Source organism: Calypte anna, chromosome Z, assembly GCF_003957555.1.
Source record: "Calypte anna isolate BGI_N300 chromosome Z, bCalAnn1_v1.p, whole genome shotgun sequence".
In the NCBI taxonomy this organism is placed as follows: domain Eukaryota; kingdom Metazoa; phylum Chordata; class Aves; order Apodiformes; family Trochilidae; genus Calypte; species Calypte anna.
In genome coordinates, this window is record NC_044274.1 from 47,853,273 (window position 1) to 47,997,451 (window position 144,179).

The window sequence follows — 144,179 nt, forward strand, 5'->3', positions numbered from 1 at the left end:
CTCCTTGAAATAAAGGAGATTAGAGTTACAGCCCTTCTCTCTTGCAGTTTGTTAGACCAACAATAGTTTTCTCTCACTGTGCTGTACTGCAGGGTCTGATAAAGATTTCCAGTTTTACCATTCACCTATCTAGTCTGAGACTGATGAAACTCAACGTCACAAACTCACTGTTGATCAGTGAGAACACTCTGCAGATCTGTTAGGTGGACTTAAGTATAGGAAAACACCTTACATGCATACACCAAATAACTTTATTATTCCCAGCAAACACACTCCGAGCTGGGATGGCTCTTTCACACCCAAGGCCTCTTCACTCCCATACCACATTAAGAGAGTTCTGTCTCCAGGTAAGTGGATAAATTTGTGGCTTGGCCTAACAAACCAGCAGTGGAATTTCCTGAGCAGCTTGTCTCAAGTCTACTGAGGTCTTTTTCCACTCTCTGATTACAAGGAGATGTTAGGGAGCCTTAAGTGAGATTCAGAGGCTAAACACACACCTAAGAACAATTTCCTTAAAACTGGTGGCTTTAAAGAGGTCATCTCTCCGAGTCCAGCCACAGGAGAACAGTGTCCCTTCCCAAGCACATGTTTCAGTTCTGTATTTTGGAGCATGGGTTGTACTTCCCAAGGTTCATAGTCACTCCTGAATCCTGATTGTTTTCTCAGCTTCTTTATACAGAAACCACCTCTGCAGCACCACAGTTATAAAACTTCCCTTGCTGTCACATGTCCTCCAGCCACTGTGACTGCTGATTCTGTTGTTTGTGAGACATTGGCTAGGCAACAACAGGCACTTCCACATTTTTCCTTGTTTCTTTTTAGTATCTATTTCTTGGCAGCACAAGGAGCCTGTTTCTGGCCCCCACTCCCTCACCCTGACTGGTAGACATGGCTGGCTGCTAATGCTCATTGAACTCCTCCAGCAAGCTGCCAGCTGCCATGTCCCCCTGTAGCTCTCTCACTACTTCAGAACACACTTCACTTTCACCACAACTAACCCCCCCGTTACCAAGACTTACTGAGACTTAATGGTTACAGAAATAGGAGAAAAAAAATCCTTCTCTAAGCTGAGTGGCCCAATAATGCATCTTACAGGTTGCCTCTTTCTGTTACTCCAGCCACTGTGGGTTTGAATGCTTTGAGCCCGGTCCAAAGCTTAAATTTAAGCAGTGCAGATTAAATGTTTCTCTGCCTTTGCTTGGATCTTCTCCCAAACCCCCCTCTACCATCGGGAGATGGGGGTGGGGGCTGGGTGTGTTTCCCTGCCAAATGCTTTGTAGGCAGCAAAGCAGATTGCTGGGGTGAGAGAGACACCAAACGCAAGACCTGCTGCAAAGGGTCCAGAGCGTTTGGACATAAGGATCTAAAAGTTATGCCAGGCCAATTCTTACGTGTCCCCTTGATACCCTGAATGAGAAACAACTTCTGACACTTTCACCAGCTGGGCCAGCTTAACACCAGGGCCCCTCTTCCCTCATCGTGTTTCATCCATGTGTTTCTCCATGGTCCACTAGCCTGCATCTTCTGACCACCTGAGGTCTCACCACTGCCTCCCTCAATAGCAACCAGCTGCGGCACCAGTGTTTTCTCACCCAGCAAATCCTCACATTTCCCACCATCCTACCTGCACCCTCTTGAATTCTCCAACGATCCCCATGGAGACTTATCCCTTGACCCCATTTTTCATCCCCTTCAAGTTCCTTCTGTGTATCATGTACTTTTATTTCTTCCAAGGAGGCTGGCTGTGTCTCTGTGCTGCACCTCCATCTCAGACTGCAGTCAGCCCCCAGCTCTGCACACAGCAAGCAGCCCAGGTACCAAGCACTTAGCATCCTGAGGTTTGAGGCCCCTTGGCACGTCAGAGTCTCAGGTGGTTGGAAACATAAATTAGCAGCTGAAACTTGAGGGAGTGCAGTGTTCTGTGCTGTCCTATCTGCTCTCAGCAATGTCAACAATGAAATAGGCAAATTGTGAGGTGAGGTAATACACAAACCAATGCTGTTCAGGCGTGCACTCAGCTTCCTAAGGGAGTCACAGAGGGTGCCTGTGCACAATAAACAAAATATAAAAGAATATCAGCTAACTTAGGTTGTCTTCCCTGTTTCTCTTACTCTCACTCCAACAAACTTTAGACTTGACTGATCACCCCCATGCATAAATCATGTTGCACACATGAACAAGCCTGTTCATCAGCTGCTTGCTGAATTACTTTTAAAAGGAAGTTTGAAGAATACTCATAGCAACACCGAGGTGTGAAGTAGGACCCCAGCTGGTCAAAAGGCTTTCTGTCCAGATATCCATGGCTTTGCGTGCCTTCCTGTGATAGCCACCACACACTGTGATGCAGCCAACTGCATGTAGAAGCAGGACAGAGAAGTCATACAGCAGTTTTTGATCATCTGCTGCTTAAATCTGAGTTGTGGTGCTAAGGGAAGAACATGGATGTGGGTATATACGCATATAAAAACCAAAACAAAGCAAAATAAAAACTTGGGTACTCTACAAACATAAAAAAGAGCTTCTGAGTTCATCCAGTCCTGTACCCTGGTACTCATTTGATGTAAGATCACAACTTAATGAGCACTTCCTTACTAGGAGCCTCTCAAGCTTTCTGAAATGTTGCTGCTTCTTGCAGAACTGTTTCAGAAAGCTTCCTAGACCTTTTTATCTGTGGATGGCACTGGAAAAATATTTCCAGGAGAGGACAGACAAAAATGTTTACTTGGTAGTAACACTATCTCCCGTTTTTTGATCACCTCTCCTTAAATGTTCAATCACACGATTTTTTTGGTGCTACAGCTGTGATTTGGATTAAAGCAGGTTCTGCCTTGTTAAGTATTTCTAAATCACAGGACTACATCCTTCTTATTTTCTCATTAAAGATTTTGAATAATTTTCCTACTGACTATCCTGGTGTGTGTATAACTAAAAGCAGAGGAAAAACTCCCAGTGCTAAAAGCAAGACATTTGCATGCACAGTGATGGAGCTGTGCATGCAAACAAGGTGTCCAGCTGCCCAAATAGTATCTGGCTCTGTCAGTGCTTATGGAACAGCATCGCACGTGCGAGGCAGTGTTGGCATCTCTCCTTTGCTTCCCTAGGTGTAGGAGAGACCCTTCTCTCAACAACACTAGCCAAAAGAAACTGAAACCAGTACAAGCACAAAGACTGATTGGTATGTTGGCATGAAATCAGCTACAGTTAAGGAAAAAAACCCAAGCATTTAAAGGGTTAAACCTCTTCCTGTTAATTTAAAAAGCAGCTTACCCAAATGAAATCCATGACAGACACCAAATATGCTGCTGATTAAGCAAGCAAATACATAACCAATCCTCCCTCAAGTGTCACTAACAGAACACTTCCAGCGAAGCACTGAAGGTCATTATCCATTATTCACAAGAGGAAAATTACATATTTATTCCTTTGGAGCTCAAATAAATGTTGCCTGAAGCCTTGCACAGATGGGCCCAATTTATGGTAACAGCCAACCTTGCCAAGATAAGCTGCTAGATGTTCTCAGACCTAGTCAGACACTATGTCCTACACACAGCTTCAAGCACCTGCTCATTCCCCCAGTGGCCTGTCACAGCTGCTTGCCTGCTTGTCCCAGGGCTCTCTGGTCCCCCTAAAACTATGGGACCAGGATGATGACCTACCCAGTTACAGATGAGGATGTGCTGGTGCAAGGATGTATTGGACCTGAGCAACCATCCCTGTGCAGCTGTGATAAGCAGAAGACAGCTGTGGAACAAGCTAGCAAACATCCTACCACCCCCAAGGTAGCTGGCATCATAGTGACAAGAGAATTGCACTCTACTTTAAAGGATGCAAGATGTGGCCCAGGAAACAGCATTCAATTTTGCAAATACTGCAGGTGGTTTTGCTGTCCTGTCTGTGTCAAAACCACCATTGAACCTTGCAAAATATCTTTCTTGTGAGTATTTGAGCACAGCTGTGGAAAGTAAGTTAAAGTTAAATTGACATTCCCAGAAATTTAATGATACAAAATGTTGAGATGAGGACAAGGAGCTTCTGTTGTAGAAGAGGAACTACTGTTAATGTAAGTGGCAAAAAACCTGAACTTGAGACAATGACTTTTCCTAAATAAAACTGTGGAGAGTGAAATACAGGGCAAGAATCAGTGATAAAACATTAATTCAAGAGTAATTTAAGAAAACTGTGACATCTATTCTGAGTTAATCTCCCTGTGGAAATAAATGCATCTTTCAGTAATCATCAAGTTGCCACTGAACTCAGCTCTCAGTTGCATAATAGTAAGCTTGTTGCTGCTCTTAAACATTCCCACTCAATGCATTCAAACTTGCAGGTGCCCCAGGCATAGAAATAGCATTAGACCCCAATTGACAAGCACATTAGATTATCAGGACAAAATTCAGCTTTCAGTAATGTTTGTTTATTCCAAATCATTACAATTTCTCCCTTAAATGAATTGGGAAAGAAGATGTCAGGACTATTCTGGTTCTTACACACAGTCACTGCTGCTATAACTACACTTATTTTATATATATACATATGTAGGTGTGTATATATATATATATACACGCACATATATATATATATATACACACATATATGCATATGGAGTGTATATAAATACATATACATTCTAATCTCCTGGAAATACTGGCTTGCATTCTGGGCGATTCATATTAAGTATTGGTTTATTTTACTTTCAGCTCTCTAAGGAAGTAACGCAGCTGGGCCAAGATAACACGAGGTTTATAAAAGCTCAGTCAAAATTAGTTTCTAGACCTTAGCAGGGTGTAAACTCAGTGTATAAAGACATTGTTATGTGTACTTAGCTTTGTTCATATAAGAATATAAGTTCCACCTATTTCACTTACCTTCTGGGTGTAATTCAGAAGCATAGGTGATGGGCTGAGCTGCAGTATGTTGTGCAATTGATGTCAGAATTGTTTTGGCAGTGACGCTGGCAGGAGATGCACCCAGCCAGCCTCCACTTCTGCCTTGCCAGCTGGAGGCTGGGGCAGAGACCCAGCTACATCAAGTGGTAAGGATATGTGAGAACCAGCGAATGGAGCTCATGCAGGTTGCTACACCTGCTGATTTAGTTCTCATTATTTAATCTTTTGTGGAAATAATGAGTGAGTCTGCAGTCAAAAGTAGCAAATCCCCTGGTGAGCTGAGGGCACTCAGTATATACTCAGCCTCTGGTGGTTTTGGGCTGAATGTGAAATCACAGCATAACAGAGGACAACACACTTGCTAAAGTGGACTGGTGCATCTGTGGGAGAGGAAAGTAGGGATCATAGCAGTAGGTAGTGGTCAAAAACTGTGCTGACTGAAGGACACAGGCAATGCTCATGTAGTGGAACTACTGTGAGTCCACAGACACCCTCTAGGAAGCCAAGGAGTTTTGCTGCAGTGCTAGGAATGAACTAGATCTATGAAGTGCCACCATGGCAAGAGACCCCTGGGCTTCTCTCTTCACCCTGTCCTAGGAACCAGGAAAAGCTACAATTTCCTCCCAGCCAAAAACACTAGAGATCAGTACTGAACTTGTCTAGGATGCTGCAAGACAGGGGTCTCATTTTAGACAGATTGAAAAGGTCTGAGGTCGTATAATTTTCCCATGACATTTGAAATATTTCATAAGCTGATGGAATTTGTACATTAACAAAACTAGTGGAAATAAACCTTCTCAGCAATTGTGCTGAAGAAAGGATCTTACATTTGGAAGCAGGAAGCCAAATGCTACAGACCAGGCTGGCCTGTAGCTATCCATGCATTCCATGGGTGGTGCCACCTGTGCAAATCCAAAACATAATATTGCAACTGCAGATGCATAGTTGGGGTTGAAGCCCGACCTGATCTATTTGGACAGCTATTTAAATATATTCTAGGTGGCATCAGACTACTATACCTCAACAGCTAAAAAAATCTTGGCATAGACATATGCAGGATTGTAACCGATGTATAAGATTTGCAGCAGCTGACTCCCCCCGGCTGGTCTTTATTTTTCCCCACCACGCTCAGCCCAATTCAAACCAAGCACAGTATTTCTTATTAATGTCATTAGAAGTAACTAATGATCACTTAAACGTTGGAGGCAGATAGGAGTGCACAAAAAAGACTCCTGTCTGAGGTTGAAGGAAATCCCACAGGGCCACTGTGTCTTCTGAGAGAGAGCACCCCTTGCTCCTCACTGACCCAGCCTTACCTGCTTTCATGTCATTACTATGTCTCTGAGCTAAAAACTTAGGAATTGACCATTGCACCTCACCTCAGCAGACATCAGAGTGGCAGGAAGCCTGACATTACAGCATTCCTTTACCAGCATTAAAAGTAAAATCTGTTGTTTATATAATAAAAAACTAAACTGGGTGTGCAACTTCCACAAGTGCTGTCCCCTTTCACCAGGATTACCGGGTGGTGGCTATCAGGAAGGGTCCATCTCCACTGGAGACAAGCTACACACTCCTGTTACACTTCAACAGCTTTGGAAAAGGCCTCGTTTTCCAAACCAGGGTGGGCTCAAAGTTTGATGCAACTTTATTTGGCATCAGCTCCAACACAGCCCCTGGAACTTACAGTACTTACTGAAAATGAGGTATTTTCTTATACTGCTGAGGGATACAAAAATGAGAACAAAAAAAAGAAGCCAAGTCATGGTATATCATGGTAATGTTTTACACCTCAAGAGATAAAAGTAATCTTCCACATTAATTTTCCAGATTGGTTCTTACCTAGCATATAAATAACCACTGATCTTTTGAGAAAAAAAAAAATATATAGTAGGTAACTTTGACTGAAGGAAAGGGAAAACTTAAAAATGCATAGATACACAAAGACAAGAAACATTTCAACACCACTTTGCCACTTTTGTATTTTATTGTGGAACTGAGTTTGTATCGTTTACATCAAATATCCTCAATGGAAGAGGGGATATTGCACACAAATATCATAAAAGCACTACATTACTTTCACTGGAAACTATTTTTCTACATTAGATATGACTGGATAGAATAGAAGTGATGCAGGATTATAAGACATAATACCATACACAGCTGCAGACTGACACAAACACCATTCAGAACAAGAGAGGAGGTGTGTGAGGTGCTTCTCAAGCCAGCAACAAGACTGTTTCTTTCCATAGTTTGAAAGATAACGGCTGCATGCAAATGTGTGAAAGCATATTTCAGATTTCCTTTTTTATGGTTGTGATTACAGCCCAGTCTTGAAGAGGTAGCTCCTGCCATTTGGAGCTCCTAGCTAGTCTAGTGTGGAGAAGCTGGTTTTTTTTTTTCTTTTTTTTTTCCTCTGTATCTTTATGCCATTGTTTTATTTAATTACTTAATTTTTAAATTTTTTTTGTAAAGTCACAACGAACAGACTTGTTTTCTTATTTTATTTTAAATAGTAAACATTTTAAAACCAGGTGAATAATATAATTGCATTCTAAGAAATGCTTACCCCTAGTTGCTCTTAGTGTTTTGTTCAATTAAGTGAAAAGATGAAAGCTTACAGTTTCTTCCAAGTGTAAACATTATACTTTTGCCTTTTCTAATAAGTCCAGACCAACAAAATTACTATTTTCTCAAAACATCATTACTGAGCAAGAACCTCTGGCGACAGATGAACAAAGAGAAGCATATGACAGAAATGTCCCAAATGCACATTAAGCGCTCTTTGGAGCTGACTTGCTTATGGTGGGAAAGATTGAAAATTCAATTAAGAAATTGATTAAATCTTAGTAAATGAGTACTTGAACTCTCCTAAAACGCATAAGCTATTGTAGACAATTAAAAAAGCACATTCATATACACAGTTATCTCCATTCACCACAGTATGTCAAGTAAGGGAAAAAAAATCAAAGTGATTTCTATGAAAGATGAAGTGAAAATAGAAGTCAATGAAGTCAGGCCCACCACAGGACTTTGAAGAGGCATGCAAGAGAAACCCTATTCAAGTTCAGGAGTGTGGTGGGATCCCCAAAGTTTAGTCTTCATTGAACTATATGAAACAGTATAGTAATAGCATAAGGATCATGACTGGGAATGCTATAATGGGTTAATTACCATCATTTAAATAGAGTGTCTTTTACACTCAGATATTGAATCTTTATAATTGGAGTAATCAATAGCAAACCATGCTCCTAAAAATCTATGCTGATCAACAGCACTCATCATTAATGTACACAGTACATTTTGATGACTGTTACACTAAGCTAATTGTGTAGTACTAGGACTAGCACAGTTAGATTAGTTCCACAGGCAGGAAAGACATTAAGGGCAAGAGGAGCCAATGGAGGAGTTCATCTTTGTGTTGCACCCAGGCACTGTTGCCTTTTGAAAGGGAATGGATGGAACAGGCATTACAATACCTCAGACTAGCCAGACCATGTTTAATATTATTGTAGCAGCAACAAAATGAATGTACATTTTAAGATCTGCTGTAACTGTCTAATTATTGTTATTATTTAAAGTAAAATGAATGCTTGAGCCATCACAACCTTGCTTGGGGAGACTTAAGGCTTGATTCCAATTTCATTTACAGTAGGATCAAATGACAGTAACTTCCCTGACTATAGTGAAATTTCTCCTGATTCATAGGAGTAAGTGGCATAAGTGAGATTAGTCTCAGGACCACTGCTGTACTTAAAACAGATTTTTTTTTTACCAAAGCAGAGATAAAAACCATTTCAGATATTGTCAGAAAATCAGAAAATCTGTTCCTATACACTCAAAGAAGTTTGATATTGACCCACTTAAGAAAGTAGACAAAGCAGAAAGAATTGTATAAATAGAACTATTCTGCTAAGCATTTTGCCTTTTATAGGCTATGTATTACAAAAGCAATTTTAAGTGAATGATTTTGAGCCAGCAAACATGCTTGTTTCCACAGTACATTTCCATCTGCCTTTTGTGCCACAGTCATTCTGAGTTATTCTTAACAATTTAAAAGATACAGCAAAAAATAAAACAGCATTGCTAGAGATACCTAAAAAACCAGAACAAAACAAAACAAAAAAAAGACATTAAAAATAAATCAAAACCCCCAACAACTGACAAACAGTAATTCACAGCATTAAATGGGCCTTAGGAGCCCATATTTAAGGGACCCTAAAACAGTATAAAAAAAACCCTCATAAAAATCAGGAGTGCAAACATATACCTATTAAACAAAAATATCCTAACAATGTAAAATTGAAATAAATTATAAGTAAAGAAAATAAAATGAGGTCATATTGTGAAACTTAATACCAGGCATAATGGTGAATCATACAAACCAGAACATATCTCGATTCTGGAGGCCTTTACACCTTCTTTAAATTCAGATTTGCAAACCTTATACAACGTATCACTGCTTTTTTGTATTGGCATAGAATTTCTAAGACTAAAAAAATCCTAATTGTCTTGAATCACAGAACAGGGATGTTGTTCCTCAGCAAGCATGCTGGTAGGAAAGGAAAGAAGGGAGGAGAGGAAAGAAGTGGTGAAAGGAAGAGTAGAAGGAAAAAAGAGGCAAGGAAGGGAGGAGGGAAGGAAGAGGATGAGTAATAGAAGAGTAAAGAAAGGGAAAAAGGGAAAAAGGGAAAAAGGGAAAAAGGGAAAAAGGGAGGAGGAGGGAGGAGGAGGGAGGAGGAGGGAGGAGGAGGGAGGAGGAGGGAGGAGGAGGAGGGAGGAGGAGGGAGGAGGGAGGAGGGAGGAGGGAGGAGGGAGGAGGGAGGAGGGAGGAGGGAGGAGGGAGGAGGGAGGAGGGAGGAGGGAGGAGGGAGGAGGGGAGGGAGGGGAGGAGGGAGGAGGGAGGAGGGAGGAGGGAGGAGGAGGAGGGAGAGGGGAGGAAGGGAGAAGGGAGAAGGGAGAAGGGAGAAGGGAGAAGGGAGAAGGGAGAAGGGAGAAGGGAGAAGGGAGAAGGGAGAAGGGAGAAGGGAGAAGGGAGAAGGGAGAAGGGAGAAGGGAGAAGGGAGAAGGGAGAAGGGAGAAGGGAGAAGGGAGAAGGGAGAAGGGAGAAGGGAGAAGGGAGAAGGGAGAAGGGAGAAGGGAGAAGGGAGAAGGGAGAAGGAGAAGGGAGAAGGGAGAAGGGAGAAGGAGAAGGAGAAGGGAGAAGGGAGAAGGGAGAAGGGAGGGAGAAGGGAGGAGAAGGGAGAAGGGAGGAGAAGGGAGAAGGGAGGAGAAGGGAGAAGGGAGAAGGGAGAAGGGAGAAGGGAGAAGGGAGAAGGGAGAAGGGAGAAGGGAGAAGGGAGAAGGGAGAAGGAGAAGGGAGAAGGGAGAAGGGAAGAAAGAGTGACTTACTTTAGCTTATTGCTTATTCTATCTTTTTTTCAAGATCTTGTAAGGGCTGAGAATGTAGGTTACAGTCTTTTACATATCAGTAAATCAACTTTTCAAATCTTATTTTCTGTCATTATCAATTGATTAATTTTACTACCAGGATGCCTTTCCACACCCTATCCCCCAAAAGGTATTGGCAGTGGACTATGTCTAATAAATTTTAGTTCAATATCCCTTCTCACTAGAACCTTAAGCAACATTGTTTAGTTACCTTACAAAACTATTTAAAAAACGGCCTTCACCTGAAAAATTTTTCTTCGCATGTTCCTATAAATGAAAACATTTGTTAAAAGTTTGTCTATTAAAAGTTCACACAACATTAGAAGAAAGGTTTCTATACATTTATTCCCATATTCACTCTTAAATTAAACAAAAAAAAAAAATAAGGTAAGACAAAGGAAGGCTGAATACTGTACAGGCTCACAGGTAATCTTTTTTATCACTCTGAATGTTTCTCTAAGTTTTGTAACTCTGATACTGGACACCACTTCAATCTTATTTTCACAGTACAAAAGAAACTTCCAAGAAAATGCTCATCTTGCCTTGCTGAGCTGTCCAGGTGCATCAGTGAAGTGTTCACATAACTCACATATGTAATTCGTAGCACCAAGCTGTTTGACCAGTCAGATAGGTTTCTAGTACCACACTTGCACACTCATACTTCTTTACTGGTGTAACTATGATCCTGCACAGATGTTTTATAAATCTGCTGTCTCGACATTAAAAAATAAGTGCATCAAGTTTCTTTGTACATTCACATCACTTTCTAAGGCAAATTGTCTACTGAGTGTACTTCCAACTGCTTTGGTATTTTGCTTCATTTAATTGACAGTGGACATGGGTGTTCAAGCATGTGGACTGGTCAGTTCTGGCTGGAATGAGTGGCCTTTCACTGGGAGCATGCCTTAGACCAACAATTCTGCATGTTGAAAGAAAGCTTTTAGAGTTCTGGGTTGGGTGCAGACTACGTGCATATTTGGCCTATGATTGTGATGGTATGTCAGTATGCAGAGCTCAAATTAAAGTGGAAAACTGTTGGACACAAGTACTGGTTATAAGTCCCTTCCTAGACACATTCTGTTTCTTTTTATTTTCCAGCTACCTAAATTCTGTATAAAAAGTATCCCCTTGCAATAGCTCAGATTGATATAAGTTTAAAAGTTCATTTTAGTGTGAGAGCATAAGCAGACTACAGTAAGCGATACATCTATTGCCATGAGAATAATGCAGATCTAATTATTTATTAGTTTCTCCTCCTACCCCTCTCTATTTTTCTCTCTCTGAGTTTCTTTAGAGGGTAAATGCTTCCACCTGGCAGAAGTCAGGGCTGCTAGTACAGGGTTTCCAAACATTCAGAGGAGATGAAACTGGATCTCTTTTTTTTTTCTTTTTTTTTTTTTTTTTCTCAGTAATTTGAACCCTACTATGGGAATGCTGTTAATTCCCTTAGCAATCAGCAAAGACTTAAAAATATTAGTGACTTGCATCACCATGACAGTATAGCATTTGGCAGGTATATAGTTCAGCAGTTGAAATAGATGGGTTGAATTTTTAGAAAAGGTGTTTTCAAACTGAAGAATTTCTGGAAACAAAGTTTAATCTTGTGATGCGTAGCCTCGTTCTTACAATTCAATCTTGCATGCAGGAAAAGATTCATCTTGCATAACAACGGTGCTGCTGCTTGCCAAAACCATGATGTTGAGGTCCTGCTGTTTCTCATGGGTCTCTTGGTACCACTCCCTCATCACTTCTGAGTCATGGGTTGGTATCAGGGTCACCTGCAGCACAAAACAAGAGAAGTCCTGAAGAACAGACAACAGAAACAGCTGATAATAAAAACATTTGCAAGAAACCCCAGCCAACATATGTTTCCCTTTTGAAGAGATTGGGTCTTTATGCAATAAACACTTGAATAAATGTCTGAATAAGAAGAAATAAATAAACACAAAGGTAATGTAAAATAACTGCAAAGAAGTAATATATCAAAAGAAAACCTTGGTTTTGTAAAGTGCTGACATGCACTGATAGCTCTTCAGATTGTGCCCGAATATGTTTACTGACTGATCACAATGCAAAGGCACATGTAGTTTGTATGTGATTATCAGACAAATCATGAAGCATTAACTTTTCTTTCCTACATACAAACTGCAACATTGCCAAACTTTGATTATATATGGTATCATAGGAAGATGAAAGATCCAAATGGCCCTGAAAACCAGCTCCCAGCTGCTTTATTCACCAGGAACAGGAGAGAAGGGCCAGAAAAGGGGGACCAGTTGAGTGCAGTGGAGGTCTGTGCAGCACCCAAGTGTCCTGTCACATCATCAGTGAAACAAGGTGCCCAGCCTGAGCACCCCACTCCTGGGCAGCTGTCCTCCTACTCCAGAGATGCTTTGGCTTCCTGTAGTTGCTTCCCAGAAAAGGTTAAATTTCCAGGTAGAAAGAGAAATGAAGAGCCTACCTGCATGTTACTCTCCCACTGTGCCTTGCCCTCCAGCAGGGAGTCCAGGACAGCCCTGCTTGGCTCCTCAGCTGCAGAATCATTCCCGCTCACCACGTAGTAGGATGACCTCACCCTCTTGAAAAACTCAACATCAACATTCTTGCTATTGCTGTGGTTAGGAATGTACACCAGATCCAAATACACTGGAGGTCCTGGAGGCACTGCTGTGGATTTTGCCACCTTAGTATTCCCGGGTCCTTAGGAAATCAAACAACAAAAGAATATATCACAAGGTGGTTAAGAATGTGCATTTATTAATTATTTTTATAACTACTGAGATGAGATGTGTCCAATTATGGCATTACCTTCCTACATCTACAAAGTGTTCCAGCTTTGTTGTATCCCAGTTACAATTGCAATGGGAGGAAAAATCTGAATAACTGTAACTCTATAATACAATAAAACCTCATTACCACAACACCAGTAATTGACTGAACCTTTCACAGTAATATACTACTATTACCCAACAATTACTACACAGGACTGTGATAGCTAAATTGCCATTCAGTAAAAATGGTATTGTTTTCCAGGTTAGTAAGTACAGCTTTTTTAGAGTTGTGCATGCACATGAGTATATATATAAGTATGCACAATTATAAACTTAGGGTTACCCAGGGAGCCATGCAGATTTGAAGCAGTCCTGAGAACTGGGTATCAGTATATAGCAAGATGCAGTACTTATTGGTATACTCAGATTACCTTAGAGGTGCATCTGCAAGATACTGCATGTGAGCAGAAAGATGGGCAAAGAGGAACTTGGGAAGACAGAGAAACTTGCAAAGCAGTTACTTCAGGGAAAGGAGAACAAGTGTTTGCTTGCCTCCTGGATTGTCGTTTGCATACACAATTTAGCCACTTATCACAAAAAGTAGAGCAAACATGGTTTTGCTGATTTATGAAGTATAGTACTTGCTCTCAGAAGAGCTTCAGTACAAAGGAAGTTCAAAGTTTAAACACTCCCATTAAAAATACTACCCAAAAAATGCTGCTTTTGCTAGGCACTGGATCATGGTATGAACTGACAATCAGCAACTGACAAACCAGCAATTTAATCCAGATGACAGCTATTTATGTTCTATTAGACTTCTCATCTAGTTTCAGAGGATGAAGTTTAATAAACAATTAACTGAGCAGTACACTTTGTCTAGGGTTGCATCCTGTAAGGCCCACAAAGTCCATTACAGCTGTTGAGTACGTCAGAGGGCAATATGCCAAATAAGCACCACAATACAATAATATTTCCTGCATCAGAGAGTTTTTACTACTGGTTATGCTACAAATTATTTTATCATCTTTTACCATAAAAAGTCTGTGATACATCTTCCTGAACTGTACATCAACACTGGATAAAACACTAGATGTTACTTTTTATACTGAAATGCCATTATCAGAAAGAGCCCTGGTATGCTTTCAGGAATAATAATCTCATATAGAGCTAAAGTGCTGGAGAAATGTACAGGATGAGGAACTAAACTGCTGCGTTGAAGGAACTATAACGCTGCTTCAAAATACACCTACTAATAGAGATATAGGAACAAAGAGTAAGAAAGGAACAGTGGAACACCTAAAAGGTGAAGCTGAAGAGAGATGAATGCTGATTTGTTTCTACTTAATTCCAGACCTGCTCCTTGTAAAAAGTCTTTCAACAGAACATAATTCCTGACAACAGCAAAAAGCAAGTAATCCCTAAACACCCTAAAACAAGATCTCCTAGAAACAGATTAGCACAATGCCTCCTTCAGTAATCTAACTTGTATTTTATCACTACTTAGCATACACAACAGTAATTAAAAATTACATTAACTTTCTGTATGTTTAGTCATCACTGTAAGCATAAGACTTAAACAGATTATGACATATACATGCTTAACTCATTGGAAGTACTCTTACTACAGTTATATTTTTAAAATACTCCTTCAAAAATTAATCTAGCAAAGTAATGAGCATCTAATCATTGATAGTACCTTTGTCTCCCACAATGTCAAGTTGCATTAATTTATGTCAAGAGAGTTATGCCGGCTTGTTTCTTACAGTGAATAAACTGTAAGACTTTGCTACTGCTTTCACTTCACCTACAAAAGTGGTACTTTTAATTCTATTAGTTGGCTAACAGTTTAGGCAAGTAGTATTAAGTTCATTATGCTTTAGGTACTCCTTGTGCAAACTGAGACATCAAATTGCTCAGACTGCAGAAGTTAATTTAGTAAATTTCATGTATTTAAATATGGCCTTTATAGGCTGGATTTATATTTAATAGCCAGACTTTATTTGAGCACTTGCTGCAATGCATTATATCCTGATATAAAGGCAAACTACCTTCACAGCTACAATTAAGCAAATTAAGTAGGGAACCACTATGTCTCTTTACCTGTGGTTGCAGTCTTTGCTGACTTGGATGCTGTTGTATTTGCCGCATTCTTGGTGTCCTTATCTTTCTCTTCTACTCGAGACTTTACTTCTGGACTAGAGATATTTTTGGTTATCTTCTCTACAGACTCCTTCTTTTTGGGGGAAGCCATTTTGGAAATTTTATCTAAAGATTCTTTTATAGCTGGCTTTGGTGAAGCCACTTGTTTTGATTTACCATCACTTTTTTTAACAGGAGATGATGACTTTGTCTTAGTACCCTGCTTTTTTGTCTTTGTCTTTTCTTTGAGGTCCTTCTTCAAAGGTTTGCCCAAATTCTGATCAACAGCCAGAGCTTCTGGATCAACCATGGAAACATCAGGGTGCCTAGGGGAAGGGCTGCGATCCTGTATTGGGACAGGTGGAGGGTCAATGTGTTTATATGTAATCGTCTTGTCTGTTGGAATGGTTTCTGATTCATCTTCTGAGTCAATGTTAGCATCTGCAGTGATGGAAGGACATTCCTCAGTTTCAGGGGGAACATCTGAATCAGTCTGAGATGGGGCAGACTCGCTCACGGACGTGGGGGGAGTTTCATCACACTGCCGTCCTTGTTGCTTTCCTCCAGAAGGTGGCTGTGCTCCCCCAGACTGAGTTAATGGCTTCTCTTGATCTTGAGCCTGTTCTTCACTTGCAAACCACTCAAGGGGGTTTGGGTTGATAAATGAAGGTGAGAGTTCCGTTTTGGGATGCTTATATTCACAAGAGGACACAAGGCATAAGTCAACATCTTGGCGGGATCCTGCCAATGATTTTCCTGAAGTAAAATGTGCACTAGCTTCATAGGAATAGCTAGTAGCTTCAGGTGATCTGGTGGTTCTCCCAGTTGTCTCAAATGAGTAATCTGTGGCTTCAGGTGAGCTGGTGGCTTTCCCAGTTGGCTCATAGCAGTAGCTAATGGCTTCTGATAACTTTGTGCCTTTCCCTATTGTCTCATAGGAGTAATTCATGGTACTGTGTGATCTAGTAGCTTTCCCATTTCTCTCATAGGAATAATCTGTGGCCTCAGGTGATTTTGTGGTTTTCCCAGTTATCTCATAGGAATAATCTGTGGCCTCAGGTGATTTGGTGGTTTTCCGTGTTGTCTCATAGGAATAATCTGTGGACCCAGGTGACCTGGCGGTTTTGTCAGCTGCCTCATAGGAATAATCCATGTCCCCCGATGATCTGATGGCTTTCCCTGTCTTCTCATAAGAATAATCTGTGACCTCAGATGACTTCATATTTTTCGCAATTATCTCATAGGAATAATCTGTGGCCTCAGGTGACCTACTAGTTTTTCTGGTTGTCTCATAGGAGTAATCTGTGGCCAGAGGGGGTCTAATTGGGCTATATGATCTTTCAAGGTCACTTCCAGCCCCTAACTTCGTAACAGATTTTCCAGCCACCTCAAAGGAGTAGCCAATATCCTCTGGTGACCTGGTAGTTTTCTCTGTGGCCTCATAAGAATAACTAAGTTCTTCTGGTGATCTGCTACTTTTCTCTGAATCATCTTTTTCTGGGCTGAGTTCTGTAGTGTGCTTTGTTAGGGCTTCCTGGTAACCAAATGCTTTGGCAGAGGACACTTGCAGTGACAACGAAGGTGTATGACTAGCTGATGCTGCCTCTGTGACTGCAGGAGGAGAATCTGGAAAACTAGGAGAATACAGAGGCGAAGGTTCCCTTGGTGTTAATGGAGATAGGTCAGACTTTGGTGACAGCTTTTCTCCTAGGCTTGGAACCTTTTCTGAGGTAAAAGAATGCAGTGGCATATCTCTGGGTGGAACGGCACCTGAAAAAGTTTCCTCTGGCAGTGGTGAAGTTACCTGGGAAGGTGTATGAGCTGATGAAGTTGAGGATGAAGCTTCAATTTGAGAAACTGAAATAATTTCTGAAATATCTTTCTCCTGAGAGTAAGATGACTGCTCCACAGGGGAAATCTTCTGTGCAAAAGCAGGCTCCTGTATATCAGAAGGGCTATAGTCTACTTCTGTTGGTCCGTTTTCAGATATATGGTGCATACTACTGCCTCCTGTAGGATACTCTGGAGATTGCCTACTAAAGTCCATTGCTAATGACTGCTCAGGGGACTCCTGACCAAAACCTACTGACATAGTTGTCTGCTCAGGAGATCTGTGATCGTGCATCAGCGCTCTGGCTTTTGCAGTTCTAGGTGAGAAATCTGGTGGAGAAATTGACATGGGTCTTGGGCACTCTTCCTTAGATGGAGACATTTCTGTTTCCTGAAAAGTTGTTGGTGTTTGTACAACTGACACTGAAAGGGAATCATCCACTTCAGTAGAATGGGGAGATCCAACTTCAGCATGCAAAGAAGGAGATACATCATCAGTAGTTGGCTCTGGAAATGAACTAGTGGCAACAGATGCTGTAGAGACAGAAGCTACTCCTTCTATGTGGGAATAGGTGTCTTCTGCTACAACCTCATCAACAGGAGTTGCAGACTTGTCAGAAACAGTACCTTCAGAAATGGACATTTTGGTATCTTCTTTCAAAGAACCAAATTGATTGATATCAGCTTGAGTAGGTGAGAGATCCCCCACTAATTTCCGCTCATCCAAGACCAGCGAAGACTGGGAGCTGCTTGGTTCTGTATCCTCCATTTTCCTCTCAAGGCTGAAGCCTTCCTTAATTACCATAAACTCCATACTTTTCTCATCTTGTTTTTCTTGGAAAAGGCCCACAGAGCTGGTTTCAGAAGCTGGGCTCATCTGAACAGGTGATTTTTCTTTCTCAGATTTCCCCTCAGAAGGACTTCTGTAATCTCTAGTGGGAGACTTTAAACCAGCACTCAAAAATGTGTCATAATTCATCTCTGAACCTATCAGTGGTGGACTCCGTAGGGGTGAGAGAACCTTCTCAATAGGAGATTCTGAATCTGGCACAGGCTCGTCCATAGGGCTTATTCTGGGTTTTGCAGGCTCATCTTTGTCTTCACTGATTTCAAAACTAACAGGAGCTTCTGTAGACTTTTCACTCATTTCAGAGGGAAGCTGACTGGACTTCTCATCAGTAGGAGACTGATAATAAGGTGTGTGACCAGCACTACCAGCAGCAGACTGTGAGGGAGATGCTACTTCTAAAGTTTTATCTTCAGGACTTGCACAGTGCTCTTCAGCAACTTCTTGACGTACATCAGGCAATTTAGCAACAGGGACAGGCTCAGGTGAGACCTTGATCTCGTTGGGAGTGAGTGAAAAGTTCACACTCCGTTCACTCAATGGTGTTTTGGCAACAGGTGACGGAGGGGACAAACTGTCAGCCGGGCTCTTGGCTGGGCTATGTTTTCCACCAACATCTTCTTGGTAGGGTTCTTTGATTTCTAATTTAGCAGTGCCATGGATTTCACTTTCTTTTTGCTGGTATACATCTTGGAATGCAGACTTGGAGAATTTGTCTTCCTCTAAAGAAGAAGGTGGTGAGATGGTGGAAGCTGAGGCATTATAGTCTTTGCCTTCTGTGGCTTCTGTTTTGGATCCTTCAGATAAACCATTAAAAGCATCTGGAAGCGGGGAAAGTTTAGGTCTGCCAAACTCTTGAGAGTACAGTGATGTCTCATACTTGGTAATGTTCACATACTCCTGCGAGGGTGACTCACTTTCCTCATTATTGGTTTCATCACTCATGACATCCCGGGGTGTTGACATTTCATCCATTGGAGTTGGTTCACTGGATATTTCTATTGTAGACTGTGTGTAACCTGAAGTTGCAGTGAATTCCTCAGGCTGATCTTCTCTATTTTCCTCATCAGAGACAGTGGCTTCGCTTTCTGAACCACCAGGTAATGTCTCATCATGGATAGAAGAGGCTGGTTCAGCTGTTGGAGACTGAGGCTCTGAGCATTTTGTTGGTGTAATTATGAGTAGGCCATACTTATCTTCAACTTCACCAGCCTCTGTCACCTTGTCTACCACAGCCATCACATAGTCTTCTTCAGCTTCTTTCCTTTCAGTTTTGTCTTCATCTCTGATACCTTCTGCCTTGTCATCCTCTTCTTCGGTATCTTCAGTTTCTGCCTTCTCTATTGATTCTTCTCTGTCTTCCTCAGCCCGCTCATCTGCTGCCTCGTAATCTGCCTTTTCAATATACTTATAATCTTTTATGTTAGTATCTGCTTCTGCCATTATTTCTTCTGAGCTGTCTTCATTTTTTCTTGCTTTTGTGGTCTCCAGTGCTGCCTTTTCTTCTTCATCTTCACCTCGTTCTTCAGCTTCTTCTGTCTCTGCCTTTTCCTCATAATCCCCTGCTTCAGATGATTCTTCCAAGCCGGTCCCCTCATCTTCAAATTTCTCATTGTCATCAACCCTGTGCTTTTCCACAGGTTCCAGTTCTTCAGGTGTCTGTTCACATTCACCCTCAGCCTCTGTGGTAGTTATGCCTTCATCAGAAGATTCAGCAGGTCCTTCATTATCCATTTTTTCTTTTTGTACTTCAAAGGCCTCTTTCTGTACTGTGCCCATGAGTTTCAGTTCATCCTCTATAAGTGCAACTTGAGGTTTCTTTGCTTTTATTGTTTCTACTTCTTCAGCTTTTAATTCCTCAAAATCCTTTGTTAAATCCTCTGGTGAGGACATAAGGGATCTCTCCGCTTCAAGTTCCTTTTCACTGGCTGTAATTTCTGCAGCTGCTATAGTTGTGGCAGCAACTCCAATTGCTGCAATGGCAGCTTGGGCTCCACTGACTTTGACATCCTTCTTCACAGTCTTAACCTTTCCTTTTTCCTTTGGCTTTCCAGCAGATACTGGTTCCTTTTTAGCAGGTTCCTCCTTCTTTTGTGGTTTAGGCTTCGCTGCTGGTTTTTTGGCTTCGCCCAAAGGAGATGCTGTCTTCTTTGTTTCTTTAGGAACCTTTTTGATGTCCTTTTTGGCTTCTTTTTCTTCCTTCTTAATTTCCTTCTTCTCTTCTTTTTTAGCTTCTTTTTTAGGTTCCTTTGTTGAAGCTTCTTTCTTTAATTCCTTCTTATTTTCCTTCTTCTCTTCTTTTTTCACCTCTTTTTTAACTTCTTTCTTTGTCTCTTCTTTTTTGATGAGTGTTTTCTCCTCTTTTTTGATGAGTGTTTTCTCTTCTTTTTTCGAAACCTCCTTCTTTGCTTTTTCTTTTTCCTCTTTCTTTTCTTCAGGTTTTGCTTTGACTTCCTTTTTCACTGGCTTCTCCTTTGACACTTTTGGTTTTACATCTGCACCTTGTTTCTCAGGAGTTTCAGATTTTACTAGTTGTTCTTCTTTACTTGTTATGTCTTTTTCCACCACTATAGGTTTGGTCTCCACTTTCACTGGTTTCTCTTTTTTAACTGGAACTTTGTCTTTGCTTTCCAGCTTTTGAAGTTTTTCTGGTGCTGGGCTAGGCTTTGCAGGCTCTGGTGTTTCTTCTTTAGATTCTTTTCTGACAGGTTTGCTTGGTGGTGTCTTTGCAACAGGCTTGAGACTCTCCTTGCTGTCTGTTCGTTGTTTCAGCTTTGCCTGTTTCACAGGCAGGCTAGCAACATTCCCAGTCAAGTCTTTCTGTGTAACAACTGGTTGTTTAAGGAACTCTAAGTGTTTGAGTTTTTCTAGTCCTTCCAGAATATTATATTGAGTGCTGTTTCCAGGAAACAGAACTCGGATTATTTTTTCTGCAGGATTAGCTGGATGCCACACAATCAGGGATGAAACTGATGTGAAGTAGGATAAGGGAATGTCTAGCTCTTGGCCATTTGGTAACAGGAATTCAGCTTTATCTCTGTTAGTGCCACTCCACTGCTGCATAAAATATTGCATCTCTTTGCTGTTTTTGACAGGATTAAGCACATACATCTCAAGCTTGCCAACTCCCATTTTCTGAAATAAAATGATGGGGTCAATGGTATTTCCTGAATTTCTGAAAAGAGGTTCTGGTTTCATAGACAATTTATTTAAATACTGGAGGGTAAAACAAGCTTCTTCTACACTCCTTTTTACTCTAAAGCTAGGATCCAGGTTCTTCAGGTTCTCAGGTACATTAAGAAATACAACTCCTAGATCAGGTGAGATCAGATTTTTCATCCAGTCACTGTTGGTAGTAGACCCTTGTGACTGCTCCTCTTCTAGTTCAGCTATCTTTCTCTGAAGCATGCTATTGATTCCTGGCAGGTTGTCATCTCCAATGTGAGTAAGCAGAATGGAATCCACCCTATCCAAGTGCCGGATAAGCTTCCAAAAGCATGATTTTCTTTCTGATCCTCCATTAATCAGCATATTGAATCCATTCACTGCAAACAATGCAGAATCCCCTCTGCCCCCTGGGAAAATATAACAGCAGGGTTTGGAGAGCTTCAAGAAGCCTCCTGAGGTTGGAGGTTCCAAAATGTCGAAGGGCGATGGCACTTCTACTGATTCTGACAGATATTCTGTGAATTCAGACAGTCCTTCCATTTCTGGCAATATGGAAGCCGAGTTGAGTTTAATGTTAATAAAGTCTTGCAGGTTGTGTCTATCAAGATTGGAATTTTTCCAGTCTCCTTCCTCAGGACAGAAAAGGGTTAGGCTGGCTTTATTGGCAGGATGTGTAGTGCTTAATAATTCACCAATCTAGGTTTGTAAAACAAAAACAGAAGGAAATGCATATAAATTAATTATTTAATGACACTTAATGTCAAAATATAGTATTTCCTGATCAGATAGATTAAATCTTTATTTGCTTCTGCACTGGTGAGTACTCATCCTAGAAACTATATGAAACTTATCACAATTAGTTTATTACTGTTTTGTTTTAAATACAAAGAAGGACCTCATTCCCTGTTCCCATTGCCCAAAGGACCAAGTAGCTCCTCCTTCCCTCTTCCAGCTCTTTATAGGAGGTTAGAACAACCTTTTACATGGACAGGGGATGCTGACTATGAGGCTAATGCTGCCATAGCTGTCACAATCTCTACCATTGGTTCATGAGTCTCCCAGCTGCCTTAGTCCATCCAGAAGAGCTAGCCAAACATCTCAGGGACAAAGCACATCCTCTCCACAGGCACAAAGGTAACTGCAACCCAGAGGAGGCCAGGGTCCTCCCAGGAGCAGCTGCATCATGTGCCTATGTCTCACTTTCTTTCTTTCTGCTACATAATTTATTTTCAGCACTGACCAAAATAAAACTCGAAAAAATCACAGAGACTGTTATCCAAATGAAAGTAATCCAACTAATACCAAAATAAAGCAGAAAAATATTTTCTATTGTAATTTTTCAGCCTTACTTAGTATCCAAACCATCTGAGTTTAAGTCCATCTAATCTGTATGTCAGACATGTCATCTTTGAAGAGCTATGTTGGCTTGCTGCAAGCTGCAGAAACAATCCAGGTAAGCCCTATTCATAGCCCATGGAAGCGTGCCCTGCACACCCACGACGTCAGCAACCCCTTGATGGTTGTAACTCATGGCCAACAACCACCCCTACCCTTCCCAGCACATAGTTTTATTTCCAAATGGTAGAATTTGCCCCTCGTTTTGCATAGTCATAAAGTAATTATGCGTTATTAATTAGCCAAAGAAGCAAGGAACTTGGGTTTGCAAGTTTTACAGGAAAGTAACTTTGCCAGCTGCCAGTGAGTTTTATGCATCATGCAAGTCTCAGAGAACCGGAATCCAGCTCTTTCCCCTGCCCTTATGCTGAAGAAAGAGGCTTTGAGAATAGGATCAAATGGGTACAATAAGGTAATGCTGGAGTCATGCAAACTTCTGCTTTTTTGGTCCTGAACTTTCAAATTTCACTCCACTGAGACAATCCTTTTTAATTTTTACAAACTAAATTCTTAGAGATGCAGCCATAGGATTTATTTAAATATATACTTTACAAAGCAGCCAAATTAGGTGTGACAGCTTGTTGACTATGAGTTCCTGCCCTATGGGGGCTTTCAGACACAGTACATTAAGCAAGACAGTAAAATGGCAAGTCTCGAAAAAAAAATAGCATTAAATACTTCATATCTATCTTTTTAGTACATAAAAATGACACGGTTTACAGATCTCACTGGCCAAATTTTAAGCGCTACCATAAAGAAACCTAGCAGGCACGGGGAGAAAAAAATTAGAGCCTCAGTCTTATTTCATGTCACCTATTACTTAGCTGCCACCAGACAAGAATCCAATGTCAAGTTTGATTTGAGTGCTTCTCATGTGCATCTTAGGCCTTGAAATCCCCTTTTATTGTCAAAAGGTTCCTTAATTTTCTGTTTCTGGAAGCTGCCATTTAATTCCCCCAAATAAAATTTAGATCTTTTGTTATGCAATTTACATTAAATCTATATTAAATTAAATAAATGTTTTGATAGAAAGCTTATAAGAAAGAGTAAAGAGAACTGGTTCAAACTACAGAGGGCCATTTTTTGGTCTTCTAGAAACCTCTGCCACCACATGACAATGTATGGAAGACACTCTTCCAAACATACCTCTTGATCTGTGAAGATCTCAATGAAGTTCTGAAAGGAGAAGGACCCTGACTGAAGAATGAGCTCTCCTGTGTTTTCAAAGCACTGTCCAGTTAAAACAAGCAGCTTGTGTCTTGCAGCATCTGTGATCATTAAGCGCACCTGGAGTGTAGGAGAGAAACACATAAATAATGGACTTATCATGTGCTTCTGTATTTTGCTAAGAACATGCAGTTTATGTGTCCTAATTAAAATATATTTTGCACCAAAATCTCTCAGGAATACCGAAATATTATCAAATTATACTGCTGTTATCAAAAGGGAAAAAAAGAGGGATAAGAAGCAAGTAGAGAGAAGGTCTGATAAATAAAACAAACTGAACATGGAAAAGAAAGCAAAGAGGAGAATAGAATAAAATCTGAAAGAAGACAGTATTTCCAGTGAACATACATACTCATCAAATATAACTCTTGGTGCATTTTAAGATCACTGTGTCAGGAACCCCTCGGCAAACTCTGTCCCACATGTTAATGAGGGACACGTATATGTGTCAGACTCAGCATTTGGAAGGCTATTCTTTTCCAGAGTACAGCATTACTTGTAATTCTGTTACTAAAATGTCACTGGAAATTAACAGCCATAAATCACACACAAAAGTGGCATATTTAGACTGCCAGTCTGTTGTAAGCTGAATCAACTACAAGGCTGAAGGCCAATGCTGAAAGGCCAATGCTGCTTCACCATATTCATAAATTTGAACTCCAAGCACTCAGATTCAGTCGCATGAAAACCAGAAGCTTTTATAATGTGTCATTCCAAGACCTTTTTGAATACGCATTAGTAAATAAAGAGGATGCCAGATGGCATAAATGAGCTTGCTGCCAAGAAATAACCTTTTTCTGCATTTTGAAAGAATTCTTAAGCATTGTAAAGCAGCTGCTCATTACTTTACTTGACCTTCACTACAACTATGAACAATTGTTTTTTCCTCCCCTGGGGAGATTTATCTTCATGCTAAGAGAAACATATATTCAGTATATTTCTATTCGCTAAATTCAACTTAAATTTAAGAACAAAACTAAAAAAACCCATTTAAAATTCTGCACTGTAAAGTGGGTTTTTTTGCAAATACTTCAGAAATATTGTCCAACACTGAAAAATCAATTCAGCCTATGGCAAGGTATGAATTTCAAGTGCACTAATTCCTCTGTTTCAGGAGGAATTAAGTTAAACCAGAAAAGTGATTCCTGAAAAAGTATGTCCACGTAGAAGACTAAATGAGCAGAGTCCATCTGGAACAACTTCACATGACACTGCATCCAAGCTTCATCTCCATGGAGATGACAATCACATCAGCTCTCTTTCACATCAAGATTTTCTTTCAAATTTCAGAATAATAGAATCATAGACTCATTTGGGTTGGAAGAAACCTTAAAGATCATCAGGATCCAGTTTCCCTCTTTCAGTTTAAAATCATTACCCCTTGTCCTGTCACTACCCTGTCCTGGTGAAAAGCAGGGCCCCTGCATGTACTGGAAGGCTGCTGTAAGGTCTCCCTGGAGCATTCTCTTCTTCAGGCTGTACAGTCCCAACTCTCTCAGTCTGTCTTCATAGCAGAGGTGCTCCAGCCCTCTGATCATCTTTGTGGCCCTTCTCTGGACCCTCTCCAGCAGGTCTATATCTCTGCTGTTCTGGGGACTCCAAAGCTGTATGCTTTCTTTTATATTGATCATTAAACAATCTAAATTCTAAATAATTCTTGCTCGTGCTATAAAGGGTGAGCCAGGAAGACTCGACCTGAATCTCTGTTGAAAAACTCATGTTTTCAGTAAACAAGAGGGATGGAGAGGACTAGAAATCTGAAAGACAATCCTAACTCTACCACATTTTTATTGCTATTTAACTGAACAGGTGACCCTGATGCTAAGCTGCAGAAAGTTCCTATAATTAAAAGCAGGAGTAGTGCTGGTTTGTTAGTAATAGCACTAAATGATTATAAATGGATCACTATCCTTGCTAGATTGAGTGTATCTATTTCAGACAAAAATACAGATAAGTGCAGCTGGACATCTGATGTGTGTTGCTCAAATTCTGTCTGTTTTAGCTGTATTAAAACCAAAGAATTGGCTTCCTTGCTATGTTTTCTCTTGTTGCTGGTAGCAGTTTTGGGCAGTCTGCCAACTTATCTGTAAACTCTCAAGTATTTCAAACAGCAAAATTATTTCCTGATTTGTGAATCATTGATATGCAACTGATGTATTTTCCTTCAACCTATTATATTAATTGATGATGAAATGCAGTCTGTAGAGCTAGCAAACTATGACAAGAGCAAATAAATGCTTTCAGATTACAGAGCATAATGTATGATTCATATGGAAGACCCTCAAGAGACACATAAATTCTGTGTCTGGGCATAACAAAGGCTTCCTAAAGGACTATCAGAAGCTCATTTCCCTGTTTCAAGGCTACTCCACTTCAGAAGAGACACTGCGATATGATGATTCTGTTCAGCTTTACCCTTGGTTGAAGTTCTACATTGTTTGAAGGAAGTGAAGAAGAAGATGTATCCTCATTCAAAATGGAGGTAAAGGTGAACAGAGACAGGAGCATCAGCAGATCAGCAGTTTCCCAGGTTTACAGCACAGTTGCAGGAGTGTTAGAGCAACTTAGTGGGCTTCCTTAAGATGGAAAAAATTGTTCGTGGGAGGTTTCAGAACCTTGTTTTCTTTGGGACACTACAGTCTCTCTCCCTTTGGGCCTGTCTCTTCTAGGACGTATTTTGCCATTTGACAGAACATGGCAAAAGTTTTGGGAAGAATTATCCTCAGACTACCACCAGCATGGCTATTTCCAGCCAGATTAGCAGGAACTTCTTTCAATATAATTTTTCTTTGTTTTTCCTGAACAGACAAGATTTGTGTCCTTCTGGTGAAGTCAGAGCTCCAAGGTATATCACTGTCTTCCTAGGTGCAACCTGGAAATCTCTTGATATATGAAACTAAGTTTGTTATTTGCCATAATGGACAGAGCATGTCTATCCCAGCCTCCAATTTAATTCTCCTGCCTCTTTCTTATTGTCTCTTTCTGGCTTGTGTCAAGTTAGAGTCTTGTGTCAAGTTAGCCAGCCAAGGTAAATCTCAGCTTGTAACTTCTGGCTGTGACCATTTTGGCAAGATGAAAGTGAAGAAAAGATTGCCTCCTATTCTAGTGAGAGGAAATTAACCTAGCCAAACACTTTCCAGAGCCAAAGAAGTAAAGCCAGGGTTCAGAAGTCATTAGTGAGCCTCAGACTGTGTTCTTTCATGTCATCATTCACCAAAGGTATGAAGAACAACAGCGACAGAAACAGCATTTCCAAACTTTTGGCAGCTCCTCTGGCTCTTACCCCCCTCCACACACAGACATTTTACAGCTTTTTTACTCTGATATCTGCGCATATTAAGAGCTGACCCTCTTGCTTTTTGCCAAGTAACTCTAATGTCATGTAGGAGATTTTCATGCATAGTTTTTTTAGTGAATGAACTGCCAGCAACTAGGGTGAATTACTTACTTAAATTTTCACAGCGTTCAGAAATTTGTTTCAGTGTCCTTCTTCCTGCTTGTGTTTAATATTACTTCAGGGCAGTTACAAAGTGGATTTTTCACTATGTAGAAGAAGTGGAGCCACTGGATTTCCCAGCTGTGCCATTGTACTATGTCAGTGCTTTCCAGCACAGGCTAGCATTGCAATTATCTGTATATTTTCAACTTTCTGGCTCACTAGTTAAATTTGTCAATTTTGACCTTGAACTACATGTTTAGTTCTTTGAATCTGCTCTAATGAGTTCATGAACAATTCACAGTATTCTTCTGAGGCACTCCCTAGAGTCCAGTGTTATTTTACATTGTTTCAGAAGCTCAGACAGATCGACCTATAGTAACAACTGTACAGTTGGTAATTCTTTTTGAAACATAAATTTGTGTCAGTGCACCTTCAGGTACTTTTTTGCATTATGTGTAAAATAGGACTCCAGAGCTATGGAGGAGTAGAAGAAAAGCTGATGCAGTTTCACCACAGCTGGCTCCATTTCATCAGTAAGGGAGTTTGATGCATTTCTAAAATAGTGCTGGGATCAGAGGTCTGTTTTGGCCCTATCACCCTGATGTTTTATCAGAAGTCTAGGAAACCAGGGAGAAAATCATGGGATGGCTGATGTTTTTCATGGTATCTGCTCCTAATATGTCTTTCATCCAGTTAGGACCTGTTCTCAGTTCGCTAAGACTCTGAAAGACAATACTGGAGTTTGTCAGTCACTGTGCTGGAAGACAGTAAGTGATATTCAAAAATCACTTTAACTACATGTGTTTCACTGCTCTTATCCTGTCCACTTCACGGAGCTTTTAAGACACAACCAACAAAGTGTTTCTGACTTACCTCAGTACTAACTGCTTCATCTGAGGGGTTGATCAGGACTACAGTTTCCAAGACATCACTTCTGTGGTGAAGAATCTTCTGACCTGCAAGCACAGAGAGAAAAACAAAACAAAACAAAAACCAAAAGAAATTAAATTGAGCCACCCTGGTTTAAACCAGCACTTCTCATGATCTTGTTGTACATCCTGATGTGTGGCAGCTCTCTGGTCACCCAGAGCAGCACACACCAGCAACACCAACTGCTTGCACTGCTCATGTCTTCAGAAACACACATGGACTGGCCCTGTGGAACAGAAACACTACTCTGGAAAATTCAGGGTAATGAAACCAAAATGACAACAGAACTAAGTCCTGTCCCTTCCTCCAGGCTGGCAGAGTTCCAGTAACACACCTTGGAGCTGGTGCAGAACAGAGACTGGAGTATCCATCATCATCTGAGCATCTTGCCCTGTATTTTCATGAACACTACAGCACAGGTACAACTGAGATTACACAGTCCTGTAACAAGCCCGGGTGGTTTTAAATTAGCTTTTCCAAGAACTATCAGAGGCTTAACTCCAGCATCAGGAAAGTCAAGCACAGGCTGCAAACTTCCCCTGGGCTGTGTACTGGTGCTGTTCACCACAGCTAACAGGCATAATCGTAACAAGCACGCAATGAAGCCCAACTTGCAGCCCCACTGCCCACCACTACCAGCACTGTCTGGTGTGGCACTTGCATCCTTCTTCCTGTCACACACCACACAAGTGCTCCCTAGCCATGCAGTGCCCCATGCAGACGGAGGTCCCTGGCTGCAACAGATGAACAAGGTGAAGGCTGGGATCCACCCTGTCTAAACTTCACTTTCAGCCTTCAGCTAGTATTAATTAACAGTGGGACACACCCCTATGGGGATGTGTTAGACACCTGCTGCATTGCCCTGCTTCATCTTCTTCCCACTTACAAAAAAGCAATGTTAGGCAATAAGAGTGAACAAGTGTATAAGTAACAGCTAGCTCCACAACGAATAATGTCTGGCCAAGTTTGAAGCAGCCTTGTGGCCCACTGGCTTTCACACTTAGTAGCTGGCCTGTCTCTGTATTTAGCAGTTATATTCATCTGACTGCGAGTGGATGCCAGAAAAACACAACAGGACTCTTGACATCTTTTTTTCTTATGTTAATTGGCAAGTTCTTATCAGGGTCTCATTCTGTGAGAACTGCAGTGAGATTAATTAGCAGCTATGTCATTCAGAAATCCAGACTGGCAATTAGTCCAAAAAACCCCAGAAAAGCTGACCCTTCCAAGCAAACTGCTTGTCGCAGTATTAATCAATTAAAATAGTTTTGCTTTAAAGTAAGTATAGAGGGGCACAGAACAAGTCATCTATTTGCTAACCCAGAAAAGCTCCCCTGTAAGGAGATGCAATATAATGAGGCCGAGAAGGGCCATGATGAAAGGAGCTCTGCATTCCTGAGAGCACCAGGAGGCCGGGGGCAGCCTGAGAGGGTGGGCAGTCAGCCTTTCCCACACCGCCGCTGCCCCCAGCCCTCCCCAGGGCAGCCCCCAGGCAGCAGCCCCTGCCCGCTCCAGCAATGCCCTCCTCCTCCTCCTCCTGCCTTCCTCCTCCTTCTCACCCACTGAGCTGGGGCTTTTGCTTCTGCTCTGGGGAACTTCTGTGCTTGTAAGTGTACAAACGTATGATCAAATTACAGAAGGTGATGAAGAAGAGGGGGGAAGTGGGCGAAATTTTCCTAAAATGTTAGACGGGTTTATTACTCTCTTGTGCAGGTCAGTGCCTAGAGACTTGTGGATAACAATTTAATTCATTTGAAGAAATATAATTTTCTTAACAAATTCTTCTTGATTTACTCTCTATCTTTCTTTGAAAGAAAGATAGAGATGATGTATTTCAAAAGGGGAAGAAGGCAGGTCTCCTTCTGCAGCATGCAGTTCCCTTTGTAAATAAATTCATTTTTATACCTTTGCTTTCTTCTCCAACAGGAGTGCATATACATTCAATAAAACATTCATATGGTTCTGTTGCCACAGATTCCTTCAGAAGATACTCTGCGGTGTGATAATTTAGTTATTCTGCAAATTTCTCTCAAATTAAGAGATAAAGCAGTGATTACTGAATCTCATCTTTACCATTGGTAAGGAAACTAAGGAACTCACCAACCTTAAGTTGTCACAGATATTTCTTGCTTAATAGTTAAACTCAGATGGAAAACACATGTAATTAGTCAGAAAGCTGCGTAATATTCACCTGACTCAAAGCACCCACTTTGGACTCCACAGAAGCTACTCTAAGTCATGTTATCTGTGTAGGTGGGAGGGATCTGACTCAGGGAGATGCAGCTCCTACTGACCAGCACTGATTGTGGTTATGCACATCCTATGTTTATGTGGGCCACAGACCCAGCTCCAGCAGTTGCACAGTTTCATGCACCTTGACACTGATTTCAAGAGGCAAAAAACCAGAGGTCTGCACCATGCACACAGGGACTGTTCAGAGCTGCAATGTGTGACTGACTCTCTTCAAAGTTCTAAGCATCAACATGTGTTACTGCTTATCATAAAGGGTGGACAACTAGCACTGGTAGGTTATGAGTCTCCCAAGGGTTCCCATCCTATGTAGAACTGGGAAGTCTGCGGCTACTTGCTGGTACCAATAACATGATCCCAAGTCACTGCCTGAGGAATAAAAAGATGTCTTTTTTTAAAAAGTATAATTTTGTAAGAGCAGCATAGGCTTACTGCCCAGATTGATACCCTGAGATGCTCAGCTGCTATGAAGGAAAGACTCCCATGGAAAGCTCTATCAAACAGAAACAAACTATCAGAGTGTGGGAGCAGAAAGCAGTAGCAGCTTTTCACAACTGGCAAGAGAGTGCAATTTACTGAACTACAGGTGGGAGCTGAAGAATCTGAGACTCACATAGGAGATGCTTTAAATTAACTCTACTGAATTTTTCCATCCCATCTTTACACGTTTGACAAAATATTTTATGTGTCAGAGGAAGAAAGGAAGAAACTTCCAGATTTCATAGAAATGATTGAGTGGATAGATTTTTACCTACTTACAGTTTCTGGAAGGAAGTCAGAATTCTATATATAGACTATATTAATATTAATAATGTTTGGAAGAAAGATATCTAAGAATCTGCTCATCCTTGATTTTATTAAGCAAAGATTCAAGTTCAAAGTAGATATGAATGTAGAATCAGAACTGGGACAGAGAAGAGAAGCAAACAGCAGGTGACAATTGTTTGAAGGGTGATTTCCTCATGCATCATCCCAGTTACTATGGCCATAGGATCTTATTGCTCCCTTGCTCAGTCAAATAGCAGTGACATTTATAATAGAACTATTGGGATGAATATGGTGTCAGTATCATTTCCTAGAGGAGTGACTGAACAGATTTCTACCACAGCTGATCTTTTCAGGATGATCATACAGTGGGGCCCGCTTTTAACACAGATTTAGTTAAATCTGTGCAAACACAAAATGCAACAGAATGGCAAGGGAAAGAAAGTTAGCCCTCCTTCAAGTTTGGTTTAACCAAGGATCAGCACTGACACACTTGTCCTTACTGGGCATGCCTGTGCAACACACCAGCTCACAAGGATGAATGCCCTAGGCAACATGCTGCTCAACAGAGGTGTATTCATCAGCCCCTTCCACCACCCCAGATGGACACCAGCACCCACTCACTCCCCCTCAACGCCATTCCCACACAAAGTAAACCCAGAGGAATAAGGCAACTCTTTCCTGTGATGATTCTTGGCAGAAAGGATGAGGAGAAAATATTTTCTCCCTGAAGACGGTAACTATTTGACACCTGAGCCAGCCTTCAAATGAAACTCTTGGGGAACACTAAACATCTTTTCTTTTTCATTATAAAGAAATTCTAAGTACTGTTTCCTGTAGCAGGAAGAGCCTTTCTTGCTCCTGAGGCTCGATGAGCTGCTGGCCTTTCCCTTGCCTCACACCAGAGTGAGCTCCCTCTGTGGGTGTGGGTCCCACCTTTATTGGCCCCCTGGTAATAGGGGGCCTGCCCTAACCAGGCATAGGTGGACTCACACCCACTCTTTGGCAACTCAAGGCACCTGGTTTATCTTGTTTCTCTATATTTGCCCTCTTTTTTTTTTTTTTTTTCTCCTTACAGGATTTAACCCTTTGTTATACAGCAAAGCTTTCCCAGTTCACCCTAGCTTACAAACACTACAACACTGATACACAATTTTTTTTTTTCGACTGACACAAACATACACTTATAGCTTATGGGATTTAAGCCTATCTTACAAACATACAAACATACACTGCTGCAGCCTAGGCAAACCATTCAATGTCAGTCCAGGCACTTTTCACAAAGTCTCTGCCATTCTGACTTGAGTTGTTCTTCTCCCTCCTGTATCTGCTCTTCTCTTGGCTTCCCTCTGCTCAGGGGTTTCCAAAGAGAGAATCCTTATCTTGGCTTCCCTCTGATCAGGGGTTTCCAAAGAGCTGGTTCCTCATGGGATTACACAGGATTTAACCCTTCCTCATGGGATTCCATCCTCCTGGCTTCCCTCTGCTCAGGGGTTTCCCCTCTGCTCAGGGGTTTCCAAAGAGAGAATCCTTATCTTGGCTTCCCTCTGCTCAGGGGTTTCCAATCCAAAGAGCTTGCTGGTCATACCTTTCAGGGAGAGTGTTAGCCCAGGCACTTTTTCAAATCAAGGAGAATGTTCCTGTTGCCAGCTCCTCACACTGCTGCTTCTTTAGACGTCTGTATGTTGCCCGCATTCTCCACCAAATGTAGTAGGAAGAGCCTTTCTTGCTCCTGAGGCTCAATGAACTGCTGGCCTTTCCCTTGCCTCGCACCAGAGTGAACTCCCTCTGTGGGTGTGGGTCCCACCTTTATTGGCCCCCTGGTAATAGGGGGCCTGCCCTAACCAGGCACAGGTGGACTCACACCCACTCTTTGGCAACTCGAGGCACCTGATTTATCTTGTTTCTCTACAGTTTCCCTTTCTGAAGACATGACTGCCATGTTATACCTGTCATTGGGCTGGCTGACATTAGCAGATGGCACATCTTATAAGGCTTGCCAAGAAAGCTTCCCACAAGCCCAAATTGCTGTTGCTGCAAATGTTCAGTGCTCTGCACTTCCAGTCAGCTCCAATGCTCAGGCCCAGCTCCAGCTGCCCCTGTCTTACGAAGGAATTTCTGATGCAGAGGGGAGAAAAATTCTCCAAAGCGAACCATAGAACATCCATTCCTACAGTTCTTCCTTAGCTCTGAGAAGACATTGTTAGCAGGCAAATACAGTCATAAAGGTGTTTTCCTAACAGGGCAAGGATGTGTTCGAGGAGCAGCAACTTGGAACTTACTTCCTTTATACTTTTGGGTATAGCTGGCTGAAAAGGCTTGGTGTATTTTAATTCCTAGCCAAGAAAGTATCCCATATATTCATATCCACTAATAGCAACATCTTAAAAGCTTTAGTCCTCGTAGTCTTTACATCTCTGGTCAGCAAGAGGTGGATGACAAAAACAAGTATTACCAGCTAAGGATTTAATACATGTGAATATATTTGGGGCTTGAAGGGAAGGTGAGGAAACAGAGGAGGTCAAGCCATGGGCAAATTAGACACTCTTCTACGTTTAATTAATTTGGTAGAAGACAGTCTGCCTTTAGAAAAAACAGAATAAATAACCTGAGGAATACAACAAAGGTTTTTGCCATTGAGCAAGAGGTCAGATGTTTCACTGTCATTAAGCTGCTCAGACTCTTAAAAGATAGTATTGAGGTTTGTCAGTAACTATGCTGGAAAATAAGAACTGATGTTTAAGAATTGTCTCAGCTACACCTGTTTCAGATTTGCTATGTCTGATGGAGGCTATCAAAAGATTACCATACACCTTGCACAAGATATTGTTAAAGCAGTAAATACCTTAGAGAGAGAATGAGCTGTTTGCCTAGCCAATGGTAATGCAGTAAATGTTCTAAATCTTGAATAACAAACTGCTCATTGCTCAACCTTCTTTTTGTAGTGGAGATTTCAAACTTCTCCAAAAATATGTGTTAACATGGTGTCCAGCATGATTGTTCCATTTTATCAAGAGTATTACGAATTCTGGATGACTGGTCATCTGATGTTTGCTATTTCCTACACTGATCTTCAATTTTCAGCACAAATATCAGGACCTTCACACTGTCAACCTGGAGGCACTACACTGCAACAATTCCACATCAAGGACAAAGGATCACAATCTTCTTTTGCAGCAGTTTATCAATTATCTGAAGAAGTCATAGTCCAGGCCCAGAACTATGAAAGTGCAACTTTAGAAAGCTCCTTCCAGGGATCTCTGAAAGCCCTGCAGGTGATGTCAGGGGCTGCAGAGGCTAATCAGTCAGTCTTGTCACTAGCTGACATGGTGAAGAGTGCGTAACACAGGTATAACTCTGTTTAAACCAGACGAGATAGATTCACTACCTCCAGGGCTCAAAAGACTTCTTATATTTCAGCTGGATGCAAGGAATGTATAGTAATTTTTTTTTTTTTTTTTTTTTTTTTGTATGTACAAGTATCAGAGTACTTTACTCATTTCTAGGTAAAAATAAAATGCATACCTGCTAGGATGCTGAGCTGTCATGACAGATATGGACAAAAAGACAGCTCTACTAACCTTGCTGAGTCCTCTGCTGGTGACAAGGACTTGGAAGAGTGACAGTGACTGCAAAGTGCGACTATTTCCCTTGTAATTACTTAAACCTTCTTGCTCTGAACAAAATTCTTAGTTCAGATTCATACCTAATGTTATATGCTTTTTACAGAGCATTATTACAGAGCATTACAGAGCATTTATGCAAGGTTAGGCTAATCTCTCTTACATCTGATCTGCTGCAATATTGAATTATGTTGTGACTCTGCAGGAAGCATAAATCCCTGTTTTATCTTCTCCATATTAAATGGAATTCATATTCTTATTAATTTAATTCAGTTATATCAATATATTATATTAATGGTGATTAATATTAATTGAATTAAATTCATATTAATGGAATTCAATATTCATATTAAGGGTTGGACTTGATGATCTCAGAAGTCATTTCCAACCTGGATTATTCTGTGATTCTGTGATATTCAATGTTCATATGGTTCAGGTGTAACCTGGTGATAGTTAAATATTTTTCCTACCGACATCTGATCTGTAGCATGTATAAAATAAATGTCCTGAGAGATGATATCCTGAAGCATGCTGTACTTTCATATTTCCAAGCTCACACTTATTTAATTAAATAAGGCTAGGTGCAATTTTCATTTTAGTTCTCGGATAAGTCCTTATTTGTCTGATCTCATTTGGGTTTATCCTTCCAGGTAATAATATTTCCCTGAGAGTGGAAGGATAGTCAGGAGATGAAGATGCAGCCTGAACAGTAACTGCAAGATTCAGCCTCAAGATACTGACATGAACCCAGTCCCCCCATCCTTGGTCAGCTCTCTTCAGCTGCAGCAAGGAGAAGCAAGCTGACCTGTTTGTTCTACTGTTCACAGCTAGATTTATACCTTCTGCCTTGAACTTGCAACTTTAATATTTGACCTGTGAACTGAGCTGTGTTAGGAGTTGCTGCAAGAACTACAAGTGGTCGCAGGGGATGCCACCACTGTGTGACCCATTCCCCCTGAAATCTGAAGTAAATTCAAGGCCTTAAATAATGTTCTCACATACCCCGTTGATCAATAGACTAATTGAATCAACTTTTCACACTACATATTGATTCCTTGAACTATTTGCCAACCTTGAGAGACACCTAATTTGCTGCCAAGAAAGCCATTTATCAAATGGAAGCAAGCTTTCACTCCAATCTGTTATTGTCAGAGACAAATTATTACCTATCATTCCCCACCTCCAGATACAGTTGTTTTCACATTATTCTTGATGTTTTACAACTTCAGGGCTTCATGAAGGACTGCAAAAGCATAAAAAAACTCTTCTGAATGAAGTTGTACTAAAAATAAAAAAAATTCCCTGAAGACATAGACAAAGCAAATCAGCACAATAACAGGAACAGTTTATAAATTATACTTTTGATGTCTACAGGTTTATCTCCCAAAAAAGGGTAATATGCCACAAAAACTGAGCCAAGTACTCTAGCAATTTTATTACTGAGTTCACTGAAACTCTGGAGAGGAATGAAATCTAAAACCAAGGCTAGTGAAGACTTCAGTACACCCTGAATTAAAGAGAAGAAAACCTCCTGTTTATACACTCAGCTTACAACAGCAGGGGAATCCAATGCTCCTGAGAAATGGGCTCACCCTTGACTTTGCTTAGGGAAAAATACATTCACTAGTCAGTCAACAACTCATCTGCTCAATGAGTTAAGCTGCAAGTTGTTGCTATTGAACATTAAATTTCACACTTAGCAGGAAAAAGATAAGCCTCTTCTTGAAGTGAGTCTTTAACTTTTCGAATACTACTTTGATTAGGAAACCAAACATTCCTTACTCATCATAGAATAATCAGATATTGCCAATACCCAAGATTTCGTATTTCTAATTTACACTACCCAACATCCCAACCAGCTGTTGTAGAGATAGCAGATGCCTTGCAGAGATCTATGCTTTCTCATTTGATGCCTAATTGCTGCTGTAGTCAGGTGTGGTTGCCTCTGAACTCAGACATTTCTGTTCTTCCATTGACCTGTGTTAATTTACAATCTACATAGTCGATAAAGCTCAAATCCCAGAAGCCTTGTCTGCCACAATCTGACAGCATTGTAATTTCAGTGAGCAAAAGCAAAGGACATAAATCTGAACTGGCACAGTTGAGATTATGCTTTGCAGACAGCTGAGTGCAGCTTTATGATCATCCTCCAAGAAATTACCTCCTGTAATTACAAGAAGGGCAAAAAAAAAAAGTGTTCAGAGAGCAGCACAGTTTAACATCTAAGCAGAAAGAGAGGGAAAAGTGGTAAGTGTTTAGCAGAGGGCTGTGCAATGTCGCTCACGTGCAATGTCAGTCATGAGACCAACTTTGTTCAATAGCGTGACTCTGGTCAGTGCGACTCTGAGAAGTGAAGACCCCATCCCAAGCATCTCATGTGGGCTTTCACCAACAACTTATTTACCTGGACTCACCATCTCCCTCAGGAATCACCCTTCCAACCTTGAAAGGAAAGATTCCAAAGAGAGAAGACTGCTGGACTCATCAACATGGAAATTCTTCCATAAACCATTTACCTGGCTATTAAGAGATCTGTAGTATTTAACAGACAATAATGTTAACACTGCAGGCCTTGCAACTACAGCAATAAAAGGTAAGACAAAACAGAAAACAACACCCACTTCTTCAGAAATTTGTCTTCGACTGTCTAGGCAAATGATTTTAATCTTTTCCTCTTGGCTTTTGTGTTCATAAACTTGAGGCAGGAAGGTAGGCAAATGTGAGATTTCCTGTAAGTTGCTATGCTGAGTTACTCATCTCAATTACGAGTAATAATCTTAAAAAAGCTGTTAACCAAAAGTTAGTAAATTAATTGCATGTATACTATGGTCAGCTCTGGATTTTCAGGCTGAAATCCTTTTATTGTCACATATTAATCTCTCTTATACCCTAATAACTTAAATGCATAGAAAATGGTACAGGCAGCTTTATGATATGCTGCAAAGCTGACTGGTGGATCTGGAGCTGTAGTTTTCAGCTGCACAGGACACTGCCCCAGTACTGCAGAGAAACTGGCAGCCAACACACACCACGATGGGAGACTGCAGTAATGCAGAGCTGACTCACTGCTCCTGAAGGGCAGCCCAAGTCCTTGTCAGAGCCTGCATTTGGTTGTATTACTGTATTACTAGCCAGGGAAGATAAAGAGAGCTACACAACATGAAACCTCTTCCAGACACAACCTTCTCTGTCTAGGAAGTAGGAAATTTCTTCTTTACCACTGGAAAGCATCTTGGACCCAGGAACTAAAATAATCCTGAGCAAAGCAAACCATTTCTCAGTATACTTTATTTGCAATTGTTTCCATTTAACTTTGCTAAGTCATTCAGAAAAAGAATATTTCACATCCTAACTCTGTTTTAAATGTCAAATAACCAAATAAAATCTTAGGAAAAACACTACTTCTTGCTCAGTACCAATGTGGCTCATTAGCTCACACCCCACTGTTTATAAACAGGATCATCTACCATAATTCAAGGGACTTAGAAGCTTAAGTGTCCTTTTGTTATACCAAGTTCCTGGTACATTCATATAACAAACAAAACCATTTATTAGCCTGTTAAAGATACTAAAAAAATGGCTTATCAAATGAAACATTCTTGAGACTTTTTCCAAGAGCTTATTATTATGGAAAAAAACCCTTCAGATTTATTTTAATGACTTCTTATGAAAAAGTATGATTGTGACAATCTACATTTAATAACATAATATCTGACTCAAATCCAAATGCACTCCATAGGAAAACTGCCATGGGACTCAATGAGGAATGGAAAAGATTATCTAGCTATAGATACCTGCTGTTTAAAACAAGATAGGGAACATCAGCATTATGTTTCTCCTTAATGGAATTGACAGAATTAGCCAATACCCTTCCTGTACTTAAAACAAATCAACCATCCTCAGTTAAATGTACTTTATTTTCTTTCAAATATTGCTATCACAGAATGTGCTGGAAGGGACCTCTGAAGATCGTGTCACCCACTGCCCCTGCCAGGGCAGGTTCACCCAGACCAGGTAGCACAGGATGGTGACCAAGTGGGTTTTAAATGTCTCCAGAGACAGACTCTACCACCTCTTGGGAAAGCCTGTTCCAGTGCTCTGCTACCCTCCTTACATTTAGATGGAACTTCCTATGTTCAAGTTTGTACTTCTTGCCTCTTGTCCTGTCACGGGGCAGAACTGAAAGAAGACTGGTCCCATCCCCCTGACCCCCACCTTCTTAGTATATATGTGTTGATAAGATTTCTCCACCTCGGTCTTCTCCAGATTAAAAATACCCAAGTATCTCAGCCTTTTCTCCTATGAGAGATGTCCTAGCCCCCTAATCATCCTTGTAGCCCTTTGCTCTATGCTCTCCAGCTTAGTGCTAGGACACAGTACTCCAGTTGTGATGCAATTGCTAAAACCATTTCATAGTCTTCTATTCCATCTCCCTGTGCTGCATGGCTGTACCATTCTTCCCCCAGCTTCCCAAATGCCAAGAAAGGGAAATCTACTCAAAAGTTTTTTTTTTTCTTTTCTCTACAGTGCTCTGTGCAGATGCTTGCACCTCATGACAACTCCCACCTCCATCTGCAAAACAGAGAGCATCAGGGAAAAGCTAATGTGAATGAAAAATGTGCAGCAAATGGATAAATACTGAAATGAGTATTTCAGGAAAAGAAAAATTTCAGAAGTCTGCCTTTCTTCTTCCTAGACATCTCCACCTCAATACGTATTAAGTTTTTCACTCCCTCCAGGGAGAAATGTCTGAATTTTGATCATTATAGAATGTCTCTGTGAAAGTTTTCAAACTGCCACAGCCTACTTATTAATGGATTTTCATCACTATGGCAGCTGAATCCAAACCCAAAAATCTAATTAAAATCCTCTGAGGGATATTGTTGGTCTTGGGGTCATTACTGCATATGCAACTTAGTTTTATGTTCACCTGTCATCTCTGTCGAAAGTCAGACAAATCAATACCACCAATGGGGGTTTTATGTGGGGAATCCCTTCTTCCCCTCAAGCACATTTTCTTTTACATGCATTTATTAAAGTTTTTTTCAGTTTAGACATCTAATTTTTATTCTTTCTCTTACTTCAAATCAAAGAAAGATTTCATTGCCTTACAGCCCATGACTAGTGAGTGACAGATTTGAGGGAAAGCACTAAGGGCTATTGCAAGGAGCACAGCAGTCCAAATTAGACGCTTAACTTTGCAGTATATAAAATTACTTATGCTTGAATCTTCCTATAGTCTGGTAATCGATAAATTTTATTGGTAAAAAACCACACAGTTTATAACCTACCCTTATTACTTCTACTATAACATTAACTATGTACAATAAAAATGCCACATTGCTGGCCAAAATACCTTCTTAAACAGAATTTACCTAGTGGTGCTCTTTGAAGTTTTTATTTCAGAAGCAACATTACAGATTTATTGCTGTTTCCTGAACACATACATAACACAAGTATAAAATGTACAACATTCTGTAGTACAGCAGAAAAGTTACATTTTTTACTACTTGGGATCACTTTTGTGTGCTTTATAAACTTGTCATTCTGTTAAATGTATTATTACTATCAATTAATTTAGCAGCTGTGAAATATCCCCAAGCCCCTGCAACCACTGGAAAACCTAACAAGATATCTGTTTGTAAGCCTTTAATAAGAAACAGCTTTAAGCTTTTCCCCTGGCAACCATCTGTCTTCTCAGCTCCATGGGACAACTTGCCCAAAGCTTTTATTTTGCAGTATGTCTAGCCAGTGAAAAAAGCCACCATGACAAGCAGTGTTGCTAATCAGTTTCTGGACCTGAGCTCACTGTTCTATTTCTAGCAACTACTGCTTTCCTAGTCTGAAAGAATAGAGCAACTGCTCTACTCAGAGGTACACATCTTGCTCTGGCAAGACAGAGACTCATTTAAAAGCCTCAAAACACCTTCATCCTCTGATTACTGGATCCGTGCAATTTTCCACCATGAAGGTTTTATACAGATTGCAAATTTGTAAAATGAAATCAACTGCCTCTGTGTACAATACAGGCAGGGACTATTAATTATTTCCAGGTTTTACAAAGAAGAAAATGAGGAGGTGTGCCTGGCAGCTAGATAGCTCAACACAAAGGGAACATTTTTAGGCTTTAATTTCTGGAATGAAAACAAGCCATAAAGTCCTCCCTCCATTAGTTTGCCGTAAATTTTCTTATGATGTGCTTAAGTACAACCAATTGGACAATAAGGCTTTAAAAAGCCAATGCTATCCTGTAATTATAACATCAAAACCAGGGGAAAAAATGGCATGTATCTTCAGCAAATACAAACCTATATCCAAATAATATCTTGAAAGATTAATGCCTTTTAAAACTCTAAAATTTAACACCTCAGTTACCCTAACCAATAGTGGCACGTACAGTAGGTTAAAAAAAGCAATGTATAAACAACAAATATTGATATCTCATATTCTCTGATACAATGCAAAAGAAAAATTCCTGTTAATAGTAGAAGTGAAGGGGCTTGTAGATTACAAATCATAAACATCCAGCAAGTGTGAAAGAAAAAGCTGGCTTTCTAAATGACGAAGTGAGCCAACTCTATAGAGTTCAGTCAAAATCTAGCTTGGATTGTTTTTTTAGTTTACTGGCCCTGTACACTCTTACTACACCAGCTTCCATATGGGAAAAAAAGTGAGGAACAGATCTATTTCTGAAAATGCCTACTTTAATCTTCACGTGTTTTGTGTTACCATTTCTGATACCCTTTCCTACTCCCAGTTTTCTTCCTAAGAAGAGGCAGATGTCCCCTAGGAATACTTCGAGCAGCCTCTGAGCTGAGAAGCAGAGGACTACTCTTGCTCACCTATCATAGGAGGATCTTTTCTGCTTGAACAAGCACAGCAAGCTTCTGCAGAGGGCATAGAATTCACATCTAGTGAAAGAGGTTCCCCATTTATAGGCAAGAACTGCTCTGGAGAAGTGTGTCATCTCTAACTAAATATACAACAAATTCCCAGAAAGTCCACCACTATGCTCAGTTCATACCAAAACTAGATACTTTTAAATGACAGGAAGCAAAAGCTCCTTCTGTCATGGAACAGAAGAAACATTTAACTAAATATGAGCTCTGCCTCTGTTTTTATCTTTTGCTGCCAAGTCTTTTTACCTTTTTCTAAATCTTCATTGTTATTTTGGAGTCTTTAATCAACCTCTGTGCCTAAAATATAAAAATCTCTACAAATACTTAATGTCACCTGGTGGGAATAGTCATGCAATTTGGTCCTCTGTGAAACTGTTGGAAACTTTTAGCATACCATGATTACTCAAAACTTTAAAGTCTATTCTCCCCTTTATGTGAGTGCTTAGCTCCTGTTAATGCCAATGAGAGTTATGGGCATACAACAATGGAAGATTAAACTGTTCATTGTTTAAGAAGTGGTGATTAGCCCTGTGCTGCTTGAGAGAAAAAACTCAAGAATAGTGCTCTACTGTACTGTAGTGAATTAATCTCATTACACACTACTAACAGCACTTGTGGCAGTGTTTGCTTCTTAAATCAATCATAGGTGACCACCTGGTGCCCTGTAACTAGAAAGCTGCTTCCACAACACATGCACAGACTCTACTGAGGAGATTAATCTGTAAGCTGCTATGGATCTATTCTCCTGACACTTTCTCCCCCCCTGGGAATATCACATCTAATTTTCATCTTGAATATTCGTACCTAAACAATAGAACACTTTAAATTCATTTTTAACTACAGAAATCCTGAAAAAAAATTTTTTTGAAGAATCGTGATTTCAAATACAAAGGTGTTTAGTTAGAAATTAGTATACTGTGATTCTTTTCAATGCAAACTTCACACAGGCTTATCTCTTTGTGCTATCATATGATGGGCTTCACTTACTGTTTTCCAAAAGTAAAATTGTTGCAGGACTGATATTAAGTACTCTTCAAGACAGCAGTCAGAGAAAATGAAGACATTTGTGAAAGAGAAACTAGTAGACTGAAAAGTATATGGCTGTCCTTCCATCTGTCAGCAATGTCTTGTCTATGAAAAATACTTATATATATATATCTATAGATAGATATATAACTTAGTGCCAATTGAATCAGCAGAGTCATACCAACTTAAACCAGCTGTTGACCTAGACCACAGATCAGTTTTACTGCAGATTTGAGCAGAAAGGCCACCAATCACAAAGCAACTGCTTGCAGGTACCTCCTGAATAATTAAGGTGGTTTGGTCATACAGATTTCATCATATTGTGATAAAAAAATTACCATTGGCAACCCAATGTATCTGTATGTGAAATCTAAAAAAATTTACAAAAATCAAATTAAGAAAGAGACTTGTTCAAACTAGGATCAGTATTACAATGAATTCGTTTGGCTTGCACGCAGTTGTGTGATGCTTTAGGGCGCAAGCAGCAAGAATGGTTATCACCAACTTTTAAAATAAATTTCACCTTTCTAATTATGTTTGGCAACAGACACCAAGTAGCCTGCAGCAATGAGATGCCCAGATAAGAATTCAAAATGTATTTAAAGAAGATGCACTTATAAAAGTGTCAAAACTGAAATTTAGAGATCTGTTGGTGAAATAGTGTTAATAGAGCTGATGTGTTGAGATGGGTATCGAGAAATGAGGATTGCAATTAAAATGGAAACACCAAAGAAAGAAAATTACTGTACTTTTATTTCATACATTTTATCAGATGCGTTGTAGCCATATTCCTTCTAGGGATTTCATAACGATCGACACTAAAAATTTATTAGAGTAGTAGCTCTTGAGCAATTCTCTAGGGTGTATCCTAGAGATGTAAAGGTTCTGTTTAAATCAGGAGATGCAGAACAGTTTTTTAAAGATTTTTAAAGAGAGTCAGTTGACTTTCTCATTTAAAAAGATGGTTCCTTCAATTCTCTGGCCACTCTCCCCAGCAGGCTCCAAGCTTTGCCTTTACATCCATCCAAAGGTTGCCCCTGGAAACAAGCCCCGGGGAGCCCCCCACTCTGGAGGCTTTTACCTATAGCCCCTGGAGAACATGAAAGATAGAAAAACGAAGCAAACCAAAATAGAAACCAATCAACACCAACAAAACAAAACAAAACACGTCTTGGGAGTCCCTTAAAAAGTGATATGCAAAAAATTCAGATAACATGGAAAACATCTCAGCTTGCACACAGACAAGAATGAGGGAATGTGGTAAGCTCAGCAGAGAAGAGTAAGGGCAGTGCCGTTGAAATTTTGTAACTCTACATAATTTTTCAGTAACCAACAGATTGATTTTGATCTAGTTAGTGTAAAAAATTTCTGTAGGGTTCCCCCCACCCCCCCTAAAATTCTGCAGAATCTAAAGCAGCAAAGTGGGATTTTTATAGCATTTGGCATATATAACATTTCAAAATTCATTTGTATATCCATAACCATGGACAGGCATGCACAAAAGAAGCCCATTGGAAGAAACCTTGAAGATGACCGCTGGAAAAATCAAGGGAAAAAACCCAAGCATTTTCTTGATTCAGACATGATGGTGTAACATCGTATGTTGTCTCAGAATAGAAGTCTACAGGGTAAATGAAGAAAGTTAAGTCCAAAGGTAGCATTAGGACAGCCAAACACTGAGCAAATTCAGACTGAAGGTGCCTCAAGCCACATCTGTCTTATGGTGAACAGTATACACTAGGTCTGCACATGTGGCAGAAAGCAAGGCAATGTCACATTTGCACAAAGGGTGAGACTTCACTGTCTTTTCTGTTTCTCGGTATTCCTCACCTTAAAGGTAATTTCTGGACACCTGCTCTTTAAAGAACAGTGTGAAGGTTTAATTTTTTTTGATTTTCAGCTGATACATAAAATGACTCTTACGCAACTTGCAGCCCACAGGATGTCCTCCATACCCCACACTCCTTATTAGTACACAGGCCTACCTAGACTGATGAAAACCTCACTAAATCCCAAGAACTGTGTACCTTCCTCATTAGAAACAGATCTGGCACAGCACAAAGCTGAAACAGTTGACATCTAAGCACCCAGGAAAAAAAAAACTAAACCCAGTGATGATAAAAAGATGTTGGATACAGTGGCCCTCACCACATAAGCCTAGCAGTATGGGTTAAGTCCTATATGCTGCTGCTCAATTTTTAATAGGTCATTTGGCAAAAATTCATTCATTTTTAATGAATGCTTAATTAAAAACTGGGTATGACAGCTGGTAGGCATCGGGTAAGCGACTCTACATACAGAGTTTATTTACTCTTTGCATATAGCTATGAAAGACAAAATGAAAAACATACATATTTATCTTTGCACTGACACTGCATTACTGCAAATGTTTGGCACTTCCCCTAAAGTTGCTTGTCTATGCTCAAGTGAAAGGAGAGAACCAGAAGACCTGTTCACTGATCTGCCAGGCATCCCAGTTTTAGGACCAGCAGTTTAGGGCTCAGCAGGGATCATACAGAGGCACCAAGATGGATGTATTTGCTTCCCCACCACTTCCAGGAAAACACTGGTGGGTCAGAGCCATGCTTTCCAGTGCTGTACTCATTAACAGAATAGGAATAAATCAGATTTATATTTCTAAACACTACCTATGGTCTACTCTCTGGCATCCCTTACTTTCCAGCTTGAAGGTCTCAGCAAGATTCCTGGATTTCCAGCAGGTCTTCTTTTCATCATTTTCCAGAAATACCATGAAACAGGACTTGTTTTATCTTTCAGTTTAGAAGACAATGAAACACAGGCTAGAGTCCAATGAAATTCTAAACACAGATATTTTCTGGTATCAATATTATACTCTGTCACTATTATTTCAAATATTCATCAATAAAACCCTCATAATGATAGCTACAATTGAAGGAAATATTTTCTCTTCTAAGTGACAAAGAATGAAAAAAATAATAATCAAAGAATCCAAAGCAAATTGGCACATTTATTTACAAACTGTCCTTGGCTTGGTAGCTATGAAACAAAACCAGAACTTTTTTGGCACAGCTCTCATGGTATACAGATTCAATCTATTTGCTGTTCATGACTATTTGATCTGATATACAACTAAACACGTCTCTGCTGTAGCCTCAAAGCATGTGGACTTGTACTTTATGAATGTAACCACAGCATGTTTGATATTATTTCAATATATTTATAAAAAGTACCATGCCACTCTCCTTTGAATGCTGTAAACTGCTATCATGATCTGCATAGAGATATTGGAAATTCAGATGGTGTTGTAATATTTCATTTAATGCATGAAACTCTCAAACATGCTTCATAACACTCAACTAAGTCTGAGCAGACAGGTTTTAATTCTTATACCTTCAGAGCATGTGTCAGTCTTCATGCACATGGGTTGTTCATGTAAACGATATTTGGAGGAAAAATACATTCAGTCAGTCAGTCCGACTTGAAGTTTCAATTAAACTGATACAGTTTGGTCCATCCTGTATCAGGATTTATTTTCCCCCACTTTACTTCTGCATATTAACATTCCCATGAAACAGTGCTTCATTCCCACTTCTCTGAAAGTTGATCTATGCCAATATTAATATGCCCACATTTTCCTTACCCACTTCAAATACCTGAGCACTTGTCACCCCACCATTGTCAGACTTGCTATATATGCTATTCTACATCCATGTACATACCTACAATTCCTTCAATGCCCTCCCTGTCATTAGAATCTCCAAATAAAATATTCACTGGCTGTCTTAACATCAGGTAATGAATTAAAAGATTGTCGAACCATGAAAACAATAGATTCTGGAAATTACGTATTGCAGTACACCTTCACAGTGTGTGCTTGGCAGTAAATTCTAGACCTTTCTGAAGCATGAAGGGTCTTAATTCTGATTCTGAACTACTTAATTACAGCACTTGCCTCTTCCTGTTCATAAACCTAAGGTCTGAAACTAGCCAAAGGAATTGCGACCACTCAGGTTTTATCTGAGTCCAAGTCCAGTGCTGGCTACCTGCAGCTCATGGTGACTCAGTAAGCAGTAGGAAAAAAATAAGAAGCCAGATCCACTGGGAAGGTGGATGTTCAGATTTGACTTTGAAGTGGCTTTTTCTTGCCCTAACAACCAGCAGAGGGCCTCATCTGAGGCCAAGGTAGACCCTGACTTTACACAGTGGAATTCCATTTCTTTGCACTATCAGAACGGCAAAATGTTAAATGTATTTGTGCTAATTAGCTACAAAATCTTCATCCTTTTTCTATCACCTCTTTCTCCACTTGTATCTTGCCTCCTTCCTGTCTTAATTGTTATTTTCGGGGGCAAAAATGCTTCTGAGAAGAAATTGAACAGACACAAATGTGCAATATAAACAACTAACACAAGAGTAGCATGTGCTGCCCGAGAGTACAGCATGTATTAGGTATACTGAGGCAATGTTAGGTGTCCAGGACATCTTCTGACTTCAGGTCCCCAAGAAGAGTGGGTGTGAGCAATATCAGTGTAACAGTACAACTTACAGCTTCAGTAAGTGCCCATGCAGACCTTCTAGGTCTGCAGACTAGGCAGACCTTCTTCATTTACCCCACTCCCTGAACAGACTTGGGGAAAGGAAGCCTTTATAAAAATATTTATTTATATAAAATATAAATAAAATTTATATAAAAATATTTATTTATATAAAAATAAAAATATATAAAAATATATAAATATATATTTATAAAAATATAAAGACAGTCATACACTGTATGGAAAATGATGCTTTTCTGGTAATATTTTTATTCAAAACTCAATTTTTACACCATGCTCTATTTAGAAATTGTGGGGGCAGAAAAAGGAAGATAAAATCTGACACATTTAGCTTACATCTGAAAAATATTTCATATGAGGGAAAATAAAGACATCTTAGTAGGATGTAAATTTTATTGAAAGGGTATTTTTACTGAAATATGCTTAGCTTAAATCTTTGACAGGCTTTGCAATCTTTATTTTTAGTGACAGACATCAAAATTCTACTTGTGGTTTCCTTTTGGCACTCCTTCCAGCCCACTTCCCTAGCTCCTGGGAGTGTGTCACTTGTTTCACTCCTGACAAAAGCCGTGCAGGCACAGGGACAGGGGCTTAGTGCCTGTGTACCATGCTTACATTTGGAGTGAGTGCCATATTTCACAGCTGCAGCTGCTGGCCTGCCCTTTCTGCCATTATTTGCATTTCAAACAGAATCAATGGAACCAATGAACTACAAAATAAATTGAAGATCTGCATAGAAAACAAATGCCTTTTACTAAACAGACTCAGCTGCTGAAACACAGAAAACCTGGCAAGATTGCAGTCCCTAAAGCTAAGTAGCATTTCAGGTGAGATCAACAGTATTTGTATGTGAAAATCTGTAATTTTTAAAAACAACTTTTTCTACAGCTGGTAGTAACCCTGTTTTAAATAGGTAATCACCTCTGTTGTGCAGCTTAATCACATTGAAATACAAAACCAGAAATACAAAAACAGAAATTAAAGCTTATTAACTCTCCCTCTTTTCTTCTCTCAGGCGTCTTATGCTGCTCTACCAAATGTTTCACTTGTTGTAGAAGTATGCATTTCCTGGCTGGAAGTTTGATTTGCGATCACAGATTGATTCCTATCTCAGATTTATTCCCTTGTCCTTTAGGTAATATCTCACTTGCATTGATCCAGTATTTGAAAGCTTACTTTGAAGACTACCATCAGATATAATGGATTACCTGCAGGCAGTGTTACAAATTCTAGAGGAAAATTAAAAAGGCAGCAAAATCAGACAGAAGATGCAGCATCCCTGTGCAGACACTTGTAACAACAACTGAGCACAGCCCCAGTTTATTTGCTTCATTGTGACACGGCAGCATTTCTGCAAGATGGACTTACTGCATTAGCAAGTCTGCAAGTGGGCAGATATTCTGCAGATAGCCAAATGGAAATGCACTCATACATCTTTACCAAAAATAACCACTCTGTCCACTCCTGCTGTAATGAAGCACTCAGTCCTGCTCCTTGTAACAGCCTCTGGTGTAATTTAATCCTGTTTGTTCTCCTCTGCTTCTGAACAGCATTGTCATCCAGATCCAGCTGTACCTCCAAACGATACACATCATCGCCCCTGAATAATGAAGCACGTTTATGGCAAAAAATCCCTATTCCCTAAGGAGGGGGGAAGTAGAGGAGCACTGGGATTTGAAATGGCCACGCTAATTCTATAGCAATGACATCAGACCTGTTAAGCTGATGGCTGGGACACTAATAGCAAGAGTACTTTGTTTTCTTCATGGACATCTGGGTTCTCAGTACGCTCTCAGTGAGAACAGTGGGGCACCAGTCCTACCCTCGACTTTCTTTCCCTTTTTTCTCTCTTGAGACAAGTCATCTTTGCCAAAACAGTGTCAGAAGCAAGATTACTATTCTTCCTTCTAGTCTTTGATACGAAATGTTCAAAGGGTAGGTAGACCCCCCCAGGGTCCCATCTCATCTCTTTGTAGATGTCAGGATGCACTTAGAGCTGTGGTGACTCAGCTAGACGCAAAACCGAGGTCCTCTCCACAAAGTCCCTCTTGACATCTTGCAGAATAGCCTGTGTGTCACAGCTGAACTCCTGCCCAGAAGCAGTTTGTTTTCCACCTGCTTGGTATCTCTGTGGCTAATATATTTGTTGGTTTTTGTGATAATTTTCTCAGTGCTGTTAATAAAATTATCACACACTTTGTTCTACGCTGTGCTTCAAACAAGGCAACGTGTGTTTACTGTTTGAATTTCTGTTTTTAAAGCTGATTGATGAATATTTTGGAAATGTTTGTATTTTATCACTTGCTGTCCACAGGGGCCTTTGTTCCAGTTACAGCTATTGTGCATGATAAGAACAAAAGAGGTTCTGCAGAATACAAGATATTGTTATTCTGTACAGACATAGCTTGACTGTGTATATTTCTAATGCTGGAAAAGGAAGAAACATTCTAATTTACACAGAATAAGGGCAGATCCAAGCTGTCTGGCCTTCAGAAAACAGAACGTTTTTCCACTGACAAGGGAGCTGGACAGACTCACTAAAGAACTAAAGGAACTAAAAACAACTGTCTAGAAAATGTATTTTGCAAGATAAAAATACAGGATTTTTTCACTCTGCCAAAACCATTTTAACTTGCTGTTTAGCAATTCCAAGAAAATATTTCAGATTTTCAGTTAATTAATACATTGATTATACACCACAATGTGAATTTTCCCATGGCTTCAAGAATAAGTTAGCTGGGAGTTGGTTCTTGGTCTAATATTGTGAACTCAGACATAAATTATTCATCCTCTCTCATATAGTTCTATATCCCATCCGCAAGTTACATGGAAATCAATCAAACTCAGGCTCAGATTCCATCTAATGTAAATTGTCATAGCAACAGTGAATTCACAGTTATCCTGTGTTTAACATGCACTTAGCAATTGGCTTAAGAAATTCTACTTGGGAATGCCTTCAATAACTAAACAGCTCCTTTGGACTAAATTTTGCAACATATATGTGCAGCAGCAGTCCCAGCATAAAGTGTCTGGTTTGTATATCAGATGTATTAAGAGCTGTAGTAAAGTGAAATCTGTATTTCAGTATAATACTTAAAATCAAATAATATAGGTCCAACCATCTGTAGTCCTTTTAGAAATAATTTCAATCAATTTTTTCTCAACAAAATCAGATTGAGACAAATCTAAAGACAAAGGGATAGTTTAAAACATTCTACATTTCAAAATGCTATTTTGTAAATCTCTAGAAAATTATCATGCTGAACATAAGGAAGTGCTTAAATCTAAAGACGAATCTGTAAGTCCACTGACCAAGTCACCTGAGTGAGAATTTCAGAACCAAACACAATGTTGCTGTAGTATAACTATCCTGATAATGAAATTGTTCTAAAAATTTCAGAAGATAGTCTCTTGCTTCGAGTTCAATTAATCCCATGTATTAGCTTTTTATAGTGTCTTAGGATAACGTTTAAAAATTATTTCTAAGAAATATATTTGGGAAGGTTCTATCTACTTTAAATCATTACCTTTATCTCTCACAGGAGCTTATTTCTCTATGTGTGTCTGCAAATCACCATCTCAACTGCCACCATTCTTTGGACCCCAAAGAAATGGTACCTTACAGTTTATGTTCTCTTTTGTTATTGAAGATAAGTACTGTCACACCAGATACTCATCCAGTGACAACTTAAGGATAACTGAACAATGAAAAGTTATTTCACTTCCCTCTCTTACCTCCTAGCACGTCTGGTTTTATACATGCCTGTCTTTTGTGATGCCCTGTTGTACAGCACACACAGCTTATCAACTGACACAAAAATAAATTCATAATAAACATTCTACAAGAGCAGAGAAAGAGGGCTGCTAAATATAAACTGACTGTCTGGTTATACTTCTACCCTCATCCCTGAGGATAAACACTGTTGTCTTCTGACATCTCTCAACTTCTTGCAGCACTGTCTCAAGCCTTCTAGCAACTAGTAAATAGTCTAGTTCTCAGATGCCTTTAGTGTCAATAGAGGAAAAAAGGCAACAGTTCCTACACAGAGCTATTTTAAAATCAGCTTCTTCAGTTCTGGGACTTAATAAACTGCTCATAATGCCTTAATGTGCTGCTGTATTGGCAGCATTTCAGGATATAATATAAGGATAAGCAGTTGCTCCAGACATGGAAGAGAGATGGCTTGGCAGAAGCCTCAAGCATGTTACATGCAGTATCAGCTCAAGTAATAGACACAAAGCCCAGATGACACGAGTGATGTGCGGGGGAGAAGGAGAAGTCATCCAATTCAGTAAAAAAAGAAAAAAAATATAAATGGGTATCAACAATATTTTTTCCTTATTTGTCCTATCAAAGGACTGCAGAGTCAAAAGTTTTCAGATTTGACTTTGAAGTGGCTTTTTCTTGTCCTAACAACCAGCAAAGGGCACCCATCTTTTCCCTTGGGCATAATGGAAACAGAAGGAAAAAGCCTGAGTTAAAGAATTGAAGACATTTTCCCATTTCAAACTTTTGTGTGTTCTGCCATTTCTTGTTTTGCTTTTCCAACTGATAACAAAGTGAGTAGAAAAGGTTCTCTTCTATCTGGCTATTAATGAAAGGTGAAACCTGATTCATACGAAAAAGAAAATTTAAAATACTTTGCAGTATAAAGTTAAACAAGCAAGATTCAGATTTCTCATAGAAATAATACCTTGGGTTAAGAATATATTAATGAGTATTATTTGTAAGTATTATTCTGAGGGAGAATAAAAAAATCTGATGAAATGACTGAGAATGTTATTTATTTTTAAGAAAGAACACTCAGTTTTCATTCTGCTGTTTTCCTTTTCCTTTGCTACTTACTGTGAGAGTTGTCTGCACTGCTAGTCAGCCTTCCAAAAAGAGGTACTCAGAAAATGACATTGGACAACTTTTAAGACTGGAGATAGTTTAAAGCACTTCTCAGTGTCTCTGCACTTCTCATGGGGTTTTGGACAAAAAAAATATATCATTGGGTCACAATGCATTTATTGTCAGTATCTGTTCTCTCAAGTGCCAAGGCAGGTCTACAAAGTCTAAGGTACCAACACTGCAAGTGATTTCAGAAATACAAACATCACAAATGAAACATTTACCATCAGCAATGTCTATTCAAAAAAGCTGTGGTCCTAATTGTCCCCATGAGTCTAGCCAGAAGACAAGATCCCCTAGGGAATGAATTCACTCCTTGTAGAGAGTCAGGATATCTCCAGGATACTACTTGAGGTCTAGTGTATTATTGGACATGCCATTCCTGGTCACAGCCAGACCCAGGGACAATCTCTGAAGGAGCCAGCAGGATTTCCAGCTGGAGTGTGAATTTTCCATGCAGTCAGAGCTCACAAGGGCAGCTGTCAGCACATGGATGGCCACTCTACACAAGCCACTGCTCCTTTGGACTTTGAAGAGGAGTGGAAAGGACCTTACAGTTAGTAAGACAAAACAAGTCCTCCAACACCTTGCTTCTGATTACAGATCTTGCACTACCTTTTAAGCTACTTTTAAGTTACAAAGGAATAATGTTTTAGTAAATCAGAGAGAAAATACTTCAAAAAAGAAAATAAATTTCATCTTCCATCCTGTTTGAAGACATCCAAAAGCAAAGCCTCCCAAAATTAGGAACAGTGAAAAACCATAGAATAATTTTGGTTGGAAAAGAGCTTTAAGATCATCAAGTCTGTTAGCCTAGCACAATGATAAGTTCACCACTAAACCATGTCTCTATGCAGCACACCTACAAGCCTTTTAAAACCCTCCAGAGATGGTGACTCAACCACTACCCTGGGCAGCCTGTTCCAGTGCATGAAATCCTTTTCAGTAAACAAATTTTTCCTAATGTCCAATCTAAACATCCCTTGTCGAAATCCTTGCGTAGGAAGATCTGAAATATATTAAGATGTACAAGTTTCCCTTTCCATTAATAAAAAAAGACATTTTAAAATCACCTATTCAAACTAGAAATGGCAGTTGTTTTTTAGAGACTCTCATCTCACACTCTGCACCTGCAGAGCACCAAATGGACATTCATATTTTCAGTTGAGGGTACAGAACTAAGTACTGTCTGTTTAACTTCTCTAGTTCAGCACAGTGATAATACAGTAGAGAATTTATAAAGCTAACAATGACAGTAGTACAGCTATTATCTTCAGATTAGCCACTTGGCAGGAAATAATAAAACACTACAATTCTGTCCATTAAAGTTTAGGGACTTGTTGTGTGTGGAAAACAGATCTCCTTGCATACCTGTGTGGTTTTGAACTTCATACCCTAAGGCTTAACAGTAAGGCTTACACTTAGGCTTCAAGGAAAGATTTAAGAATCCATTAAATGTTGTCTTGAAACAAGGCTAGAGTTTCTTGCACCTTTATCTCATTTCACTATTCTTCTAAAAAAATGGTGGCTACCTTTCATAATAACACATCAAATACTTTTTAGTAAGACTTGCACATAGACCTGCCATCTCTATTTTGCCTGTCAAGTAGGAAAAAGACAGGATCCTTGGCATTATATATGAAATGTTCTAGCAAAGGAAGTTGGCAGAACGAGACACAACCTTAATGTAATTTCCTGACAAACAGTTGTTGTCTTGCATTTCCTCCTGGGATCTGGGTATATTTATGCTCAGAATTCACTTAGCTGTGCAAGAGCCTTTGTAGTATTCCCATCAAAGCTAGGCTGTAACCTCATCAGACAAATGGCCCAGGAGTATAGACACAAATAAGAAATTTTCAGGTTTTTTTTTTCCATAAGGCATTAGTTTGTAGTGGTTTATAATTTGACTATGGTAATTTGGTTCCCTTAAAAAGAAGCATGGGAAGATAAAAGTATATTGTACAGTTTTCAAATGAGTAATGAATGTTCACAAAAATGAGGGTTTATTTAAATTTCTAGTCCCAAATTATTTTTGTTTCTTCTGCAAATACACAAAAAAATTAACTGTAATTTAAAATCATACTCCTTCACCTAAATTTTTTCTGCCAATCACCTAGTTCAGCCTTTATAGCAATCTGCTGGTCTTTTCTTTTATGAAAAATATGTATTTCCTAAGGTGATAGGCTCAGAGTCTAACTAGATAGAAAGCCTGCAAAGCAAGTGGAGTAAACAAAGAAATAGGTAAGAGAGTCCAAGGAAGTGTTGAGAAAGGCAGAGTACTGCAGATCGGGGATTTACCTCAATGGAAAAGGAACTGGAAGATGCCAGGGGAAGGATCCAACAATCTGTGAGTTCCAAGGGTTTCCAAGAGGACAAGCACACACCATAGGCCCCTGAGGTCCCCAGTTACTGCACCTAAAATGCCTTGGATTCTCCTCAGGGGAAGTTCATTCCTCTGTAAGCTTTCATCTCTGCTAGCTATGCTGTGGTATACATAACCATGTATGAAGCGGGAGGAGCCCTTCTTGCTCCTAGGGCTGATCCTGAGGCCTCGGGGTTTAGCCCATTCCTGGACGATGTCCTAGGGCTGTTCCTGGGGCTCCGGGATCTACCCCTTCTTGCCTGCTCCTGGGGCTCCTCGAGCTGTGGGCTTCTCCATCCTTACTGATGAGTGAGAGCTGTCTCCGTGGGTGTCAGCTGCTCTCTTATTGGCCCCCTGCTCCTGCACATGCTCAGGAGGGAGGCCAGACACAGGTGAACCCACACCCACTCATCAATAACTCAGGGCACCTGGTCCTGTCTCACCACACATGTAACCACTGTGACAACAGCAATTATCAGTAGATACAGCAGACTGTAGCAGCACTGACTAGTCATATTTGATAATTTATGGACTATACAGAGTTCCTCTGATATTAATGACAATATTCTCAGCCTTCTATCTACAGAAATTTGGAAGGGAAATTTAAATGAGGCAGAAATGGAAGACTTGGCTTCCCGTCTCTGATGATTCATTAAAGAGGAAGGGAAAGAAGAATTAATACTGAAGTAAATTTCAAAGTGTCCTGTGTCAGCTTTAGTTTTCACCTTGTTTATGCACATTATACATACAAATTTAAACAACTAACTATTTGTGTAGAGTAAGCATTCCTGTGCAAGATTAGCAGCAGCATGTATGGTGTCCCACCTGGGGACTTACTCCCTATTCCCGCATTTATTATTTTGTTAATAAATGCAGACTTCTTTGTTATTAAACCAGCCACTTAAAGCTCTGATGTGACCATGTCAAGATTTGCAGCAATTTATCCCCATTCACCAGGTTAGTGCAGTAGAATCAAGCCACTAGCAAAAGAATCAGCTAACAATAAAACCCCACTGTAAAGAAACACAGTGGCGAATTATGTCTGCCCTCAGATATCATTATGATAATAAGTGCTCTGCTGTTTGACTAGTGAAGAACCACACATCTAGTAGAATTTCCAAAGCTTTAAGAAATATGTTTTTCTTTAGTACTGATTAATCTAAAAATGAAGTTTGAAAAGTACATAGCATGGAATATGTACTACACTGATTTTTCCTTCTTTTTATCTATTTTTCTCAAGTATTACCTCCGGGTAAAACATTATATTACTTTGGACACAGCAAGATTTCCCTTGAGTTGCTATAAAGGAAATAACAGGCTTTTAAAGATTTTTTAAAATAGCTTTTTTGAATAACAGTAAAATGAAGACAAGAATAGTTACGCTGCAGTTTGATAAAGTTGGTGGTCTTACTTTAAAAGTTATCTTAAAGGAAATCTGACACAAGAAATAAATCCAAGCCTTCTTATAACACCTGAAGTGATTCTGGAGTTCTTCTCTTGCAGCCTTACCTGGACAATGTTAAATCAGAAAATGAAGAGTAGTGGGCAAACTTGGCTCTCATTTCAATGCCTGCATCAACTTTGGTGTCTGTGATCTCTGCTTGTTAAGAAAGAAAAAAAAAAGCAGCTGAGGAGCCTTTGGCTAGCACTATCGTAGGTGGAAGGACATTTTCATTAAACATTTGAGCTGTCAGAAGATTTGTGGCCAGGGACAGCAAGGGGTGTGAGCAGAACACAGCTCCTATCCCATGGGGTGGTAGCTCGAGGCATTTGGCTGGAAAGAGACAACTAAAGGGGGAAAAGGAAACAAAAATTCCTTCTCTTCAGGCATCTGCTACTAGCAGCCACCAAAAAAAAAAAAAAAAAATAAAAAATAAAAAAAAAAATCTTTATGGCATTTTGACATGAAAATATTAGAGAACTGGACACAACTACATCTAAAGGAACTGTAATACATTCTTTCAGCCCATCATGCATTAGTGAATGATAAGACAAGAGTATATTTCTGACATTTTATTCTTTTACAGCCAGAAGGGATATGCAGAGATTTCACAGAAGGTGAGTAAAAGCCATCCAGTATGTCTGTTCACCACTGATCTGTTGCATGATATATTCCTCAGGCCCTATTGTTCCTTCCTTAAGAGCTGCTGTCACAAGCACAGCACTCCTCCTCTGCCTTAGAGGATGCTATGTGCAGCCTCTGAGAGCCTGATTTATTCATCATCTGGCAGACAACATTCACAGGCAATTCCATTAGCAATATCAAGCTCAATGACACCACATGTCTTTTACATGTCTGGTTTCCAACCACACAAACTTAAGTGTTGTGCTGGGCCCCTTCTTTTTGAGAATGGAAACCACCGGCCTAGTGCAAATTGTGTTTCTTTATTACCCATTTTCTTTCAATCAGCTGGGTTGACATAAGCTTTGACTTAACAAACGGCCTGTATCCTTTGATGACAAGTATGCTGGTTTGGCTGAACTAAATGCACTACTAACTAGTAGTCAGCTGTGCACATAAAACATGAAAAAAGAAACCAAGGAGATCTTTAAAAACTGAAGCTGTAGTTTAAAAGTTAATCTTTCAAAATAAGGTTAACAATATTGGGAAAGGATCTTTGCAAGCTATTGGAGATTTGTGCTTTACATTATAACCAAGTGAAAATTAAATAAGTAATTTTCATATAAATCTCTCCGGGCATTATTAAGATCCATGATACAGTGTACCATTGCTTCATCATAAATTGATCTGAATAAGGTATTAAATACCTTCTTCCACTGAAATGTTTATAAAATAATTTTACCTTAGCAGTGTTTCTAAAACACATTTTTTCCCGAATATATAGTTACAGATTAAATGAACCAGGATTTTCCATTTGCAGTATCCATCCTCCTAAACTTTTGCAGCAGGCAAAATACCCTGGTTAAATTAATCAGCATCTCCAGCTACTGTCATGCTCATTAGCAGCCCTCTAACAGTGTGTGGTTTGAAGATAGATGCTGAAGTGCAACAATTGTAGGCATTGGTTCATTAGCAAGTATGATCAACATGGGCTATCACACACATTTCTCACACATAACACACAGAGCAAATTACTAAAACAATAAAAGAAATATCCAAGATCTACAGCAGGCTGAGCTGTATATATGCAGGCTGGTGCAATATTTCATTAATATAATTAGAACAAGATTTATAATAACTTAATTTCCTACCTTCTTTTGTCTAAAGGAGACCAGAGACACTCTGCTGCTTCCTGAAGAAAGCCTGTGCACTGGCTGGCAAAATATCAGGTGATATTAGACTATGCAATGAAGAAAATGTTATTTTAGATGTAATACACTCTCTTCAGAAATCTTTTTGATGGCAGACCAGCTATGTAATTACAGACACTCATTAACTGTCTTTAATGAGAATGATAATGTGTCAGCATTGGTGAGACATTTAACCCACCCCGTATCAAAAGAATAGAACTCAAGTACATTTTAAGGATCATCACCATTTGAAAAAAAAACAAAAACGACAAGGGGATGCTTTAGGAACATGTTACCAATATAATTACATTTTTCCCCTATAAGATAAAAATAACACGGCATTTAATTTATTTTCTCTCTTCTGTGGGAGAGAAATCATGTTTTAGTATTTTCTCTTGAAAAAGAAACGTAAAGATTGCGATTAGATTTCCATGGGAAGCTCCCACTGTCTTACATGATAGGCAGAACAGCATTGTTTTTCTTTTTTCCATATGAATGGAGACACATTTTAAGTCTGACACACTTAGTTTTCTAGGGGAATTACACTAAAGGGAAGAATCTTACTAGATGTTAATTAACTGATGTATGCTTGGTGATAATTCTAAGTTATGCATATGTACAAGTATTCCTTTACTTAAGAAAAAAGTACTTACCTATGGAGGACAGGAATAAAAAACAATGTTGGGGTTGATTCTGCTTTCACTGTGATCAAGAGCAAAATTCTGACTGATTTAGAAAAGGAATAATTTTGGGTTCAAGACTTTTCTTGCTACAATTTCACATTACATTTGAAGACTCCAGCAAAGAAAAGGGAGCTTAATTTATGCTGAACTAGTAAATTAGCTGTATTTGTCAGTTTGAGCATGTTTTAACTTGGTGATTGTGGTCCTTACTGCATTTTTTTTTGAGATAACTACACTTCTATAAAATTACTTTATTGTGTCATTCATAAGACACTAACCTGAAAAATGCAAAGTTAAAAATAGGAATATTTATAATACATAGTACTATAAACATATATTAAAGTGATATTTAAAGGATAGTAAACTCATCCACTTAAATCAATCCAAATTGCACAAAACTTCAAGAAGAAAATGTTTGATTTCAGTACAAATTTCTTCTTATTAGTTGACATCACAAAATCTTTCTCCCTGAATTCTTCTTTTGAAAGGTTTCAGCTTATGGCTTCTGTTTCAGGTCCTTTGTGAATCCTCACAAATCAGCAGATTTTGCATGTTGTTCCAACATGCTCCCTAAAGGGGAAACTGCTTCCCTCATACAGAGCACAAAAATTAATTTGGGAAAAAAAAAAAAAAACAAACTTGGATCAAGAATGAGCTGATCATTCTTCACAGCCTCATCATGTGGCATTTAATGGATGGCCAGTGTAAAGCTGGCTACTCACATTGACTGCTTCACACTGCCTTTCACACCAAATTTGGACTATTAGGATAAACTTTACAGAATTAAACTACCCAAAGTTCTTCCTAGCACAGCTATATATTTCTGTTTGGGCTTGACTGTTTCTAGCCACTGCACTGACTCATAACATCTTCCCTTATGTTCTACACTGTCGCAGAGATGGGCAGTGGTTCCTGAACCCAGCTCCCTCTATCAAATCTATGTAGCAGATGAGAACAGCAAGGCATATGAACTAGAGAGAATGTACAGTCTGTCAGTGTTAATCCTTCTTAATATTCTGCTTCACTCTAGAAAGGATTTGATTGTTTCTTAGATGGCTGTAGGGCCTCTGAGGTCTAACAAACCAGATATTTTATTTGAAAGAATCTTTGTAATAAATCAGCCTAACATTTCCATAGATTATTCTGGAGAGATACCAATCTCTCCTTGCCTAATTAAATTGTCCTAATATGAAAATGCAGGCCAAGACCAAAAGGCACAACAGATTTGCCGGAGTGTGGAAATGCCCCAAAGTCTCAGGCTCTTGGAAGAGAGGCAGAGAAATGCATGAACTCTGCCTGCATGCTAATGAACTCCACCAGATCACAGTCCATACAGATGCAATTTAAATTGCCTTGCACAACTTCAGCCTCAGAGGCTTCTAATTAACCCTCAGCTTTGAGATAAGTAGCAATACAGAGAGATGGAGATGGCACAGCAGAGGTGACAAAAGGCAAAAGACTACTCCTTGCTCCTTCCCTTCCCCCATGATTTGAAGGTTATGTCAGTCACTAAGCCAAACTCAGAGGGGTAATCAAAATGTCATTTACTTCGTCTCTCCATGGTAATATAACTTTTACCCTGTAAGCATGCCTGGATTTAGGACTGGCAAGATCATTTTAGTTATTTTAAAGCACACATTTCCACAGACACATGGCAGCCCTTGAAAGTATTTCACTCCCACTTGACACAGAGCTTTGTTGGAGAGGGCAGACAGTATTTCACCAGCTTGGCTTATGCCTTGCAGAGATACTCAGCTTCCTACAGAGATTTAGGTCTAATGGAACTCAACTGATTTATTGCCAACCCCAGCACCACCCAGACATGCTAGGAAACCATAGGAGAGAACTGCTGGGCTGCCATAGCAACTTACCAGCACAGCATTTCATTTTATGTGGAACCCTGCTACAAACTATAGACCAGATCACCACAACCACTTCCCTCCAACCATCTCTAGATGGCATCTGCAAATTGCAGTTCTTCAGCAGCACTTCAATACTGCCCTACCATAATGGGATAGATTTGGAGGGACCCTTCTGCTTTCAGTAAAATTACTTGTAATTTACACTTGTTAAAAGTAGACTGTGAAAGTGATGTCATAATTTCAATTATAAGATAAACTGATGGCTACATTTTCAGGTGGTTTTTGCTTTTTGTTTGTAGGGTTGGGCTTTTTTAGTAAGTGGTAAGACAGCTGCTCCTGGTGAGTATCCAGTCCTGCCCAAACTTAAATCAACTAGAGAATATTTGAACAGCCATCAACCAGTACTTGCATATAACAAAAGGCTTTGTCCAGGCATGGAGGTGTTCAGTTTCACAAAACAGTCCTCATCTGGCTGGATTTTTCTAATACAACTCAGAAATCTGAGGGAATTACACAAATTGGCGAATGGCTTATCTTAGCTTTTCATCTTGTCAAATCAAGTGGAGTGATTCCTGTAGTGATTACTTTCTAACATCTGGCTGGTGGCTTATATGAAGAGAGCTGGTGGCCTCATTTTGAATTCTAATGAAGACCATGCTGCATAATTCACTGATGTTGGATTCCCTACTGGCACACTTGGCAGAGCAGTCCCCAGTAGGAAGCTGAGGCAAGACAAAAGAATTAAATGTCATTATATCCCTGCAACTGAATAATCCAGATCAAGGATTGTCCACAGTGTCTGAGTGTGACAATGACAGTCAGCCTTGGTGTAGACAAGAGGCAAAATTAAGGAATAAACTTCAGGTCTCTCGATTTACGATATATCATGTGGTCTACACTCACTGAAATACATTATTATTTTTTTCTGTCCTCATGAAAGATAAAAGGCCACGCTGGGAATGAACTTGTATGAACAAGTATTTTTAGAGGAACAGTATGGAAATTCTGTGTCAAACTATGCACTACTGTATTCCTGTATTCATAACAGACAGTCATAGCACAGCCTGAGAGAGGGGAAAAAAGCAAGAGATTTACTGAAGTTGACAAGTGAGTCTGAGCCCACTTGCTTAGGTTTCAGGTCTTTTATTCCATGCTGCACTTTAAATTCAGCATGGGAGAGAAGGAACTATGATACATCTGGGTGTGGCCACACTGCAGCTTCAAAGCAAGTGAAGCTTGGGTCTCTTAAGAGACATCCGGAAAATACAGAGAATCTACATGGGTGACTTCCACAGCTATATCTACAGCATGTGTTACTTTATGCACCAATATGTGCAATGGTCTCGCTTTTCTCCCTACTGGCGCTGCAGAGTTAATGTAATGTTATATTATTTTCATAGCCGGTCATTAGCTGTGATCTCCACACTGAGAAAGCTCTTACCCTGCATGAACTATACTCCACTTTTCCTCCATGTACTATGAGAGATCTGTAATTTGCCAAGCCCACTTCACATTGAGGGATTCGTCCTTCACTGTCAGCGGAGCTGAATTGACTGAAATTTAAACTCCAAACAAGATCTCAAAGCAAAATAAAAACATATGTCTAAAATTAAGTACTATGTCCTAAAAGCACTACAGATGTAATCATACTGACTTAAGTATGTGCTCGTTTACTGCACCGCAGGAAGGATAGGCATTGAGAATGCCATCTACTGGCAGAAAAACACTGGCAGGGAGTGTAATTCCACTGCAGGCGATTTCCAAAAACAGGAAAGCACAACAAAATATGATGTGGGTTGTTAGTCTGTTTGGGTTTTGTGTTTTGGTTTCATTTTTTACCCAGTTGCTTATTTCACGTTCTTCTTTTATATAATTCATTTTAATCACGTAGTTGTAACTCCATGATTTCATGCCAAATTTTATGTAGAAACTTCACTGGGAATGTGTTTTGAACCCCAAGTATATTATTAGACTTAACTATGTACCAGAAATGAATAATGTCTTTAAATAGTAACAATTTAAAAGACAACAGACATAATGAAAAAATATGAATAGAGCTGCAAGGCTGAGATTGCTTTCACTTCTCTATGCTTCTTATTCACAGGATCTCAAAAACATTTCTCAAGAGTTCTTTAAATACTTGGTGGTAATATTCAGACCCTAAAACATAGACACTAAAAAATCTGAAAATGCATCAGGCTCAGCAGTTAACTGGTTTGTTATTGTGCCATGATTTGAATCTTTATGTGGCAAATTTGTGATTTGATTGTAAATAGAAATCTTAGTGGAGAGTGTCTGCCCTGTTAACTCCACTTAAAAAAATTAATTGTCATAGTGTTAGGGCAAGGCAGATCTTTGTAAATTACATCGCTGATGGTTTGAAGACATCTTCCCTTGTTTTTCCACTTACTGATAATTGATGAGATTATTTATTGTGTCCTGTCCACACCCAGCCAACAACCAGGTTACCTGGAGTTTCTAATGAAAAACAGTTGGTCTGGTTTTGGCCTAACATTCTCTTAAGAGTGTTCCATCTTTGCAAGAAAGCCACAGACATGATGGGGTGGGGGTTAGTGAGGTTCAGCACAAACTTTGGTCTAAATCTGATTCAGTCATTGCCTAAATTAAGATTACAGTCACAGACAGAGAGACAACAACCAGCTCAAAAAGAAGACCAACCAGTTGGAAGTGACAGAAGTACCTTCCAATATGTGTAACAGCACAGAAGAAACAGAATTTGATGGAAGAAAACAACTAAAAAAAAAAAAATCGTTTGTGAGCAGAGACATCCCTGACCACAGCCTTTTCTAAACTCATGTCTTTAAAAAGTAAACATCCCTTTGTTGCTAGCTGTGGCGTGGCTTCAATAAAGACATCCAACCTGGAAGTGCAAGTACTGACGAGATGTTATTCACATTTTATCCATAAATTACCACCACTGAAACAGCATGGTGAAAATTTAAGTGTCACCTGGGATGAACAGAAACTACTCTGAAGTCTTGAATTATCTGCTAATACCACAACCCAGCATTTCAATCATTTTAAGAAAGCAGAAGGGAATAGGATTAAATTCTAAAATAAGCTGAATAAATATAAAATTAAATCAGGAAAATGGTAAAAATAGTTAGGGACATTAGTGTCACAGAACAAAGCCTTTGATCCATGCTTTGTCCATGCAAAAACTGCCATTGGAGACAGCAAAGCTGCCTCTGAAGCATCAATAGCAGTAGAGCCTTGCCAACTCAGAGCTGTGGCAAAGCTAACTACTGATGTGATGAGGCCCTTCTGAGAGGCCCATCACTGATGAAATCATTCTGCTCCTGGGTACTGAAGTCTGGGACTGTACTTGCAGAGTGCTGCATTGCCCTGGGTAGAGGTACCAGCTTACCTGGAGCTGGCAAGGTAGCTCTACACGGGGATGCCTTGCATCACCACTCTTGCCCTTCCAATAGAAGAAGAAAGCTTTTAGAGTGGCCCTTTCTTTTACAGTCATCCCTGCTTTTTTGTGACTGCCAGTCAAGACAAGAAGGGAGAAAGTGATACCAGGACAGGACAGAATATTATTGCCCCAGGCTGAATCTAGCACACTAACTACTAACCCTCCCAAAAAGCCATAGGCGCTTTGTTAAAATCTCATTTGATACCCAGACCACTCTAGGAAGGCCTGAGAAGCATGGGAGGACAAAGATAGTTTCATAGATGCCCAGCTGTCTTCAACATCAACAGACTAAAAGACTAGAAGCTGGAAACTGGTTGAAAGTTGGGGGACCATCATCATGCTGTATGAAACTGAGGGGAAAAAAAAAATCTCTAAAATGAAGTAAATCTCTCAGTTTCTTCCAGGTTCTCTGCAACATAGTGATTCCTTGGCCTGGAATTTGTTTTCAATTTAAACTAATTTAATTTCAAAGGGAGTACACAGACCATGAAACAATCCAGGAGTCAAACCTGTACTTTTACAAAACATACTTTTTAAGCAAGTATGTCTCTAATGCATGACTGTATGCATTAGAACTGAATAGTAAGTCAATCATTTTTAACAAAAACTGAATGCTTTGAATCTCTTCTTTCCTGTGATTACTCTCTAAATCGTTGTGAAAGACTCATACCCATCAACATAGCCCAGTAAATGGGTTTCCCCTGCTCAGCAGCTCCTCCTAGCAGATTTAGATTATCAGATCCTCCTGTTCAACACAAAATGTGAATGTTGTCAAGGTCTCCTTCCATATTATAATCCCCTACTTGACATACAATGACATTATCTAACCAAAGCTGAAGAGAAATTGTAATTCTTGTGGTAATTACAGGCTTTAATAGGCAAAGGGGGTTGTTAGGTGCAGAGCAACTATTCCCATTAGGGAGTCTTCAGGAATACAACTGGTACAGCCAAACTATTTAGTTGAGACAGTATTATTATCAAAGGAGCCCATCACTACTTTTAAAGAGTCACTTCAATTTCCATTTGAAATTCTTTTTGGTGACTTCTTGTTTACCACTTGGTGACAACTTGAAGAATGGTAAGTTTTTCATATAATACAGTAAGTCACATTGTAGGATACAGTGAAAAAAAATAAATAAAAGACCATTTCAAACTTCTTTAAGTATACTGGGTTGAAATGTAAAAAGAATAGCATTCTGTAATACAATTATTGAAAAACTGGGAAGAAAGATTAAAATTTACCAAGTAGCTAGGAAATATTAACTGTACAAAAACCTAATTACTATTGAAAAATATTTAAATCTTCCGGGTCTAATGAACTTTCAGAATCTGAGCTCTCAAGCTAGTAATGATATGTTTGAAAAATTCAATAGTGCTAGACAAATTATTATGAGTAATGCCATTAAATTATTAGCTTGTGACAAGCATTAAATCCTATCCAGAGATACTCCTGAAGGCATTACCTTTTATGTCTATTTAAATTACTGGTCACATAGAAAAAAAAATTCCATTCATTTTTTTTTTCAGTTTGTCTAAATTTTGTGCAGGATCTGGAGGATCAAGAAAACCTCAGAACACAGCCTGAAGTTCAGAAACCATTCTGGATGGCCACAGTATCTACACCAGGACATGTGCTGGATGTTTCAAAGCCCCAAGATCAGAACCAGGACCGCCCTAGTTGGGATCTCTTCTTAGGCAACTGTTAGACTTCATGCCCTATTTACTTACCAGAAGTTCAACGTGGCTCCAGAAGTAAAAAAATATGACTTGAACACAAAAGGATGAAAGCAAGGCTTCACTCTTCTCTGTTTTAGCATTATTCTAGTCTAATCTCTTTGTCCCATGTATTCAGGACAGCTTTCATACCAGCTTCCTCACACCTAAGAACGATCCAGGAAACATCACTCCTTCCCTGATGGTCATTTGAAAGGACTTACCTATGACTGGAGCCCCATTCTTGTTAATGGATACACATAGGATATTCAGAAACAACCCTTTCTATAAGAGTTCACTGAATCTGACTGGGATGGACTTAACTTTCTTCACAGCAGCCACTTAGATGTTGTGTTTTGGATTTGTTTCTTATGATTCACCAATGCTTTGGCTATTGCACAGCATCAAGGATTCCTTCTGCCCCACTCTATCCACCAGTGAGTAGACTGGGGGTAAACAAGAATTTGGGAGGAGACAAAAAGCTGGGACAGCTAACATAAGTTGACCAAAGGGATGTTCCATATAATATTCAGCAACAAAATTTGGAGTAGAAGAGTGGGGTTTTGAGTTTATAAGGTGTATGTTACTCAGAGATTTGCTTGGGATTAGACTGGCTGTGTGAGGTGGTGAGCAATTTCTTTCAATCTGCATGCAGTTTTTTTCCTGCTTCCTTCAGCTATTAAATTATCTTTATTTTGACCCACGAGTTTTCTTTACTTTCTCAACACTTTCAGGGACAGGGAACTCAATCCACCATAAAGAGACCTTAAAAAGCTTATTATTATTTGACACTCAAGACATGGGAGCCAAAGCTGGGATCAGTCTTTTCCCCAGAAGAGCTACCAAGCTGCTGTAAAACTGACACAGCTTCAAAAAGCTGCCTCTGGCAAGGGGGGAGTTGACTTCAGGGGAAAGCCTCCATAGCTCATTAGAAGCACTCAGAGATTACACAGCATAAGAATATGGTTTATCTCATTGAAAGACATTTTCTGTTGTTGTTTTCGGTGGGGTGGGAGGGACGGGGGGGGGGTTTGTTTGTTTATTTTAAATAAACCCCTTCTCAGAGTTCTGATGGGCAGAATCTCCCACATACAGCTATGCAAGAGATGAGGACATAAGAACACAGGACTTTGACTCACCTCACCACTATAGATAAGATCTCAAGTACAAAAATACATAAAATACATAAAATTTGCAACACAAAGTAATACTGAAATTCACATAAATTTATTTCTCAGTTGCAATTTCTTTTTAAAACTTATTTTTGTCTTTTATCAGCAACTATTATTTAATCATAAGCAGACCAATTGCAACCAATAGAAAAGCCAGAACCGGAATGAGTCACGTTTGTACATTTATGAGTCCATACTGCACACATAGACAGTATGAAAACTCAGGTCATCAGGACCACTGACTTTTCTTCTCACTCTAGGAAGAAAGTGCCATCAGCAACAGCATGCCAAAATGAAACCACCACATCTTTTTGGTGCTACAGTCTGGAGATTTGATGTAAAAGCATTAGGCTCTGTTACAGAACTGCCCAGCTTCCTATTTGTGACTACTACAGAGTAAAGTTGTACCTTCCCTACCTACTCATAGGGATTGTCAGGTGCTATGGGATCCTCCCAGCAGCCTACACACTGCACCTGATCTGTGGCCAGAGCTTAGGGATATCTTACATTTGACTCTAGAAGGCAGATGACAGCTGGAGCTCCTCATGTTGCTGCAAGGCTGATAGCAGCACCCACAGTGGCTACTCTCATTCTACAGATGGCCACAGGGATGAACATGTGCTCCCCATTCCACTCGTCTACAGAGAAGGAGCATCTCAACTCTTCTTCCCTGGGTCTGGCCCTATTACTGCATATAGTGGTAGGCAACTCACTGTGAACAAAGGACCATTCTTGTCTGGAAAGACAGAAGTTAAAATGTCCATTTTCTCCCTCTTTATGTCAAAATTTTGTCCTTGTTCTACCTTGAAAAATAGTATTTCCACTAATGCACTGTCCAATCCAATTATTTCAGTGGCCTTTGGATCAACTCTTATTAAAAAGTGTAATTACAAACATTTAATACCTCTCTCAAGTGGCTGATAAACTCTACCAGGAAGTTACAGAAACTCCAGGCAATTAAAAAAGGTCAGTCTTAACAAAAATAAGAAAAACAGACATCTGAGAAAAATAGTGCCCATGACCACCAGAAATTAAATGAAAAAAAATGGCAGTGCTTTCATATTTATTATAAATCCATGATGGAAGAGAGAAGAGGTAGGTCACCTGTAAATGATACTGGGGCAAGGGTCAAACATCCCAAATATTCAAAATGCTAATAAAGAAAGATTGAGGGACAAATAAGGGACAAATTCAGAATTGTAATTCTATAAATTTTTATTTAAGAAACCTGAAGAAAATAACTACTGTGAATGTACCACTAAGTATGCTGAATTGTTATTCTAATAAAGAGGGACAGTGATTCAAATTTCATAATAGTTTAAATTCTAACATTATTCACAACTAACTTAATCCAATGCCTCTGGTAGCTGCCTCACACAGGTCTAAAACCTGTATTTTAGATAAAAATATGGATTATTCTTGGACCTCTAAACTCCTCCTTGTGATACAAGGCATTTAAAAATAACCTCTCAGTCATTTTGCTGATTCACATTTACAGCTTAGCATTAGCTGGTGTTTTGGCAGCATGAGATCATTCCCAAAAAAGCAGAAATGGAAATCAGTGCCAGAATGATTGTCACATAAGTTAAACAATTTTTTCACTGAAGAAAAAAAAGAAAAAAGAAAAAAAGAGAGAGAAGCTTTTTATTAGCCCACCTCTAGGATTTTGATTAGTACTAAGAAAGGAAGGCTTTGACAATTGATCTATCTGAATATATAGGCTATTACATTGAAATCCTCTCCTGAGCCACTAGAATCCTAGCACCCCCCATAAATATAAGCTCAGGAGCAGATGAACCTCACATGCTACCCAGACAAGTCTCCTGTGAGGCTGGAGGTCCCCTGCCTCATGCCTCTGGGCAGCTCCATCACAGCATCCCTGGACCACAGCAGCAGTGCCCTGAGGGGACACCACCCACAGCCACAGCAGCCTGAGTCGGATCAATTCCCAAGTCCTATTCTGCCTCCATTTTCTTTATTCCAAGGCACAAATACTTCAAGACACAAAACAAGTCGGGTAGCCAAACATATAATGAGCTAAAATGACTCCACTCGAAAGCTATTCCAGCTATCACAATCTATAATAGCTGAAGAATTGTATTTATAGGATGTCTCTAAATGTGCATACCAGAACACTTGAGATTTTAAGCCAAATTAATTCCTTGGCACTTAGTGATGGTACTCTGATACCAGCTGAGAAATTTGGTCTTGACTTCTTGGCTCTTCTTTCATTCTGTGTGATAGGTTTTGTTCAAGTACCTATGTCCTCTTACTTGGCAAATTTTGATCCACTGTAGTTTTCAGTAAGACAGCACTAGAACCATACCCTCTAGCACGGTTACTCCATCAGCTCATGTTAAAAGCTACTAGGTGTAATATTAACTGGATTTAGATCTTTGATTAAGGCAATGGGTCTATCCACCCATTTGGCAAAGTATGGAGCTGGGGCATTGATGACCAAAACTGCCAGATGCAGAAATTATCCACAGGGTACTAAATTTTAAAGAGAACTTTTGGAGCTGAAACGTTCAGAATTAAAGCTGTTAAGTCTATTTTTTTTTTGGGGGTAATGACAGTTTCAGATAAAAATGACCTTCTTTAGGAAGCCTAAAGGAGGCAAGCCCACTGGTGCTCATGACACAGGTGGCTGCCAAGGGGACACCTAACATGTCTTGCACTTTGCCAAGGTCTTCCCTGGCCCCAGGCTGGCTGATGAAAATAAAGTCTCGAGCACATGTAAAGAAGGACTCTCTTAAGCCAGTGCAGCCACCAAGTGCTGACCTACAAGCAGCAGAAGGCCCCCCAGTATTGCTTAGAAAGGAAGCGCATATTCTATAGATTGGCATTCTTGGTAACAGGATAAAATACAAAGTAGCATTGTTTGAATGAAGGTTAGGAGTGAGCAGCTACTAAAGGACTATTTAAATAGAGCAGATTTCCTCTATCCAGGGGCTCAAATTTGCACCCGTAAAACACTGAGGTGTTCCCAGGTAGAAGCTGAAGGACAAAATAGCAGGTGTGGAAGTTCTGCAGAAGGCCCTTTAATAGATTAACCCTCCCACATCCTCACCCTAAAACCCATTATTTTGTCTTTTGTGAAGCTGCTTTATGCAGATGAAGCTTTTTTTTTTTTTTTTTTTTTTTTTTTTTTTTTTTTTTTTTTTTAACAGCTGCAGCTTCAACAGAGCTCTTTGCAAGACCCCCTGGTTGCTCTGCCTTACTACTAGATCAATAGCTCCTTTTCCAGCATGCACATGTTACAATTCGCTGTTGGAATTTTTTGTCCTTGTGATGCTAGCATAAGATGAAAGTTATCAGTACCTGACAAAGAAAACAGAGGGAAGTACTGGAGTACCCATTTTGAGTTATGTCGCTTGTTGTCTTGGCAACCTGTTAATAAGCTCTGTTACTCATTTTTCACCAGCACCTGACAACAAAATCTCTGCAAGACTGGGTATTATTAAGGCATCTGCTAACTCAGCTGCTTCACAAGGTATCAGAAAAGATCTGCTGGCATTTCCATTCTGAATCCTATTTTGCGGGCCTCATAAATCATCCATAACTTGCACAATAGCTGAATACAGGATGCAGAAATACCATTGTGGCAATCCATTCCCTTGAAAAGAGCATAAAAATGTGCTGGCATCCAGTCATGCTCCCTGCAGTATCAATAGGTACATTGCTATTCACTACACAGGGAGGAGGATTAGACCTCAAATTCCTCAAGAAGAAACACATGAATGCTTTGACAGACATATTCTCTTGCACGTCTCTCCTTTGACACCACAGGCTTATGGCGTGGGGACAGGATTGGCCCCATTTCCTCCAAGCTTCCCTTTGGAGAAGAGTCCCACCCTTCACACTGCTGCTGTGCGTATCCTCAAGCTGCTTTGAGAAGCATGCAACCATGTACTGAGCCAGCACTGCAATTACCATAATTAAACACTATAATCAAACAGGCTTCAGTCAGCAGTCAGGCCTGGCTGCTCTAGGAGCTGTGCAGACACGCTGGATGACTCTGCCCTTCCTCAAGAGTAAACTGTGTGTGAGCTGCACAAAGAGCTCAGCCTCAAAGGACTGAAAAAAAAAAAAAAAAAAAAAAAAAAAGCACTCTTTAATTACATCCCATAGATTCCCCCCATAACCTGGGATAAATACTTTCCTTGGACAAAAGGTTACCTAGTTACCCAAATTCCACAGATTTTCTAAGTTTGGGACAATGAGGGAACACATACTTAAAATTATCTCTTTGGTATAACCTTTCACCATTTTACAGGTTAAACACTCAAAGTTCAGCATTTGGGTACTAGAACAGAAAAAAAACATTCTGAAATTTTATTAACAAATGGCAAGAACAAACCCCTTCTCCCTAGCAAACAGTAGAGAGAACACCAGAGGACCACAGAAAGGAGCTAAAATAAATAATCCTCTGATCTGTGCAGTGGGATTCTGGAGGTGCAAGAGGGCTTCCCCACAAAACTTTAGACAAGAAACTTGTCAAGAGGACTACCTTTATTCCTGGATTTTCCCTTCATCCAAACTGCAGGCTCCTTTAATTCTCTTTCAACACAGATTTTAGCAGTTTATTGTTTAAGGATTGAGCAGTGGTGAAAACACATTCATTACTATTTGTCATGGAGATGTTGATGAATTCCAGTCACATGCAATTAAGCTGTAATTCAACACAATGACAGACTAAACAAGCAAGTCTAGACAAACAAGAAAAAATCAATCAAAAATAAAATTCTAGAGGAAATTTTTCAGAGGATTCTAAAATCCTCTATTGAAAAAGGGGGTGCATACTCTCATTTTATTTATTATATGAAAACAGAGTATTTGCTTTACTTTAATTCATGCATTGGTATTGAGATGTGTCATCTAAACAGTAAAAAATTAGTAACACTGCAATACTTTTCCTAGAGGAGAAGCACAATGTCTTTTTTCTCCCTGAAGTTTTAAATTAAAGCACATCCATGTTAAAAATGACTGCATCTTTCATTTCTTGAAGGTAAGTTCTGTAATTTCACTAATCAGAATAACCTCTCTGTAAAACAAAGCAATGGTGTCACTGAGAAGCTGAATTGGCTTCATGACATTCATACTGAAATGAAAGACATATATTCCAGGCCTGAGTTTACTCTCATGCAAATTAGGACCTACATGACTTGAATAAATCTTCACAGGGGGTATTGTTGTATTGGTTCTGTTGGTTTTCAGTCAGGGGAAGAATCACAGCTTAGGATTTTTTTCCTTAGCTCTACCACTGGCTTAACCTCTATGCATATGGGAAGATACAGCAAAATCTGATAAAACCTATGTTGCAAAAGGAAGAATTAGTTACACAAGACATTATATTACATTATTCAAAACTATTAGATCAATGCTGTCATGCTAGCAAAACATCGGCATCTCTTGGTCAACAGTGTATAGCAACCAACCCTAGGAATGTGATGTAGTAGCATGATAAAACATTTCATTGCCCTTTTTCAGCACACTTAGGAGATATTCCCAAAGCTGGAATTTGTAACACGCTTCAGTATTAGGTTGTAATAGTCATCATGCCACAATGATTTTACAAACCAAAGCAACTTCTACTCCTGTGACAAGTTGATGTATTTTAACATTTAAAACAAGATTAATTTCACCCATACTCACTCAGCATTTGTTTTGTAGCAATGAGATGTTAGAAAACTTACCAAACACTTGATTCCCAAGTAACCAGGACAAAATAAAATCTTACACTTCACAAAACTGGATTGTTTTGTTTTGTTTTGCTTTATTGTATGAACCCTCTAAAGGAAGAACAGTCTTGAAGAAAAGGCAACAAAAGATATTTAGTCTTATGAGCCCTGTAATTTTCTAATTTCGTCATACAAACCACAGAAAGGTACTGTGAGCAAAGGTGGGCCCTCCTCCCCCCAGCTTTTCCTACCAAGAAAGAGAAAATTCCAAGTACTTTGGAAAGATACACAGAGCTTGAGCCATGCTTGTGTAACAGCCATGACATAATTTCTGGCTCTATCAAACTGCAGAGCTAACCTTTCAAGTTATTTTTTTGTATGTGCTCTACTTACCACAATATCAGTCTCTGGGGCTACTAGATTGGTGTTATATAAACAAAATCTTCAGTAAAAAAGGAAGTTTTACCTAACTTCAATGTGGTCTTCAAACTAAAAGCTAATAGCAAATTAGTCATGGTGACTAGAAGGCTCATAATTTTAAAGTTAAATGGTGAGAAAGTTAAAAAAAGAAATGTATAGTTTTCAAGACTTATTTTAAAATAAAGGCAAAAAACATTCATTGTAAGGAATCACAAATGAAAGAAACCATACAGTTCCAGAATGCATTTATTAATTCTGCTCTTCAAAAAAAAAAAAAAAAATCAAACAAACAAATAAAATTTTTGTGAAATTATTCCAAAAACTCACCTCGAACTTCAGGAGAGAATCGAGCTGAATGGCGAGACACAAAAAGTTTCAGTTCTTGATCCAGGTTGCACTCAACCAAGTTTGTGTCCCATGACCGGATTCCTAAAATTCAAAATACAAAACATCTAGCTTGGTACATGAGCACTGGATGCTTTAACTGAGTATTTTTCTATTTGCATACATGCTATTTCCATATTTCTGAATTCCAAACCCAGCCTTTCTTTCTTTCAAGGCATGCAGATATTTTTTTCGAAAGCGCTGAGTTCTCAGAAAGAGAATTTTGGACAGGCATCAGTCATAAGCAAAAGGAAATTTGCCTTTCCAAAATGTGACCATCCTTTAAACTCCCAGTTTTTGGACTGCTGGTCTCACATCCTAGTAGCCACGATATGAAAAGTTACTGATGTCTCTGAATTGATTTTAAAATACCAATACGCTGATTTACAAAACTGAAAGAGCATACCATTCAGGGGACATTTCAGCCACACTGCAGGCCCACCATACATGTTCCTCAGAAAAAAAGATAGCATCACCTAACATTAGTATTTAAATATATTTACATAGTATTAAATTGCTAACATCTTCATTCAATAGCTTTGAAGCATCCCATATTTAACATTAAAATTTAAGTGATTTTTCTTTATGAAGTATCAAAATTCTAGGTTTGAGATTTAAAAATGCTATGCTTGATCTCTTTTTTTGTTCTGTAAAGAACTGAACAGCACATCTGTATTCCCTACCTTTTCCGCCTAGCTACTTAGAAAGTGACTCGCATATGATCAAAAAAAGTATTATTAAAAAAAATAAAGTTTGAAATTTGACCAGAAAAAAAAGCAGCACAACCAAACATTGAAAGCAAGAAGACCTATTTATGACCAATAATACATCAAATAAAATAAAACCCCCACAAAACCAAAACAACAAAAAAATTTACAAAAAGCCAAATCAAAACCAAACCAAACCAAAACAAAACAAAACAAAAAGAGGAGAACATGCTTAATATTTTTCTATCATTTTCTTGTTTTGAAATTGTTCTGAAAAATGATCTGACTTTAAAAAATAATGAAGAGGTACCTGCGCTACAGGTAAGTCCAGGCACTGCAGCAATTTTAAACACCAACACTACAGTAATTTATTTTTTTTTTCCCTAAAGGAACATCAGTAGACTTACACACATTACCTGGCAAATGCAGAAAGGCCAGCAGGTCAGGAAGTGTCTGGTGACCCCTCCCCACATGCCTGACCAGGCCTTTGCATTAAAGCGTTGAGTTAAATCACTTCAGGGTTTCATGAGAAGAAGAGATGGCCTGAAGAGGTGTGTGGCCACCCCCTCACCATAAGACTAGCAGTAACACTCCTGCTGGTAACTCTGCCAGGGTTTCAAGCTCTGAATGATAATGTTGATGCTGCCCCGTGTTATGTTCTCTTTCAAGGCAGTGGAAACATCAGGACTAACACTGGCAGAAGCCATGTTGTCAAACTGAAGGATGAGGAGGAGAAAGAGGGGGAAGAGCAGAGAAACCAGATCTGCAGTGCCAGTCTCCCATTGCAGCTCTGCAGCTCTTGCCCATGCAGCTCCATGCAAATGTGGATATCTGCATTTCAAGAGCATGGAGCCTGTTTAGGGATAATTCATACAGGGCTTTTCCTTGTCAGCATCCCAGTCCAGGCAGGAGCATGTTCACAACTGGGATATGTTACCAGCTACTAAGTCACTGCCATTTGAAACTATAAATTAATTTGGAAATACAGTATTGGAAATACTGTTTCATAACCACTCAAGAGAAGAATAACTGAGCTATAACCACCTCCACTTCCTAGCTGATGCACTGTAGCTCAAAGGCATAAGCAGTGAGCCTCTTCTTCAAGTCTCCTTATTTTCGTTTCTCAAAATCTCCTGGCTATATCATGCATTTTTGGGGCTTAGTTTTGGCAGAAAAATACATCTCAGCAGGCTTTAATATTTTCCAGGTGTTGGAATATTTGAGAGCAAGAAAGTAAAGATGATATAATATGGTGCACGTACAGCACATATGAAAACCATGGCTAGTAAACCAGTGTTGATCATGAAGCCTAAGTACATTGAAAGAATGACTGATGAACTTGAAGAAAGTAGAGGATAAACAAATTGCTGGCCTGTGACAGCAAGCTTGTGTGGGAAGACTACAAATCCTTCTGGAGGTCAGTTAAGCAATACAGACTATGATTCAGCAGTGCTGCTAATGATAGGGCCAGTCCACCATCCCTATCTGCTTTTGTCATTAATCCAAATTTGCTGTAGGGATGGGATTCTGATTAGGCATGGTCAAGACTGCTGAGCCAGACAATGTCCAAAATACAGAACTAAATGCAAAATAAATAAACAAATAAATTACCCCCAGATAAATGAAGCTGAAGCTGGGATTTAAAATATCCCAAATCTGCAGCTGCATGATTCAGCAGTCTGGATGCAAAATTTATGCATGTACATTATGAAATAGCATAATGCATGATACACATTATATAATCAAATTGGATTTGGATAGAATGGAGGTAAATCTGCAACTAAAATCCAAGGTCAATCCAATGATGTAGAACATTAACAACATGGATGCATCTACTGGAAACATGGCTGAACTGGAGCTATTTCTTTCTTTCTGCAGTCTAAGGAGTGCAACGCCTCTAGACACAGGACTAATCAAACAGCAGGCAGGGCACACCCAGTAGCATCTGCCAAATCAGCAGAAAAATCTTGAAGCTTTCTGTTCACTCTTCTCTTCTCTTTTTGGTGGATGGTGGGTTGAAGGACTGCCCCTTTAGCAAAGTCACATCCCAAATGTAATTACTGAAAGTGCATCTCACCATGCCATTCCCTCTTGATGATATATTAAGAAATGACTCTGCATCCACCAGGTTGCGTAGGATCACGCCACTGATGTGTTATCAGCAGATGTTTTCTTTGACACGTTGCTCTGCAGTTTGGCGCATGAATCCACAGTTTTCAGTGATGGTACTCAAGAGATGTACCAGAGAGGTACAGATACAGAGGCAGAGATACCAAGAACCCAAAACACATTTAAGGCTCTGTTGAGAACAAAGGTTGAAACAACCTTTTTCCCCAGACTACTGCACACCTTCTGAAGAGGTAAGCTGAGCCCATATTTGCCTCATGCAGATAGAGCTTCAGACGCCCAGTCTACTCATCCAGAACAATGCACCTCAAAATCTGATCAATGTTTTTTCCTAGCAGGAAAAATCTCAGTCAGACTGTCTGACACTAGGAGCAGTGAGGTGACTTCTATTCCAAAATGATGAATAAAAGGGCCAAAGTGTTCCCTCTGAACATCTAAAACTGTAAGTGGGTGCTATGCTAAGTGGCAGGACATAGCAGCAACAGAGCAATGCAGCAGCAACTGTACAATAGAAGCTTCAAGAAGAGACTGAAGAGCATTTCTTCAGAGGAAGGATGACATCAGCTGTCTTGATGGTAGAAATTTTATCCATTTACTCTATAATTCTTAATTATTTAATTAAAATGCAGCCAATTCACTTCTGACACAACCAAAAATTGAGACAGAGCTAGGCAAGTGCAATGCAGAAGAGGCTCTGAATGACAAAGCATCTGCCTCGGTAGTTCTCCCTAGGAGACAATGGTAGCAATAAAGATGAACAGGTCATGGTGAAACTACTTAGATGTGATGAGGCAGATCTTTGCCACAAAAAGTCGTTAAAAAGAATCAGGAGAAATATCCAACTAAAGCAACAATGCCTGAGAAAGCAACAATAGAGACAAACCAAGTCCTAGCCGGACTGCTGAACCACACCTAAATGACGAGGCTGCTACCAATTCCTTATTCCAGGGTCTCTTCCTCCCCTCTAACAATGGCAAGTTACTAAAATCGCTGCTTCCAACATCCCAGAAGAAACATACATGTTACAAAATAAGGCATCAATTTAGTTTAACAAACTCCAGTGTCCAGCAACAATTTTCTTTGTGCTTCATACCACTATTACTGCAACGGGCTTTTTTTTTTTTTTTCCACCTCTGCATGTATACTGCACCCTATTGTATCAGAAATCTCACTGAAAACTTGTAAAACTGTCATTTCACTTGCGATACCCTCCTGTATCACCCTCCTAAGGGCAAACATACAGTGCATCAAAGCAGTCCGTAGCCGGACAATAAAGAGACTGAGGACTCGGGCATTAACTTCGTTACTCAGATGGCTTTTCCTTACTGAAATATACCTACGCTTGAAATATACCTACGCATATAACCCCTGAGTACTGAAACATCCTCCAGCCGAGAGCGAAGTCCCACCGCCCAAAGTTAACACAAAGGCGCGGCTGCGCTCCCGCTCGGGCAGTCTTTGCCGCCGAGAAGGAAAACGCCCCGAATCCCTTCGGATGGGTTTGGCGGCGGGGATCTCAGGGTTTTGAGGGGAGCAGACAACCCGCAGCCCCATCCCATCCCCATCCCCAACCGCGTTTGCCGCCGGCGCGGCGGGCGCCCTTTGTCCGCACAGGGCTGCCATAGGGACCGCAGTGCGGACTGCGCCACGCCCACCCGCCGGTGGCTCCGGGCAGGCGGCAGAGGCGCGGCGGGCGGTGCGGGCGGTGCGATCCCGGCCTTGGCCCCTCCGCACCAACACCCCAATACTGGCGGGTGGAGGGCTGTCTGCCTGCCGGGACGGCTCGGACCCCACTGCGGCTCTCAGCGGGAGCCGGCTCCGCCGAGCCCGTGCCCCACCGGGGAAGGATGTAGGGTAGAAGGGGCTTGGGACGGGGGGACAGCGGCGGGACGCTTGTGGAATAAAGAACTGGACGCTGCGACCTGGGGACTGTTGTGCCCGTGACCTCCGTGGGGTGGGTGTGCGGGGGCGACGGGGGTGGGGGTGGGGGGAGTTGTGCCGCGGCCGCGCCCGAGGAGGGGGAAGGCGCCGGCGGCGGAGGCGTCGCAGCGTCCCCGTTCCCCGCCGCCTCACCTCGCTCGATGTTGGCGATGGCCCGACGCAGGTGCTCTTCGGTCACCAGCTCGCCGATGACCACCAGGAGGTAAAACTTGCTGTCCAGGAAGCGGTGGGAGAGACTGGGAGAGGACGAGGTGGGGTTAGGGATGCTGCAGGAGGGTTCCGAGTCCACTTCCACCACCACGGTGGCCATCGCCGACGCCCCGCTCCGCCCCGCGGCTCCGGGGCACTGAGAGGAGAAGGGCTGCTCGGCGACGGCTCCGCAGGCTGCAGGGAGGGGAGTGCGGGCGGGCGGGGAGGCGGCGGCGCTTTTATACGGAGACGGTGCAGGGCAGGGACCTGGCGAAGAGGAGGAGGAGGAGGAGGAGGAGAAGGAGGAGGAGGAGGAACGAGGGGAGCCGGCGCATCCCCACGTCGCCGCCGCCTTTCCAGCATCCACAGCTGATGTCATCTGCGGCAAATCCTCCCCGCGGCGGCCCCCGGAAGCAGGAAGGACGCGGGGGGCGAACAACGCCCCAAGGGTACGCTGAGAGGTGCGCCCCGCGCCCATCTCCCTGCTGCCAGCGCAGGTCTCGTGCCCCAGGGACATCCCTTGCGCCCTGTGCCCTTCGGGGCGGCACCACCCTGCCCCGGGCTCTGGCTCTGCCACTGGGGTCCTCGAGGCCCTCCTGGGGTCCCAGCCTTGAAGCAGGGCGATGAGGAGCCGCAGGTGATGCTTCGGCAGACCTGGGGAGCTCCTCTGGGAAGGCCGGCATCGGGGCTCCAGCTGCTACCCTCACGTCGAGGCATAAAAAAGCAGTTCCACTGCCCGGGACCAAGGGTCCTGTTTCTCCTGCATCTTGCTGTAGTATTGCAGGAGAATTTGAGTCATACAATGCACATACACAGAGCCAGCAATCTAAATATTCTTGCTACCTTTTTTTTTTTTTCATTTGAAAACAAGTCCCTTAGTAAGATGCTTCAATTGTATCCTCTCTGCATATATTCAAGGCACATCAGTATATGACTTACACTGGAGAAGTGTGGAAGAACACCATGAGAACAGATGGAGCAACGTAACATAAAGGTGCAAGGCATGAAGTGGTGCAAGCAATATACAGGCTGGGAATTGTTGAAGGAATCTGGTTTCTCAAGCATGTTATGATGTTGTGCCAGGTGCAGACTGTGGGAATGTTTTAGAGATGATTATGTTAGAACAAAGTATTTTTAAGTATGTAACAAATGGATCTATAAATCATATCTATAGATATCGGGTGTCTATAATTCTGTAGCAAAAACACACAATCAGGGTTTTATTAGCTGTTGGCTTAGTCATCTTAGTCTTTTATTAATTGGAATTCTGCACAAAAAAGTATTTAGATTAAGTATAAGCAGAGTTCTTGCCCTCATACACCCCAACAACAAAGCACTGGTTTTGGGAAAGCTGTTGCAACCCATACTCTCAAAGAGTCCAGAAGTTCAAACGGTTTTGTGTAACTAAATCTGACCAAACTCAAGCTGCTCCGGGGAGCAATGATACAAGAGAAAACCTTCCACTACAAAAACAAAGGTTTCATTCCTCTCCACATGAAAGTTACACATGTGCTCCATCATACTCACTAAGATCCACTCAAGATAAACTCAATCACTTCTGAAAAGTGTTTTATCCTCTCCCAAAATGGAATAGAGCAGTCAGATAAATCAGCCTTTCTTGAGATGTTCTTCTGACTTCACTGTCAGAAGCAAGGCACTAGTTAAAGCTAAGCGTCTTGTTTATATGCCCAGAGTGTTGTGGGAAAAAATTTCACTGTGACCTAGGAAAAGATCTAAACTTTTATAGCCGTTTTTTTAAGATAGCCTCCAGTCCCTGACTGAGAACACAGTTCCTCTGTGTTCACCTTCCAGTACCAACCACTCAAATTCACTGCCTGCTGCTTAGCAATAGAAAGTGCTTGTCATCAGTTGCGTTTTCCTAGAATATGCACTTTGTTCCAGGGAACAATGGACCCAAGCTAATTAACATGCATTTCAGGTTGTCACTACTAAATTATTTGTCTTACATGCCCAGAGGCACCCACAAGGATGGAAGCACCTTTGTTTTAGGTGCTGGTCCATAATGTTATTTCTGCCTACAGCACCTACTGGTTTTAATATGAATAATATCTATGCATAGATACAGCACTGAAAGCCTTGGGTATTATGATGTGATTTGTTTGGATGTTGCATTCAAAGTAAATTGTTTAAGCTGCCGTTAGTCTGGAGGTTCTAGACTGTGTGCAAGCACTTTTACAGCCATGTCAGATGGCTTAGATGGTAAAGAGCAGTGGTGCTTGTTCTTCACTAGATCTGGCACTGCTGATAGAACAAGCGCAAGGGCATAGATGCAAAAGTAGCAAAGTTCACTAAATGTTAATAGGTATAGAGTGTTCATCTGAGCACAGCTGTGACTATGGTGTTTCCTCGCTGATCCTGTCAGTTTCCATGGGGAAGTGCAGATGCCTACTTAGAAATAATGTCTACTCCCCTGTGGCCGCATCCTGTAAGACCCTCACCCTAACAATCTATTCTAATCATAGGTACCCTCAAGACTTGCCACATGGCACCCTCTGGAGAAACCAGCTTCTGGCTTCTCCCTCTGTGATATGTGGCTTTGGGGTATACCTTTATTCAATCAACAAGAGCAGATGGTCTCTGCGTCATGGAAGAGGCTTGCCAAAGGAACTTCCTAACTGGTTGTAGAATAGACTGGTAGTAGTTTCCACACATAAAGGTAGAATAATTACTTGCCTCTCGGGCACAGCAGGTTAAATGCATTACTCTGAGAAATGCACAGTTACACAAAATAACTCTAGATGCCTTTTAGCATTTTGTTATTTTAAGAAAAAATTGAGACTTGCACAACTGGAAAAATACTGTGGATTTGTAGTTTTGTGCATTTGAAAAGTAACAGGTGAAAAGAATGTATTGTATCAAGAAGAAAATGCTTACATGCAGGTAGGTAATGCAGATGCATTTGAAATAGCCTGCTGAGGTAGGTCTGTATTTTATATTCTCTTGTAAAACTATGCAGCTAGAACATGGCACAATAAAAGGTGAACTATTACAGTCAAACTGTCTTGTGATGGGAGGTGTGTCATACATCAAAATTCTAAGGATAAGGGGCTCCCTTTGGAAGAAAATGATCTTACGCTAAATTCCAGGGGTGCAGACCTCTGCCCTCATCTATTCAAAAGTATATGCCACTTCACCTGAGGTGGAATTCAGACAGGAGAAGGTGTTTTAATCTGCTGAATGTGTCTGAGGAAGCTGCAGGTTCCCAGCTCCATGGTAGGTGTTCGTGCTGTGACTCGCCCTGTTGGTACCTCACCTGGTTAGTTTTGTTTGTTATCATCTTTCCCTCTCTGGGAACCCATTTATATACTGGAATACAGAGCACATCACCAGATCTGCTGCTGGGTGGATTGTGGCAATGTGCTGTATAAAGCTGATTCAGTGTCATGTGACCCTTACTCTGAAAGTAATGCCATCATTGCCACTGATACCATGCTGGAGATAAATCTCATGGGTAATATACTTCAGTGGAAGAAACAGTAAAAATCATGTGTAGTGTGGAACGTGTCTTCCTCTTTTAAAGACACAGTGGTTGATAGTCACTGCTGCCTGGCTTTTGTTTGGTTTGCTTTGGTTTGGTTTTGTTCCTTTAGTATGTTCAATATTAGACTGGTGCCAGCCAATTGAATATGGTCAAACATTACACGTAGAGCTGGATTTTTCTTGAGGATCTGGTATTTAAAAAAGTAAACAGGCAGATTTAATTAAGGCTCTTGAAATCTAAAATTAGAACATGATTTTTGGTGGTGTATGCCATTTTTTACCCACTAATGTTGAAGTTTTGTTCAAGTAATCTTCAAGTTTTAAATGAGGTTTCAGTGATGCAAAGACTTAGCATCACTCAGGCTAACCTTAGGCTACCTTAGGCTAGCTCTCCAGGGCCAGATATTACACCAAGCATAAAAGAAATACATACCCATGTGCACTACTTCATCCCAATTTAAGAATTTTGCTGGAAGTGGATTCAGAACAGTCTTCACTGAGAGATACGTCAGTCTGAGGACTGCACAGTGTGTCATGAAGCAGGTTCCTACAGTGGGCAGGTTTTTGCAAGGAGAGGCAGTAAGGACGTTAGAGAGTAAGCATTGCTGTCCTACACCAGCAGTGACAGAATCACAGAATAGCTGAGGTTGGAAGAGACTTCTGGAGATCACCTTACAGTATGCTGCTCAGAGCTGTGTTCAACTGGGTTTGAACACACAACATCTCTGACCAACCTCTGGCATTGCTCCGTCACCCTCACAGTGTAAAAGTGTTCCCTGACTCCTGATGGAGTCAAATATATGCCACCAATATTAGAGTAAATAATGCCCATAACGTTTACCTCATCAGATGTCTTCCCAGTGTGACCTACTGTCACTCTGATTGCTCTCACTGCCCTGTGTGTGACCCCATGCTTCCTATTACCTGCAGCCAGCAGCTCTGCCATCCCCACACTGTCCAGCCTGCACCTCTCAGAGTGTCCTCCATAGGTTGCTCCTTTAGGGCATTGCTCCTTTAGGACATTGCTCCTTCAGGGCAGCTCAGCAGAGAGCAGGCACAGATGGACAATCTTCTCATCACCTAGACCCAGCTGAGCAGAAATGCTTTCCTGCAGCCACTGCCTGTGATGTGGTTAGCTGAGAACCCTGCACATTCTTGCAAGAACCTAGCCACGTGGTTCTGGTGGACAACTCCTCATGCCTTCGCCTACTCTTTTAGGAAGGGGGCATCCTCAGCTCTAACATCCTGAAGCTGGCACTGCTGGGGGAGCTTCTCCTGCAGCAGTGGTACAGCAAAGGCCAGGAGCATCAGAGAGCTGAGTCTGAGTGAGTGAGTGAGCAGCCAGGGACTTGGACTCTTTACAGAGGAGATAATTATTTTCCCTTTTAAGGTGGCACATGTTATGTTTAACTAAATACAAAACTCACTTCAAGTATTATAAATAATATTTTTTCAATTTCAACTATGACTTTTTAAGGATGAAATGACAGAATTTTTCATTTGCTTCAGGTGAAATATTCATTTCACTTAGTATTTCAGCTATTTCCCACTCATCCTACTTTTCCCATAGCCAGGGGAGAGTTAAATATTAAAGGAAAAAAAAATAGGGAAAGGAACAGTATTGCTTTTAAAAATAACACTTTCTCTCGCTTCCAGCTTTCCCCCTTGAAGTGAGAGAAAAATATCACCAACTAACATTTTGCTATTTTTTTTTTTCATTTTGCTCCCAATGGAAAAAATATTTTTTAAAGCATAATAACTTCCTTCTTTTTGCTAGGTGGAAAAAGAAGTTACAGGCAAAACCAGGAAAAATACTTTATTTAACTTCAGTGAGAATTAAATGAAAAAAATAGGAGTTTCCTCTTGACTATTTAAAAGAGACAGAACTCAACAATTTTGAATAAATTTTTTCTGAAACTTGCTATGAAAAAACACATAGTTTTGCATTAAAACATAACGATTGCTTCTCCACTGTTGGAGAGAAAATAGAGCAGTTTTAAGTAATGAGATCCTGTTTACTGGTTAGGATGACACTTAAAGTTCAGCAATAAATTTTAATAAAAGCACTGAAAGCAACTATACACATTGTACCTCAAAGCTGGAATTATAATTAAAACAGCAGTGGCAGCCATGAAAACAATGGTAAGACAACATGAATCAGCATCAACAGTATTTTTTGAGGGGTATCTGGAAGATGGGTGTTCCCACAAGGTGATGTTGGCTGCTGTAATCCCTGTGTTCAGCCTGACCATGGGCTGCCCTCCCTGTCTGCCCAGCAGCACTCCCTGTTCATGGCCCTGCTGGAACACCACTACCTATCCTCCATGATAGCTGATAGTCTTGTAGCTCACTGCAAGCACAGAGAAGAAAAATATGAAGAAAAATATGTTGGTTACACACTGCTCCATCTTAGCTATTTGGGTGACAGAGGTGCCTGGATGTGCCCCAGAGAAAAAGCACTATTGCACTCCTGACACCTGCCCTCTAGATACTTATAAGCAACAGTGAGGTTCCCCCTCACACTTTTCAAGGCTGAACAGACCCAGCTTCCTCAGCTTTTCCTCTTTTGGCAGATGCTTCAATCCTCTTTTCATCCTAGTGGATTTGTGCTAGGCTCTCTCTGGTGATTCTTTGTCCTTCATAAGCTGTGGAGCCCAGAACTGGACACAGTATTCCAGATGGGGCCTCACCAGGGCAGAGTATGGGAGAGGATAGCCTCCCACCATCCACCTGCTTGCTGCACTTCAGGATGCAGCCCAGGATGCCCTTGTTCTTCTTGGCCACAGGGGAACATTACTGGCTCATGATCATCGTCTTGTCCAGGTCTTTTCCACAGAGCTGCTTTCTAGCAGGTAAGCCCCTAACCTGTACTGGTGCCTGGGGTTACTCCTTCCTAGATGGAATACTTGCCCTTGTTGAACCTCATGCTGTTTCTCTCTGCCCAGTTCTCCAGCCTGTCCAGGATGGCATCCCAGCCCTCTGGTGTATCAGCCTCCACTTCCAGTTTTGTGTCATCAGCAAAATTGCTTAGGGTACTCTCCATCATTTCCTCCAAGTCAGTGGTGAATATATTGAACAGGACTGGATCCAGTACTGACCTAGGGGGAGCACCACTTGTTACAGGGCTCCAAATAGACTCTGAACCACTAACAAAAACCATTTGCAATACATTTCAGATAGTTTTCAATCCACCTCTTCTGTCCGTACATCTAACACACAGTTCCTAAGCTTGCCTGTGAGGATGCAGTGGAAGACAGTGTACTGAGCTCCAGGTAGACAATATCCACTGCCCTTCTCTCATGTGTCCATCCAGTGATGCCATTGTAGAAAGCTATCAGGTTAGTCAGACGTGACTCATCTTGACTCAGGCTAGATCTCATCTAGCTCTAAGACATGCCTTGTAAAACTTTGCAGCTGCCTAGTTCTGCTAGTCCTGCAGGGATTAAAACTATTTATTATTTTACAAGCTTCTGTTTTAATGTTCTCTTGAGTACTTTATGGTAGAAGTGGCATTTTGCTACTGCACAGAAAATAGAAAGCAAGAAATCCAGGCAAGCATTACTTCACTGACAGAATTTGAACATGGAAACTGGGAAACCAATGGTTCTGTCTGCTGCAAAGGTCAAGCAGGCTATAGTCCTGCACTGGGAATATCACAGGTCTTCAAAAAAAATTCTTTCCTGTGAGGGCTGTGAGACATTGGAACAAGTTGCTCAAGGAAGATATGGCTGCCCCCTCCCTGTGAGGGTTCAGGGCCAGGTTGGATGGGGCCTTGAGCAACCTGATATAGTGGGTGGTGTTCCTGCCCATGTAGGGGAGTCTATGATCTTTAAGGCCCCTTCTAACCCAAACCATTCTATGATTCAAGACCACAGCAATTTCATGTATTTAATAGCTGCAACCAGAGTAGTGCATAATTTTGCATGATTGCTCAGAATTTCTTTGCATGCAGGCTGCATTCCTCCAAGGGTCTTGATGGGTCCTTTCATTCTAGTTCTCTTTTAGAGACTCTAGATTTCACCCAAGTATGTGTAGCAATTAATGTGGCCTATTCCTACAGAAATAATTTGAGGCTAAAAACCTGCCTAAACAGGTTTTAGTCATTCTATGATCTTACTGCCACATTAATCCAGTTCTTTAGCCATTTCAACTACAACAAAAGCTCATACATCTTGCATAGAAAAAGCATGATATTCTCAATATCATAAAAACTTGATATTCTTACAGAATATTCAGTAGGAGATGTTACCTTCATTTTACATGTCTCTCAAAACAAATTCCAGTGTTGTTCATCTGGACCACCAACAAGATTTGCCATCTGCTTCCTTTTCATCTTCATGCACTTTCGATTGTGACTTAGTAACAATATTAGTAGTAGTACAATTTTGCAGCATTATTTTGGGTTTTCTTTGCTTTTCTTAGTTTTCTCTTTATTATTTATCTGTCTGCTCTGTGCACTCCATTAAGCTGACACAAAGTAAGAATGATTTAAGAATGTTTCTCCTCTGATCTTTTCTTACTTTCTGCTTTATCTGCTCTTTAATTTCATAAGTCATGCCTAGTCATCAGTATTTTGCAGGAGATTGGGATGTGCTGACAAAGGGTCATGCGGCAGAATTCAGTGAATGGCCTGGGTGGAGAACATGCAGCAAGGCTGCCCAGAGAGTGCAGCAGGCTGAGCATTTTGCTAAAGAGCTCCTGTTTTGGGAGTGGGCAGAAATCATCACCACTGATATACAGGGGGCCAGTGTCAGTGCTTGCCTTCTGCCCATAGGAGACCCAAAAGTTCTTGTGGAGCTGGAACCGTGCCATGGGACTGACAAGTCTCTACCATGATTTTCCTCTAGGAACAGTCCTGGGTTTTGTCAGGCATCCTGCTTTGCCAGGTGTTGCATGATAACGTTAAAGTACTGATACCATATTTATGAAACACAGGAGAGATTTGCTCTTCACTATTGTGAAGGCAGTAAAGCAACAATGTTCTTTATATCTATTGATGAAAAGTATGGTTTCTAATAAAAAATATACATGTGCACCCAAGTAAATATCAAAATGAAAAAAAGAATCATTATTTTAAATGTTCTTATCTAAATATTCTGTTTGTTTTTTACCAAGATAACTTGAACTTCTTTGGTTGCGAGTTGTGTGTTCTTTTGTTTTTTCCTAACCTTTCTTTATGCTGGTTCAAACAGCTTTTTAAATTTAAAATGTCATGGCTTAGTCTTCAAAACTCAGGGAAGACAAGATACGAATTAACCAGGTCTTTACTTCAGTCTCCCTGCATACATTCTTTTGAGATAGCAGCTATTACAATGTCAGTATGTGGCTTAATAATACCATAGAATGGTTTGGGTTGGAAGGAACCTTAAAAATCATCTAGTTTCAAAATCCCTGTCATGGGCAGGGACGCTCCCCACTATACCAGGTTGCTCAAAGCTCCATCCAACCTGGCATTGAACACTTGCAGGAATGGGGACTCCACAGCTTCCCTGGGCAACAATCTCCAGTATCCCACCACCCACATAGTGAAGAATTTCCTCCTAAGGTCTAACCTAAAAATCTATCCCATTCCAGTTTAAAGCCATTATCCCTCATTCTACCTCTACATGTCTGCCCCAGTATTCTTTCAGGTCCCACTGCAGGTATTGGAAGACCCAGTAAGGTGTCCCCAGAGCCTTCTCTTCTCCAGACTGAGCAATCCCAGCTCGCTCAGGTTGTCTCTACAGGAGAGGTGCTCCGGCCCTCTGCTTATCTTCATGGCACTCCTCTGGACTCCTTCCAGGAGCTCCATCTCCTTGTTGTGTTGGGGACTCCAGAACTGGACACAGTACTCCAGATGGGGTCTCTTGAGAGTGGAGTAGAGGACCAGAATTGCCTCCTTTGACCTGCTGGCCATTCTTCTTTTGATGCAGGCCAGGCTACAATTGGCTCTCTTGGCTGCAAGTGCACATGGCCAGCTCACTTTGAGCTTTTCATCAACCTAGACCCCCAAATCCTTCTTCTCAGGGCTGTTCTCAATCCATTCTGTGCACAGACTGGATTTGTGCTTGGGACTGTCCCAACCCAGATGGAGGGCCTTGCACTTTGTTGAATTTCATGCTGTTTGCCCACTTTCCAGGCCTTCCAAGGTCTCTCTTGATGGCCTCTCTTCCCTCCAGCGTGTCAACTGCAATGCATAGCTCAGTGTTTTCAGCAAACTTGCTGAGGATATCCTTGATCCCACTGTCCTTGTCACTGACAAAGATTAGCAGTGCTGATCCCAGTACTGACCCTCGAGGAACCCCACTCATCACTGGTCTCCGCTGGGACATAGAGCTGTTGACAGCCACTCTTTGAGTGTGCCCATCCAGACAATTCCTTATCCAATGGGTGGCCCATCCACTGAATCTATGTCTTTAGCCATGATCTATGTCATGTACATCAACTATATGATATATGTAAAGCTTCTTCCTCTTCCCATTACTATGCAACTATAATTTTTCATACAAATTAATAATTTTTTCCAGCACTGAAATGCTGCTCTTTCTGTGGAAATACAAGGCCTGTTGCACTCTGTTATATGAAACAACATGAAGGAATATACCCATTCCAACCAAAGTCATAGAGTTACATTGCAAAGACAGAGTGTAATCTCAATTTTCTGATAATAATATAAAGGCTTCAAATGTTAGCAACATGTGGTCAGATTTGTTTTTTCATGTTTCACTGAGAAAAAACAAGTTTTTCAAACCATAATTTGTTAAGTTTCTAATAGGAAATAGATTTCTAATAAGCTGAGGGAACGGCATTATTTATCTGGACATCTTCATCACAAGCACCATGATTTGTTTGGAAGATTTTTACTGGGTAAATTCAGTCACAGTATCTTTTGTTTGGTCTGGGAAAAAAACAACCAAACAATTCCTTATGACCCTCAGGCCATCAAATATTTCATTTTTATATTCTGGCAAGCTCACATTCTATTTTTACAGCACTAAAGTCACTGTCGGTTATTTGTTTAATGAAAAGTTTTGCTTATCTGCAGAGGAATCTCTGATTACCTTTTCATTTTCCAACATCTCAAAACTGTAGGCTCAGGCTTCCAGTGGGACCACAGCATTTGTCGTTGGTTAAATTAGACTCTCAATCTCATTTCATATCAACAGACTCAGTGGGGAGTACAGAGCATCAATTCACAGCCTGTTTTATAGAAAACTTCATTAAGACCACGGTAGAAGGACTGGTAAAGCCGTATATAGAAGAAAACTGCTAAAACCACCATATGGCACAAATGCCGAGAAAGGTCATGAATAGAAAAAAAGATTGGGAAACGAAGTACAAAGGACACTGTGAAGGTACAACAAAATGGACAAAGAGCTGTTTTCTGTCTCAGAAATATTTTCCAGAGTCTAAGTTTGCGTTTTGTGGTCCAAGCATGATCAGAGTTGCCCCTGTACTCAGCGCTGGTGAGGCCACACCTCGAGTACTGTGTCCGGTTCTGGGCCCCTCAGTTCAGGAAGGATATCGAGGTCCTGGAGCAGGTCCAACGGAGGGCAACCAGGCTGGTGAAGGGACTCGAGCACAGATCCTATGAGGAGAGGCTGAGGGAGCTGGGGCTGTTCAGCCTGAAGAAGAGGCGGCTCAGGGGAGACCTCATCACTCTCTACAACTACCTGAAAGGAGGGTGTAGCCAGGTGGGGGTTGGTCTCTTTTGCCAAACAACTTTCAACAAGACAAGAGGGCATGGTCTTAAATTGTGCCAGGGGAAGTTTAGGTTAGATATTAGAAAGAATTTCTTTATGGAAACAGTGATCAAGCATTGGAATGGGCTGCCCACTGAAGTGGTGGATTCTCCGTCCCTGGCGATATTTAAAAAGAGACTGGATGTGGCACTCAGTGCCATGGTCTAGCAACCGTAACGGTGGTAAAAGGGTTGGACTCGATGATCTCTGAGGTCCCTTCCAACCCAGCCAATTCTATGATTCTATGATTCTATGATAAGCTTTTTTGCCTTTAACTTTTCAGAAAGTCAAGTTAGGTGGCTAGAACACCGGTCTGGCTCTGAAGGATTCACTGACTGGCAAAGCCCATGTTCTGCTAGCATTCAGCACAAGAAAGGAGTAAACATCAAGGACTGAAATAGTTACTAAGAGCAAAAGTTTCTCACTAAGAACATCAAGAAAGACTTCTGTTTATTTTGACTGAGAAAGATGGCTCAGATACTGTGCAACTTTTTGTAATAATAACTATTAGTACATGCTTTACTGTAGTCATTGGGGGAAAAGTAGATTAAGAGAAAAGAAGTGACTAGCAAGAGTGCTATGGCACTGTCAATTGAATTTAGACAGTAATTAGATAGATAAGCTATGTGCAGCTTCAGGAAGAAGTTTGGACAGACACAGTAGGAATCTAAACAGATACTAAACCTAATCAGTTATCTTCCCATGTGCTTTGCTGAGAATCAGTGTCCCAAATGTGGGATGGAAATTCATCATCTGGGGAAGAAAAGGGGGAGGCTTGATTCTGGCATGATTCCCCTTCAGCCTCAGCCCTGCAAAATGCACAAAGGCTAAGTCAAAGTCAAAAGAGTCACTTCATTCCCTCAGACAAGCAGAACAGATTTCTTGTAGCCATGGTCACCTGTGTTCCCCCTGTCAGAGCACAGACTGTGAAGTCAGCAGCTCCTGACTCTCAGCATCCCTGCAATAGCTCCCATTTTCTCCTCTGGAAACTTAAGAAAGGTGACCAATACTGACTGCACTCACTAACTGCCTTCAGGAGTTTAAGACTAAGCAAAAAACTCCCCATGATTTTTATCCAGTTTCAGTCTTTGTCAAATATATGGACTGTCCTTAGGAGGTGTAAATTACCACAGTAAAAATTTAAACCTATGGACAACAGGCAAGATTTTCTGAGTTGCCTTCTGTAATTCTTCCCCTGTACCTACAGACCCCACTGAGACACCTGATGTACTCAACAGGACTGTTTGTCCAAAGCAGGGACACAATATCACATCACATCACAGCCTTGCTACACAGCATGCAGCTCTTCAGCTTCTTTTCAGGCAGTGCCAAAAATGCTCTGGCTCCAAGTCCAAAATCTAATGGGATGCTTTCATGAGTAAGCACTTTCCAGACTGAGTATACTGTGATTTATCTGAACTTTGCTTCTTTGGGGAGAAATTTTTCAAGATTGTTTGCAGACCCCTGCCTCCATCTCTCTCTGCTTTGTGCCACTGCTGGCTTGGCCAGCCCATCCACTATTGCACCAGCAGCAATTGCACAAGGATTAATAAGGGGCATCTAACATGTCTCCAGATTGATGTCTGACCAGGGGTAGCCATTAAAATTTTCATTCCATGAGAATTGTTTTCCAGTGGCTTCTAGACAGATTTCCATTTAAAAGCTTTTTTTAGGGTTTTGTTTTGTTTTGCTGTTTTTTTCCTGAGCATGATCAGGAAATCATACACCAGAATCTAATAAACACTGAAAGCCAAGCTGGGTTATTTTGGGTTGGTGCATCGACAGTGATATTTTGTACTGAGAATATAATTAACAATTCTTCTGAAGATAAATAAACCAGAATAAAATTCAGCTCACCTTCCAAGAGCTGAATTTGTTCTCTACAGCTAATGGCAATAAAAATTAATAAAATCTTATTTTAGTGAGGGTACATTCCACTTGGTAATTCTAAAAAAATTAGAAGAGCCCACCTGCCAAGAGAAACAATGTATTCCACATTTACCACATAGATATATCTATATTAAATTACGTGTTTGACCTTCATTGTTGTCCTGCTTCATCATTTATAAACTGCAGATTTACTTGGTTTTGGAAAGCTGTTTGAAATACCTAGGATAAAAGGTAGATATAAGAATTACTGGAGGTATCTTCTCTGGATTGTTGTTTACAGTTGTTTTCTTCTGCTCCATTTCCTACATGTACATTTTGCTGTTAAGGAATTTTCTGCTAAAGTTACTCAGTTGTTTGGGCTTTTTTTTTTTAACCTCAAGCATTTATCCTCTTCATGTCACTGATTCCAAAAGCAGTGAGATTTTGTCACTATACAAATGAATGAAGGTGAGATTTCATCACATTGAGGATGATCATTTCCTTTTGCTTTCTCTTTTGATGTCCCCTAGCCTGGGCAGTCTCCTCAGCCACTCTCCAGATACATTTTAAGCATGTTGTGAAAACATTAACATTAAGGAGAATTGATTACATCAGAGAATTTTCTTATTCTGAGATAATTTAAGATACAGGCACGCTGAAGAAGAATGTACTGTAAAGTGCTGGTTTTTTCCCTGAGCAAAATATAAGAGACTGAAAACTTTGCTGTGTTGGGGTAATAGTATATCCAGTACAACAAAGAAGTATAGTTCTCTTTGTACTTCTGATACAACACCTCAGCCTTAGTCTAATCTCATTATGCAACACCGCCTGTTTACTGAAATTCTGGAAGCTGATAACGATAATTAAGCAGTAAGACGTGACAAGTAGTATTTTATTGTGCAATCTCAGAATGCCCAGGTGAGTTTTTAGGCACAGGGCCAACTGCTTTGAAACACCTGGAAGAATTATTTTTACACATATCATAGATAGTAGTAGTAGGGGATGATCTAATTTGCTTGTAGCTATGCAGTTATCACAGCCTAATGACTGTGGTAAGACCTCCTCTGCTTAGTAACTAGACTGATACTGACTTAAGAAATAATGATCAGGTGAATGTTGCTGCTGCTTTAATGCTTGATGGGGATAAACACATGGGCCAAGGCATAGCAATAGGCTCTTAGACCTCAACCAGAGGCCTGAAATGCAAGCTGTGGGTGGTACTATACTCTGAGACTGTTTCAAGTTCAGAGGAAAGGTCAGAAAAAATCAGCACTCTTGGGTAGGGCATAGATAAGGAAGAATGGGAAGAAACCGCATGATTTAAATGTATGCAAGCTGACCTGATTAGCTTCTAGGGGTTTGATTGTTTGTTTGTTTGTTTGTTTTTAAATATGTAAGATTTTTGCATTCAACTGACTTAACTTCTTCTGAAAGGTTACATTTCCAGAATATGGGATATCCTTGATGTGGGCACTTCACGATCAGAGTCTAATCTGGGGCAAAATGAAATCACTGCTAAAATGTTATTTGTTTTAGTGGAATGAGAGCTAAGTCAGTTTTATGGCTTCAGGATAGTAGCTGGTTAATATTTGTAGCATTTCTCTAGTTCAGACCGAGACAACTGCATCTCTTGTCTTCATTGCAGCCTTAATAACAGAAGTCTTTGTTGTTGTGCATTAATATTTACACTGCTAACATGTGCCTGGGGTACCTTTTACATCAGGATTTTTGACCTGTAGCCATCACGATTTAAGTTTTAAAACTGCACCATGAATGCTGGGAGCAATCATGCTCTTTAAGAAATACAACAAACTTGGGTTTGTAAGTTAGGCAGGAAATCTCGGTCTGTTCCCTGTATCATCAGGAGAGGATGAGATGTGTTCAAAACAACCCTAAATGGGGTCCAGTGAGCAGCACCCTGGGGGAACACCCCTTATCCTCTGCTTGTTTCAGTGGGGACTCTGGATGCTTAATATTTTCATTTGGGGCACTAGGTTATTGGATGCCTAAAAAATTAGCTGTGGTAGCTTAAGCCTATAATGTTAAGATTTTGTGTTGTGTACAGCAAGTGGCTGAATTTGAATGAAGGCTAAAAGAAGTTTGGGAAGCTTAGCTGATAACAACATATTGGTTCTTGGAATATACAGAGTATGTATCATGGGTGTGTAAAGGCACTTGTTCAGTGTTCTCGTTGCTGAGTTTAATTTAAACTTATCCCCCCCCCCAAATAAAAGGGTAGCTAATTAAATGACTGGAGATGAACCCCTTGATTCTGCTTCTTGAAATACTCATTGACTGCCAGAATGCCCGGAGGAAAGAAACATTGACGTATACTTTAGATGAAAGAAAGCTCATTTACTTTGCTTTTTTTCTCTGCTTCTGTGTCATATTGGTAGACATTGACCCATAACCTCATCTTACAATATTGATTTGTGTTTGCTCTCCCAGAGCATCACCTGGTTCTCTAGCAACACACACAGGTCACAGCCATTTTGTAATGCAGATCATTTCAGAGAAGGTTTGTTTTCTATTAGATAAGGTTCACTGGTAGTGAAATGGAATTTTAATGAAATAATAGATGGTGCCTCAGACATTCAAACAGTGACTGAGTAATTCACTCTTGCATTCATATCTCTTCCTTAAAAAATTCTTTCCCTCAGACATTCCAGCACTGCTATTTAGTTATTCCTGTTTTCAAGGTGGGATCTGCACCAGTACTCTGTAATTATTACTGTGGATAGGACAAAAAGAGCAGCAAAAAAGATGACTTACATATTGTTTGCAGTGGTTGAGGAGGTCATGGAGTTGAACTGAACTCTGCAAGAGCTCCCCTGACCTCCACCGTTGTTGACTATAGTGGAAGATAAGAAAGACAAGCCTTCTAAATGTAGTCCTTGATATAAATTGGTGAGTATCTACCGAACAGTATGTAAATTATGCTGGATTTCTAAAAATCCTTATCTTGGAGCATCAAAAGCAAAGTTAGCCCAGTTCCAGGAGAGAAGGAGTTATGCCATGCATTTTTACTTTCTTATGGAAAAAAGCTCATTGGGACTTCACTAAGCTTTCAGCTCTCTCTAGATCTGTACAATAAACCGGTGAGTCACAGTACAAAGTCATGAATAATGCCATTATTCAGATGCTTACCGGTACTATCCAATAAGGGTTTGAAGGAAAATTGATTTTCTGTTTTTAATAAGCCAAGCAGTTTTGCCTTGAGTGTTGCCTCTGGAACACAATTTTGTACTACTTTATCTATGCTTCAGAATGTAAATCCAGTAAATGCGTTATCACAAAATTCTGTACATCAGTTACAAATACGGTTTATTTTCTTTAGAAATATTTCTAACTAAAACTGGAATGAAGCTGTTTTATAAATTAACACTGTTCATGGTTAAGCATATTGCTGCAACTCATGTTCTTCTCCTCTCTACAGTGTTATTTCTTCAGAAAAAAACTATCTTGCACTTTTCCCATTTTAATGCAAAGTGCTAAATGAGAGCAGAGGTCATCCTTACCCAGCAGGCCTGACTGAGTCCAGTATTGACATTAATCCTATTGTGAGTCTGTGGCTGACAATGAATATGGTGGGTTCCTTAAAACAATGTATTGATCAACCTGATGATAGGAACAGAGCATGATATAAAAGAAGAGAAACGGTTCTAGACAAGCTAATTCTTGAAAGAGCTTCCAGACAACTCTTATATAATAGTCCCTTTTTACATGGCAAAGTTTTGTCCTGGCAGTTTTCTGCTTTTTACCCTGCAGTTCAGCACCTATTTCCTGAACTTCACAGGAGGTCAAGCCAAGCCCTTTGGATTAGTTGTTCATCAAATCGTCTTTGAGCAAATGCTCCAGAGTTTGTGAGAAGGTCTTTCATCCTCATTGCATCATTTTGCTTCATTATTTCTATCCTGAGAGTCCTGCTGGCTAGTGCTAATATAGTTACATATTCCAAGATCATAATACAACATGAGTAAATTTCAGACTCTACAAACAAACTATAATTCAATATCCAGTTTCAGGCCAATAGGGCTGTTATGCAAGCACAGTCACCAACACTCTAATTGTGAGGCTGTATTTCTTGGGAATATTTCACCTGATTTATGTAAGGTTTTGGGTTCCAGGCACAGTGTACCCATCTCCGTCCAGCCTTGGAACCCCAGTATCAGATGGGGCCAACGTTACTGATGCTGTCCCTTGGGTCTGCACATCCATGCCTTGATAAGGCAGGAGCCAGCAGCTTTGTGATGAGATGACACTTGGCTGCAACATCAGCTTGATGCCTACTCCCATGATCTGAGCCTCATACACAGGATGAGGGAAACAGTGTCTGCAGACAAGACACAAGTATGTGTGTGGACACCCCTAGACATGTGTGCACTGAGAGTATTTACCGTGGTTTCATGTCAGCATAAAACTGACAAGTTCTGCATACTATTGTCTAGCCATAAGTATAAATATCAAGCATGACCACTCTTAGGAGTAGACACTGGCCGAGATACTTGGTTCAGCAAGAGCAGCTTGTTAGAAGAGACTTAGCTGAGAGTAAAATTACCAGATGTAAAATTTTTCCCATCCTGGCACAAACCAGGACACCAGAGAAGGGCAATGAAGCGGTGAAAGTTTGGAGAACAAGTCTTACTAGAAGAGTCTGAGGGAACAGGAGTTTAGGGTGGAGAAAAGGAGGCTGAAGAGAGACCTTATCACTCTCTAAATTTAGCTAAAATGAGGTTGATGCAAGGTGATAATCGGTTTCTTGTCCCCAGTATAAGTGAGGAAACAAGAGGAAATGGTCTCAAGTTGTTCTAGGAGATGTTTAGATCTTGAGATCTTGAGATGTTTAGATTTAGATGTTTAGATATTGAGAAACATTTTTTGCTGAAAGGGTTGTCAGGCAGTGGAAGAGGCTTCCCATGGAAGTGACTGAGTCACCACCCCTGGAGGTATTTAGAAGAGACGTAGATGTGGTGCTTAGGGACATGGTTTAGTGGTGGACTTGGGATTAGGTTAACAGTTGGATTCCATGGTCTTAAAGGTCTTCTCTGTCCTAAATATTTTTGTGATTCTATGATTCTAAAACAATTCCTAAATAAAATAGAAAGAAATAAAAATTCCCACTCATTACACAATTCAGTGCAACTGAAGTTCCCACATCCCATCAGTTTCTTGGTCACATATTCAACCCAAACATCAGAGCATCTTTGCAGTCTCTCTCCATCTGATATGCACCCTTCCTGATATTCAACCCATAACACAACAAAATATGTAAATATTTAGTTGCTGACTGGAGCTCTGGTTTTCTCATGTTCTCTGTGTGCTTAACTGTCTAGACGGTCAGTGAGGCTCAAGAGGCAAAACTCAACACGTGGCGTGGGCAGCACTAACAAACATCTGCATGGTCATTGCCATGAAGGGAGCATCAGTGAACAAGGGAACAACTTTTTGTCTGTGGGGTTTGTGTGCTTGCAGTGTTTGGGTAATCTAACTCAACCATCTTCAAGATATCAATAAAAATTTTACATTTCAATAAGAATGTTAAAAGTAAACTATTTTTTTTCACTGCTTCTAAACTTTTATATGCTTTGCTGTTATGGCTTTGTGTTTTTAAACACACAAAACCTATAAAAACCACACTTTTCAGCACCCTCTGTCTTCAATTAACACACTATTAAAGTTGGAAAGCTTTGTAACTTTTAGGCAGCCCACATATAAGAAAAATATTTTTTCTAAAAATAAAGCTAAATGAAGGTTAAATATTGTTTCTATCTTTAGAGCCAAAATTCCCAATATTTTAGTTCATTAATACATCTATATGTCATGGTTTAGCGCTGGCCCGGCAACTAAACCGAATGACAGATGCTCTCTGTTAATCCCCTTCCCCTCCATGAGAAAGAAAGGAGAGAGAGTAAGGGGGAGAGACTTATGGATTGGAAACTAAACTACACAACTTTAATGAAAACATAATGATAAATATGAAAATATGATAAATATGAAAATAGGAAAAATTACTAAATATATACAAATATACAGGAAAATTGATGCCACATTCCTCCCCCCTTTCCTCCAGTAACTCTCACGTCACCACCAAGGCTGCAGGGCAGCCCTGGGAAAGTCCAGGCTGGACTCCTGGAGTCGGGAGCAGTTGGGAGCTGGAGGCAGGAACACACAGATTCAGGCTGGCAGGGATCAGGACCACAGGCAGATGAATGGACAGAATCCTCCCAGGACAAAGCAAACAGGGACAGGTGAAGAAGAGAAAAGCAGGAAGGGAAGGAAGGGGTTTGAACCTTGTGGTCCCTCAAATTTATACTGAGTATGATGTGTATGGGATGGAATACTCTGTTTGGTCAATTTTGGACATCTAACCTGTCCCGTCCTACCCAAAGGGGGGCTACAGGTGTGACTCTTTTCCTTACGGAGGGCAAGATGTTCCTCAGAACTGAGCAGTGTCCTTGGTCCTGCACACCAGTCTCTGGCTGTAACTATAAACATGGAGCGTTATCAGTCCTAGAAGCACTGTCTGAGAAACTTGCTGTTAATTTCAGCAAGTCCAGCTACTTACTTAGCTAAAGACTTAGCTAAAAGCAAAAGTACAAGACAGAAAATTACCCTTATTCTGGCCCAAACCAGGACACTATATACAGTATTTGGTAACTGTAAGCACTATGCTAGTATTTGATGTATAAGGTTTATTGACTTGGTTTCCCAACAACTCATAAAACTGTTTTGGCTTTGATTTTTTATTTTATTTGTTTGTTTTTCTTGAAGAAACATATTTTCTGAGAAACAAACTCATTACTTGTTTTAAATTTTCCTTCTCATATGATGAACTCCTTGGATGTCAATTATTGGATGTCAACTATTCTATTTGTGTCACAGCACACAGATAGCAGGTTTCAGCCCAAAGAAGTAAATGGGCAAACACCTGAATTGCAGGTCTGTTACCATTTTTAACAAAGCAATGAAGATCTTGTCTAATGAAGTTCAGACAAGTAGATCTACTTCATTAGGAATTTGTTCTGCCCTCCCACTCCAGATCAAGTAGCTTTCTGGTTTTGTTTTGCTTTTTTAATTTTAATATGTTTTTTTAAACTTTACAGGCCTTGTTTTTATATTTTTCTCATAAAACTTGTAGGCTATAAATTGTTCTTAAATGAAAGTCTCGTGTTCCTAGGACTGCAGGAGCAGGATAGCAGGATTTTTTCTGTGCTAGATGCTAAATATTCTAAGAAGGGTAATTTTATCAGCCTCTTTTGCCTCCTTTATTACAATCCTGCAACAATTAGCCTGGATTTCCTTCACTGTGTTTTCTGCAGTAGTAACACCTGAATACAGCCACTAAGCCTTGTCAAGTCTAATGCATACAGCTGAGCAGGATACAGCCACAGGCTAGCTACAGGCTACTGCCAAACAGTGTATAATAACCATATTTTACTGCCATTCTCTGAAACAGGGATTCTAATTTGTCTCTCAAACCTGTAAGTTACGCTCATAATATGTGGAAGACTTAATTTTTCATTCTTCATTCTTGCTTTGAAACTTGGTTGAAACCTGTCCATAACTCCAGAAGTCACAGGGAGGAGGAAGGAGGCAGGCAGGCAGGCAGGCAGGCAGGCAGACAGTGTGATCACACTACCCCCATGCTCTTTGACACCCAGCTGGAAAAACAGCCCAAATTCCACGAGTCCCTGCAGTTCACTATAACACAAAAGAGAATTCCTAACATGCAGTAGTGATTTCAATTGTCTGGCTGAGCAGCAGTCCAGTTTATGTGGCTGCTTGCTCTTGCACATGCCTTGGTGAGGTGGAATTAAGCAGAGGGACCATCTGGGGACAGAAGATGCTATGACCTGTGACCATATGGTATGTTGGTTTGCTTATATTGTCTGTTGGCCTTATGCTCCATGTAGCATTTGGTAAAATAATTACTTGGAAGAGGAAATCAGCATAACTGTGATCAATAATTGGTCTGCAGTAAAAATAGGTAAGTACCACAAGCAGAGAGCTGTGAACCCATACACAGGCTAGGAGAGTACAGTATTGACCTATCATTAAATTCAATCTTTTAAAAGAAAAAAATATCATCAAAGCTGACATTCTACCTTAGGAAATCAGGAACCTGCAAAATTTCTGTGTAGACATTAGTAAGGAGAGCATCTGAATTTATATTTACATATCATATTAACCCTCTGCCTTAGAGAAAATGCTTAGGAGAAATCTTCTGGCAGACTTAATTCATGCATGGTGTTGATTGCAGTGAAAGGGTGAGTGGCACAGCACATTGTCTCTATAGTAACACTGTCACCAGAGGCTTGTGAATTGTGCAGAGCTGCACAAGGTAAGTGGAGCTATCTCAGCTTCCCTTTTCCCCAGCTTTGGCCCTGCCCTGAATAGCTCTGCTGCCTCCTGCTTCTCTGGCAGCTTAGAAGCAGCATAGCCTATGACTGTAGTGCTGCCAGACCAGCATGGTTTCCCCTTGTTATCAAAACATTCAGTGTAGTGTGTAACACTGGAAAGCACAGACAGAAACAGCAACATCCCTGCTTTAAGTTTTAATTTGCAAGTGTAAGCCCAAGGGTAAATGTTATCCATGAAATTTGTCATAAAGAGTAAAAAGGGGAGTGGAAAAAAAAAAGAAGACAAGTGAAAAATTTCCTACTATGCTACTGTCTTCTGTGGCATGATGGTCTCAAAAGCTGATTTACAACCAGACATCTGCAGGTGAATGCAGAAGATAACAGTCTGTACCACCAGACTCTGAAGAAATTTGCAGTATGATCACTCAGAAGTAAGTTGCCCTGAAAGGTGCTGTACCATCAGCAACTGCTGCCAAATGTGCTCCTTTTCTGCAAGTTTCAGGCTTTTATCTCCAGGACCCCATCCAACTTGAGTCTCATCAGGGATGGTAAAGCGAAGCTTACAATCAGCTAAGCTAGATGGAGAGTTGTCCTTCTGATGTATTCAAGCAAGGCTGCTTGTCTCAAGCAACAGTGCTTCAGATTTCCCTTGCATTTTTTGCTTTTCTTTCATTTTATCTGGACTAGTGAAAAAAGGAATCTTGAGGCTTCTCTTGCTTTGGTGGATGCACTCATTCCAGCAACAGTCCTGTACAAAACAAGGAGATACATACTAGAATATTTTCAACCTTTGCCTCATAAAAGGATGTCACTATTTGCACCTCTTTCTGCTGTAGCCTCAGCCTTCAATTAGTCCAAACTCCTATCTGAAGGCAATGCTGGTGGATGGCTGAACTCCCTCGCACAGCACAGGGAGTTGTGCCAGAACAGATTGCAAGGAGAATGATGCAGCACAACGCAGCTCCCTCCTTCTCTCCTGAAGATAGAAACTGTGCTTTGGAAAAAAACAAGCCTTCCCACTAGGCATGCCCGGAAGCCACCAGTCATCATCTTATTACTGTCAGCATCCATTTATGGCCTGAAAGGTGAAACAAGAAGTCAAGCTTCAACCCATTTCTGAGGTACAATAGAGTGAATTCAATAGAGTGAATGTTTTTGTAGTCTTGAAAAATATTAATAGTTGATGAACCACAGATTACCGTTGTCTCTGAACCCCTTTTCCTTCATTTTATGCATCACACCAGGACCAACCTAGAATCCAGCTCTGTACAACAATCACATATCAACCCCTATCAAATGTGCTGTTAAGCTAAATGCATTTAGGGGAATGCTAGATGATAATTAAATTCCCATTATCCTATGCTTTGAATTTAAAAAGGCTGTGCTATTACTTATGTATTTTCTTCTGCAATAGCAAATATCTTCAGACTTTTATCTTGGATTTTTCAAATGTCATAATTTTCAGTGCTGTTAGTTTATTTCACCACTGGTAAAAAGCTCTGATTGCAACAATTTTGGTAAATTTTATCATCTCCATTAGAGTATTGAAAGGATCTGAGACCGGGCAAGTAGCCCCCAGGTTACTCCTGAACATAGCAGAGTGTCAAGCTGACAAAACAAAGGTAAGAGTAACCTGAAGGATAAGGTCACCAGTAGGTGTGCAAACAGAAATACCACATTCAGAGCATGGAAAAAATCTTAAATACCAACTAATTCACTGAAATTTTGAGGAAAGACTAAAGACTACCAAATTAAAAGAAACCAAATTTTTTTTCCTTCTAAATTTCTAATTCAATGAAGTTTTCTAAAGCAGCACTTAGCCAAAGGGCTTTTTGAGAAGGCTCAAGGATTCTATGATTCTATGATTCTATGATTATAGGTCTCTTGGAATCACCAGCAGACAGGAATATTGCACATTTATTTCAACATATGAAAGAAAAAATCAAAGCAATCATGACATCAAGCTCATCATAAAAAGAAGATCTTCAAACAATTTAAACTATGTGGGTTTTGACAAAGAACATTCACAGAGCCAGATATTAAAGTTTGTTCATTGTTTGTTCTACAACTAGAACAATCCTCATGGTTTATTGTACTACTTCACTGAAGGGAGTTTACTCTACAGCTTTCAGTAGTCCCCTGTCACATTAAAAACTCTAGCTCAACATTGCTCTGTTATTCTATGAAACCAGGTATTCTACATCTTCACAGCTGGTGCATGCTTTGAGTCCTAATGGCCCTATTTAAATTATTGCAGCTAGCACAGGCAGAATCATTACAATATATCCCTGACAGAGCACACAGCCTGTGCCAGGTACACAACATCAGCATCACTCATGGACCACCTCATATAGTACAGTCCCAAGATGGGATGTGAGCTTCACGCTGCTCCCAGGGAGGCACTTCACAGCTTCCATTGCCCTAATCACAACAAAGAGAGCTCATAGATTAAAACTGAAAGAGGTAGATGTGGACTAGCTGCTAGTAAGAAATTCTTTCCTTTGACGGTGGTGGGACACTGGAGCAGATTGCCCAAGGAAGCTGAGGATGCCCTTGTCTCTGGAAGTGTCAAGACGAGGCTGGATGAGAATCTGAGCAATATGATCTAGTGGAAGGTGTAACTGCCCATGGCAAGGAGGTTGGAACTAGATGATATTTAAGGTCACTTCCAACCCTAGCCCCTCTATTGTTCTATGATGCACAGTGTCTAGCAAAGGAGATGACTAAGGGACATCTGACACAGGAGGAGACATTGAGAGACCTGGGAGAGTTCTGTGCTAAGAAAGCACAGAAACCAGTGTGATGAATCAACCTTTGGCTGAGAATCAGTGTTGGGCAAGTAACAACTCTGAGTTTCTGAACCAGTTCTTTCAGACTTGGGTAAGTACAACAATAGATGAGAACCAGAGCTATCCCCAGGTCCATTACTGACAGTAACAGCAATAACAGTGGAATTTTTTTGCTTCAGATGAGAATGGTTTGGCATTGCAAAAGCACATTAACTGAAATGTGGTTTTTAATGAGATAAATTACAAGAGTGGTTTCTATACTGTTTTAGATGCATGTTTATTTCCTTCTATTTTCCAGTGTGATACCAAATGTATACCTTTATTTTCATTTGTGTAAGCACAGTATTTGATAATCAGGACACATGATATGCAGAATAGAGATTCAGTAGTCCACTTCTCACTACTAGCACCTGAAATAGAGAAGCAATATTCCATTCCTTCTTTTGCAAAGACTGCATTTAACAAACAAGAGGCATATGCCACAGACGTAATTTTGTCTTCACTTAAACCCATTATATTCATTACTCCCTCTCTTCCACTGAAGCAAAAATATAATAGAATATGCTGGTGATGGCTGAGCTAAAATATGGTTTAAGGCTGTCTGCATGCTTGATATGTGAATACAGAAGCATTCAATGTTTGAAAAAATAAAGGGACATAAAGTTTACTTTGTATAAGCTTTTAACACAAAACAATAGTCTAAGATTCTGTAAGATGTTTTCTGATGGCTCCCCTTTAATTTGCAACCTGGGTGATGCTGGAGGTGCTGAATGGATGTCATCAGTACAACTCTGAAAATTACCATGCAGACCATTTTGATCTTGTCCTCAATCAGTTTAATGAAGTCCCAGGAGGCTGATGATGGGATTTGTTATGGCTGTGGCATGCCACTCCTTGCAGTTTCAATTTTTATACCCTGCAGTCATAAACTTAAGATCTAAAGTCCTGAAAAGGAACACTTCCACATTTCTGCCTTTACAGGTTCTGTTTTTCTTTTATTTTAAGATTGAATCAAAGCCTTTGCGTTGTATTTAATTTTAATTTTTGCATGTAATATAACATTTTCTTGCATACATGAAGTGGCATTGGTGTATGTGGTGCCTGTCTATTCACAAAATACATAGCTCACAGATGTGGTGAAGATTCATTCATGTTTGTTCATTTTTAGTGGTAATTTTGAAATAGAGTGATGCGTTATTATTTTTTATTTTTCCTTATTACTTTAATCGTTGTCTTGTGGACTTTCCTTCACTCAAAAAAGTCCTTTAACATAGACTCTTCAATTGTATGACTCCTAGTTCATTGCAGCATAGCAAAGTCTCAAAGTCGTTTGTTCATCTGATTTTCCAAAACTCAGACACCTTCATTTCACCAGCATTCACATTTCTGCCCATCTAGCAATGCTGGAATTGCAGTAGCAAAAAAAAAATAAATATGCATACAAAAAAAGATACATATAGATATTTTTGTATAAGTAAGGTATATTCTTTTGATGTCAGTTATTTACTGAATATAAATATGAAGTTAAACTTTAAGGAAAAATCATATTTGGTGAAAAAAATCACACAAAAGAGTACAAGAGAGACATGCAGAATAAAAAATAGGGCTCACATAACAGTGAAACAGTAAAAATCAGACAGAAGCAGATTCCAATTAGAGAAAAACACATCCCAAGTTGTCAACATCCTGGCCTTGAGACAGGCCTGAAAAATGGATGAAAGGGATGTGAAGGAGCACTCCACACAACTTCCCACAACTTTTCTTGGTTACAGCCTTGAGCACTGGGTAGAAAAACATTAATTAATTGGATTCACTGTATTAGCATGCCATTAATATATTAATGAGCTATTAGCATACTAAAATACCCACCCACAGGCTAGAGAAACCTCTAATAACCAAAAGTCCCTTACTCTTTGAGCATGCACGGTGAAATTTTTGAGCATTGCTACTATAAAATTAAGTGAGGATTTAGTTAACCAATCATGGGTGCGAATGGTAGCATAATGTTAGAGGTTAAGTTCTTTCTCGTGATTTTGGGTTCAAAAGTATCACTGGCATTTTTGGAAACTTATCTTGCTTTGTGGAATACCACCCTGCACCCCTTTCTGTGCAGGAATGGATATTAAAGACAATATTGCACATGTGGTAACAGACCCCACGTTTAGGACAACACTTTGGTGGTCAGAATGGAAAATCATAGTATATTGTAATGATAAATGATGTTTAACTTTCAAATGTAATGCATGGGTATCCATATTATTTATTTTTTTTTAGTGTTGCAACTGGCAAAAGGGTTAAAAAAAAACAACTACAAAGAGTTGTCTTTGCTTTCAAAGCACAGGCACATATGCTTTATATCACAGCAGGGACACACTGATTCACAGCAACTACAGCTTCTGCACCTTGCTTCTGGATTGAAGTAACAGAAAATGAATGAAATGTTTGAGATGTTTGAGTTCCACATTGTTGGCCAGATCTCTTATTTATTCATCTATGTACAAAACACTTGCTCTTCAGCAGATGCAGGAGGAGCCTGGTGGGTATTTGGATACACCATAATGAAACACTAGGAGCAGAATTACAGTGCAGTCTTTCTTCTGTCAGAGAAAACATTGCCACTGTCTTATTGTCCAGAGCAAATCACATCAATGTGAAACTGGGGACTGCTTTCAAAAGACACTGCACTTCTCAATACTGATTTATTAGCCCCATCCCTTGAGAAGGCACAAATAGATGAAATTTACTATCATCTGAGTCAGAAAATTCATGGAGGAATCAAGAGGGGGATGGATTTGATCATACTATTTGCACCACTGGTCAATTCTTATTCATGAAATAAGAAACAGGGCAGTTTCCACTTTGTTGTGGTATTCCAAGACTACATGTACCTGCCAGAACTGGTTCAGCAAAGTTTAGGATATAGGGGAGATAAAACCCATCTGCCGGTACTTTTAAGAAGGGTCTCTCAAGGGTGCTGAAGTGGTTTAGAGGTTTCCAAAGATCTGACTATCCCTGCTCTTCAAAATTTAAGGCTCTCAGAGAAGAATGGCCTTATAAACCACCAGCCAACACAACATGCATTTAGCTGTCTGCTGTATTAAAATCTCCTCTTCTTTGGTAAGGAGCCTTTCTTATCCATTGCCATCTCATCTCCATCCATCCCTTCCCCCCCTGAGATAACCAAACCAAATCAAACCAAACCAAACCAAACCAAACCACCAAGACCAAACAGTTTGAAGGATGTGCTGCAGCAAGCACCTAGTTTTTGCTCTGATGCTAATTTCATTGCTCACTGTAGTCAGGGTCAATGAGCCTGGTATGGGTAGAGCAAGTCAACCTGTCATGCTATCTAGAGCTGGCTTTTGCTGAGAAGCTTGCAGGGCAGATCGAAGTAGACACAGAGGTTCTGTCAAAGACAGATAATATCGCACACATGCAAAACCTGGGGCCAAAGCCATAGGATTGATTAGGATGGCTCTACTTGTCTTAAGTTTAAACAATATTTTAGGAGAATGTGACTAACAATTGATAACAGACAGCTGGTAAATAAATGAGCACACTGTGCTGTCATATTCTCGTTGCCTGACATCAAAGCATCAGTGCAGTTATTCTGGATTCATAGTGGTAGAAATGAGATCAGCAACCTGCCTGCTATATGTAAAGCTACTGCAAATATAGAAAAGGATAACATATTAAAATAAAACATGTGCTAACCTTTCATATACAGTTTGATTAGCTTCAAAGTGGCTTCTATAGCTCAGAAACCATTTCATTTACAAAAAGAAATTTTAAAAAATCAGAAGCGAGTTCCTTTGCCTGTATCTTTTATGTAGTACACTAACCTATAATCATTGCAGTGTGGTTCTAAAGATAAGAAAAGTAGCAGTCATATATGCACTTTTTCCCCTCTGCACACTGATCTTCTGTGTGTGATGCATTTTATTCCACAGCTTTTCAATGATAACCCTTTCTCCCCACCCTCTGAGTAACTTATGTGCCTGAAGTCAGGCATACCCTTTGTATTACAGGATGGGGAGGGAGAGGTGTGGAAATGTGTTCTGAGTTACCACTCACCCATGCACACTATTCCCCACATGTCTGGGGACTATGATGGAGCCCAGGGGCCTCACAGCCTCCTGCCTATACCCCTTGAATTCATCTTGCAGCTGCAGCCAGGCTGGACAATAGCCTTTCTTCCCCAACATGATTTGTGCAGAAGCTCCACCACTGCCAACGATAGACTACCAGGCATGAGTAGCAAGTCATCCCTGATGTGGGTTCCCTGTATCCCCATTTGGGGGACCAGCAGGAGTTTGGAGCACTTCCAGGCAGTGCTTTCCCGCATGTCCCTTTTGGGACATGAAACTGGACCCTGCCCAGCTCCCAGTCTAGTGTGTATGTGTGCAGGGAAGCTGCCAACCCATTGTCCTGGAAAAGCTCATATAGAGGAGAGAATCCATCCCCCAAAATGCTGCAGAGGGGCTAGGAACAAAAATTCCCAGTGAAGTTCACCCTGCTTTCATAACCACCCTGGGATCATAAACCTCTTAGATCCCCAGTCCTCAGGAAAGTCTGCCAGGACAAAGAAGATACAGTTTCCTAATGTAAGGAATAAGCACATTGTTGTTCCATATAGACCTGACTAGAATTTTCTAGAATTTTCTAGAATTTTTTTCCTTTTTTTTTTTTTGGGGGGGGGGTGGGAGGGAGGCAGGGGGCTGTGGGGTGTGTTTTTTTAGATTGCATTCTTCAGTTTTGTTTCACTTACATTCATGAACATTTTATATCATTACTAACATTATCCAGATGCAGGGCTGGTACTGGATGCTGCAGAAATCTGAAACGAAACAAGACTGACTACTTCAGCCAGGTGAAAATGTCTTGTTCTGCCTCAATCCTGTCTTCTATAAAAGCATGAACTCTGCACGATTTGAGGCCAACATATTTCCACCGATAATAGAATTAAACACTTGTTTGGAACAAATAGATGGAAGAGGAGAAGTATAAAGCAGTGATAACCTGGGTGTGTGTTCACATGGATTAGTTCTGCACACGTTTAACCTCACCTCCTGCCTCCTCATTACCTTCATTCTCAAGATAGCACTGGCTTCTCTAAGGAATGAGAGTTTGTCTTATGCATTTGGCTGAAGTGTCTGTTTCCCTTAACAATGACATGCTAATGGCCATCCATCAAAGTGGCTGCATTTCAGCCGTGCTAAAAATATACACTGTGCACTTGCAATGTGGTTCTTTAAATAAATATATAATGATGTGCTATGTAGCTATGGATAAATATGTATTTCCATGTTCATTGCTATCTGTGCACACATGCATGAATATACAAGCACACCACATTTCTTAACTGCATGCACCTGCATGTTATAGTTCTGTAGGGTGAATGGCCTTTTAAAGATATATTAAAGGTGTATACCTGGACATTCATGAGAGAAAGGCAGCAACAGGAATCCAAATTCAGGTTTTAGCACATTAATTGTTAGTTATTATAACAAACATCTTGCCTGTAGGGAAAATTCCCTTTTTGCAGAAATAATGGAAAATTAACAAGTGGAAATATTTCATGCATGAGTTGCTTATTCATCTTTATATCTGAAGGAAACAAACATATTGACTAACCCTTCTTAAAATTACACTTGCAAGGAATTGCTTAAAATAAAGCAGTGGCTAAAAACGTAACAGATGATGTCATTTTCACTTGTAGGGCTACAGTTCCTCTTTTTAACCTTCAGACCAGGACTGAAAGCTTTCTCCCTGGAGGAGCTGAACCCAGACCTCCTGTCTGTCCAGGGCATAAAAGCCCTTTCCTCTGAAAGCCATCTCCCCTCACCCGCCCACAGGTCTCATTCACACCCACAGAGCTTTTATAGAGGCTTGTCTCTTTCAAGAGCTGAGAAGCATCCTCTAAGCATTAAAATATGAATGAGCAGGAATGGTCATAGGCGTTAACAGGGTCTCCTAGCCCTGCAGATGCCAAGCTTCAGATTTGCTTCCAATTGCAATTGCATTTCAACAGCAAAACTGACTTGACTTCATAAGTGCATGGTATCCCATCTCTCCATTCACTCTCATAGCTTTAGGGTTTTTTTAAGCTTTTGAAGCTTTGCAACAAGTTTTGAAGGCAAAACATAGCGATGAATAATTCAGGCCCCATATGTTTATTAATTTCAGAAATTGCCCCATCTTTGTATTTGACTGCTGATTGACTCCACAGAACACATTTGACTTCTCAAATGTCCCACAAAACATAAGGCAACCACTGTTCATAGTTTTTCTTAGCTATAAGCAATCAAGAATGTCCTGACCCTGGCACTCTTCTTTCCCTAGGGTATTCCTACATGCCCCAAAATATCTCCTTTAAAAAACAGAATGGGCAAAAATTCCAAGATCTGAAAGAACACAGGGATTGTAGTACCTGCACAGGCCCATATATATTTGGCAGAGCTCTGGGAGCTGGTCTCTTTGCTTATCACTTAAAACAGGACAGGAACAGAGGAATATTGTTAGCAGAGAAATTCATAGAGGAGCTCTGTGACAGAGCTGCAGACATGACATCCTCTACTCCAGCATACTCCTCAATGGCTTCTGGCTACAGAAAAGCCTCAGGTTTTGTAAATGCCACCTTCCCCACCTCAGTTACTTTCTTCTGTCTTGCTGTGACTGAGTTTTACTTCCTTCAGTCCATCAAAGATGCTTACCCTGTAAGAGCCACTTTCTTCTAGACCCCCTTTTCCCTTCTCTAACTAGACACTTCCAAGATTCATTTTATAAAATGTCCTTAGATACTGTCTACACCACAATTCCAACCACCATCTGTTACTTTGTACGCTTACTGCACGGAGAGCAGGAACACAAATACCTTTATGATCAATCATGGACTTTCAATACTGATCAAACCCCTTCTAGTATTTTTTATATTATTTTAATATTACAATTTTGCTAGATGAGTTTTTAAACTTACTTTTTGCTGTCTGTGCTTTCTAATGACTTTATAATTGCCTAAAATCGTAGAGGAAATTTTCCGTAATAAAGCTGGTGTCTGCTTCTGCTTGCTCAATGCAGGCAGACATTTGCTAATAAGAGGGCATTAAAGTAATCAGCAACACAGCCCCCAGGAGTAATGCAAGGAACAGGAAACTTCAAGTCTCAATTGATCTTTAATGAAATGATACCCTTCATGCAGGTGTTTAGTGTGAGAGGAGCACCTGAGCACTACAAATCAGTAAAGGGGGCCCTGTTTACATGAAAAGAAATCAACAGATAAATAGCATCTTAGGACAAGCTGCAAAACAAATTAATGAAAAGGGAGGATTTTAAGCCTGTTGACACAGCCTCTTCCAAGGTAAGGGCACTCTTACTGTAGGGCTTCAGTGACAACACTACTCAGTCAGCTCTCAGACACTGCTGGGATGAAGTGGCAGGAAAACAAGTCCTATTGCCTACAATGTCCCCTGAAGTGTCTCAAATACTTCCCCCCTCTCATTTCAACAGTGTTGTACTTAGCTTTTGATGTTCTGGGTTCTTTTTCTGTCAAAGTACATAGTGTCATCTACCGCAATCTTTGGAGACTCTCAGGTTTGATCATATTCCATTGTTGTGGAGCCTCAAAACTGAGGGTGATGTACTTAGAGTATTCCTCACAAGGACCTTTTGAAAGATAGCCTCATTTAAATTTCAACATGCCTAAAGTTGCTTGATAAAAAAGGTTTCTTTTTTTTCCATTTCTAATATTTACCAGGACATTGATACCTGCTTCAGGTGTCAGATGCCATCTGCCATCACCCTGAAAGGACAGCTGCCACAAAAGTCAATGGGAGATTATTAGCATAACACTCAGAGACAGACAGAGCACCTTGTGTCTCCAATTCTGAATTTGCTTAAAGGGTTGTAAGATTTAATCACTGTTTATATCAACCCCTTTTGGTGAGTAATAGCATATTCCATAGCTGACACAGAATTAAAAACTTGAAATTCATTACCCACTGAACCACCCAGAGTAATTTTTCTATCTCTCACCATTACACAAGTCAACTTAGGTACCACAGAAGTTGTTTTATGACTGTTCTGCAGTACTTTATAGTCATTACATCAAGTTGTCTCCAGCTTCCAGCCACTTCTGCCTATTTTAAGGTTCGCTTTTTCTAGTTTTAAACTCTTGCCTCTAAAATTGCATGTAAAACTTACAGGCATGTGTTTCTTCATGCAAGTGGATGTTACGTCATTCAAATTCATATGTTTGTAGTTAGATACTTCCCAGTAGGCCTTTGCACACATACAGAAGTGCTAATTCTGAAAACTGAAATAAAGAAGGGCTCAGCATATGTACCCATGAATGTCAATATCAGTTTGAATCTCACTGGCATTTTGACCTTTAGAGCTCACCAGCTCAAATTCAGAGGCAAGAATGTGTGAAAACAAGAAAAGAGGGAGGCTCGGTTTTCATCCAAATTATGAGCAGTAAGTGACATTACTGAAACTGGGCAACCATTTAAACACTGACAGAGTGAAGCTGTTTGAGATTTATTTTGGAAGAAAGCACAAAGTGTTACCAGTCCCATCTGAAACACAGCAGACACAATTACCATTCATCTGGAGAGAGAAAACTGAAAATTTATCAACATTTTTTTACAGACCCAGGACAATGAATCATTCTACACTACAGTTTTGCATATGAGCACAAATACTCACATCATAGTGTCCAACCTTTAAGAAGCAGTGAATAACCTCTAGATCAAACATTACATAAACCCTAAACTTGGCAAGTGAGTGCAAATCAAAACGGGCCACTAACCAGGACCTCCACCACAAGCTTTCAGCTGTCATCTCTGGGCTGCTCCTTGGAAAGCTGAATGAGAAAAACAAGGACACACACACGTATTCACACACATGCACACATACACACACACACACATACACACACAGGACATTTCCCTGGGGAAATGCCCCTCCAGCACAATGCAGCAACAGCTGAAGGCAGGTCTAACTCTGCAGAGAGTGGCCTGCAAGCCCAATTCTGACTCACTACCTATTGTCCCACACAATTTCATCCTTATTTTCATGAAGATCATTGCTAAACCTTCCATTCTATTTTACCTAACTGTTCAAAGAGGACATGGGGAAAAAAAAAAATTAAAATTTATGCCTTTAACTACCCCTTACAGGATGAGGATGAAAGATGTCCTTTCTAAACAAGAACCCCTGCTATTGCAATCTAAAACCATCAGAGAAAACAGAGGCTGACAGAACTCCTATAGTTCCAGTTCTGTTGGAGTTTGGCTAGCTGAAATGTTGCTTTTCCAGCTTTGTTATTGGACTTGAATGCACTGTTTACATTGCATTACCAATGTCTGCTCTGTATTGTTTCTGTCACAGTGATTCAGGTAGCATAAGTTCTAGGTGCAGCAGAATGGAAACCTCATGGCAACTTCCCTTGCACAGGCACAGCCTTCAGAATGACGAAAGGCTGAAACATCAAAAAATGTGCAATGGCATCAATGGCATATACCTTCTTTAATTTACCTGGCTACTGAGCTGGTCCTTAGGGTCTCCTGCAAACTAAATGCCAGATACTGATAAATCATACAAGTTCCAATGACCTTGACACTGGTCAGAACAATAACAGTGTCTTCACCAAACCTGAAGGAAAAGGGATTTGAGATGCTGTTATAGATATGTTTGGAACCTGTTTCTGAAAGGGAAAAAAAAAATTGAAAAAAATCAAGAACCACAGAGAAGATGTTGACAGTGGCATTTTTTTGTGGCCCATGCAACTGAGAGTTAAGTTTGGATCCTACTAAAACATGTAGATTGTGCTTCCCAGGGTTTATTGGAGGCTGAGAGCAACACCAGTTCATTAAGGTTAAGCTGGAGTGGGGAGAGAGAGAAGAGAAGGGTGTCAATTGATATCCTTGAAAAGATATTCAGAATTTGGATGGACAATATTATGGTTACAAAAGGAAGAGGAAAAAAAAAGTGACAACACTGCTCAACGATTTGCTCATCACACACCATTGTTAAGGCAATTCCATATGATATGAGGTACCATGGAGGGTTACCATGCATAATAACTATTCCTATAATGCATTGTTTCCCATTGCAGTGAATTGATTTTTAGGCTGTAATATGGCACCTTACTGAAACAAAGAAATTGGACTAAAAGATGTATGGAGCCCTCAGCCCACTGTTCCAGTTGTTTATGCAAGTTCTAATTGTCTCACCAGTCTACCCAGGAAGTGGTCTGATCTATTTCTTCCCTCCCCCCCCCAAGGAAAAAAACCTAACTCACACTCCAAAACATAACAGACAATTATGATGTAACTTGCCTTAAAGGGACATTCTCACTTCTCATATTCTGAGTTGCAGCTCTTGAGAATGAAGGGGAAATCTGGTAGAGACCTAGGTGAGTCTGGCCTCTTGGCAAACAAAGATTAGGACTGCAGCAGTGGACAGGATTTCTGAAATGGGTAAACTCTGTGTTTTTGTGGAAACTTTGTCCTCAGAACTCAGCTGTGATATTAGGTCCAGTCCTTGTCTTCCCTTAGAAAACTGCACCTTGTTTCTGGCACTGCAGAGAAAAGGCGAGGTCGGGGTTTTTTTGTTTTGTTTGGGGTTTTTTTGTGGCTTGGTTTTTTTTCGTATTTGTTTGGTTTGGTTTTGGTTTTTTTGTTTTATTTTGGTTAAAATATTTAAAGTGAGATATTTCAATGCTATCTGCACTCAAAATTTTTGTTTGCAGTTAAACAAGATTGTTTGAAGGCTATGACATAGTTTGTGACATCTTGATCGCCTCCTCTGAACCATTTCTGAACTATAGCTGTTGTTCTTTGCTCTGCAGCTGAAATACCTAACCTTGTCTTCTCTTTTTTTTTTTTTTTTTTTTTTTTTTTTTTGGCCACTGCACAAATGATGTGCTTCTGGGCAGGCTTGTATTGATCTCAAAAGACATCATAAATTTTCCAAGTTGAGATTCAAGTTGCATTAGCTGGAAAAGGAAGATTACTGTAAAATGCAATATTCTCAAGAATCAATACATCTTGCCATTGGAACAAAAGAAGGTTTTTACCTCCACCACACCCCTCCCCCATATCCCACTTTCCTCTTCAGAAGGAAGCAGGACATCTTGCTGTGCAGGAGGAACAGTCACAACCTGAGTCCTCATCCACAGTACTGTTTTTTCCCATGGCAGCAACACTCTGGCTACTGAACTCAGGACACCTGCAGCAGGAAGAGAAGGACTGGAGTTGGCATATTAATTCAAGTCACCTTCACAGAGCATTTTGGGCTTACCAATCACCTTGCTGACTTAATAGAATTGAGGGATATCAGGCCGGCATCTGTCACTCACCCAGTTTTCTTAAGCATTCCTCTTTTTATAAGGGCTGAGTATTAAAATTTAATTATGTGTGTCAGTGTTTTCTAATTTAATTCCCCAAAAGTACTTTCTTTTCTTCCTTCAGGCATCAAGAACAACAGAGTACCATTTTGATTTTTATCAGTTTCTTGCATATTTTTTATTATAAGATCACTATTGTAGACATCTGTTCGAAACTGAATGTCATAGCAAGGCACATTGCTGCTTTAGAGTTTTTGCTGGCTGTTTTGCTGTGGACAGCTGGTCATGGAAATTTCATCCCATGCAGCACTTATTCCAGGGCATGGATCTATTTCCATCAATTGGAAATGGAGTTTCCCTGCAGTTACTGCAGCTACTACAGTTCTACATCTTTTCACAGTACCAAGGATTCTTGCAAAGACAATTCTCAAAGCCACCGCAGCTGAAGTATCCCGGATAAACTGAAAAACTTTAACAGAACTGGTGGCCTGAAAGAGCAACTGTTCTGGGCAAAATCACCAGTTCAAGTGTCTGAACTCTACTTTTTTCACTTCAGGCTTTTAATCAAGACTGTCAAAGCTGCTTTTCTTTTATTCTTAATACAAAGAAAATGTCAGATCTCATAACCTACTGGTGCCCTCAGGAAGAAGAGTTACATGTTTAGCTTCTGTTCCTTTGGTCCCAGTGACTAGAGAAGTGGATCTATAAGCATTTGCCTCTCTAAAAATTCAGGATAATTGCTTAGAAATCTTACCCCATTTATTCCTTTGCAAGTCCTATAATCAGCACCTACCCATAAACATTCTTTGGACATTCTTTTTTACATTTCTTTTGACAACTGAAAATGTTCAACTAAAACCAATGTCTGATTTTACTCTTGGGTTGCCTTTATCGCCTGGGCTAAGGTTTGGCATAATACAGTCCCAACAAGTGCTAATTGAGCATTAGCAGCAGCAGAGCAGCAGCACAATTAACTCCGGCTAAGTGGCAGCCTGGGGGACTCTCCCTTCCCCCAGCCATCCTGCCGATGCCTTTACTGGAGGAAGCACCCAGGCATCTAACAGCAGCTTTGTCACTCCAAGGAGCAGTAGGTTAACCTGCCCTGGACCTCCAGCCATGGTATGCCACTAGGGTTTTTCCCTATACATGGAAGTGGCCAATCTGATGAGGCAATGACAAAGAACAAACTGGACTGTTGTGCCAGTATTTCAATGCTTGGGATGGAGACAAAGCGAGCAGATGGCTTGCAGCAATCCATTGAGTCTCAGTGGTATGCCATTTGTCTACATGGGAGCATTGCCTTTTCAAAAAAACAAAAACAAAACCAAAACAAAAAAACTTAGGCCTCAGCTTTCTAACCTGTAGGTAGGCTGCCTCAGTTTCCCTTGACTTGCTGTTAGAATATTCTGATGTGGTGGTTTTTGTTCTGGTTTGGTTTTTTGTTGTTGTTGGTTTTTTTTTGTTTTTTTTTTTTTTTAATGAATAATCTAACTTTAGGTCTTTTTACTTTAACTTACTGTTTTCACCCCTCCACAGGCACTCCCTTTTTGTGGGGGAGGAGCTTGTGTGCCCTTGTGAGGTTGTGAGCTCTGCTGGTGGTGGCATTGCCTCCTGTAGGGTCCCCCATGCCAGACAGGTCACAACTGAAGGGTCAGACAAAGTGTGTCCATGGGCAGGATGGGCTCAGCAGCCTTCAGGCAGCCATCCTAGGAGAAGGACAACTAACTCCAAACCCAGGCAGATGGTGCTTGCTTAACCCTGTAAGGCCATCCATCCAAAAGGACACTCTAACTAAACCCATGTCCTAAGGACTTCACTGTCACGATCCAAGCTTGCTGGGCCCTGGCAGATGAACCTTAGGAGTAAAGGGTGGGGCCAGTTCCACACATCCTGTGCCTCACCTAAAAAAGCCACAGGGATAAACACAGTCCCAAGGGATAAACCCAGACTTGTAAATCCCTGCAGCGACAGGCGGGGGTCGAATCAGCAGGGAAAGGGGCACTGGGAGCTGCAGACCCAACCCTGAATGCAGGCAGCTCAGGACATCAGTCGCTCGAGGCTGACCCAGGAGATGACAATCTTGTTCAGCAGCATCCTGAGTGACCAAGCAGCCTTTTTCAAGGAGAGCACTGCTTGCTCCACACAGAGAGGGGCCTGGAAAAGGTGGCTTAACCAAAGCTCATCTCCACCCCCCACCCAGTTGGCTACTCGTGATCAACGTACATCTTCTGATGTGTTCAAACAAAGACACAAAGGCATACACCTGCCTCTAAAGGTGTGTTCAGATTGACACATATGTTGGAACATCAGAACCATGCTTGATACAGTGGACAGTGGGCATCCTGAGCATCGTTCTGCTCTGTCTGCAGACAAACTGTCACAACTTAACACTGACATTGCTGCTCTCAGTGAAGTTTGTCTTCATGAGGAAGGCAGTCCAAAGAACATGGTGCTAGCTACACACTCTATTGGTCAGGCAAACCCAAAACCAAAAGACAGCTCTCAAGAGTTGGCTTCATGATTAAAAAATCCATTGCCTCCAAACTTGAAAATTTGCTGACGAGTCATTCCGATCGCATTATTTCCTCACGCCTCCCACTACACAAGAAACATGTGGTTCTCTTCAGAATTTATGCCCCAACCTCTAAAATGACCATCCAGAAAAAGTTTAATTCTACATCAACCTTCACTGCCTCACTCTGTTGGTGATAAGATCATAATCCTTGGTGTTGGTTGGTGACTTCAATGCCAGAGTAGGAAAGAACTTTGAAGCCTGGAAAGGAGTATTAGGCAAGCAGTGTTGGGAACTGTAATGACAATGGATGTCTCCTGCTAGAGTTTTGTGCTGAGCTCAACATCACCAACACTATCTTCAAACAGAAAGACAGCCTGAAAGACAACCTGGATGCATCCTCAATCAAGGCACTGGCACCTCACTATGTCTTAGTGTGCTAGAGAAATGTTGGCGATGTCCATCATACCCAAGCAATGCCGTGTGCAGAATGTCATGCAGACCAGTGCCTTGTGCAATGTAAACTTACCCTCTGCTTTAAGCCCAAACCTAAGAGAGGTGGCATCCCAAGGAGAAGGCTCAGAATAATGATCTTCAAAAAGACACAGTGAGAAATAGCTTCCAGGTAAACCTTCAAGCTAGACATGTAGATCATCTCTCTCCTGAAGCACTTTGACAACACATTAAAAACAGCATCCTTCAGTCCTCTGAAGAACCCTAGGTTTCTCCTCGAAGAAAAACAAAGATTGGTTTGATGAAAACAACCAGGAGATCCAAGAATTGCTGAAAAAGAAGACAACCGCTCACCAAGCACACCTCACTCAGCTATCTTGCCATGTAAGAAAATCAGCTTTTCATCTTGCATGCAGTGAGCTCCAACAGAAACTTCAAGACATCCAGAACAAGTGGTGGATCAACCAAGCAACAAAGACTGAACTGTGCAGTTACGGGCTCTGTGAAGCTCTGAAAGCAGTATATGAACCCATACACCAGGTCCAAAGTCCCCTACTCAGTGCAGATGGCCAAATGCTTCTCAGAGATAAAATCTCCATCCTGAACCTATGGTCTGAACATTTTCAGACTCTCTTCAGTGCCAGCCATGTAGTCCAAGGCTCAGCAATTCAGCACTTTACACAGCAACTGGTGAAAACTGAATTGGACATAGCTGCTACTTTGGGAGAGACTCTGAAGCCCATACAGCAGCTGAAAACTGGCAAGGCAGCTGAGGTTGATGGAATGCCATTTGAAGTCTGGAAGCATGGAGACCAAGCACTCCATGCTAAATTTCACAAGCTCCTTGTGAATTGTTGTGAACAAGGTGTACTACCACCACATCTCCATGATGCAGCCATCATCACCCTGTACAAGAAGGAAGGAGAAAAGTCAAACTGCTCCAACTACTGAGGTATAACTCTGCTCTCCATTGCTGGAAAAGTCCTTACAAGAACACTTTTGAACAGATCAGTACCTCCTATAGCAGAGGAAGTTCTACCTGAAAGTCAATGTGGTTTCAGAGCCAATAGGAGCACCACAGACATGGTATTTGTTCTCAGACAACTGCAAGAGAAGTGTAGGGAACAGAGCAAAGGTCTTTATGTGACATCCATTGACCTCACTAAAGCTTTTGACACTCAGAGTAAAAAGGACCTGTGGCAAATCTTGGAACGATTAGGATGTCCCCCAAAGTTCCTCAAAATGATCATCCTGCTACACAAGGATCACTGGGACTAAGTCAGATATGGGAATGCACTCTCTGAATCCTTCCCCATCATCAATGGTGTGGAACAAGGCTGTGTTCTCGCATGCAGTCCATTCACAATCTTCTTTTGGAAGAGCATTCAGAAGACTTCACAAGAGAGTCTGGAGCAACAAACACCTGAAGTACAAAGATCAGTGTCTACAGAGCCATTGTACTGTCTAGTCTTTTATATGGGTCTTAATCATGGGTCATCTACCACGACCACCTGCGACTCCTGGAATGCTCCCATCAGTGCTGCCTCTGTACAATCTTAAATACCCATGGACTGACCCCGTGACCAATGTCCCTGTCCTTGAACAGGCAGGGGTCACCAGTATGGAGCCCATGATACTGAGAACACAGCTGTGCTGGGCAGGGCACGTCTCCAGGATGGAGGATCACCTCCTCCCTAAGATTGTGCTCTGTGGTGAACTTGCCACCAGCTGCCGCAACAGAGGAGCCCCAGAGAGGAGATCCAAGGACTCCCTGAAACAATCCCTCAGCTGTGGCCACACTGACTGCCAGCAGTGTCCACTCTGGCCTCCAGCTGGGAGACATGGAGACACCATCCATAACTGAGCTGCTGCCTCCTTTGAGAACACACGTGGGATCAGTCTGGAGGAGAAAAGACAGAGCAGAAAGAGCTGTGCCTTGGCTGTCCCCTCACAGGAGACTTTCTGCTGTGCCTTTTGCAGCCGCACTGCCTGTCCCGCATTGGCCTTTTCAGCCATCAGCGCGCTTGCAGCAAGCCTGGGGAGAGACCTTCTGAAATCTTCCTTCATGAAGCCAAACCATGACTGACTGACTGACTGTTTTCATCTCCGTTTTCATTTCTAGTCCTTGTATTTTTACTTTATAATCCTATTTATCCCTATTTAAATTTTCTGATAGCTTGATAATTGGTCCCTAAAACCAGATGACAGGAGCACCTATCAAATCTGTTTATTTCTGTTTGTGGGAGAAATCAGGAGCAGATTTCACAGTAGGAAAAAAAGACTCACAAATTTCTGGGGAATGGCTAGCACCTCTGGAGTCCTCCGGTCCCACCTCCTGCTCCAACATGGTCAGAGGCAGCACATAACCCCAGAGCGTGTCCAGTTATGCTTTCAATAACTCCAGCAATACACAACAATATTGTTTAATTGCTAAGAAAGTAAAAGTATCTACATAGATCCATAGTTAGCCATAAAACTTCCTTCCTAATTTGGCATGTAAAAAAATGTGGATGCTTTATCGGCAGTGACAATTATGAGCCATAATCTGGGAACTACCTCTTTTGATACCAGGATATTTCCAGCTATTGCATCTTTCCATGTAATCCATGATTAACAGTTCTGCTGTTTTGTTCGGAAGAGGCAGTTTTCTGCAACTAAAATTAACTGGTTTTGTGAACAGGGCATTTTAACCACTCATGATGCAAATGTCATTGCAAGCACAGTTTCTTATAATACTGGGTATTTCTTTTATATTAGATATATCAGAGTTTCCTATAATACTTCAGGAAAGAGAGACTGGGGACATGATTTTTTTTTTTTTTGTACTTGTGTCTGAAGGATAGTCCCATATGCTACTTCCTACACACCCACTACTGGGGTAGCTGCAACATTTGATTCTGCATTTCCTCTGCACTCACAACCACTTACATCTGAGATGCACCTGCAGCCCAGAAAAGTGCTCTTTTAATGAACTCTCCTCCCCCCATGAGATGTATGCCAGTCAAGGCAGTGTATACAACCTACTCCTGCCCTTGCCAGAAGCAAGTGCTGCCTGTTTTGCATCTCATCTGACCTGCGTGTGAGGTCACTGTAACCTTATTGCCTGTGATGAAGGGATGTATTTGCACAGGGCAACCTGCAAAAGTGCATTTGGTAATGTGGAAAATCCTGTTATTGTTTTTATCTCTTCTGGTTTCAGCTGATGAAAAAGCCTTGCTAGTGATTCAAATCTGAATTCTGCAACACAGAAACAAGTGAATTTTCATTGAAAGCAAACACCTGTGCTTGCAAAAAGAAGCATGAAAGATGCTATGATGCAATGGGAGTGGCTGAAGCAGACCCCAGACCAAGGGAGATGCGAGAGTTTTTAGTGCTTCTCCCCTACGTGTTAGAAATATGTAGATTTGTCATCAGCCCAGCCAGCAAGATAAATGGCAAGATGAAAACTAGTCCAGTTCACTGTTTTCCTGGACAGCAGTGGGTGACAGAGCACTAAGCTGTGTGAGAGGAACTGGGGCTGAGACCAGGAAGGCAATGAGCTGGGAAAGCCAAATCCTTATGGGGTCAGAAAATGCTAAAACAGCAGCTTGCTCCCATGTAGCAGAGAGCATTAGGGCTACAGACCAGGAAGGTCTGTTACTGCACTTGTCTCCTGAGAAGACTGGATATGTATTGTGAAGGTGATTTCTGAAATGAACATGCTCTTTCACACAAAAAACACAAGTGCTTCTCCACCCTTTGTGTAAATCTCACAGCTGCATCTGTGCTCCAGCAAAATCAGTTGAGGTGATAAATGTTTCAATAAATCACATTGCTGACTTCTTTTTTAGCCTATATACTGTCTGTAAATAAACCCTGACAGGTAGTAAACCAGCAAAGTTTGGTATGAAATTATTTTTTATATCTTTTGAACACCTTTACAATGACAGTAGAAAAGTCAGAAATTATGTGGGTCGCATTTTCTGTTGCTGCTGCAAACAAGCCAGTTAATGCTAGCATAGGTGTTGAAATGACACTGTAGGTCTAGATTTTTAAAGTCAGCTTGCTGACTTGATTCTATGCCACAAAAGAAAATCAGGTCAACTCTGAGAAATAATGAAAATCCCAGCTATGAACAATGTTCTTCATACCCATAAAGTATATTCCCTGCTGAGAAGGCAGTAAGCTATTCCAGTTCAAAGCACCTCATGCCAGCCCATCTTTGGACACTGCCATGTGAACAGTGACACCAGTGAGTATTGCAGCTCAGACCATGTACTTCAGACTGCTTTATGTTCACCAGGCTTCAAGGGCCTATTCAAAGTCTCAGAGAAAACTTGTGGCAAAGTCAGGTCTTAAAGTCAGCTTTTCTAATTTATGGAGCACTGCTGCAACAATCATTTTACAATTTTGTCACTCTTTCTTCAGTACTTATTTGGCACAGTGTGCCAATTTATCTTAAAAAGCATCACTAGCAAAGGTATGCATGTATTTGTCTCTGACTATTCCTGAAATACACTCTTTCTTTTTCTCTCATTTCCCACAATTGCTGATGCAATTTTACTTTACTTCCATGATAACTGCAGAGAACAAATTTTAAATTCATAGGTTTGATACCCAAAACACCCCTCTCCAAACAGAAGTATCACCAAGCCTTTGAATACAAACTATATCCATCCAAAAAAGGCATGAAACCCAAAACACCAAAAAGCAATGCTATATGATTGATGGTCTAGTGAACATGCCTCCAGTTTTTGGTATTGAATTCTCACATCAAAATATTTGCTACTTTCACTGAGAAACTTCAGGAAACTTAAGGAAACTTAAGGAAATCAGTGTTGGATCACCAATAAGCAGGAGAGCTGAAGCAAATCAAATAAATCATGCACTGCTGAATTACTTATTCAGAACTATCCAGGACGTATTTGGAGCAGTATTGCTTTAGAGGTGAGGCTAAACTCAACATTACTGCAGCCTGCACTGTCAGGTGAGTCATATTTCTTTGGACACTGAGTGGTTTGTGTGTTTTTTCCCCGTGACTGAAGTGCTTATACCCACTTCTTGTCAATCAGCCACAGGGGATTGCCTGGCAGCTCTTGAAGTGTCAAGAATGACAACATCAAGGGGGACATTGCTAATATAGTGGAAGAATCTGCAAGGGTAAAAATTTTAACTTCTGTCTAATCTTGTCTCTGATTCTCTTTTCTCTAGGAATTAGTGCCCAACAAGGCAGTCACAAAAAGCAGCTGAAAACTTACAGCAGGAATCAAGTAGGTGATTTCACTCAGTCCTCTGCCATAAAATGTCCATATCACAAAGCAAAAAGAAGTTATTCTTAAGCCCTCTCACATAAAAGTAGGGCAGAGATGCTGGAAAAGAACAAAGGGATTTAGGGACAAAAAAAAGCTTTTCTTTTTCCTTGGACCTACCAGCATGTGCCTCTATCCCAAGACCTGTAACTGCGCTCCATCTCACCCCAGAACACAGCCCAGAGTTTTTCAGGAAGCCCAAGTGTAAGACCTGGCTTCTGTTAATGTTCTTTATGTTATTCTGCTTGGTGAGCCTGAGACGGCTGCGATACCTCAGAGGCAGGGATGGCAGGTCTGGCAGGCAGTGGTCCGACCCGAGGGTCCTGTTGGAGCCAGCAAGATGCCAGACCACAAGCCAGTTCAGCTAGATGATTAATTTTCTGCTCTCCGCACCACCACTGAGCTGTTCCTGTGGCCTCTCCTTCCTTTCTGTCATGGAACAAAGGCTCTTTCACAGGGAGGAGCATTTCCAGTTCAAGGGTAGAAAATATGTATATTCAGGTTTTGTTTTGTTTTGTTTTGTTTTGTTTTGGGGGATGGGGTGGTGGGAGAAGAAATAATTACACACACCTAAGCCAATTGTTCTGGTTTTGTCTGACTGCTTAGCGAGCTTCTCAGATAAAGAGTAGTCACTATAGAAACTGCCACATCATACAGCTGTTTATGTGGCCTCTGAGATACAGAATATAATTTTTAATAAGGCATTTGTATTTTTTTACTTTGCCTTTAGGAAAAACTCCACAGCGAATAGCTGGGCTTTTGTTTTCCAGGTTTGTGTGTTCTTTTTTTTTTAATTATTATTATAATTTCTTTAGGCTTGCTTTTTCATCATTGAATAGGGGAAGATACACAAGGCTTTATTTGGGAATTCATTTCTACAAGTGATAAATAAGCAATCATATCAAACTGTCTGAGCTTCATTCTAGCAGCCACATGAGTTCTTGTCACTGTGTAATAACTCCAGTTGCAGGATGAGTATTAAGAAAACACAAACAAAACAAAGGCAAAACCAGATGTATTTAACCAATCAATTCACAGCTCACTGAGAACATGTGAAAAGAACACATGCACAAAAATCCATCAGGTCCCAGTTTGATGACCAGTAATTTGAAAATAAATGTCGGCAGAGAAAAGAGCTCTGGGTGTATATGTTGGTTTTATAGGTAGCTGAGCTGCCACATAAAGGATAAGACATCACAAAAAACACTGATACATGCAAAATACCTGGAGCCAGTGAAGTTCTCAGTAAACATGTTATGAAAAACATAGTACGTGTAACTTCCCTGTGATCATTCCCTTTTAAATCACGGTGACCTATTTATATTTTATTATCTTCACCACAATAAAGCTTAGAAGATAGGGATGATTTGATGGCACAAACTCATTGAACTTCCCCATGTTTCAAATGCTCACCTCTCAGTACCCAGTTCTAGTTTTTCTTTTATTTCTTCCCACTTAAAGGGTGAAGCACTTTGTCTGAAGTATGTGCAACCTGGGCTTTCTCTCTCCAGCAGCAAATGCCTTTTTTCTCTCAAGAGTTTCTTGGGACATTTGCATTAATGACAATATTATGTATTCAGAGGTGCAAGATTTTTTTGTGAGATGCTCTCAATGTTTTCTACTCCTTCAACACAACCACTTGCTCAAAACATCCCCAGCTTGCTCTCTTAGCCCCATGTCCTCCTGCTTCATCACACAGGCTCAAGCACTCTTGCTCACCCTCAGATTGTATTCTCCCCATCCATATTAATACCTGTTTATCTTTCAGCTATTGTTCTTGCCTCAGAGCAGGCTTTTGCCTGCATAGCTCTGGCAGAGCAACCATGGTTTTACTTTTAACAAGCCCTCTGCACCCTCTGTGCCTGGTGCACAAGGCAGAAGGACTAGGGAGAAGCATGCCTAGACCTCCTGGGCCAGGAACTTCATGCCCACAGTGTGGGGCTGGAGAGCAGAGGGGACAAAACTCAACACCCTCCTAGCCCCAGCTCCCTGGGTGGGAGCAGTCCCAGCAGCTATTCAAGCTTCTTGGATAAGTAGGTGTGAAGAACCAACCCACCGCACACAGCTGCCAACAGCTGACCTAATTTGTGTCACTGTCCTGCACATAGACACAAGGCTTGCAGCTGAGGCTCTTGTCTTTCCACTGCTGTTTTCTTTTTTTTGTTTTGTTTTGTTTTGTTGTTTTTTTTTGAGCATGCCTTCATAACATACCTGGTAGTTTAACTCCTGCAAAGTTACTGTTAATCAGCCACAGGGGACTGGCCATGCTCTTAAGATTGGGGTGAATTATGAAGTATACAGATCCTGGATCTCTACCAAGCTCTACTTCAGCAGAGTTTTCAGTTCAGTTTTGAGTCAGGCACCGGATAAACCCTACCTACCAGTATAAACTTGGCCAGAAGATAACTTTGTATATATTAGCTTGGAAGACCCATATTCAGATATCTGCCTGCTGCTAGATCTCCAAGTTACAAAGGCAGATGATTAATAGAGGAACAGCACAGTGCTATCTGATCTATCTTCCTCTAGGTAATGATAAACATATGGAGGGGAAAGTTGGAAGATGAGGCAGACTGGTGAAACAGCTAATAGATTAGGTCATGACTACTGTCAGATCTGTATCCCAGTGGTAAGGCAGTTGCATATTAACATGTTGCTTTTTGTCTATAGATAAGCGAGTAGGAGTGAAGGCTATATAACACAAATAGGAAAAATCAGGATTCAAAAGGGTTCAGAGTCAAGCAGGGTAATGCGCTGACCCTGCCTTACAAAATAGCTAATAAGCACAGGACTGTGAACAGAAGTAGGGAGGTGTTACCCTGTGTACATGGCATTTGTACAGCCACCATGGAGCCCACTCCTCTGCCAGGAACCTTCATGACTGGCACACTGAAGCACTGAAAAATGCCCAGAGGGAAAAAAATAGGAGGTACAGGAAAAGCTAATTTCCAAAGGAGCACAGTCTAGTCAGTTTACCGAGGAAAGGTTAAGAGGTGACTTGCTCCCTGTCCAGGAGTAGCTGCATGTGGAAGTGATTACCGCTAGCAGAGAGCTCTTCAGCATTGAGAGACTTAACAAAATGAAATGGCCAGAAGATAGCTGAATTTATAGTTAAAAAAAGACTCCTTTAATCCTTTATAAGATTCAGTAAATGTAATTAACCAGGAGAGCAATTTTCTATGCCAGAACTCTCACCTCTGTGTTTTAAATCAAAACTCTTCATCTTTCTCGATGTCTCGAGTTAAGCTCTTGAGGGAGGAATAACCCAGTTACCTTTTATGGCCCATTTACAAAATCATGACAGCAGCTGCTGCAGGTCTGAATTAGAGGTCCATGTAATTCACCTCTCTCCAAGAGAGATCAGTGCAGGTGCCCAGGGAGGGCTATGAGGGCACAGACACAGCTCAGTGCTTCCTCAGGACAGGCTCCCCAGTCTCCATGGCTGGCAGTGCCAGGAATTAGCCTGCAGAGAGCTGCACATCCTTGGGCAAGTTGCTAGCCTCTGTTGCACCACAAGATGAGGCATAGTGACAAACCTGCTGGAAAACAGAACGGTGAACTGCCTGGTTCTGGAATGCCACCAGGAGAAAAACCAAACCAGCTGTCCTAGGAAGATCATACAAAGGCAGTGAGAAGCCTAGGAAAGAATAGCCTCCCCCTGGGGCCTTGAACCAAGGGCACTGCACAGCTCAGAAACTTTCCTCCTCTTGAGGCCACCTGCCCTCCCATGGTCAGCAACTACTTCTGTGGTCCCTTAGGTCCTGTCTACCCACTGGCATAACTCAAGACGCCCAGCTGCTTTGAAGATGCCAGATCATGTCCCGATCCTATGTCACTGTTTCCCTCTTCCCTGATTCATGCTAGCAGCCATTATTATGTGTCAGCTCTGCTTTATCAGGTTTCTGCCTGCTTCTTAGCACTGTCCTCCCTCATCTTCCCATTTTTCCTCCTTTTCCCCACACCTCTTTGAAATGTGCAGAGTGATGAAGACTCCAGTATGCAAATTCTTAAGCACAAGTTTTCCCTGTTTTGTGGCCACCAGCAGCACATGGATGCCTGCTGGACAAAGCCATGCTCCTTCGAGAATCTGGAGTGTTTCCAACGTGAGTCTTTCCAGCAGGGACTTCTGGCAAGGTGACATCTTAGCTCAGAGCTTCTAAAAAAAATAATGTAACAAATGCCATGAAAATAAACAAAACAAAACCAGAGTAAACATCTGGAATAAAGAACAATTACCCAGTGCTGTAAGGGAAAAAAAAAAAAAAAAAAGAAAATAAAAATCACAGAAAAAAAAAAGAGTTTTGAAACAAGTGCTATGTGAGGTAAAAAAAGATAAGGTTCAGCAAGTAAACAAGAGAGGAAACAGAGACTTGAAATAAAAGTAAAAATGTCTGCTGTAGGTAAATGGAAAACTGTAGCAGTTACCAGAACTGTGGGGCCTGTCACACAACATATCTGGGAGATGTTACAGCTGAATGCCCTACTTCACTAGGGAAGCTGAATGTTGTCACTGTCTGTATATAAACCCATCAGCTCTTCAGAACAATGATTGCTTGTATGTAAACATGAAGCACTACTGGGATTCAGTAATTAACCAGAGTAACAAAATGTTCTCCACAGCTGCTCATAGAGCAGGTAACTGCACCACAGAGTCCTCTAGAAATAGTTCCATTTGTGCATCATCGTTTCTTGCAAAATGTTAAGAGAAGAAAATTCCACCTGCATTAGGAAGAAGAAAAATTCATCTTCTGTTCATGACTGGCAGCTTTCTGTGTTTGGTTCAGAAGTGCATCAAGTAAGACTGTAGATCTCATCGACCAGACCACCAGCCCATAGCTTTCTGCTTCTCTGGACAGTGTCCACCAGCCCTCACAGACGCAATGAATCCTGACAGCCACCACCAAGGTTTTCATCGATGATCTTCACATTCAAACCTGGATGGTGTTTACAAAAGAATCTGCCACAGATCACCTCACTGCAGTAAATCCCAGGGAGTTTGTTAGTTGGGATCCTTGGTCATCTCCACACCTGCTGAGTGACCTGTGCTACAGTCACCATGGGATGGATTCCCACTGGAGCCTATCCATCTGGGGAAGCAACAACAATCTCAACTCTTTGCAGCCTTGCAGTTAAAATCCATGTGCTATCCTACAGCAATTAAAATGGGTGCCCCTGTTTCTTGTCATCTGTGACAGCAGAATGCTTTCTATAGATGGATGACAGGAGGCGGTTTACAGTGCAATTTGTGTTCCACTTCACCAGTCGCAGAGGCTTTTAATTGCAGGCTGTGAACCACAGGGGATGCCTTGCTCTCTCCTTGGTGAGACAGGTGCTGTTTACCCTGCTAACCCTCCCTTAGGATTTTTCCTGAAGGAAAATAACTCTCAATCTCCTTGAGCAAAGCCAGTAGGCAACATGTTGGTGAGGATATGAGCATGTGAACCTGCCTATTTTACCTCTTACCAGTCTGAGGAATGCTTTAGCTGAATCCAGCAACTTACAGTTTATAGCTACCCACAGCTGCATCCAGCTGGGTTCCATAACAGCAATTCATGTCAGATCCTGGAATTGAGAAGTTTTGAGTCTATGGAGTACACAAGATTTCTCATTTCATCAGATTTGTATCTTTTTCCATTTTACAACCATCAGTGCAAAATTCTTGACTAGGTATCCTGTAAGTTTAACTTTTTAACAATAATATAAACCCTGTATTCTCCAGTTTACACAGTTGTTTGTTTCATGGTTATGTCTTATATTTGTATGCCTGAGGGGCAGTTCAGCTAGTAGCAGTTCCTGGCATGTGCATTGAAAGAACAGAGCACTTTAAAGAGAGAATGTTGTATTTCTATTTCCCCTACAGCCCTTTGTGCAGAAACTTTTCTTTCTAAGAAGTGATCAAACAATTTTTAATACATTTTAAAAACACAGATGTTTAGGAATTGAGAAATGTCCCACATGCCTGATAGAGCATCTTACATAGTCCCACTCAGATGGGTTACAAAGCATCTGCCTAATACTAAGGAAAAATGTGCAAATAATAATTTCTAAACTTTTAATTCAGATATCAGCTATTGTTTAACTATATGCTTTGAAACTTCCTTGTTACATGAAATCCAGTTTCTCTCCGGAAAACTTAACACTTTCTGCTGAGGAAGCATAAAAACAAAGCACGTAAAGAATTTCAGAATGTTGTTGCAGAGAGGTGCTGCAGCACTTTAGTGCAAATCTTCATCTCACCTTCTGTCCCATTGCTGGCAGCTGCCAAAAGCCAGTGCTTGGGGCAGGGTAGAGTGACTGTGACATGCAGCTGGCTCTGAACGCTGCCTCAGCAGCAGCAACCAGCCCAGCACTTCCCCATCCAGGACACCAGGTTTGTAGCTAGAAGCTCACAGTGGCTTCTGTTCTGAGAAGCTCAGTGCCTTTTATATCACTGAGGAATTTTAGCACCTCCTTCTATCCTGCATCCAGGAGTTCCCTTGGCTCAGCCACAGTTTACATAAAGATCTGTGTCCCTGTGGCACAGCATGTGATGGAAAAGGCACTGAACTGCTGTTCCCTACCCTATGCAACCACATCTCTCAGGTGCCTGCAGGGCCCTCTCACCTCCACCCTGTTAGCTCCTCTCTGAGTTAAAACCCTCTCACTCCTTGGGCAGAGAATGTTTTTTTTTCTGATCATGGTCTGCCCATGACAGGGCTTTTCTGACCTCTGCCATTACACCTCTGAGACACAGAAAGAGAATTGTAGGCCATCCAGCACGTGGGTATACCAGGCATTTATACAGCATCACAAGTCCTATCCTCTGTCTATAATTCAATTTGTTTTCTGGTCTGCTCCTGTTCTTTATGCTTTCACAGATCTAATCCAATATCACAATCTCATTTTCAAGTGGACATTGCAGTAGCATCTTCTGTCCAGAAACTAAGGGAAACTGTCCCTTCCCCACAAAAAGTGGATTTGACAATCCACAAGAAATTCATAAAAAAGGGCAGGCTTTGTGGAAAAAAATGCCCAGCTGGTTCAGGGAAGTAAGCTCAGTCTTCCACAGGCATTAGGCTAAGCTATGAGGGTTGCTGCCATCTGACTTTCACAATTCTAGTTTCAACCAGAAGCAGAGCTGACTGAAAGAGGTGTGCTTCTCTCAGCATCATTGAGCAAAATGGTTCCTTACGCAGGGACACAACCTCCCTCTCTCCCATCATGTCCCTGCTAACACATCTCTCTTCATGGCACTAATTAACCCACAGCATGATTAGCCAGGTCAGACAGATCAGCATACTGTAAATAGAGTTCTAGAGGCAGTTAAACCCAAATATTTGGGTTAACCTTTAGTAAAGATCTTTAGAAGCACAAAACATCCTCTCTCAACAAACTGCACAAGTCAAGACATGGAAAACAAAAGCTGAGGATTAAGAAACAGTGATAAACACAAGAAAGGAAAGAAGAGCAGAGAAGATGATGTTTTTGTGGTAGTCTGTCCTTAGCTTATGGTTAGGAGACATCAAGAGGAATGCTGCAGCATCACCACAAGTCAGTCACTTTTGCTGTAAAAGCTTAAAACAGTAAGTACAGTTCAGCATATAGGTCAAGAGAAAACAAATACATTTGAATGTGTAAGTGAAAAGAGTAACCCGGAGCATGTCTAAAAATACTACTGACTCTAATAGAAAGACATGAGCTAGCAGTTTAGCAACAGACAGGGAAGTCAGCAGCTCCTCATTTCCAGCCCCAGCATCTTTGTGGTCTTCAGCAAGCCAAGCTCAGTATTGATCTGAGGCATTTATAAGACTCTGCCATTAAGTCCTTTCCATATACATCAACAAGTTTTAGCAAAGTCCCTCATGCACCTTCAGGAAGTTTTGGCACATCTTCATTTTGGGTAAAAACAGTAGACCACTTCAATGGGCATTTTTTGAATTTTGTTTATTTCAGTTTTGTAAATGAGAAGCATTGTTAGTTCCCTGGCAGTTTTGTTGCTGTTGATAGAGAAATAAAAAGGAAAATACCAAATACGTAGCTGTCATTATTTGGGGACTGTGTCTTGCTGAAGAGTTCTTGCTGCTCATCACCTTGCCAGATGCATGCTTAATGAAAGTTTGTGTATTTTTCTAAACCATGGCAGAGATGACAAATACAGCTCAGGTTGTCTCTGACCTCTGCTATAAAGGCAATGTCATAAGGTAAGGAACAAGTGCTGCCCTTGCATGTGTCCCGGGCTATATTGTACTTTTTGCAAGTGTGGGTGGGAGGACCATGGGCCTGGAACCCTCCTGGCCTGGTGGAGTCAATCCTCATCAGTTCACCAGCTGGGCTGACACAATGGATCATTTTGATCCTGTCTTCATTCTGTCTTTGATTGGAAGTTTGTAGGTGTATTTTATGCAAAAAACTCAGGCCAGATACCCAGACAAACAATATTGAGCAAAGGGCTGGACATGTGGCTCATCAGTTGTTGTCCATCAACCAGCTACATATTCTTACCTCTTACTCTAAGTGCAAGCTGTCTTAGATCTACCACAACCCTTACATATATCTGCCACTGCTAAAATCTCTCTGAGGTTTGTAATCATTTCTAAAAGCATCTATTTATAGCTGAAAAATAATCTCCATATTTTTAGAGACGCATTTGCTGGACCCTTTTAGTGACAGCAGTCAGAGCTAAAATAGCCATCTACTTAAAAAGACAATTTTTTACGTACCTCTCAAAAGAGACAGTATTTTTTGCACATATTGAAATTCCATCTTAAGAGCACACACTGTGCAGAAACTGTAGGTGTCTCATTTCAATTACATCCCTGCAAAAAGGACTGTGCCATCTCCTGCTCTGAAGGTAGCTGTGGACAAGTGGTGTGATTAAAAGCTGGAGACAAAAGTGTCCCATGGGTAAAGAGTAACTTAGGATAAAAACAAGGTCAAAGCTGAGTTGTCTCCATAGTAACATCTGGGTCACCTCTTACTTTACAAAGGGAAATTGCAGTAAATTTTGTCACCAAAGCCTGAGCTGTGACTCTGTGTGTGTTAGCTTGTGAAAGGTGATGACACAGTTTTTCTGAGAAAAGTGTGAATTCTAAGCAGTAGTCTAGAATTTTCTAACATTTCATCTTGGAGACAATAATAAGGATAGAAAAGGCTAGATAAATGGCTGATTATATTAGCAGAGATAAAGTATGGGGAAAGGATGTTTTTTTTCTTTTTTTTCAGAGTTTTCTGCTGAACTGGCTGAAGTTTCTGACGATAGTTACCTGTTTAAGTGCAGATGGAGTTGCAGGAGTCCACCTGTGTTATGCACGAAGAAAATGGACAGATTTTAATAATGATAGGTTGTTGTTGTCTTTCTTTGTGAGGTATTTGTATTTTTAAGATTAAGTTATAGAGAAGAAGTATTTGATTTGAATTTATTCCTACTGAAAAAGATGGAAGTCAAGAGATTACTTGGATCTAATTTGAAATATTTATGCTTATTAACAATTAGCAAGAAAAATTACAATAAAGACGACACAGTCTATAAACACTAGCAAACAAGAAGGGCAGGAAACAACCACATTGGTTTAGGAAGTAACTGAAAAGCAGCACCAAAAATAGAAACTAAGTAAGATGGGAGATTCTTAAGTGATTGTAAATTACCTTAGAGTGTTAGGCAGTGACAATCTTAAAGTTAAGTCTGTTATATATACTATATGTCCTATACTTATATACTACAGTCCTATGTACTTATGTGAAGGGATGCTTTTTACTTCCTCTGTCTTTGCCACAGGTTTTTCTCTTCCCTCTCACCACTGCTATGTTAATAAGACACTAGCTACCATTACTTCATTCCTGTCACTGATTCTGACCCTTATTCTTGTATGCAATGTATTTAATGTAATTGAATTAATCCTTTTTTACAGTGGTACCTGAAACATTGCCCATTGAGGATTACTTCTGCTTTACCTCTTTCATTATAAGCTGATCTAACATGGTTGGAGAGGACTTTCCCATGACAGAGAAAAGGTCACAAAAATATGAAAGTATGGATGGAGAGATTCACATGCAGATAAACTCCATGGCTTGTCTTTTTTATGTGGTTCATGCCAATGGCAGCTGCAAAAACTGAGTGATTGGAATGAGATATTTAGCAGTCAAGGTGTAGGCATTAGGTGGATCAATTTCAGGTGTAATTATGATGTTGCTATGAAGGCATCATTGCTAGATGATTAACAGACAAACAGACAGATAAAAATAGACATAGAGATACTCCTTCTGTGCTAGTACTTGGGGTACTTCCATCTGTGGTATGATCTTTGTTCTTCACTTTACCTCTACATGAAATTCTGTATGTCAGGAAGCTTGAACAAACATGTTTTCATGAAGTCTCTGTCAAAGAGAGACAGAAAGCCTACTACAGGCTTCTCCACTGTTTCACAATACTATTTTCATGCTCTCTTGGGGAAAATTGCTTCCTTATTACACACAAAAATTCAGTCCTACTTGACAAACTCAGGCCTACTGCCTTCATCTCATAGCTGCATGAATTCTCAGATTGAAAAAGCTAAGTAAATCTTTTAATGCTGCTGCTGACACATCTAGCTACTGCAGATATGTGCTTGCTCTGAAGCAAAAATTGCACCTGTGCTGTACCTATGATTTGTCTCCAGCTGCATTAGAAGTTTTGAAGTCCAGCTCCACAGACCTCTGGTAGAACAGAGACCGAATGAGCCTTGCACGAACTGCAAACCTCATCATCAGGAAACCTCTCTGTCAGAGATATATATTTATATGTACATAGTTCTGGGGAGGGGCAGAAGGATCAGTTTACTGTACATGTCCTGCATTGTGGAGCAATGAGAAGAAAACATGAGTGACTTTGATTTTTAAATAAGGAAGAAAAGTATTTTGTGTGTCTAATATAGGAATCACAGTGGCATAGTTCAGAGGTTCAGGTATCAGAGAATCATTGAATTCTTGGATGGGATGGCACACTTGAGACCTTTTTTTTAACTTCCCACTTGAGGCAGGACTTTCTCTGGCTATCTGAATGGTTGCTGAGGCTTTGCCTAGCCATGCCTTGAAAGTCCACAACCTTGTCTGTCACTTCTTGCAAAACTGGAGGCCACTCCTACAGGGTACTTTAGGTTCTTCCTGTAGACCAAGCAAGCCCAGGTCCCTTGACCTCTTTGTGTGGATCTGAAGTCTCAGGAGGTCTCTACTGGATCCTCACCAGATTCTTTACCTGCCTCTTGATTAGGGGTCTAAACCCCCTACCCAATACCTCAGGTGCAGCCTCACTCAGGTCCATACCCTCACTGGGGTCATATCCAGCACTGGCCATGCTACTCAGTATGTGTCACTCTTTCATCACTTAATGCCCACTGGAAAGCAGAGAAGGAAAAATCTGAAATGAAAGAAAACATATTTAGCAGGATTAAAAGTTATTTTCATGAAAGTGATATTTGCTGATGATCACATCTTCAGTTGCAGTTACCTACTTTCCTCCCAAAGTTCATCAAGCACAGGACAAAGACAACAAACTGCCTTTACAGAAGTGATTAGGAGTGTGGGAGTGTACACAGTCCCCTGAGCCTGTGAGAATTACAGGCAGAAAAATCCAAAGGTATCTTCTTTCTGTTGTATTTTTAAATCACTGTGGAGCAAGCACTTACATGACTTCTAAAACCCAAAATCCATGCCAAAACAACCTGCAGTTGTTTTTAAAGACTTGGTGTAGAAAAGGCATTTATACATTCCTCTAATGAATGACTGGTGAATGACTTCAAACACAGAGACTGGGAATTTTGGAGGAGAATAGAAGGAGCTTGTGAAGCAATGTTTGAAATGCTTAGTCCCATGGAGGTGAAGGAAGATGCTGTTCTCCAAGGCACAGCTAAGCTACCACATGCATACATTGGTGTTGGACATGCACAAACCCAGCATCTCTCCACATGATGTACAGTGACACAGATGATAGAGAAAGACAGTGTTATTTAATTTTCTTCAGCAGGAGCTCATGAAGATTCTTGTGATAACTGTGCAATGCCTGGGCACTGCTGATACATCTTTGTGGTTGCCAAGCAGAAGCAGCAGCCCTGATAGATGTACAGTTGCTATGCAAATGGGATGTAATCACAGTATTTGTTGTTACGGAAGACCTGGTATAAAACATTGATGTTATTTTTCAGGCATGCACTGATTCTAAGTGCTTCAGCATGCACCCACACCCCCCACTGGAGAAAAACCTCACCATCAAAAAGCAATTCATCAGGACAGAAAACAATCAGTTCCTTCAATCCTCATTCCAGCAGAATGTGGATGTGGTGCCAGCTGCCTGGACCCAGATGTGAGCATGTCGTATTTGCTCTGTATCCAGTCTGTTAGTACCTGTTGGAAATGAAAGGCTGTTGGGTAATTCTTTGAGTGATTATGTGTGCATGTGTGGTGTATGTGTACACACACATATGCAAATGTTCTCTAGACATGTGCATAGGTCAAATTTATCTGCCTGCCAGGAACGTTTTCAGAGCAGAAAGAAAGGTATTTTCACTTGAAATCTTCATCTTCAGCATATGCAACTTTTTGAATGAAATGTAATATTCAACATGAATTCATTCAAAGCCTCACTTTGGTGGTTTTCTTTTCCCTCCAGACATGTCAGTAAAATTTCACACAGCTGAGAAAATGAGTTTGCACCATTTAAGCAGGTTCTTCAGATGATTTTTCCGGTTGACTTCATCTAAATTTAGATCATAACCTCCTTTCTAAAATACCATTGCACCTTGGTCGTTGAGAATGAATCAGGGCTTATCAATGCTTCTATGAGTGAAGTCTCCATCTCTTTTAAGAAGGCTACAACAGATTCCTAAAAGTCAGTGCTTATTTAAAAAACACATTTATTCCCAAGGAAAGGCCACGGAAAAACAGGAAAGAAAAGAAAACTGGGTGAGCCATGAGGAAGGGATACCCAAAACTAACTGCCAGCACTCAGGAGCTATTGCCTGTAACGGGAAATTGGGCAACATCTAAGGGCAGCATGGGCTTGACTCACTGTGGACACACCAAGAGCTGTATGCAGATGATGATGAGCCCAGCAGGCTGAATACCTTCTCTCCACTGCATGGAAAAAACAGGATTATCTTCTTGAATGAAGTTCACATTTAGTACAGTGTAAAATATCTTGGGGCTTCAAAAAATAGTTTTAAGCTGGGGTTTTGTGATTCAAGGAAGACAGGCAAGGGCATTTCAAATTTTGGTATGGTAAAAAAAAAATGTAGTTCTTGCTGCTGTCTCTAAAAGACAGTTCCTCATAGACATACAGCATTTTTGTAAAACCTTCATCCTGAATTCGCAACATTTTCAAGTTAGTGCAAAGGACGTTGTCATCAGCATCATTTAGGTACAACATGTGGGCTCCATACTATGGTGGATACCTCGCAGAAATCATGGCTTCACTGATCTATATGGGCAAACGTAGATTTTTATCTCCTGTGACAGACTTCATGTTGTCAGGCCAGAGCAGCTTGTGCATTGTGTCTCACACAGACATAACATCCACCCCCCCATGAATCACCAAACTGATTAATTGTTAGAATGTTAAATAAATTTAAGATAGAATTGTTATTTACATTTTATTTTACTAGTACACTTTTGTTGCTACACTTTCGACTAGAAGCTTCAATTTTCATTTTATCAAAGAAAGAAACAGTGCTCCCACCTGGAATTCCTTAAAGAACAGTGTACAAAGGTGCAAGGGCACACTAAATGTACACAGCCAACATGAGGATGGTGAAGCCACATGATCCCCAAAATGCTTTCAGGGGATGTGAATTCTGAGTCCTGAGATGTGGTAAGGAGCAAAGGACTGGAGCAGGAATATTTGCACGTTTCTCACAGGCAAACATCCACCTTTCTAGAAGCACAACATGATTCCAGGCAAGAGCTAAACAATCACATCTGAGGTCTCATTTCTCTGTAACGAATAATATTCTCTATGGTCTACTTTAGACATATGCATAAATTTATGGGTAAAATGGAGATTTTTTAAATGGGTGCAATCTCCTTAACACAAATGAGATACGTCCTTCTCTCTGCAAAGCCTGGCATACTGCAGGTGTATAGGGTTTACCTCAAAGTGGGGAAAGAGAGCCCATGTATGAGAGCTATCAGTGGAAAAATATCAGACATTTTGTCAGATACAAAATAAAGCACAGCCCAGCTCAATACAATGAAGCCTAACGAACTATCAGAACAGTACTTAAAAATAAAAAGCCAGATAAATAGTACCATGTTGCACAATGACAAGAACTGTATAAACTTAGTTTTCTTTTACTAATAAAGGGTATTTCTGATAACACCCTTTAAGCTGCCTGCTATACCTATGCACATTCAGATCAGTGATCATGAAGCTATTTTCCCAGCAGGTGGCTTTTCAGTAAGTCTTTTATGTGTGAAATCTCACTTGTGAATGAGGAACTGGATCTATACGACCATAAATTTGATGGGAAACTAATTGCTGGAGGTGTTTTTCTGGTGGCTGGTCTCCCTGTGCAGCCCTGGTATGTGACAAAGCATGACAGATCGCTTATAGATTTAGTGCAATAAAGCGTAAATAATTGAAAGCTTTTTTATATTATCCTGTCTTCTTTTAGCATATGTCATCAATAATTAATTCGTTATATCTTAAACATGACTTGCTCCATATCTTCAGTCATTTCCACATTAGGGTGGCATGATCTGCTTTGTACATGCCTTTTCCCTGTTTGTTTACAGTGTCTATGCTCTGGGACTTTTCTCTTCTCATACTCACAATTTTTCATATCACATTATGAATTGCCACATCGACTGCCTCCAGTAACCACTGTTAACAATAGTAGGTGAAAAGATTACAATGTTTAGTATTTTAATTAGAATTAGGATTCATAACCTGCAGTCCTTTCCTTCCTTTGACTGTACCCCTTCTGTTCCCAGAGAATTCAACCTGTCCTTCTGGATGCCACAGAGAATGACAGCCCTGATGCCCAGGTGACACCTGACATAGGTAACATCCTCCATGAGACCACACTGGCCCCTGATTCATTACCCTCACTTTATATTCTGTGGCCTATTTAAAAAAACAAAACAAAACAAAACAAAAACTAGAAAACAAAAAACAAAAAAACCCAAAACCAAAACAAGCAAGCAAACAAAAAAACCAAAACCAAAACCCAACCAACCAATCAAAAAAAACCCACAACAACTTTAAAAATGTTTTTAGTCTGCTTGCAAAATGTTTAAACAATAAACAACTGTCTAAAAGGTTATAGCTTTTTAAACTTACAGATTCTGTGAAAGACTACTTCCAGGCTAGAAAATTAATTTTAGGCTAAAAATGTGTTTCTGACAGTTTCTATGACAGTCAGCACACGTTTTGATATTTTTTGATAGAAAACAGAAAGTCCTTCTTTAGACCTGAGGAAAGTGAACATACACTCAGAGGGTGGCAAACGTGTCAGCAAGGGGTGGACAGCTTTGCAGGATTAGGACACCCAACAATGCCACAGAGCAGCCCTTTACTAACCTGCAAGGCCCTGGCTGTGGGCTGGTGACATTGAACACCAAACTGTGAGGAGACTTTGAGTCAGCAGTAACTCTAAACTCATTGCCATTTATTACAGGAATAAAATCTGATTTTACATTGCAAATGATCTCTGGGCTTGAAAAGCAAAGTAAGTTCTGATTGCACACTCAGAATGCAAATGAAAAAAAACAACACACAAACCAAGCCACAAACAATAAACCCTGTGATGTTCACAGTGCTCATAAAATGATATTTGATAAACAATTTCCACACGTACAATGAAAAATATAGTAGAGATTGCAGGTGTTGCAAAACAGTCTGGCTGTGGACAAATGTCCTGGTTTGGGCCAGGATAAAGGTGATTTTCTGTTTTGTACTTTTACTTGCACTTGCTGAAATTAACAGCAAGTTTCTCAGACAGTGTGTGCTTCTAGGATTGATAACACTTGATGTTTATAGTTACTGCTAGAGACTGGTGTGCAGAGCCAAGGACACTGCTCAGCTCTGAGGAAAACATTTTACAGTCCAGGAGGATACAGAGGTCCCGCCTGAGCCCTCCTTTAGGGAGGAACAGACAAGATAGATGCCAGAATTGACCAAACAGAGTATTCCATCCCATATACGTCACACTCAGTATAAATTTGAGGCATCACGAGGGCCGAGACAGATCTTTTCCGGATCTTTTCCTGATTTCCTGTTTCCCTTCCTTCACCCGGCATCCTGGAAGGATCCTGTCCGTTCGTTTGCCTGTGGTCCTGATCCGTGCCAGCCCATATCTGTGTGTTCCTGCCTCCGGTTCCCCACTGCTGCTGCCGACTCCAGGAGTCCAGCCTGGACTTTCCCAGGGCTGCCCTACAGCCTCGGTGGTGACGTGAGAGTTATTGGAGAAAGGGGGAGGAATGTGGTTTCCATTTTCCTGTATATTTGTATATATTTAGTAATTTTATCTATTTATCATTACTGTTTCATTAAAGTTGTGTAGTTTAGTTTCCAACCCATAAGTCTCTCTCCCTTATTCTCTCTCCTTTCTCTATCAAGGAGAGAGAGATTAATAGAGAGCGTCTGTTATTCGGTTTAATTGCTGGGCCAGTGTTAAACCGTGACAACAAAACAAATGATCTGGATGTGCGTCTCCAAGAGCTACAGCAAGGCCACACTTTCCAGCTGCCCTCTGATTTGACCTTAGGCAAGTAACTTAATTCCCTTGCACCTCAGATAGCCAGCCATAAAATTACACTCTCATTCTAAATCCTCTACTGACCTTGTTTATTTATACTGTAAATTTATCAGAACAGATGTTGTTACTTACTATGTCTGTGCAGCAGGTAGCAGACAGCCTGACCTTGTCTGGAGGTCACACCTGACCCACCATGTTGTGATGAACTAAGAGCTGCAGGTATATCTTCTCAGCAGAAAATTTAAAAACAAAACAAAACAAAACAAAATTATCTTTCTCTCATCTCTGACTTCCACATTAATGAATTCAAAACTCTACACAAAACAGTTCAACAGCATATTAACTGTGCACAAACAACATCTTTTTTTCTGAATTTCTTCATTTGCCTCTTAACATGGAGAATGGAAAATAATGGCTTTGACTTCTTGAGTACCAGAGGTAATTTATTACTCTCACTTCTTCCACTTCAACAGCATCTTCAGTTGGCATGAATCCTCTATTATATGCCTTGACTAAGTTCAAAGAGCTGTAATGCACTAGTACTCCAGGTCCTTGTTCTAAATTTAGAGGATATATTCAATACTGTATTGCTGTTGTCTTGTCAAATAGAGGAAACTAAAATTCCCATTTAAAGCTGAATATTACCATGCCTGTGCCTGCTACTTCAACCAAGGATGCAGGAAGCGAGTGGCTTCAGGCAAAGGACAGCAGTGGGACAATGGGTGGCAGAGTGGTTTACAGCTCCAGAAAAGCAAGTCCTAGCACTGCACAGTGAAGAGTCTTATGTAGCTTCATGCTTAGTTATTGTCTAATAACTGAGAGTTATTAGACAATATTAGACTGTACCAGAGTGCTCATAGCACTGTGTTGATTAGCACAGGTAACAAACCCCTTTCTCAACTGCAGAATCTGCAGAGTGCTGCAGGAGGCAGCGTGTCCTGGCCTGAGTGCTGCTTCTCCTTTGCCGATAAGCATATGCTATTGTCACACCTGGCTGCACTATGCACACATCTAGAAACTCATCCATTCTTTTTTCTTCTATGAATTTTAACAGTTATGTTCCCTAATGGTATTTTTTATTACTTGTATATGCCATATATGAGTAGTTCCAGTGTCAGAGCAATCCCCAGGTAGATCTCAAACTCACAGCAGCAGGCAAAATCTTCAACTAACATGAAAGGTAAAATCTTTACCTTCCTTCTACAGCCATATAGCAAGGCTCTGCTGTGACCCAGGAATGTACAGGAGAATCAGGGAGACACACAGAGTTGCTCAGGAAGCAGCTGTGCATTGAGTGCAATAAGGATTAACTTAGACCCAGCATTATGGAAGCAGCAAGAACATGCTGGAGAGTCTGGAAAGCAAAGCACTGCAGGACATGGGCAAGATCTCTCCAGTGTAAAAAATAATTCTAAAAAAAATACTGGAAACAGTCTAAGTTGGTTCACTGGAGCTGGCAGTTGAAATTTCCATGCCGCAGGTTTTGAGGCATGCAATCTGAGATATGCAAAGCAGGTCAATTTGAGATGCTGAGCATTTTCACTGCAGTTAGTGGCTGCCAGTGGTGTTTACCATCCAATTTCTACAAGGACAACCAATCCTTCTCCCTCCCTTCATCAGTGGGGAGTTGAGTTTTGCAGCTACAGTGAGAATTCCTCTCCTTTCTGGAATAATGAAAAAACCCAAAAACCTAACACCCAAAATTCAGCAGAGACTCCCTTCATCAGTGGGGAGTTGAGTTTTGCAGCTACAGTGAGAATTCCTCTCCTTTCTGGAATAATGAAAAAACCCAAAAACCTAACACCCAAAATTCAGCATACACCCCCACCCTGGCCAAGTGCCCTAGGTGTGCTTGAAAAATTTATGCCTGAGTACCACATGGTGGTGCCTGAGTCAGGAGTGACTCTGGCAGTGAGTGAAAACTGTCAGACCTGGGGCCAGGCAGGATTAAACCCCTTCCTCTCTTCTCACACAGTGCCTTGGCTCCATTGCTCTACACTCTGCTGAGCAGGGGACACTGCTGGAGCTCCCATTCTACCACGGGTCTTCTCCTGTCTGGAGAAATCACAGAGACTGAGAAAAGTCACAGCTCCCTCTGCCAGGGCATCCTGCTTTTTAATAAAGCCATTGGTTGAAGGGAACTTGTAAGTTTGCTGCCAACTCTATCTGAAGGACAGTACATCTCCACTCAGAGGCTCAGCTTTGCCTCCCTTTTGCTTCACAGGGCTTTGAATATTGCCACTCAAGGCTTCCCAGCTAAGTATGGATGTTCAGTTTCTGTAAACTCCTTGCCACCAGCTGTATCTTACGCAGTATTTCTTCTGAGGAGAGGAGATTCTATCGTCACCGAGGTCTGGGTTGGAAGGCAAACTTCATGTTTATTGGTGGCTACCTTCAGGCTAGTGCCCCATATCACAGAAGGATCAATACAGGTATTTCTTTGAAATTCAGGGGAACCAGACTATGTGGGAAATACAGAAAATAACAACGAAGGTGACCATGGGTCTGATTCTTGCAAGATAAGAACAGCAATCAGGAGGAAAGCCTGGGAGAGACAGCGTGGGCAGCAGGGCTGCAGACAGCCTTGCTGGGGAACAGAGGTTGCCCCGTCCCTGCCACTTGTCCCCACAAGCAGCTGACTCCTTTGGCAACACATGGACACAGGTGGGTGTCCCGGGAACCCTGGCTCCTTGCAATCAGAGGCAAAAGCTCATGAAATAAGACCATGCGGCTGAAAGGCAATTACTCTGCTGTGTTTAGTAAAAGAAGAAAAAAAGGGTATCAGTCTACAAGATGAATACTTCTGTACCGTGCTGGCAGCGCTTCTTGTAGATGACCTTAGCACTTACTCATTCTGACATCACTGTCAGGACCAATATAGTTCAGGCTGGTGGCCTGTGAAATTCCCCTTAGGCAAATTTACAAGAGAAAAAAGGGCATGTGCCCTTCTGGGCAGCCAGGCACTATTTGTTTATTTCCAAATGGTTAATAATAATGAGAGAGGTTTAATACATTCCTTTTTATTCATCAAAAGGTTCCCTGCTGATTATTTCCTTCAAGAAATGAAGGAAGGGCCAGATCATGAGGCTTTCATATTATTAACAGTTTTGGGTTTGTTTTTTTTTTCCTTCAGCTAATTCTGGAGCACAGACACTTAAATAATCTCAAACAAGTTTTCACCTTAAGAAGAATTAAAAGTTGATTAAAAGGTGGTGTAAAAAATAAATGTTGGTTGAAAAAGTTGATAGAAATGGCTTCATAAAAATCAGCACTTGATTTTTTCTGAAATGAGAGGGAGTGACCTGAGCTCTATACCTCCCTTTAAATCCCAAGAAAAGCCTTACCCCTTTTTGAGAAATCCCATCTTCTCAGAGAAGTTTCCAGCCTTGTCTGAGTGAGCATTATATCATAGAAGAAATGAGGACATCAGAAGCTGGACCAAACTAATTCTTACTGTAGAGCAAACATACTGCATGAATATGCTATGCCAAGTTAGCAGAAGATAAGCATTTATAATACTAATAGGAGCTGTCATGCACTTTTTTATATCAAGTACCAAACACAGCACAGCACTGTACCTACATTTTAGACAACATGAAAAAACTAATGCAAAGTTGCAATTCTGTGGCATTCAGCTGAAAAATCACATTGTCTAGATCCCAAGGACTGCATCCTCCCAGTAACTCTGCAAAACCTAAGGTTGTAAAATTCAGTTCTGCAGATATGCTCACGAATACTGCACTTACTTATTGTAATCATACAAGAAGCAGTTGAGACAAAGCACTGTCCTTATTTGCCAAAAGGCTTTGAGGACATCTTTTTCCATTATTTGAATATTTCTAGTTCTGGTTCAGATCTGATTTTTTAAGATGATGAAGGATATATTTTATTTTCCTTATCTCACCTGTAATCTATGTAATTCAAGCTTGAATTACATCCTATTGTTTAAATATCTGAAGGGAAAGAATGGACAGCCAGCAGTATTTAAAGCTGAAAAGTATGTGTTTATAGCCCAGGCACAGTAGCAGTGCCCTCTACACAGGATCAGACATCCCAATTTGGTCCATTCCTACATCACTCCAATTGAAAGTGTTACAGTAAGTGACCTGTTTCTGAGCTGAAGAGGAAAGGGTAAAACCTGCTGTACTTCAGACATGACAGAGACGAATGTACGTCTTCACTTGCTGCCCAGCCCTGGAACCACCACGTATCAGTGCAGATTTGGCAAACAACCAAGAGCTCCCAAATAATTTATCCAAGTGTTATCAGATGCTGACAGTGCCCAGGAGCAACTCTAGCAGCTGACACGCTTTCCATTTGCCTGCTGGTTTGCCACAGAGATGCAGGGCAGGAGCATCTTCTGTGGGACACGCAGTAACCTTTAGGGTTGAGTGAGAGTCTATTCTGAACATAAATGAATATTCTGAACATAAATGAAAGCCTCTTTGTGACACAGTATGGTTACTCAATGGCTTACTGAAAATTTCGTTACAAAGTTTGTAGCTATACTCTTCTAGGGCTATTGGTCTGGTTGTATTCCAGTGAAGACTGTTTAAAAGATCTGAAGTCTGGGAAAATAAAAGGTTTCAAGCACACTTTGGAGATGCACAGAAAACTCTTTAATCTTTTCTGCTTACTTCTCTTTGAAAAGAGCAGAGCTCATTGAGACAGGATATTTCAGAGGGGTTTTCATCTATCCCCACTGCTCCTGCAAGTTATCAATATCCCTTCTTGCTGCAGCTATGCCTGCTTGTGCCTGACATGCCACTTCTCTTCCTACAAAATAGGGTACATCACAGAATGGATGTCAATGGCAAACAACTCTCAGAAGCAAACTCATGCCCTCAGTCTGCAGAAAATATTTTTGCTCAAGCTTGGGTCCAGCGAGCACTGGCTTTATGCCAGCTCCAAGTCACCAACCTACCAGTAAGAGTCTAAACTTCTTGGGAATATCTTAGACATTGTTATAATACCTTTCATATCAATCAGCAGATAAGATTTAACATCTTGCCATAACAGAAAATATCACATTTGCAAATGAGTATCTTTGATCTTGAAACTAGTCTAGTAAGGCTTTCTGTCCAAACTTCTGATATATTTGATAGTGCAGAGACACACAGTCATTTATTGTACTTCAAATGCAGCTTTCCACTGCCTATAAGGTGATTGTAAATAATCATGCAGGAGCAGCACTGCATTATGGACAATCTGAAGCAAACCTGTAATTATAGGTTCCATGTTAAGGACATGCTGATTTTATTTGCTGATGTCACCCCAAGCAACAGAAACCCCCACACTGGCAAAGATGATCTGGAAAGCCACAACTACAAGTTCTTTGCAACGCAGAATAAAAGCAGCTGTTCCAAATAAGAGTAAGTACACATTTAAACCGTGCCCAACATAAAAAAACACAATAACACAAGGAAAACCCCTGTTGGACTGCAGTGGTAAAATTCTGGTGCCAGTATGACTGTGGAATCAGTAAAATTCCACACCAATTGGACTAATGCCAGCACATTGAGTAATTCTCACTTCTGAATTCAAGCATTTTCCCTTGACTGAATGGACCAAGGTGAGAAGAACAAGTATCTGCAAAGCTTGCAGAATTCACACACCACTGCTTGACAGATTTGCTTTTATGTTTCCT

At 40.6% G+C, this 144,179-nt stretch overlaps 1 protein-coding gene across 1 annotated transcript; it reads right to left on the reverse strand.

Moving 5' to 3' along the window:
* Positions 1–11,605: 11,605 nt before the first annotated feature.
* On the reverse strand, positions 11,606–78,179 carry MAP1B (microtubule associated protein 1B). The gene is made up of 8 exons (XM_030466994.1): positions 77,933–78,179; positions 72,969–73,070; positions 28,006–28,088; positions 23,613–23,753; positions 16,628–21,767; positions 15,188–16,528; positions 12,778–13,016; positions 11,606–12,094 (listed from the first exon to the last, which is right to left on the reverse strand). Exons 1-8 carry the CDS (start codon positions 78,108–78,110, stop codon positions 11,939–11,941), a joined length of 7,380 nt encoding a protein of 2,459 aa, XP_030322854.1. The 5' UTR covers positions 78,111–78,179; the 3' UTR covers positions 11,606–11,938.
* Positions 78,180–144,179: the final 66,000 nt, after the last annotated feature.

Bases quoted from the DNA above. Each gene is read 5' to 3' on its own strand.
- MAP1B (XM_030466994.1), bottom strand. From the start codon at position 78,110: ATGGCCACCGTGGTGGTGGAAGTGGACTCGGAACCCTCCTGCAGCATC. The intron at 28,089-72,968 runs GTGAGTTTTTGG...CTGTGCTTGCAG, and splicing joins ATTCTCTCCTGAAGTTCGAG to GTCAGAAGATTCTTCACCAC. The intron at 16,529-16,627 runs GCTACTCCTTTG...CTCTGGCCACAG, and splicing joins CAGGTCACCAGAGGATATTG to ATTACTCCTATGAGACAACC.